Source organism: Bidens hawaiensis, unplaced genomic scaffold (genome assembly GCF_021521415.1).
Source record: "Bidens hawaiensis isolate Kalapana, Puna unplaced genomic scaffold, B.hawaiensis_p1.1 tig00419396_1, whole genome shotgun sequence".
Classification (NCBI taxonomy): domain Eukaryota; kingdom Viridiplantae; phylum Streptophyta; class Magnoliopsida; order Asterales; family Asteraceae; genus Bidens; species Bidens hawaiensis.
In genome coordinates, this window is record NW_027504847.1 from 928,021 (window position 1) to 1,047,780 (window position 119,760).

Sequence of the window (119,760 nt, forward strand, 5' to 3'; positions counted from 1 at the left end):
GTCCCACGTTGACCAAACTATATATGTTGTCTTAACTAGCCACATGCCGTCAATAAATATTTTTTTGAACGACCAACAAACATAGAATGCCCTAGGTACTTCATACGGGGTGACCTAATTGCAAAAGGCCACCGCCAGCTGGCCCAACCCAGCCGTACGAAGCCCTTAAGCGCCTCTAAGTTATTTCAGTTCTGAGGAAAATCCACCCGCCCGAATGCCCACTGGTGGTAAAACCCAGTCGCCCTCCTTCATTGAGCCACTAATGTCTCTCCAAAATATTATAAATGTGGTTTGAACTTGAGTATTCATTGAGAAACTCATGCTCTCTGCTACTACACCGTATTGGGAAGGACACGCGCAATCAATAATAATAATAATAATAATAATAATAATACACCACAGCCGCCACACACGTTTTACAAATATTCACAAATGACAATTGGTAAAGTCGATATGTTATGTCCGATTACTACAGACAATTACCATCGCCAACCAGAATAGCAACCGCCGGCCGTGATCAGGTTCCGATCAGTTTGCTTTTTGTTTACTTAAATAATCAGTTGTACTTTTTGGAAATTAAATTAACTTAAATAGATCACCTGTCAAGTTCTTAAAGACAGGGGCTGAATCTTTCCGGTCAACCACGTACACGTGACAATCTTTATATTTTTTTAAACGGGAGAGAATTTCACGTGTAAAGCTACCTCTTCGGGTTTATATCCAAAGTCGACTTCTCAACCGCCGTGAGGCCGTACTCCTCTGATGCGCGGGAACGAGATGGAATAGATAAACCTTCGCTCCTTGTCGGGTATCACTACTAGAAAAAGAGATGTTTTTCAACAACTGAATTCGTAGGAAATTTGTTGGAAAATCCAGTTTCTAACGGTTTTCCAACAAAAATTTACTGTGGAAAAACACATGCTTGAAAATCGTTTTTCAACGAACTTTTCTTACAAAATTACTACAAAAACATGTAGTTGTAAACTTCCTGCAACTTTCCTGCAAAAAACTGTTTTGACTTAACATAATGTTTATTAGATAATGTTGTAGCAAAGTTGGAGCTTATTTTTTTTGTTGGAAATCTGTTAGAACTACTTGTCGTAGGATCTTGTAGAAAAGTTTTGTGGGAAAATGACTTGGTTTCTAGTAGTGTATTACAGCCTCGATTCGTCCCTTCACCCATATATTCTTCGAACTAGCCCAAGTAGGAATCGAACATGCGTGTCTGCTTTGGTAGGGCAGGCCTCTTGTCACTAGACTAACCTCTTAGGACACGAAGCAATCTAATAAAAACCATTTCATTCAAATTCCACTTTTAATTCGAATTTAGAATTCCTTGGGGATTTTATGATGTATATATTGTAGTCTATAACCCAAAATCAAACAAATAAACAAACATGATTCAACTGTACGCAGATGAAGAAATTGGAACCTGGATCAATCTCTGAATCGCGTAATCAGTATGAGATAAGCGTATTTGTGGGTAACATACTTACATACAATGAATTATCGGATTACACAATGTGATATCGATATATGAATGTCGATTGTTTTGTTGATCCACATGAGCCCAAAATAATTAATTAATTAGTTAGCCCAGTTAACTTTATACTTAAGCCCATATTATTACTAAAACCCAAATATAAGATCCAATAACAAAACCCAAATAACATCAGTGTTAAAGGAGTCCGTACTCCCGCGTCACCTAGCTCGATTAATCAACCTATTACCTCGATCCAGTAACTAAAATATGTCGATAACACTAAAATTACCAACATTTTCCCTTAGGGGTTTTCTCCGAGGAGGTCTCAGGTTTTATACCTTGGAGCGTAAAAAAAGTCATGACGGTTAAAATCCCGTCATACGATTCAAACTTGTGTAATGGTGATTGGTGAGCTAAAGGCTTATACTTATCATTAGTTTTTTCTCTTTTGTTGCAGATATTATAGATTGAGATGAAGGTGGTCGTAAGAGAATCGACGATGGTGAGGCCAGCCGAGGATAGACCGGCGATAAACGTATGGAACTCTTGCCTGGATCTCATTGCCCCCAACTTTAAAACACTTCTAGTGTATTTTTACCGGTCCAACGGTGCTACCAACTTCTTTGATACAAAAGTGATGAAGGACGCTTTGAGCAGGGCGTTAGTTGTGTTTTACCCGCTTGCAGGACGACTTAAAAAAGGCAAAGATGGTAGGAGTGAGATCGATTGTCACGGACAAGGTGTGTTGTTTTTGGAGGCCAAGTCCGATGGTGTTATCGATGATTTTGGGGACTTTGCTCCCCAACCGGAGTTTTTGAAACTCTTTCCCATACTAGAAATTGAATCGGATCCTTTGCTCATCTTGCAGGTAATTAAATAGGAGTGTAAATCATATCGGGTTGTTGGGTTGATTGTATTAACCCCAACCCGACCCATATACTTATTCGTTCGTGTTCGGGTTGTATTGCGGGTCAATCCATTTTATGTTCATTTCTGAATATAGTACTTATCGATCTAGTAAAAGTTTTAAACAATACAATTCATATTAAACCTTTTTGTATTTTGTGTTATTTTAAGTGTTTTGTGTATTTATCTCTCATGCTCATTTAATAAACTTGGATCTATATACTTAGAGCATCTCCAACCATATATTTAGTTTGTCATTTAGTCTATGTGGCAAATGAGTTGGATGAGAGAGGAAAGATAAATAGATGAGAGAGGGTGTATGATGTTTAGAAAAGTGGATGAGTTTGGATAAGTTTGTGAGTGTGAAGTTGATGAAAAGGTTGAGAGAGAAAAGTGAAAAGTAGAGAGAGAAGAGATAAAGGGTGTTTAGAAAAGTGGATGAGTTTAGCATTATGGATGCTCTTAGCTCGAGATTAGAATACACGAACGGGTAGTATAAAAGAATGGACCGATAGAACTAAAAAAGTAAAAGTGTTGGAAGTGAAAAGTAGATAAAAAGTTTCAAAAGAAAAATATATAATACTAGTTTATAAAGTTCATAGGTATATGAAGAATTAAACATCAAAAATATTTGAGATTAAATTTTAACACTTTTCATCTCTAAAATCAAAATATTAACTTTTTTCAAAACTTTTAAACGGGTTAACAGGTCAACTCACTTTTTATAAGGTCGTGTTCAGGTTGATCTTTTTTAAGAAAATGGGCCGTCACAGTTAAAACATGTTATGTTAGGGTTGACCTGTTTAAGAAAATGGGTCGTGTCAACAAACCCAAAATCTTTTTTTGCTTTTCGTTGTCGTGTTTAGTTTGTGTACAATTACTCTTTAAAGCAGGTAACTTACTTCAAATGCGGTGGTGTTTCGCTAGGAGTCGGTCTCCACCATCACGTCATGGACGGGATGTCTTCGAGTCACTTCGTTAACAAATGGTCCGAAATAGCTCGTGGCCTTGACATCACTCTCCCACCTTTCATAGACCGGACCATTCTCCGTGCACAAGACCCACCACAACCCGTTTTTGACCACATTGAATACCACCCCGATCCAACAGTCCCAACGGACGAAAGCAAAACCGTCTACTCAAGTTTCAAGTTAACACGAGACCAACTTAACATACTCAAAGCAAACACAAAAGAAGCTTATGGCACCACAATAAATTATAGCACTTTCGAAATTCTCTCGGGCCATGTTTGGAAGTGCGTGTGTAAAGCTCACGGGTTACGAGACAATCAGACTACCAAGCTCAAAATTGCGGTTGATGGACGGACCCGCTTTCAACCACCGCTTCCACCTGGATATTTCGGTAATGTTATCTTCACAGCCGCTGCTATAGCCACCGCGGGCGAAATTCAATCGAAACTTTTCTGGTACGCTGCAAGTAAAGTCCATAATGCGTTAGCGATAATGAATAACGATCGTCTAAAATCACTACTCGATTATGTGGAACTAAACCTTGATCAAAAGCCCGAGGATTATAGGTACACGAATGTTCAAGTAATAAGTTGGACTAGTCTACCGTTTCTAGGCGCTGACTTTGGATGGGGCCGGCCCATCTACGTGGGCCCTGCACGGCTCTCATCACGAGGTAGATTTTGTGTGTTACCAAGCCCGATAAATGATGGGAGCTTATCGATAGTCATTGGGCTGGAAGCTGAACAAATGAAGCTTTTTAGCAACTTGTTATATGCAACAATAAGTAACACTTTTATCAGTAGTTTATAGTTTGTATTTATTTATTTGGTCTGTATAATTAATTTGTAGTTAAAAACTTATGCTCTAGTGTGCACAGGACAGGTAGTGTGTGTGTATATATATATATATCTTGAAATACTTGATGCTAAGGTGTGTAGTTAAGCTTTTTTTTTTTATTTGGGAAAATCATCAAATTAGCAATTTTGATTAAAAAAAACTATCAAAATAGCCATGTAATTTGTTAAACTATCAACTAATCCTTTTGACGCAGGAGTAGGGGTGAAAACGAGTTGAGCCAAGCCCAAGCTCGGCTCGTTTATCTTACACGAAGCTCGAGCTCGAGCTTTGCTCGTTTCGAGCTCTATTTTCAAAGCTCGGGCTCGGCTCGTGAGCATATTTTCAAGCTCGAGCTCAGCTAAGGCTTGGCTCGTTTATTATTTATTAATTATTTTTTTTATACTTTTAACTATTTTTTATATTTTTTTTTCAATTATAATTTTATGTATAAAATAATATATATTATTTAGTTATTTTTATTTATTTTTTCATAATATTGTATATACTAATTAGTAATTATTAAATTTATATTTTAAAATTATATTGAAAAATTATATAAATGACAGGCCTGTTTAGGCTAGCGAGCCGGCTTGAGCTCGATAAGTGAAGCTCGGGCTCGGGCTCGTTTATTAGACGAGCTTACTTTTAGGCTCGAGCGCAGGGTCGGGCTCGATCATGCCTGGCTTGATCGAGCTTTTTCACGAGCCGATCTCAAACAGCTCGCGAGCGGCTCGGCTTGTTTGCACCCCACCCAAGAGGATGAAAATGACACAACAGAACCGGTGGCCTATAAGCTTTAGTTAGGCGCACAAGACGATGGGTCGCGCAGGAGGTGATATGCTGCACCATATGGCGCATAAGGTATATTTTTTGTTACATTTTATTTAGTAGTTGTATCACCTCTTCATATATAGTTTTCTACTAGACTTACAATTTCTGTATATTCGTCTGTTCTATACAGAAATGTTCATTGTTTAGACAGATTCAAACACTTTTCGCTACGCTCCAACTAACATCGAATGTACCAGAATGTTTTCAACCATAGAACAAACGAATCACAGCTCGTGAACCTATAAATTCCGGGTAGGCCCTTTCGTTGTACTTGGATACATATGCAACAATTCTCAAGATTCTTTTTTCTGAACTAATTGCATTTGATTAATCTATGACAGTATCAAGTAAGACAAGTTACATAGTCTAGTCCATATATTATTCACTTGTGAATTTGATATAATAATCACAAGATATAAATTATAACAAGATTAATAAGAACAAATCATTGATTTTTTATCAACGGATTTATATTCGGTATCATAATTATATGATCACTCAAACATCGTATTACACGGTAAAGCCTAACTGATGTGGGCCCAAGTGTAGAAGAGCGGGCCATGGTGTTTTTGGAGGCCCAAGATCGCGCGTCAAAAGGGGCTGCATGAAAATGGGCATAACTTGGGCTACGGGCCTCCGTTTCAGGCGCGCTACTAGTCAAAACGACCATTGTAACGTGGGCCATGTTGTGGTAAATTTTTCCGAAATAAGGCTTCTAGATACACTTTTATGTTTTTCGTCTAGTTTTTGTGTTTTCTTTTGGGCTGTTGTTGGGCCTGTGGTTGTTTATGTTGGCCCAAGCCCATTTTGGATTCTCTATTAATATGTTATGAATGTCTGTGACTGATCATTGATCACAATTAAATAAAAAAAACTTTTGTTTTTCAAATTCCTGACTTTTGGGTCGAATTTGGGGGTTTGGGGAAGGATCATCACGGGTATTCCTAGAATCAACGTGATTTGCCTTCGTTCTCTATTAGTACACTGCATCACTAACACTCATAAATCATAAGTGACATTCATATATAATCTATACCATCACCCCAATACTTAAAAACATTTTGAATGATGAAATATTCACAACAATCACATTAGCAATATTAATCCAAAGTGCAAGTTTCTTTAGCAAATCCAAGTGTAGATGTCTTTGTGTTGTATACAACCCTTGTGTTTTTTTGTTGATAATTCCCAATAATACCAACCTCCTCTTCATCCGACAGCCTAGCGATTGCTAAACAAACTTGAGACGCGTCCGCCTTCGCAAAATAAAAAATCCCGGTCACATCAACGGTAAGCATAGCATCCGTCCCAAAATGCATTTTCATAGTCGGTATATCAACTTCTTTGTAAGTCGAGAGGTTAAAACAAGTGTCTAGTATTGAAAAGGCAGGCGCTTTAGGATACCCCAAAAACTGTTTTAAAAATTCGGTCTTGAGCGTGTTGTAGACCGATGGTTTAAGCCGAGTGATTACTGTTCCGGAATCTATTAGCGTCTCATTTTTACCAAAACCTGAATCTTGTAATGGCACCCCACCAATGGTGATTCCAGTGAGGTTAAGAAAGTAAAAAGTTGGCATCATTGTGTTGGATATTAAGTTAGCATAACTAAAGGGTGTAAAGTTCTTGTAAAGTGAAGTGTCATCACCTAATATTAATGACCCTGAACCCTCATCATTTACTGAAGGTAAACAGTAAGAAAACACACCATAAGTTTGTGACACTACTGAAAAACCACTTCTTCCAAGCCCCCATAAGGCCGGAAACTCCGCCGAACAATCCATCGTTGTCCCGTCCGCAACCAAACACAAAATCTTTAACCAATGTGGTACCAAGGACAAGGTTGTCATTGGCTAAATCGCCTCGGGTGTATGACCCATCCCCATAGGTAACATAATAGTTACATGTAGTGGAGTTAACCCCACAAACACCTGAACTACCGGTGGCTGATGCAAGATCTTGACAAGTTGTGGACTTGCATAGCACCGGTTTGTATGCAGGTGATTGCGAGGGGTTAAATAGCGGTTCTTGTTGATTATAACAAGAACTGCAGGGTTCACATTGAACCCATGTTAGGTCACTTCCAGTATCGACGATTAGGGTTACATTTCGACCGCCTAATGTAACGGTTACAATGTAGTTGAGAGTCTGGAGTTTGGCTCCAGAAACAAGTGGGATTTGGGATTGTGAAAGTTCTTGATTGTAGCCTTTAGAAAGCAAGATTTTGATTCTTGATTGTAGCGAATGGACCCGAATTTGATCCGAAAGTAGGTTTTTTAGTAGTCTTTGGTTCTCATCTGATCTGGGTCTAGAGCAATAATCCTTGTTATGCAATTCTAACATTATTGCATTCTTTTCTGTTCCTGCATGTTACCATAATGGTATTTCCCTTACATATATTATTATTATTATAATAATTATTATTATTAGCTTTTATATAGCTGTTAAACTGTGATCTTATTATTAATATTATTATAATTAGTAGTAGTTTTTATATAACTGTTAAATTTTGATTTCCTTTATTTTGCTTCATTCACATGTACTTAGAGCCGAGGGTTTCTCTGGAAGCCACCTCTCTATTCCTTTGGATAGAGGTACGGTGTGTCTACATCCCACCCTCCTCAGACCCTACTTATAGTTTTGCTGTCGGTGGGATTTTACTGGGCATGATTGATTGATTGATTTTCTGTTCCTGCATGGACAAGAAAATGAATGCACTTTAAATAAACCATTTGTTTTGTAACCGGACCGTTCTTGTTCTTACTGGTTTACTGGTTGGACTGATTTCAAAAACGGAATAACATCATAAAGAATTTATAGTTATACATATACATATATACAAACTAGCAAATTAATTCCCCTCGTGGTGTGCAGCGGAAGTTTGGTTGGTATCCGTTTGGTGCATCATTGTATCAATACATTACCAACACTTTAAACGTACAAACGTTAAACCACTATACCAAGAAAATTAGGCGTATAAACGTAAATTTACGCATGCGTATTGCAACGTGTTAACTCATAATTCAATCAGATTTGAATTGATATAGTATCCAACAACAACAACAACACTAATAATAATAATTAAATAAATTTAAAAAGTTTAGAATTTATTAAAACTAAAAGTAATTCATAAGGATTATTTTGTATTTTCATTAATACTCTAAGGGAAGAAAACATAAAAATGTGATATGTGCCGGAAGGTTGTACATTGAGCTTGTAGGTATATATTAAAAGAAAAAGGCACTTAAAACAAATAGCACTATAACCCACTAACAACCAATCAATCAAATGAAACCAAAATTGAATAGTAAAGTGTGAGTGGACAATTTTTTAACATATAAGGTTAATTTGAAATAATATATAACAATGCATTTATATTTTGTATGAATTTGCATTATTAATCGAGTATAAGTCTTGAATAAATAAAATATAGAGTTTAATATAGAACATGGGTAATGGTTAGTTTAAAGAAAAGAAATAAAAATATAACTTAAGATCCGGTTAGGTTTGGTTCGGTTCTAAAGCGCTACTTTAACCCATAGTCACATTTCCGATGGATCCCCAGCAACATATTAAAGGTCATCAACAACGACCTTTTTGGGACGAAGTAATACTGGCCATAGTACCAATGGATTTTACCCGAAGGACTCCTTTAATTGGTTACGACGGAGTGGCACTCAATAACCCGCCGGCTAACAATTTTTATTTTTTGATGAATAAAATAAATTTTAAAGTTGGTGAAGTGTACGAATGATAAAAATAAACCAAATAAAAGAATTAAGTTAAATATAAAATATATTTAAAGAAAAATCTACCTAAGGTCCGCTACGGGGTCCGGTCGAGAAAAGTCGATGATCTTGACCATTGTCTCAACAGATCTTGCATCACCGATGTGACGCGTCTCATGTGCTCTTGGTTATCATCCATAGCCTTCCGTACAGTAGTGAGTACTTACCCTTTTTACTAGACCAGCAATTACTAACTTTAAAGCAACACTTCTGTCCTAACTTGTATTTTAGGCATGCAAAGCTAGATTCTTGTATAAATCTATGACTATGTCCTAGTTTTCATACCACCCTAAGAAATGAAGACAGTTTTACAAAAAAAGGTGTGTATTTACCAGAAATGGTGTATGAAAACGATTCTATGACTCTGTCCTAATTATTTAACCGGCTCCATAACAGTCAAGATAACCTATATATACTATAATGAGACACTTGAAACAAATAACATCTGACTTGAAACTAGAATAGATATATAATCAGATAATCACTTTTAAAATGCAATCCAAAAACCAATAAACCAAAAATATATGTGATGTTGAGTGCTCACTTGTTCTTTGAGGGAAGCAATTTGTTGTAGTTGTTTGTTGTTGTGTCCACTTGAGTTTCTTCAAAGTGAGAACTTGCCTATCTCCATCGCTATAAACACCCGTGACGGTGGCGGTGGTGGCCGGAGGAGCATGTAAAATGAGAAGTGTAAAGAGGAAAATATGGAAAAAAAGTGACATGGTTTTCTACACAAAACACAAATGGTTTTTTTTTGTGTGTTAAGAATCTTTGAAGGGTTGGAGGTAGGCATGAGAACAAAAGAGAAAGGGTGGCTAAAGAGTTGAAGGACCCCACTTTGGTTGCATGAGAAATTATTGAGGCTTCACATGCACATCTGCATTTACTTATTGGAAAGGAGAAAAACAAATAATATGTTAAATTGGTTGGATTAGTTTCTTTGATAGGTGGGACTTCATCAACTTGTGATTTTTCAACCATTTGTATTGGTTTCTTATGGATGATCTTGGTTGAAAAAGACTGCCCCTTCACGGGATCAAATGCCCCCATACCCTTATGTGGATGCACTCATACATCTCTATAATTAATAAATAAAAATTCTAAGGGACATATATTACCCCCTTTTCCTTTTTTTCTGTCCAAATTGATACGGTAAATATTAAGGTTTTGAGATTGTGAATCATAATTTTGTTTAAAACTAAGGGTTAAATGTTATAAGTGATATTGTAATGTTCGCATGCTAGACAAGCACTTGTTTATTATGGTCCTTCGGGGAGACTAATTACCGTGAAACATTCTAAACATACACACCACAATAATGAATTTGTGTTTAGACAGATTTACGGAATTTTTTCATTAAATCTGAGGAAATGATATGATATAACTTATGAGGATCTTAAGACGACCTCAACTTTCTAGGTCTGTCCTAGATGTTAATTTTGAATCCATCTAAGTTTGTGATGGTTTGATAACAACCTTATAATAAGTTTAGCTTAAACGCTAGCAAGTGGTGGAAGCTTACACTAAGGCATGTGTTGTTCTATGAGTAAGCATTGATGAACTCACTGACACAAAGATGTGGTCTTGTTCAAATCATGAGTGTCGAGTTCATCCTAAGTAAGTTAAACAAACTATATCAAAATGCAAAAAAAATATAGTGGGGCGCTATTTAAGAAACAACATTTCTTTACCACATCCAGAAATTGGATGGTGTTACACTTTAATGTGGGGGTGTCTTGCATTTCAACTTAGAAGGTTAAGCAATAAGGATTTTTATAATCCAACCTATAACTGCAAACATATGACTAAGTGGATGACACAAAGGTCATAATGCATAATGGAGATGTGTTTGGTCTAAATAATAAGTGTATCTTTCTAAAATAAAAATTATAACTAGATGTGTTTGTCCTAAATAAAAAGTGGCCCATGTCCTATAAAAATGGGTCACTTTTTGGTTAAAAAAATATTAACAAAACCAATAAGAAAAATCTCTCTTTATACATTTGGGAATTGTAGTTGGCTTGTATAGCATGTACCGTATACAAAACCAATCAAAAATAACATGTAAATAAATTGATTCAAACCATGATCTTCAACAAGAGCTTGAATCACATCTTCTTGTACGATCTTTTGTGTAGTCTTCAACGAGAGCTAGAATCATGTGTTCTTGTATGATCTTTTGTGTACCCTTCAATGAGAGCTTGAATTGCGTCTTCTTGTACGATCCTTTGCTACACGAATGATCAAACTAATGTTGAGGGTTGTGATTGAGGATTCATGTTAAACACGTGTGGGTTCCTTAAAACACATTTTGTGTCTCTACTAAAGAGTATGTCTATCTTTCATGATACAACAGCCGAAGCAGTATGTACTACCGGAAAAGGTCACGCGCCCATGTTACACTGGATAAAAAACTGAAATGTTTGAGTTTGTGAAACATATAAGGATGCGAAGAATGAATCAAAAAGAGAGCACCTCGTCTTTACATAGTTCCCCAACACGTGGGTAAGTGTTTTTCTCTTCACCAAGAATTATTGTATCTATGTTTTTATTCTATGCATCTTCTCATGTTTTATAAATGAGACATAAAAGCCTACAAGAGTCATAAATAGATGAAAAGTCCCGCTTAATTAAAAACTTAACACTCTGATAAAACTAATCAAGTAACATAAGAAAAACTATACTCACTAATTTATCTTCAATTCACAATATGAAGAGTCTCATTATCATTGTTAATTTAACTAAACTAAATATCCATTCATCTTATTTTAAATTTTCAAAATAAAAAGCCCAACATTAAAATGAGAGAAAGACACAAGTAAGAATTCTCAACAACTTTTTAATCCCTTCATCACCAAATATTAAAGTACTCATAAGAGTTATAAACACCCAAGATATTATGACTATCAAGATGCTGATATTTTTGGGCTAGAAGCCCTTTGATTTTAATATTCTTAATCGTTTACCTATACAAGTGTAGATTGTGTGTAGTGTGTAGATAATATCACATATGTAGATTATATATATAAATAAAAGTTGTTTATCTTTTTTTCTTTTAGTTTCATGAATGACAAAACATCCATATGTATCAATTTATATTATTCTGTAGTTTTTTTTTAAGATTGAAAAAATAAATTATTCATATTGTTTAGTGTGTGTGTGTGTTTCCCACAATATGGGTTCTTTTAAACATTAAAGGTTTCTTTCAATTAGTTTTTTTTAGGTTTCTAGTTATTTTCTAAGGTTTTTTGGATTCCGAGGTTTATTGAAATCTTTGTGTTTCCACGTAAAATTTTGTTCCTTTTCTAGCTACTTTTGTTTCAATTCCTGTTACATAGTACATACCGAAGGCATTCTGGCAGCGAAAATGACAAGTGTGACAACTTGGATAACAAACAAGGGGATTATTACATATTTCATCTCAAATCTGCCAGAGGGGTGCACAGGTGCAATACTTTGGAGGATTTTCAGCCCTTTGGAGACATCAAAGATGCTTATGTGGCGAGGAAAAGAGATGTTCGAGGCAATGCTTTTGGATTTGTCCGTCTAAAGTGGGTGGAAAACACAAAGGAGATTCTGGCGAATATGAACAAAGTTAAGATATTCGAAGCAAAGGTGAATGTGTCAATTGCTAAGTACAACAGAGACCAACAGAAGCCATATCATCATCAAACTCGCCCGGAATATGCCGTCCCAAGGTATATCCCAAAATCATCTGGTCCGGTTAACTCGGTCGCTCAGCCCGGAAAATCATATCTAGATGCAACGGTTGGGAGCAGCAAGGAATCTGAGGGAGGTAGGGTGGTTATCGATGTCACCGGTCTTCTCCCTTGGTATCCAGCAATACATAAAGATAGGATGGTTGTGATTAAAGCAAAAAGCATGGATGCCCTATGTAACACTCAGATAATGATCCAAAGGAATGGGAGATGGGAGTTCAAACTATCGTACATTGGTGGCCTTAGCGCATTGGCCACCTTTAATGATTCCTCGGCGGCTAACGAATTTCTGGAATCGGCTAAGGAGGGATGGAAAGAAAAATATATGGAGCTATCACTGTGGAGTGAGGAAGAACTCCCTTATGATCGTATTGCTAAACTAAACATTCATGGGGTGCCTTTGTCGTTCAGAGAAGGCAAAGTATTCGATAAAATTGGGGAGGCGTTTGGCGAGGTTGTCGGGATATCTAAATTCTCTTGGGATGAATCTGACTTATCATCGGTCTCTTGCTACGTCCTAACGAATAAGTTGGAAAAGATTCAGAAGGAGATAGACATGATTTGTTCAGGAAAATCTATCAAAATCTTTGTCTCTGAAGGAGCCGATCAATGGGTTCCAACTTTCCGGTCGAATCCTGAGGTTACCGAGTCCAATAATGAGCAGATGGATATGGAAGACAGGGAATTCCGGCCACAACCAGTCAACTCTCAACCGCCAAAGCCGAATGAACAGTCGGTGGCTTTCGTGGAGGAAACTCAACGGTCGAAAGGTGGCGTGCATGGGGAAGGGAACACGGCACCTCGAGCTGACATTTCTAATGATGCCCCTTACCTTGGAAATCAAAATGCTGGGGAGGAGAAAAGTCAACAGGTGGGACCCGATCTAAATATGAATTTAAATATGTCTGCGCCATTTGAAAATTGGGAGGAGATCTTATTTGGGCCTTCTAATAAAAAAAGGAAAAGGAACGATGTGGGCCTACCATGCGGGCCCATTATTCCAAATAATTGCCCTGATCTAAATGATGGGCCTTTGATCGGACACAAGGCCCACTCACCAAAACCTAAGAAGAAAATTAATAGGGGTTTCCTGTTAAGGAAAAGATCAAAACACAGAACCTGAGCTGCTGGGGCTTCTTTCCTAAATATGGGTTTCTCAGACGATGAGGTAATTGGGGTTAAAGATTCCTTCGAAACTGACATCATCTCTTCTGATGATGACGATGATCTTGAGGATGTCACTCTCGATATTCCTCTTTGTCACGAAAATGTTATTGACGAAGTAGGGGACACAATTGTGATTGCTGACTGTCTTGGAGTAACAACGAATGGATACCAAAACCATGTGGTCGATATGGTTCAAGGCGAGGAGATCACTACTGTTTCCCAATGAATCTAGGAAGCATCAACATTCGGGGCGCAACGCGCAGGAACAAAGCAATTTGGGTCGAGAGAATAAAAAAGGAGCATAGACTGGGTTTCATTGCTATTCAAGAAACAAAGTTAGAAGATATTTCTGATTTACAAGCAAAACGATTCTGGGATAAATCTGCATTCGACTACGAATTCGTTCCAGCCATAGGAAGATCGGGAGGTATGTTATCTTTATGGGATACGGGGATTTTTAAAAAGACCAGTATTTTCAAAAATCCTAATTTTTTGGCTGTCGGGGGGGAGATTATTGGAAAGAATGATGTCTTTTTCTTCGTAAATGTTTACGCCCCTAGAGATCCATCGGCTAGAAAAAGACTGTGGAATGATTTGAGCAATTTCAAAAATTCCCTTGATGGAATCTTTGTCTTTTTGGGCGATTTTAACGATGTCATATCGGAGTTCGAAAGGAGAAACTCGATATTTGATTATACCAATGCCACGGCATTTAATTCATTTATCGCAAACTCTGGCTTAAGCGAGTACAGGATGGGGGGAGCTAAATTCACATACATGTCGGACAATGGGTTTAAGTGCAGCAAACTTGACAGGTTTCTTGTTTGTGACGCATTTGTTGATCTTTGGCCAGACGCAAAAGTCATCGCTCTCCCTAGAGACCTTTCTGATCACAGACCCATTGTCTTGATCACACATTCTGAAAATTATGGTCCCATTCCTTTCAGATTCTTCAACAGCTGGCTTGATGATCCTGACTTAAGTAAAATCGTTCAGGAGGCTTTAAATACACCGGTTTTGGCCCCAACAAAGGTGATGTGGATGGTTGAAAAGTTAAAATCTGTCAAAAATGCCGTAAAAATATGGAGACAGGGAAAGAAAAATGAGGAGCTAAAAGCTTTGAATGAGGCAAAGATGATGATTTGCAACTTGGACCTAGTTGCCGAATTCAGGGATCTAAACGAAGTAGAGAAGAAAAATAGAACTTTGGCGAAAGAAACCATTATGTTATGGGAGAAGTTGACAAACCAGGACCTACTACAAAAAGGTAAAATTAGGTGGCTGAAAGGTGGGGACGAAAATTCCTCTTTCTTTCATAAAATCGTTAACTCCCATTTGCAGAAAAATAGGATCAATGGCATTATGGTTGGCGATAAGTGGGAAACCGACCCAAACCTGATTAAATCAGAATTCTTAGAGTACTTCAAATTGAGATTCAAGGAGCCCATGGAGAATAGACCAAGGTTAAATGATCAAGGTTTTTCTAAGTTATCAACGATTCAAGTAGACACACTCATCAAACCTTTCTTGAAAGAAGAGATCAAAGAGGCGGTCTATTCATGTGGAGGTGACAAAGCCCCAGATCCCTATGGTTTTACTTTTTCCTTCATAAAAATTTTTTGGGCTTTATTAGAATCAATGGTGTTACAAGTTATGGAGGAATTCTATAAGCATGGTACAATCAGTAAAGGTTGTGCCTCCTCATTCATCTCCCTGATTCCAAAAAAGGTCGACCCGGAAGTCCCTTGCGACTTTCGCCCGATCTCCTTAATCGGTTGCATCCAAAAAATAATTTCAAAGGTCCTGGTGGAAAGACTAAAGTCGGTTATGTCTTCGGTGGTTGCCCCATGCCAATCGGCGTTTATTTCCGGAAGGAACATATCAGACATCCCACTAATTTTAAATGAGCTTTACTCTTGGGGAAAGAGATCAAAATCTCTGCTGGCTTTCTTCAAAGTAGACATTGAAAAGGCCTTTGACAGTATAAATTGGAAGTTCATCATCTCAATTCTTTCCCTGGGTTTTCCAAAGAAGTGGAGGTGCTAGATGATGGGGCTGCTGTTCAACGGATCTTCTTCTGTAATTGTGAATGGCTCACCGACCATGGACTTCAAATTAGAAAGGGGCCTTCGACAAGGGGATCCGCTTTCCCCCTTTTTGTTCATCATAGCTATGGAAGCCCTGAATTTTATGATGTTAAAAGCCACCAATCTGGGCATCTATAAAGGTGTTACGCTACCGAATGGGGGACCGGTGATATCTCATCTGCTTTATGCAGATGATGTTGTCTTTGTGGGAGAACCGACTATGGGGAATCTTAAAAATCTTAAACGTATTTTACGTGTTTTTTATCTTATCTCAGGTTTGAAGGTGAACATGAAAAAAAGCAAACTATATGGTGTTTCATTGGAGGAGGGCGATTTAAATATGGCAACAAACATTCTAAGATGCAAACCTGGCGCATTCCCATTTATTCACTTAGGCATGGTGGTTGGTGCAAATATGAATAAAGCATGCAATTGGAAAATGGTGGTGGATCATATCAAGATTAAACTCTCCAACTGGAGAGCTAAAAATCTCTCTATGGCTGGTCGAGTTACATTAGCTAAAGCCGTTCTTGGAAGCATCCCAACCTATTACTTGTCTCTCTACAAAGCCCCAGCAAAGGTAATCGATAGCATTGAAAGAATTAGAAGGAACTTCATTTGGGGAGGGGCGGAATTGAAGAACAAGATTAAATGGGTCAGTTGGAGCAAGATGGTAATGACAAAAAAGGCTGGGGGGCTTGGAATAGGAAGCTTAAAAGATTTAAACTTAGCCCTCTTATTAAAATGGTGGTGGAGGCTAAGAGACGATGGAGATCAATTATGGGCAAGAGTTATAAAGGCAATCCACGGTAACAAATGGGGAAAAAATGTTATCCCGCTAAAAAAAGGAGCTTCAGGAAGTTGGAAGAACATTGGTGCAATTGCAGGGAACTTTCAGAAAAAGGGCATGAATCTTACCGATAAACTCGTCTGCTCGGTGGGGAACGGAAACAAAACCAGATTTTGGTTTGACCGGTGGACCGGACACAGCCCCTTATGTGATCAATTTCCTTTTTGCTTTGGTAGGGCTCTTAATAAAAATGCACTAATTGAAAACAACTACAAGCGGGTGGGTGAGCAAATTCAATGGGATTGGAACTGGATCTCATTACCGCAGACTGGGGGGGAGTGGAGGGAGTTCTCGGCTCTTATGAAATGCCTCTCGAATGCTCCAATAAAAAGCAGGCCAGACACTTGGGGCTGGGTCTCTGAAGGTGGAATGCAGTTTAATGTTAAAACAGTAAGGGAAGATATAGCAGTCAATGTCGTTGGCAGCGTCCATAATCAGGTCATGAAGTGGTGCAATTGGATTTCGCCAAAAATCAATATGTTCATTTGGAAGGCTTGGGATGGTAGATTTCCTACGGTTTCGGAACTACAACGCCGGGGCGTAAATCTGCAAGATAGAAGATGTGCAAGATGCGGATACGCTGATGAAACTGTTGATCATCTTCTTATTAATTGTTTGGCTGCCAAAAGCATCTGGTGGCATTTGGGAATTTGGTTGGAGTGCCCAAATCTCGCTCTTACTAGCTCGGTGAAAGACACTTTCTAGTTGATAAAGGATTCGGCATTCTCACACAGGAGGAAAAAATCAATGGTAGCAGTTGTAATGGTTGGAATGTGGATTATTTGGCGTGACCGCAACCAAAGAATTTTTAACAATAATCCCTGCTCGGTCTCGAAGATATTGGATGACATCAAGGAAACTTCATTCCTTAATCTGAAACATAGATCCAGGTGGAAAAATTTGTCAATAGATAGATGGTTAAAATTTGATGTAAACTTGTTTTGATTCTATCTTTGGTGATGTAATTGGTGATGCCTTCTCTTTAGCATCTTGCTTAGAGATTGGTTTGGTGGAATGAATATATGCAAGCTTTTTTGTTCAAAAAAAAAAAAAACTTGGATAACATGCTACAACTAGAGATGATCAAAAAAACCGGTTCCGGAACCGGAACCGGTGGAACCGAACCGGACCCGAACCGGTTTCTACCCGATTTTTGTAGGAATCGGACCCTATCTGATTCAACCCGATGATCCGTGACCGGTTCTTGCATTTCTGAGTGGGGGCGGGTAGGAACCGGAACTGAACCGGAACCGGTTAGGAACCGGTTCTAGCCGTTGGATCGAGTATAGCCGTTGGAAATCGTTTTTTTGGCCGTTTTTTGACCGTTGGGGGTCAAAAATAGCCGTTTTTTGGCTCCCCCAAGCACCCCACTACTAGTATAAATAGGTATTTGGTGTCATGGGTTCATCACAACACTCAAAACGCAAACCCGAACGCAAAAAAATACAAAAAAACGCTATTACAACGTTTTGAGTTCTCTAATCTCTTGTTTTCTCTTCTTCTATATTCATATTTGTTGTTATGGCTGCCTCACAATCATCGGTTGGTCAAGGTTCCAACGCCGAACCAAGTTTCGTTCGTATTGTACCTCATAATCGTAATCAAGAGATTTGGTGCAATTGGGATTTGGTTGAATTGAGTGACCATTCATTGAAGGCTCGGTGCAAGTTTTGTGGGGTTTATTTAAACCCACTTTCGAATTCAAATTTGAAAAAACACATCGAAAAACCGTATTGCAAGGCGTTGAAAAAGTACGTCGATTCGCAACAAACGCAAATGGATAGTGAAGGCGGAATATTTACATACCAAATTGATCGAGTTCAAGATCGTATGGCGAAGTTTGTGATTCAAGAAGCTTTGCCGTTTAGCCACTTCGACAACCCTCGCTTAACCGCCATGATTCGAGATACGCTTCAACCACAATACACTCACGTAAGTCGTCATACTCTTAAACGTTATTGTTTAAAATTGTGGAAGAAGGCCAAAGAGGTACTAATTGCATATTTTGAAAATATAAATACGGGAATAAACTTAACTAGTGATGTTTGGTCGGCTCCACATGGTCTACCCGAATCTTATCTTTGTGTCACTGCTCATTGGGTAGACCCGTCATCGTGGGAAATGATGAAACGCACCATTGCTTTCGAACTCTTTGAGTATCCACATACGGGAGATAATTTGTTTGAAATTTTAGATTATGTTATAAAAACTTATAAACTAGAAAATAAAATATTTTCAATGGCATTTGATAACGCGTCGAATAATACATCGGCGGTTGATAAATTAAAATATACGCCGATTTGCAATGGTGTATTTTTTCACTCAATGTGTGTTGCACATATCATTAATTTAATCGTGCAAGACGGACTTGCTTCGGATGAGGTTACATCGGTTATAAACGATTTTAGACTAATGATACATGAAGTTTTTAAGAAAAGTAAAAAAAGACAAATGGATTATAGAAAATTTTGTAAAGATACGGGAAGAAAAGCTTTGGGAGCTAATTGGGATGTACCTCATCGATGGAATTCCACTTGCATAATGTTTCAAAGTGCTTTGGAACAAAGAGAAACTTTACAAATGTTTCATTCTAGTCTTGCCGAGAATGATTTGGCAATCCCCTTTTCAAATGAGAAATGGGAAATTATCAATGACTTATCGACTTTTCTTGAAGTTTTTAAAACATCAACTACGAAACTATCGGAAACGTATTATCCGACAAGTCCCTTGGTTCTTTCGGAGTTATTTTTAATGGTTAACAATCTTAAAGAATTTGAAAATAAAAGTCCAATGTTTTCAAACATCATATTACCAATGAAGTTTAAATTAAAAAAATACTTTCTTGAATTGCCACCGGTTTTTACTTGCGCCGTCGCTTTAAACCCAATGTTAAATGTTACGGGGGTTGAATGTGTGATAGACGAAATTTTTTCAGCCTTAGATATGCATGAAATTGACTCAAACTTTTCAACAGAGGCAAAAAATTATTTTAACTTGAATTTTAAATTTATGTATGACTTTTATTTAAATAAATATGGGTCAAACATACACATGCCTATGCCGGGGGGTCTTCATCAAGTTCAAGTGCTACTAGAGTACGAGATCCCATGATTAGCCTTATGAACACCGTTCGCAACGTAACGGCTAAAAAACAAATGGGTAACACCCCTTCAAGCTAACTAGGAAGGTATAGTGCAAATGATTACTCTACCGGTTTATCCGAAGAGGAATATGGCACTTTTGATGTTTTGGCTTGGTGGAAGGTAAAGGAAACCGAGTTTCCGATTCTTGCCACCATGGCCCGTGATTTACTAACCGTCCAAGCTTCTACGGTAGCTTCGGAATCCGCTTTTTCTCTTAGTGGCAGGGTAATATCGGTGAGAAGAACAAGACTAAATTCGGAGTCGGTGGAGATGTGCATTTGCTTAAAGGATCACTTGGACTCAATCGATCGTATTCAACACTTAACCACTCTCGAAGATGAAACACCACTTGATGTTCGAGTGCACGACGAACAAGAAGGCATTTCTACAAGTAATTCCGAGGAAGAAGTCGCCGCTCAATAATTACGACGAACAAGAAGGCTTTTCTAGAAACAATATGTCACAACTTTATATTTATAAGTTTAATGTTTTGTTAGTTTGTTTTTGAAGATTTTAAAACATGTAACCTTTTTTTTTTGAACTTCTTAAAGTAAATAAAATGAATTTTATGTTAATTGTTTTGTTTATTTTTCATGCTATACAAATACGAATCGTAGTTTAGAATCCAAATCGCAAACGAAAAACGAAAAAAAAAAAATTTTACACTGTAACCGGTTGGAACCGGTTACAGTGCAGGAACCGGTTTAGGAACCGGTAAGAACCGGTTCCATAGGTTAGGGGTCCGAGGGTGGGAGAACCGGTTCGGTTCCCTAACCGGTTCGAGCCTAGAACCGGTTTCAAAGGGGGTTTTGAATATAGGAACCGGCTAGGAACCGGTTCCGGTTCCTAGTCCCAAACCCGGTTCCTAGCCCCAAACCGTTTTGAACATCTCTAGCTACAACATTGAAAACTTTTTATGGGTTTATGTAACTTGGGTTTAGTTGCTTTGACAATATTCTTTATAGATTTTGTAAATTTCTAAACAACAAATTAATGTGCGTTAACTAATTAATGAGGTTAGCTAGTAGCTTGTTCTAGTGGGAAAGGTATATGGTTTTTAATCAAATGGTTGCGGATTAACGAGGTTGGTGGCCTATTAGCAAAGGCAAAACCTTTAAAACATTATGAGGTTGGGAGGTCTTGTGTTCAAGTCTCTCATTGATAGAAAATTGCATTCAAACAAAAAGTAAAAAAAAAAACTAATTGTTATCAAAAACTTATATTATCAAATATCTGAGTTATAAAATTAAAATGATTCCAGGGTATGTTAAAGCATTTCCAATGGATTCTCTATCTTCATCAAAAATTAAACTAAAAAGCATAGAAGTAATATCTCTAATTTATACATCATTTTTTAATAACATTCCCCAACCCATTCTCCATTACCATCTCTATATTTTTTTTTTCTATTTCTTTCATTTATAATCATAACTCCTAACTATTCTGTCTTATTATCATTTTCAATATAAATTGATTTCTAATATATATTTATAGAATGGTAGTTGGAAAATGGAGTATTGTGCCAACACTCTAAATTTGGAGGCTTCCTATATTATTTCACTAAAATTTTGAGATAAAGTTTGGAGATAGAGAATGGGTTAGAGTGATTATTTAGATGTTTTTTCTAAATTTTAGAAATAAAGTGTGTATGAAGAACCCACTCGGAATGCTCTTAAAAATAACGTTAGCGATATGTATATTTATTTAAATGTCAAAGCCTAGGCTTAATTATTTTTATGTAAATGTTTCAGAGTTATTGTTGTAACTTGATCATTAGAATGGCATACATTAAAAACGTAAAAATGAAATATAAGTAAAGATATAATTCTTTTAAAATAAATAGATACTGTTATTTAAATTAAAGATAATAAAATTTATAAATTAATATTTCAATATTCAAAAATAATAAAGTATATATAAATTATTTGAGCTTTAAAAGTTAACTAATGCAAATAAATTCAAACCACAAAATAATCAACAATGAAGATTTAACCCTTTTTTTACACTATGGCTATTTGTAACTTATTATTTACAATTATATTGGTACAAATATTTGATGATTTAAACACTAGTGGCGTAGGGAGGAACTAAGATACAAATATAGATGAGGTTTTAGTGGACAAAGAAAAAGGGTGCACATGTTGAGTTCACGGGTCATTTCTAAGGAGAAATAACAACCCACCATATACGTACCATACTACCATACCTCAAATTTCAAAACTAAATTGAGTGAGTTTATTTATTCATGTGTTTTAGGTATATGGAAAATACCTTAACATGCACCTACTCTAATGTGTATGATATGATCCTGATTTATTAATCAAGCTTATCTATTATTTAATTTCTTTATTGTACTCTAAGTAGGTTTTCTTATTGTTTTTTTTTCCTTTTTTTATGCATTGGTTTCCCTAATTGTAATCTTCATTGATAAAAAAAATTATCAGAAAAATTGTGGCAATTCGGTTTCTCTTCTTCTTCTTCTTCTTGTTAGAACCTAACTCACTCTACGAGTCTACGGGTCTATCGGAAGATTGAGTATCCTGAATCAGTTTTTATCAGTTTAAATCTTCCGAATTATATAAGTTTAGAAACTTAATAAGAACATTAATTCAGAAGCTAAGGTAACACATGAGATAAAGATAATAGACATGACTCATTTGTTTTACAATTAAAAATTAAATCAGAATTAGATGGCAAATCAGAGGTTATTGACCATTAGTCGGACGTCAAACAGTTTATAGTGTTTTTGTATCAATATGAAGATCAAAACGAATAATAAAATTCATATAATTTCTAGTTTTTTTATATGTTCTTCGATTGGTTTATATAAAAGAATAGACGAGTAATAGTAGCTTTAAGAACTACAATAATATTACAGCTTTGCAATTTCTAGTTTCATTTTGCTTACATTTAATTGGTTTACATTTTATCTCTATTTTAATATACAAGAAACGTTTTTTTTTTCCATTCCATGTTATCATTAAATAAACCCATCTTATAACTTTCCAGTAGAAAAATGATAACTAATGATGTATCCGAAGAACGTTGGGGCCTAGTAATGAGAACATAGTTTTAAATTTTAATTAATTCATAAAAAAATTGACATTATCTTTTAAAATGATGATGAGAAAATACAAACTGATGATATAAAAATGGAGGACAATCCTAATACTGTTCTTTATCTAGTATTAAAGTTAAGTGTGTTTTTATTATTACATATTTATTGATTAAAATAATTGCAACATACAAGACTTCATAACGCAAACAATCTGACACTCTCACACGAATTAAACCCTAAATCTACACAACTCATGGACAACAATCAATTTAACATGAATTGAACGACTTACAATGCTACACTATAACATCAATATGCAACAATTAATAACAAGAAACCAGAAACCACACGAACATTGAAATGTAAACCCTAGAAATTGCGAGAGATGAACTGTCGAAAGGGAACTAGCTATGAGACCATCGCATTCTCGAGCATAGATTTGCCCGACCCATCTAGATACTCGTTTTGTATTTACTATTTAGGATTTCAATAGAAAAAGAAATAGTACTTTGCTAAAATGAAAATGACAGTTTTAGTCCTTTGGCTTCAAAATTGCATTTCTTTTCCTTTTAAGCACTTGTGCTATCATGTATATAATTGACATCCTAAATACAAAATAAAACCCTAGAAAATTGATCCAAATTATAAAATGCATGACAAACTTGTATTAATTATTTCAACAAATTTGTTATCTTAACAAGAAGAAGATAATATATTATTTTTCGTGTGATACAATCAAAATGCTAAAAATAAATAATCATACAATTAGTTATTTAGTTACCTATCGATCAAATCAAGGTTGTAGCTTACAGTATAGGATATGATCTGATTTCTTCAGAGTAATCGGAAAACTTTAAGGTGCTTCAAATTGAGAGAAAAATAAAGTTGTGTGTATTTCTATATGACAGTTGAATAAAATAAATTTAAACTCGTTAGGATAAATGGTAAACTATTAAACAAATTTATACACCCATCCTAGGTTGTACACAAGAAAGTAAATCATTAAAAGGAGATGGTGGCAATCCCTTTGTGAAGGTGTTTGCGTGTTGCAAGCTTGAACTCTTGAAGGAACATGAAGAGTGTGTAGCTAGCACATCATATTTTTTTTCGAACAAAGTATATATGAATCACAATATTTATGATATGTTAATATCGACCTAAATTTAGACGCGTCTCAAAGCATAAAGGTGTTGTGTGTGAGAACTAAGAGAATGATCGAACTAAATTTAGACAATATGAGAATTGATGTTCATTGGGTTCTTTCCCCTCTATTTTCTAATTCGGAGAAGTTTTATGTATCATTTATTTGGAGAGTATGGGACTGCGTCCAAAATATGGGTTGCCATTTGCAAATGGCTAGCTTTGGCCTCAGTTCAATATCTTTTTGTCTTTGGGATCGTCATTTGGCTTGACACGCTACTGGTTTCTGGCAAAAAGAAAAATACTAATTCATGGCATTGTTCTCTCAACTTGATGGGTCACTTGAAAATTTTGGAATAGAGTTGTTCTTACAAGTGAAGAAAGGAGAAAACATCTTAGTATCGACTCTCTTCTCAATTATTCATGTAGGTGGATAAGTAACAAAGATAGTAAACTAAGTAACAACTCAATTATTCGGGTCGTGTTCGGTTAACCCATTTATTAAACAGGTCGTGTTTGGGTTAACCTTCTTAATAAAGCGTCGTGTTAGCCCACCTAAAAAACATGTATCTTTTTATGTCGTGTCCGGTTCATGTTTTAATTTGTTAACCCATGTAATAAACAGATTGTGTTTGAGTTGACCTGTTTAATAAAACGGGTTGTGTTAGTCCACCCCGAGATATGTATGTTTTCATGTCATGTTAATTCAACTCAAAAACATATATAATTGATTATCCTAAAATATTCCCAAACATAAGATAAGCTAATCTATATGTGAAGCGATGTAACACCTAATTTTAAAAAATCTATAGTTATGATTTCTTTATTCGTTTGGAAAGAACTTATCTAACAATCTTGACGATATGCATATAGTTATTGCATAATTATAAAACTTACAACCTCTTTACCCTGGCCACTACACTTTAGCTTTAACGAAATACAAATCCATTTTTTTAATTCTTTTTCCTTTTTTTCGTAAGGCAAAAATACAAATCCATATCAAAACGCGATTTTACGTGGAGCAGAAAGACTCACTCGGATATTTAAGGTAGTTGTAAACACTGTTAAAAAGGTACGTTATTAAATAAAAATAAAAGTGTATTTAATACAACTAATTACACATGCTTTTATACATGATTCACGTTTCCTATAAAATATCCTGTTATGATGGCGGGAGTGGGTTCTCTTCTATATAATTATAGGCATATAGCACATGCTATGGCATGAAGTACGAACCATGAAGTAAAAAATAATCTGGGCCTGGGCCCATGTGTGTCGTTAGTTGAGCTTACAAAGATAGTAGCCCAAGACAAGTTAAACAAAATCGATTTTGTGTTTTTCTTGTTTTTCTAATTTTTCATTTTATATTAAGAGACCAAATTTCTAAAATCAATCTTCGGTAACACGAGTTTCTTATATCGTTTGTGGGACTTGAACACAAGACATTCCAAACCCTTCCAATGCACATAGTGTTTAAAGGCATCAATCTTAAGTATATTATACTGAAAATCAAATATCCTAACATTTTAACAAAGAATAGAAAATAATAATATGGATACTAATATCCCAAACCTAGGTTTAGACTTCTAGGCTTGGGTTGGTATGTATAGAATTTATGGTTACCTCAATAGTCAATAAAACAATTTAAGACATCTCTTTGTTTCCTAACCTTTGACCGACTTATTGCTTAAAGAAAAAGGGACTAAATATGGTCATATCCATCCGTGTTGTTCTCATCTCTATATTTTTTTTATATATCGAGAAAAAGTCAAACTGGCAATAAACTGCGTTACCGTTGCTACTTTTATATTACATTGATTGATTTTTGGTCATAACATGTTGAACTCGGCTAAGTAACTCATCTCTACCTATCTCAAGTTCTCAACACTAATCGACATTGCCATCATCAACAACTCTACCGTTGAAACCATAATAATTACCATCGAAGTCTTTGGCATCACCTCATAGACAAACCATTCATCCATTTTCTCGCTATATTAAAATCTCGTGAAGGCAACCTATGCGAGTAAATTTGTTGTCTACGCAACTGTGATAGCGACAAAAATGAGGAACGTTGATTTTCAAACACTAAAGCTGACAAATAAACTAGAAACTAACCCTTGAAAGAGAACCTATACTTTTGAGTATTTCAATTAATAGTAGAGTCATAAACTTTTTTCTATGGTGTTATTATTATTTGGTGCTCAGATTTCTAACAAACTAACATTAGATTTGTTGGGCCAGGTTGGCTTGCACTAACTGGTTCCGATCGTTGTTTGTCGAACCATTGCTTTGCACTTTTTAAAAAAACTTAGATTAACAAATTAATTGAACCTTTGGGGAATTGGGTTATTGGTGAAATAGCATAAATAACAATTTTTTAACTAAAGTATTTGTGCTATTGAAAAATATAATTGTGATTCTTTTACTTGGTTGTTGGTTAAAGTTATATAAAGAGAATTATTTGGTAAATTTATCAAGGAAATATGTTCAAATATCTTTAATTATAAAACTAATGGGTTTAATCGTAAAAAACATGGGTTCGTTCGAAATTTGCGTGTTATACGTTCTATATAAAGCGTAAAAAAGATTGGTGTCAGACAAACCCGATGCCCCTTAAGTAGCTCCGCCAATGGCTCTTTTGAGTTTTACCTAACAACATGTTGTGTTCCCAGCAAAAACTACCGATTTACCAGTTTAACCTTGTTTTAGCAAAATTGCTTTGTTTATCAATAAATAATTTAGCGGGTTTTAACCCGTCTATGTATTGGTTCCCATTTAAATCTTTCTTTTTCTGGTTCTCAACATCATGGCAACTATTGAGTGTGTTATACAACACTTAAACGAAACCTTGAATATTAACGGGATATTCAATTATAACTATTAAACAAGTTTTTGCCAACTAATCATTAAATTCCTAGCTAAAGTTATTGTGTTATATCATTTTTATTAACTTTATTTTCAGTTCACAACTCGATCTCTCATCAACCCTTGATGATTATCAATGAATCACCGACTAAAGAATTCAACATTAAAAGAGGGGTTCGTCAATACGAACCTTTGTCTCTTCGTTTTTATCATTGGCATGGAAGGTTTAAATGCGATTATGCAAAAGGCGTTAGAGAATTGCATTTTTCACAGTGTTTCACCTTCAAATAATAGCCACATTATTTCATACACGATGTATGCGGATAACGTTATGTTTGTCGGTGAATGGTCTCATATGAGGTTGTGGAATATTCTTTTAAGTGCGGGATGGCATGTTTACCTTGTACTTTTCTTAGTCTAGCTTTGGGGGCTAATATTGATTTGGTAAAGAACTGGAAACCAATGTTAATCACTTCAATACTATATCAACCCTTGGAAGACAATTAATCTTTTATGGTGAGTTAGGGTTGGGAACATCGTGATCAATAAATCTTGCTCTTTTAGCCAAGTGGTTATGGAGGATGATAAAAAAAAAGATTTCACTTTGGTTCATAACATATAAAGTAGAGATTATGGGAAGTTTACAAAGAGCACGATTTCGGGTACTTGGTTGAAAATCAAATAGTGAATGCGGTACAACAGTTGGAAGAATAGGGTATTGTCATCAAATATTATTTTAAATGAAGTTAAATGGAAAGAAAATATCCGCTCTCTGTTTTAATCATTTACGTTTGTTTGTGTAACGGGATATAAGCGAGACATAAATGCATAAAGACGAGAGAGTTTAAGTTATTTGGTCCATAATATGGCCACCATCAACTTTTGAGAAAGGGGGGGGGGGCGACCTTAGCACGATCACTCTGGTAGACCTGGAACTTTTATAAAATAATTTTGAACTAATAACTTTTTTTCTAAAAAAAAAAGGAATTGCATTACTAATGTTTAAACTCAATACCCAATTCAGTTAAACTTAATTTTTATTAAAAAGAATTGTCTAACCCATTATCATAACCCAATAAACGCATTTAAATTTAATCATTCAAACACGTTAAAAAGAAAAAAAGTTTACTTAAAGTTCAATTTTCTCTTATATTAAGCTAAAAATATTTTAATAATTCTTAAAAACGACTTCCTATTTGGGTGAGTAAAAACCGACAAAAGTTGTAATTAACTCAAAAAGTTTTTATTTACCCTTCTTTGTAACACATGTTGGTCTTACATTATATTCTTATTACTTGGCTGTTAACATTTTTTTATCACATGTAGTTTTACTTTTTCTTTTTTCTTTGTTTTTCCTAATTCCTTGAAAATGTCTACTTCGATTTCTCTAGAATAATTTTGCCTTTGCGGCTGTCCGGCTGACATGATCGGTGTCTACCGCATGTTATCACAAACGACAAAATAGTGATCAATCATACAAAACATTATCCATAAATAAAATAAAAATCGTACACGGCATCCAATCCAGTTGCTTACGTGTCGGCAACTACCTTATATTCTGCCACGTTGCACCTTTGTTTGTGATCACAGCCGCCCATGCAGGATGCAACAACAGCCATGGCCCACACACATTATCCACAATTGGGCTCTCATATTCCTCTTATATTATGTTACACCCCCTTTAACTATTTATGTTGGTTAAAAGAAACCATAGTTATTATTCTTATAAAACGACGACTTTCTTGTAATTATGCTACCGCACTCTTCAAATTTAGAGAGCTCTTATGCATCACTCTAGCCAGACTATGTTGTCTTAACCGGGTCCACGTTGGCTTCAGAGTTTGACTTGGGCGTTCTGTAAGAATAAATATATTTTATATATTTATTTATATGGTCATCATTATCATTTATATAATAATAGATCAAAATAATTAATTATACCTTATTATATATTAACTTGGTAATTGTTGATGGACCATATTACTCTTAATAGCTAATAAAGGGTTTTCCCTTGGGTGTATATATAGAGAGAATAAATTAACATCATAACCTAATCTCACACACATAAGTAAATCATGTGTCTCCCCTCTCTTCTAAAGCGGGTTCCTCTCAAGAACCCTAAACATCCTTAACTATACATCCTAAAGGGGAACTCGATCAAGATGACAAGCATGTCGACTACATCATACCATGTTGCGGTTACTACTCTTCATGTTGTAACAGGTTCATAGGTTTAATATTTATCATGCTTTATATTACTTACATGAAGAACTGATCAAAACGTTCCCCCGGGAAACCATACCGTCGATTGCCACTTAACAGTCGTTGTGCCACCACAAGAGCAGAACTCTCCGGCGTAACACACGGTTGGACGAAAACCCGGGTGACATCGGGGTTCGAACTGACAACATTTGCACAAGACCTAGCTCAAATATTTCATTGTCAATATCCACCCAAAAGTGACACAAGTGAGATTTGAGCTCAAGTCTCTATTGGAGAACCCAAACCATAATTATTATTATTCTTATTTATTATTTTTATTGTTATTATTTTAGAAAATATGAGAGCAAGTTTATTTATTAAATTGAGTTTAAATAGAGAACTATGAAATTGTATCATATTAAAATGCGATGAGTTAATGATTTGATGAGTATAGTTTGCTTTGGTTTATGAGATAGGTTGGGACCAATTTTATTATGTATAAGTAAACAATTGATGTTATTGATATGATTGTTAGGGGTGATTATATAAGGTTACATATCAAATAAACCGAAAATCATATCGAATTTTTAAGAAATCCAATTCGGTTAAACAATCAAGGAAGTAGGATTCCTATTGAAGAAACGTGGATCGGCTCACTGGTAGACGATCAACTTTCCTCGGGTATGAGTGTGCTATATCACCGATGGTTTTCCGGAGTATGAGTTCTTCCACCTACAAAATGAGCAGCACCGTGAACTTACCCCTCAGAAAGGGACAGAGGGGTCCTCTTTGGGGTAACCCTCCGGTGTGAGAATAAGAGATTGTAGGAGAAGATAATAATCTGAAAGTGAGTAAGGATTTAGAATGTATTTTCTTGCTTACCTCCCCTTGTGGAGGTGGTGTGGTATTTATAGTGTTAGGGTTTCCAATGATTGGGCTCAGATCCCATTAGGGCCTTTTTGGCCTCCTCCTATTGCTTCGCGCCACATGTCCTTAGGACACCTGGTGCTCTTTCATTGATTATTCTCTGACCAAGGTATTTCACCTGACCCATGTGCAATCACGTGGTAGCACATGGGTTTTGCTGAGTTGTCCACCTTTCATTGGCAGCTGTCAACATCAGCATATTCTTTATTCCTTAAAGGATACCTTCTGGAAGGTTGTCTGATGAGCACAATCAGGGTTGTCCTTATCCTGATTTGGATAAAGACGAGGTTGATTATGTGCATGTGTGATATGCGCCTATCCTGAGGATGCGCGAGGTCTTCTCTTTATTCTCACGCGCAGATGTTTCATGCGCAGATGTGATATACGCAAGCATATGTAATATGCGTGAGCATATGTGATATGCGCCACGCGCAGATGCGCCACGCGCAGATGTGATATGCGTGAGCATATATGATGCGTGAGCATATGTGATATGCGCCACGCGCAGATGCGCTACGCGCAGATGTGATATGCGTGAGCATATATGGTGCGTGAGCATATGTGATGTGTGAGCATATGTGATGCGTGAGCATATGTGATATGCGTGAGCATATGCGATATGCGCCATGCGCATAGGTTTTGGCTTTGTGCCTTCATGACATCCTGATTTCAAGCCTCTTGTCTATATCTTGTGGGTTGACCCGCCCCGCTCGATGTTAAGGCGGGTGCATACCTCTTCAAGCCCCCCCAGTCTAATGTGTGTCTTGTCTCGCGCGAGCGAGGTAAGATAGATATTAGACTTAATAGTTTGCTCTTTAAATAGGGTTTGTCTTTTCTTTTTTGTTTCTCATATGTGCGTTGCGCGAAATTCTATCATTTTGGTTGAAATGAATCGTCCATGTACGTGGTTGGTTGGTGCTGACATGCGTCAGAGATGGAGACATGTGTCAGACTTTTCGTGTGCTCGAGGTGCTACAGTTGCCTTTCATGTCTCCTCACACAGTGTCAGGAACACGTGTCGCGCTCATGTTGGCCTGCACCTGCGAGTGGGGGCGCGTGAACTCTGATCAGTACCTGTTTCTTTCTCTCTCCTGGGCCTATAAAAGCAAGCCTTTTGAGTTGTTTTTTCTTCATCTTCATTGTTATTTCAGAGCTCTCTCCTTCAATTTTTATTCCGATTAAGAGCCTGTCTTTTGCTTCCAGATTTCTGTGCTTAAAGTAACCGCTCTTTGATTCACAGTTGTATGTCTGATAACCCAGACACCACAATTTCCCCCAGCAAACCTCGTGTAAAATCATTAGTTATGTCCACTTTGAAGAAGACCGGTAAGGGAAAACGGGCTGCCGAGGCCTCGTCGGAGGAGGTGGGGAAGAGCAAAACAGTGAAGAGATGGGATGAGATTCCCTGCAAACTGAAACAGTCTGATTTCGACAGTCTCATCGCCTCTCAAGGTTTTCTCCCTGAGTACGGCTGTCTGCTCCCGGCGGCCGGGCAAACGGCGGCAGATCCGCCCACCGGCTATATCTCCTTATACTGTCACTTTTTCACTCACTGTAACCTTCGTCTCCCGATGACAAGGTTTATGGGTGCGCTGCTTCAGTTTCATGGGATTCACATATCCCAAGTCCATCCTTGTGGACTAGTGCGCATGACTCATTTTGAGTTCATGTGCAAAGCTCAGCGCGAGGAGCCCACCCCTCGGCGCTTTCAATATTTTTACAAGCCAAAAATCCAAGATTCTTGGTTCTCATTCATACCTCGCAGTCAGAAGGTTAAGTGCTGCACTGTTTCCTTCAAAAGCCTTCATGACTGGTCTGAGAAATTTTTTTATATTAAGGCTGGTGTGATTCCCATCCGCATGACCATGCGCGCGATCACTTCTGCTCCCGCGGATGAGAATGTTCTTAAGAACCCCACTGGCACGTGGGTTAACAAGTTAATTGCTGAACCATCCCCCGCCAAGAATATTTGCGAGGAGGCGCTGGTGGGGGTTGGTATGAGCAAGAGGTGGACCGACAGCACGACTGAGCCTGTCATTCAAGTTGATGGCTTAGGTGAGTTATTAGCTCATTGCATTATTTCTGCGCGAATATAATTCGTTTTGCTGATATCATTTGTCTTGTTTTATGCAGTAAGCAAGGGATACGTCCATGCCGCCTATGATGAGCATATGGAGGGTGGCTCTGTCGCGCTGGGCGCTGGGGAAGTTGCTTTCCCCGATCGCTTCAATGATATGTTCATCCCTGTTGATTTGGGATTTTGCTTTGACAGCGATGCGCCTGGTAAGCCTTTGTACTTATGCTTATGCCTTTAGAATACCAAATTTGGTTAACATTTCTGTTGCACGTATTGTAGATGCGCTCGAGAACTATGAGCTGGAGCTCGTGGAAGAAGAGGTGGAGGAAGAAGCTGAGGCGCCACAACTCAAGCGCAAAGCTAAGGGCAAAACTGGCGCAGGGGCCAGTAAAAAACATAAGAAAAATGATGCCCCTGTTGCCCAGGATCCTCCTACCCAAGCGAAGGGACTTGAGAAAACCAAGGGGTTTACCTCCAAGTTTTCCTCGTCTTCTTTGCCTCGGAGTGTGGGCAATCCTCCTGTCCACACGAGGTATGGTGCTGCCACCTCCTCTCTTCGCGCGGCGGACAAAGGAAGCGGCGCTGCGCCTGCTGTTTCATCTTCTCCAACAGGTATACTTTGTTTATATTTTATGGTTTTATGAGCGTGATTCTGATAGAGTTATTAATGAATCTTTGCTCACCCAGATGTTTGCAGAACCGGCGACTTTTGTGGCTCAACCTCAGGCGTAGCAAGGTACCGAGGCTGCGCCGAAGGTTGCTTTGAAGTCTCCTGTTTTACCCTCGAAAAGGGGGAAAATGGACTTCATGGCGATGCTCAATTCGCGGACGGCGGTGCGCCAAGGTATTTATTGCGCTTTGATTTTCTGACTTTTTTTTTTTTTTTTTTTTAGATCAAGTCATGAATCATTTCTCTTTGGTTTTTTCATAGGAATTATAGCTAGCACACAAGCTGCTGGTGGCACTGCTGGCGCCGGCGCCGTTAGTTCTGCTCCTGCTCCGACAAGCACTGAATCTCCTCTCATTGGGATTACTAAGGAGCAGGAGACCATTTTACGCGCTGATCTAACGGCGTCGAGACCTCCCTCACCTCCTCCTGCGCGTAGCCCTTCTCGCGAGACTGTTTTTGATTTTTCCAAGTCGCAGGAGAAAAGACCTATTACAGAGGATGATGAGGAGGTCAACTTTGAAGATTCCGATGGCGGCCGCGCAAGCCCTGTAGCGCCACGAGATTTCGTGGCGCAGCCTTCTCGTGGGGCTGGCGCTGACTTTTCTGCTGGCTCTCCGCAGGTATAAGTTTGTTTTGCTCCGCTGTGCGGACTTCCATATTAGTGTTTATATGACTAAAATGTTGCTTTTGCGTTGCTTTGTGTTTGCAGGAAGCCGATCACATATACCGCCCGAGATGGAATATTACTGAGGATAGCTCATTTCAATCCATGGGCGTGTGTGAACACTTCTGGGCTCACTCTGTGCCTCCGGCTGAAAGGAGGTTTCAGGAGGACCGCGCCCGTGTGGACTTGCTCAACGACCATCTTTTTGCTGGGTCTGCGTTCTTTGCTGCCTCCCAAGAGCTTCGCAATGATTATATAAAAGTGCGTGATGCTCTTGTGGAGGCCAAGCAAGAGGCTAAGGTTTCTGCTTGGAATCTTTCTGACGCTCGAGAGAGAGCTGAGAAACTCCAAGCAGAACTTAGCGATAACCGAGCAAGTGCCAACGCTGCCTTTGTGAAGCGCGGGCATGAGCTGCAGGCTGCGCGGGAGAAGCTGCAGGCGGCAGAGGCGGATGCGGCCAGGTACGCGCGGCGAGCGCGTGATTTGGAATTAGAGGCAGAGGCGCGTGATCAAACTCTTGTGCAGGCTATCACTGACAAATCTTTATTAGAGAGTGAGGTTGCGCGCCTGAAGAAAGAGCTCGAAGCTGCGCGGGCAGAAAAGGATGAAGCCCTGGCGGCAGCAGCGTCTAACAGCGAAGAGCTCGATGCTGCGCGAGCGGAAAGGAATGAGGCCTTGGCGGCAGCAGCGTCCGACAGAGAAGAGCTAAAACAGACCAAGGAAACTGTTGAGTTGTTAAACTCTCAGATTCCTGCTTTTTAGACGTCTGTTTCTTCCCTCGCGCAGGATCGCCAATGGCTAGTTTCACAGGGTGTGACTCGTTGCGCTTACGCGATGAAATACTCAGACGAGTTTCAGACCCTTGTGATGGATTGCAACGCTGCGTCGCGCTTGGTGGGTCGAGCTGAAGGGTTTAAGGATGGCTATGAATATAGCATGCTGAAGAAGAACCCATCCGATTACCCTTATCAGCTCGACGTTGTCTTCGCTGACATGGCCGAGGTGGGGGAGAAGTACTTGAATACTCCGATTCCCATCCTTGAGCAGGTATTTTAACCTTAATGAGTTTATCTTGACTTATTTTCCTAGTCTTTTGTACTCATACTTTTCCTTATGACTTGCAGATAGCCGCGCTTGCTGACCAGCCCGATCTCGGCGCGCTAAAGAAATTACTTGACGAGTGTGAAGGGAGTGGTGGCAGCGATGATGGCGCGGGCAATGCTGCCTCTGCTAGCGGCTCTGGCGTGGCCAAAGGACCTACTCCTGACACTATCGTGATAGAAGACGACTCCATTCAAGACGAACAGCTTGATTATGGTAAGTTTGGAGATGACGAGGAGCGAGCTGCGCCAGATGCAGAGGGAGGGGGTAATGATGAGGACGGTGAAGAGGCTGATGTTGATATAGAGACTTGAAGAGCCCTTCATGTTTTTTTTTGTTTGTAGTTTTTATCTCATCATTTTGTAAATTTGTAAACTTCTATGTTTTGGAATGAAATTTTGTTTTTCCCTTATTTGCATCTTGCGCATTCCCAATTCATCTCTTTATATTGCGTGTGTTTGCTTGTTGAATATAAGATATGCTTGCACATTGAAACTTGAACAAGGTTGTAAGGAAATTATTTTACTTAGTCCTTGTCATATTTTAAGTTATTTTGCAATATTCCGAATATGTTGACACGTGCTTTGGCATTTCATTATTCCTCTTTTGCGCGACGTTATCGCGCATTTATTATAGGGAATTATGAGTTTTTTAGCCTTTACGTGTCAGTATGTGTTACTCTGATATCCATTACAATCTCATGCGCGACCTCGACTTGAGACCTTAACAACTATGTTTTGGCATGCGCTTTGCCTTAGCTGTGCTTAGGTATTTTTATGGTCTAGCTGTGCAGCATGTAGGATGAATGTTGTGAGTAATTTGAGCTAAGGCTCATATTATTGGGCTAAGGCTCTGAGCTAAGGCTCATATTATTGGGCTAAGGCCCTGACGCTTTAGAGTTAAAACTCGTTAACGCGTTTGAGCTTGGAGCTCGCGCATGTATGTTTTACTTCGTTTTATTTTTAGTTTTGATGTCAATACAATGTTGTCATATTGCTCAAAATTAATAAAGGGAAGTGTGAAACATGTATGCAAAAGGTAATAGAACACACATTAAGAGAAAATAGCGCGTATCATTATTCATAATGGCTTAAAAAGCCTTGATTACAAACTTGACAATTTTTACATGAAACATTTTCTAAGCTGTGCTGCGTTCCATGCGCGCGGGATCTTCTTTCCATTCAAATCTTTTAAAGCGTATGCGCCTTTTCCCAATTCTTCCGAGACTTGATAAGGTCCCTCCCAATTGGGGGACATCTTTCCCGGGGGTATCGCGCGGCTAGCTTCGTTGTTCCGAAGGACAAAATCGTTCTTCTTGAAGTGGCATTCTTTCACGCGCTGATTGTAATATTTTTCTAGTTTTTTCTTGTATTTGGCTTCACTGATGATAGCCGCCTCTCTGCGCCCTTCAAGTAAGTTGAGATCCAACCTCCTTTCTTGCTCGTTGTCTCTTTTACTCATCATGAGCACTCTATGGGATGGGCATCCAATCTCTGCTGGAATCATAGCCTCCGTTCCATAGGTTAGGCTGAACGGGGATTTGCCATTGCTGGTTTTGATTAATGTCCTGTGCGCCCACAGGACATTAGGTAGCTCCTCGACCCATGAATTGGATTCTCCCTCCAACCTTTTCTTCAGCCCATTCAGCAAGCTTTGGTTCGCGCGCTCCACTTGGCCATTCCCTTGAGGGTGGTATACTGAAGTGAAGACTTGGTTGATGCGCAATTCCTTGAGCCAGCTGGATATCTTCCTGTCAGTGAATTGTTTGCCATTGTCGCTCACAATTTCCATTGGCAGGCCAAAACGGCATATGATGTGGCTCCAAATAAATTGCTTCATTGCCTCGGCTGTGATTTTTGCTAGTGGCTTGGCTTCAACCCATTTTGTGAAATAGTCTACTGCCACTACCAAAAACTTTACTCGCCCTTGCGCTTGTGGTAAGGGACCCACAATATCGATTGCCCATTTGTGGAAAGGCCATGCGGAGGTCACCGGAATCAAGTTGTTCTTTGGCCGCATGGTGTTTGGCGCATAGCTCTGACACGCTTTGCATTTTTGGATCTCTTTTAACGCGTCCAAGTACATGCCTGGCCAATAGTAACCTGCGTTCATTGCCTTGGCAACCACCATGCGCGGGCCAGCATGTATTCCACAGATTCCTTCGTGTATCTCTCTGATCACATAACTTGCTTCCTCGGCATCCAGGCATTTCATGAGCGGTCCAAGATAAGAGCGTCGATATAACGTACCATCAAGCAGTTCGTAGTTCTGCGACTTGTGTCTTATCTTCCTCGCATGTGCGCGATCGTCCGGTACCTTTCCCTCCTTCAAGAATTCCATTAATGGAGTTATCCATGATGAAGGTGTTGTATGAATTACAAGGACAGACTTCGCTCCCACCGACGGGTTGCTCATTACTTCCACCCTGACATCTTTGCCAAAGTGATCGAAGCTCGTTGATGCCATCTTGCTCAGCGCGTCGGCGGACTTGTTTTCACTGCGCGGAATATGTATGATTCTGAAGAAGTCAAATTGCTCGGTGAGCTTCTTTGCCTGCTCTAAATACAGAGGCATAGTGTTCTCCTTGGCATCATAAAGGCCATTGACCTGTGCTGCTACCAAGTATGAATCGACATGAGCCTCTAGCTTTTTAACTCCGAACTTGTGCGCGATGCGCAGACCAGCCAGCAGGGCTTCATACTCAGCTTCATTGTTGGTGCTCTTGAAATCCAACCTGATTGCGTAAGTATACTCATGACTTTCTGGATCCACCAGTTTGAGGCCTGCGCCGGACCCTTCGTTGTTTAAGGCTCCATCAGTGAATAATCTCCAAACATTTTCTTCATTATTGGCTTGCGGAGGGTCTACTTCGCGCTGAGCCTCTTCAACTTTCCCTTCAGGGATTTCTGCAATGAAATCAGCTAAAACTTGTCCCTTGATTGCTGGACGCGGTTTGTAGGTGATCGTGTGCTCCCCTAATTCCAGCGCCCATTTTGTCAGCCTTCCTGAGAGCGCGGGACGTCGCAAGACTTGCTGGATGTTGTAATCAGTCAGGACTTCAATGGGATGACCATTGAAATATCTATGAAGCTTGCGCGACGCATGTGTTAGTGATAAAACTAACTTTTCTATGATGGTGTAGCGCGTCTTAGGATCTGTCAGCACCCGACTTACATAATAGATTGGTGTTTGGATTCCCTTGCGATCCACCAACAACACTGCGCCAATGGCGCGCTCTCCTGCTGACAGGTACAACGTTAAAGTTTCACCAGGAAGTGGAGCTGTGAGCGCAGGCAGATTTATCAGACATTCTTTTATCTCACTGAAAGCTTGCTCGGCCTCGGGTGTCCACTTGAATTGGCTTTTCTTTAAGCAGTTTCTCAATGTGTTGACGAATGTGGTAGATTTGCTTGCATGGTTCGCTAAGTACCTGTTAATTGATACCAATCTACCATTCAACTTTTGAACTTCCTTCATGGTGGATGGTGAGGGCATGTCAAGGATAGCCTCCACCTTCTCTGGGTTCACCTTGAAACCATCCTTGGTGACCATTACACCGAGAAATTTCCCTTCTTCTACGCCGAATGTGCATTTGCTCGGGTTGAGCTTCATGTTTACTTCCTTTAGGCGCCAAAGGGTTTCTTCGATGTCTTTGAGCATTTGTTTTTCCTCCCTGCTTTTAATCACCAAATCATCCACGTAGACTTCTAAGTTTCTTCCAATTTGCTCGTTGAAAACCGCATCCACGAGTCTTTGGTAAGTGGCTCCTGCATTCTTCAAACCAAAGGGCATTTTTGTGTAACAGAAAACACACTTGTCAGTTCTGAAGGCAGTCTTGTCCTCATCTTGTGGTGCCATTTGAATTTGGTGATAGCCCTTATAGGCGTCAAGGAAACATTTGAGCTTAAATGGCGCCACAGAGTCCATCTTCGCGTCAATGTTTGGGAGGGGGTAACAATCTTTTGGACATGCTTTGTTGAGGTCCTTGAAATCAATGCACATCCTCCATGACCCGTTGCTCTTCTTTACCATCACAGGATTGGCTACCCATGTTTGGTATCGTATTGGGCGGATGATATTTGCGCGCAGTAGATCTTCTACTTGCTCATTCATGGCCTTTGTCTTCTCATCCCCCATGACTATCTTCTTTTGAGCAATTGGCTCTACAGACTTGAACGTGTTGAGAGAATGTTGCGCCAGGTCTCGCGGAACCCCAGTCATATCAGAATGTTGCCACGCGAAGACCGACATATACGTTGTGAGCAATCTTTTCATTCTCAACCTTGTGTCGTCTGATATCGTAGCTCCAATTGTGATTGTTTGCTCTGAGAATTTTGGGTTGAGAATCCATTCCTCTGGCGCGTTGTTTGCCATTGGAAGTTTCATTCTCCCTTCTCGCGGTATACTTGTCACTGCGCACAAATGATCTCGGTATACAAATGTTACACCTGCTGGTGTTGGGAACCCCAACGCGCCGTGCGCTGGTGACGGTATGGCGTTGAATTGGGCAATCGTTCCTCTACCCAATATCATATTATGGCATGAAGTGGTGGGCAAGACCAAGAAGTTGACAATTTCAGTTCGCTTGTGTTTCTCATCCCCCATAGTTAGTTCGAATTGTATCTGACCTAGGGGGTGAATAATTTCATTTGAGACACCCGAGATTGGTGCATTCACAATTTCGAGCTTTGCTTGGTCTGCTGGATCCAACTTCCTGAAACATTGCTCATACATGATGTCTGATTCACTGCCGGTGTCCACCAGGACTTTTGACACCTCATAATGAGCAATGTGTGTAGTGATGACTAGAGGACTGCTGATAGACGGACCTCCTCTGATTCTTGGGAAGATTACTTGTTGCTCGCGCCAATCTCCTTGGACTTGCGCGTTTCTCTTTCTCTATCTTTGCCCTTGCCTTCCTCCCTCGGCCACACAGATTCTTTTGAATTTTTTACTGGCTGAGGCTCCATCTGGTTGTTCATTCTCTGGTCTTGGGTTTTTCACCAGGTGAGCCAACTGGCCTGATTTCACATCTCTTTCAATCGCATCCTTCAAATGGTGGCATGCATCGGTGTTGTGCCCTGTGGACTTGTGAAACTCACAATACTTGCCACTGTTTGGTGGTCCCTTATGGAGTAATGGCTTGGGGCTTTTAAACTGGACATTCTCTGTGCTTAACACTTGTGAAGGCGTTTTAGTGAGGGGAGTCCATATTCTTGGTAGAGGTCTGTTAGGCTCTCTGCCGCTTTCCCTCTTGTCACTTTCTCCGCGATTACGAATGTCTTTTTGGGGCTGGGGTGAACTTGGTTGCGCCTGCTTTTCTGCGGGAGAAAAACTGGTTTGTTGCAACCTGGACCATACGGAGTTTTGTTTGCCCCTCCTTTCATTGTTGCGTGGTGCTTCTGTTTGATGCCCTCTATCTCTTGCTCTATCTTGGGCAATTTGTTTTTCATTTCGCGCGAAGACTCGCGATGCTTCTATTAGCTTAGCCCAAGTGGTTGGCATGCCATCTCTGCTCACGAGAGCTCTGCGGAGTTGATCACTGCGCGCACCTTGTATAAAGGCCACGCGCAAGAGTTGTTCAGTGATACCTCCAATTGCAAGAGATTCCTGATTGAAACGAGTTATGTAGTCTTCAATTGTTTCATCATTCCTGCGCATGCAGTGCATGATGTCATCGGGGTCGCGCGTGTGTCAGCGCTGCTGTACGAAGTGAGCCTGGAACTTCTCCAATAGCTCTTCGAACCCATCGATTTGTCCGGTCGGCAAGCTTTCGAACCAGACACGCGCTGCGCCCGTGAGGCAGTGAGCAAACATGTGACACCATGTTGGCATCGTCCAGCTTTCTAGGTTTCCAGTGTTGTAAAAACCTTGTAAGAAATCATCTGGATCTGTTGTACCATCGTACTTGCCTAGACCACTTGGCATCTTGGTTTTGTGTTGAATGGGAGCCTTCGCGATGCGCTCAGTGAATTTTGAATGCTTCACCAAGATGGTTGGCCTATATGGTGTGGTTACGTCCACTTGCCCTCTCGCTGGTGGGTTGTACGGTGTGTATAGATCCATATCGGCTTTGGCTCCAGGCGCTATGTTCATGTGCGCGCGGAGCTGTGAGCCTCCTGCATGAGTATCTCGCGTTTTCCTCATGCTGTGCACTTCTTCATCACTAAAATCAGCGTGTTCGGTGTGAACAGAGTGACCATCTTCCGGCGCGCGCGCCCTTTTTGTTGTTCCCTGAATGGTTTGTTTGTCAAATGCGAGCCTTTGTGTTAAGTCAGCTAACTTTTTGTGTTTGACCAGCTCATTGTATTTGTCCATTAAACGCCGTTGTTCGTTTATGAGCCATTCTTTAGGGTCATTGGTTTCAACTTCCGGACCCATTGGTCCTTTTTGTTTTGCACCAGTCAGATTTTGGAACGTGAGATCGTCTGGAGGAGTTTCAGTCTGGCTATGAGGTGTTGTGATGAAGGGATGGTTACTGGTGGTGCGCGCAGTATCACGCGGCGCCCACAGAAACTGCTGTCCCTCATTAACATCCTCAAGCTCATTATCCTCCAGAACTTGATCGCTGTTTCGAACACCGGAAACCATGGTGAAGATTTTCAGAGAGAACTGATGAGATATTGGTTTTGTTGCCGTTGTAACAGGTGATGGCGCCAATGAAGAAACGTGGATCGGCTCACTGGTAGACGATCAACTTTCCTCGGGTATGAGTGTGCTATATCACCGATGGTTTTCCGGAGTATGAGTTCTTCCACCTACAAAATGAGCAGCACCGTGAACTTACCCCTCAGAAAGGGACAGAGGGGTCCTCTTTGGGGTAACCCTCCGGTGTGAGAATAAGAGATTGTAGGAGAAGATAATAATCTGAAAGTGAGTAAGGATTTAGAATGTATTTTCTTGCTTACCTCCCCTTGTGGAGGTGGTGTGGTATTTATAGTGTTAGGGTTTCCAATGATTGGGCTCAGATCCCATTAGGGCCTTTTTGGCCTCCTCCTATTGCTTCGCGCCACGTGTCCTTAGGACACCTGGTGCTCTTTCATTGATTATTCTCTGACCAAGGTATTTCACCTGACCCATGTGCAATCACGTGGTAGCACATGGGTTTTGCTGAGTTGTCCACCTTTCATTGACAGCTGTCAACATCAGCATATTCTTTATTCCTTAAAGGATACCTTCTGGAAGGTTGTCTGATGAGCACAATCAGGGTTGTCCTTATCCTGATTTGGATAAGGACGAGGTTGATTATGTGCATGTGTGATATGCGCCTATCCTGAGGATGCGCGATGTCTTCTCTTTATTCTCACGCGCAGATGTTTCATGCGCAGATGTGATATGCGCAAGCATATGTAATATGCGTGAGCATATGTGATATGCGCCATGCGCAGATGCGCCACGTGCAGATGTGATATGCGTGAGCATATATGATGCGTGAGCATATGTGATATGCGCCACGCGCAAATGCGCTACGCGCAGATGTGATATGCGTGAGCATATATGGTGCGTGAGCATATGCGATATGCGCCATGCGCATAGGTTTTGGCTTTGTGCCTTCATGACATCCTGATTTCAAGCCTCTTGTCTATATCTTGTGGGTTGACCCGCCCCGCTCGATGTTAAGGCGGGTGCATACCTCTTCACCTATATACTACATTTTGGATTTGTCTATTTGTATTATTACATAACCCAATAATATTTAGCATGTTACAAAACTAAGGAAACTGAATAGAGAAATCCAAGGAACCCGAAACATGAATCGATGAAAACCTACCTTGTAAAATTATGGTTTTTCAGTTTGAACTCAAAACCCAAATTGATTTTTTTTGTTTGACTTTGACTTGTTTGAACTGGTTCTATTTTTGTTTATCTAAACGATAATCAAAATCGATAAACTAAAACGAGAAACCCAGACTGAACACAATGGTTATGACTTATGACACCACAAACAAGCCTATACACACTATACGCATGCGATTTTTACTATTTTTTCATATTACGAAAATAGTTGATTAAAAAAAAGAAAATTAGGTTGACAAAAGTCATAATCAAAACCACTAACGACTAAATGGTAACCAGAACTCCTCTCACAAAATGACATCATTCATAAATGCCCAACATATTTTACATCATGTACATGTTAGTATTACATCATTATCCTGCCACATATCAAATACATGTCCATACTTCACTTTCCTTTTCTTCCTAAAAGTAAAAATCTTAAAACGCTCCATATCCAAACATAAGTTTCACTTGACATCAATGATTGCTCACGTGATTCACTTTAACCGTTAAACCCTAAAACATCGCCAGGTATATTTACCGTCATCAATTCCAGCTGTCTTTCAACTGTTAGAGTTTTCATATGATAATTTTCTTTATCATAACATAAAGTCATCCAAAACGATTACAATGAAATAACAGACTAGCAAGTATACATGCGTGATTATACAAGTGTGATTATAGTCTTGTAGTCGGATATACAATATGAACATTTAAACTCCAAGGACTAAAAGTGTCCATCACTGTACTCATGGTAGGCGCACGTGACACCATTGGTCGATGAAACCCAATACGCTGTCGTTTAAAAGACACCCATTCTTGGCTTTTACTTACCGCTTTCCTTCAAACCTCACATAATCTATCAACTCAACTCAACCCACCGAGTCGACTCAGTCTTAAATCGTCGTCGGAACCCAGATAGATCAGAACACAACCCGTAAAACCCATATCGGAAATTGATTGATTAATATAAGAAATTAATGGTTCAATTGATGAAATCGAATAAAGATTATTCAATGGAATCTCACCGTGGAGTAATGGCGCCGGTGAAAAGAGAGTTAATTGATGAATCTAATCAGTTTGATGATCAACATGTGCCGTTGAATAAAAGAATTAAGGTTTGTTAATTTGGTTAATTGTTTTCTTTAATTATTTTAATATTTAATTTGGGGTTTGATTGAGTTATGGGTTTAATTGATCTGGGTGTGAATTGGGTTTTGTTATTTGAATCATTTAGTAATTGGGTTTATTTTTTTATTTTAATATTTAATTGATTTTGGTGTGAATTGGATTTTGTTATTTGAATAATTTAGTAATTGGGTTTATTTTGTATTTTTGTTTGGTTTGATTTTTAGCAAATTTGATAGTTTAGGGCTATAGTTTGAATTTTTTTGCTTCATGAATTGATGAGAGTTAAGTCAATTTGGGGATTTATGAGCTGCGGATTTGCCAATGAGCCGAGCTCGAGCTTTGCTCGTTTTGACTTACAAGAGATCGAGCTCTTTTTTCTAAAACTCAAGCTCGGTTTGAGTCGTTTTTTTAAGCTCAAGCTCGGTTTGGGTCGGCTCATTTGTTAATAATAATAATAATAATAATAATAATAATAATAATAATTAATTTATATACTTTTTTAGTTGATTGTATATCATTTTTGTAAAAAAAAAACCTGAAATGTGAGTCTAAGCTCGGCTCAAGCGCGTGTGAAGTAGGGGTGTGCACGGTTCGGTTCAGTTATTAGCATTAACCGAACCGATCGGTTATCGGTTCGGTTAATATTGGGTTAATAACCAGTTTCAAACTTGGGCTAATTTTTGCTTAAAAATACATGAAATGAATCTTTAAATACATGAAATGAATGCATAACTACATGAAATGAAGGTATCAAAATATGAAATTGAGATATTATTACATGAAATGGAGATATAAATACATGAAAATGATAGTATTAAACTATTAATACATATAATACATGAAATAGAGAGAAAAAAGTTTGAAAATATTAAAAATGAAGAGTTCGGTGTGGTTCGGTTAATTCGGTTATATCGGTTCGGTTTCGTCGGTTTTCGGTTTGGTTTCGGTTAAGGATTCGGTTATTGTTCACCCCTAGACTGTGCAGGACCTTAAAACAAGCCAAAGATCGGCTCGAGCTCTCTTGTATAGTGAGAAATTAATACATGGTAGAAGTCCAAAAGAGATCAAACTTAAAAATACACAAGGTTCAATGAGCCTGAATGAGCTTCTTATACAAGGCTCGAGCTCGGGCTTAATAACTAAACGAGCTTAATTGAGGATCTGGCTCGGCTCGAGCTCGAAAAAGCTCATCTTGTTTGGAGCTTCTTTTATCGATCTTAGTTCGAGTCGCTCATGAGCGGCTCGGCTTGTTTGCACTCCTAGATTCGAGGATGTTTGAGATTTCCGCAAATTGATAATTTAGGGCTAGTTAAAATTTGTCGCTCCATGAATTGATGAGAACTAGTCAGTTTTGTTATCTAATTCATTTAATTGTATTTTAGGATGTTTTGAGATTTTAGAAAGATTGGTATTTTAGGGCTAGTTAAAGTTTGTTGCTCCATTAATTGATCATTTTTTTTACCATCAAATTATTGTAAACTAATTTAGTCTTTTTATCTTGATCAGCATCAAGAATTGGGGATTGGTGGTTTTCCTGTGTCACCAGCACAGTTCAACCCGCTAGATGAACCGAGCCCGTTAGGGCTACGCCTCAGAAAGAGTCCATCTTTGTTGGAATTGATTCAAATGAGGCTTACGGAAGGAAGCGCATATTCCAAGACCGGCTCCGATGCTAAAAAGGGCAACAAAACTGTTTCTGCTACCGCTACTACCGATAAGCTAAAAGCTTCAAACTTTCCCGCGTCACTTCTGAAGATCGGTTCCTGGGAGGTAATTGTAATTCCACGTGTCATCATCTATTATTTTAAATAATTAAAAAAATCATAAATCGATATATAAAATCAAAAACTAAAAAAGTAAAAGTACTAAAAAGTTTCCTCCGTTTTTCTCGCTCAAAAAAAAAAAAACTTTTGAGAAATTTTAACCCGTTTTGACCCGTTTCAATCATTTCTTTTTTTAGTTTGACCCATTGTGACCCATTATATACATTTTAATACAACCCATTCAACCCAATGGGTCACATTTGCCACCCCTAATTATTTATCAACACTAGAATCTTGAGATTGAGGTTGACCAACATATATTATATTTATGTTATTGTAGTATAAATCAAGATATGAAGGTGATTTAGTGGCGAAATGTTACTTCGCAAAGCATAAGCTTGTTTGGGAGGTTCTTGACGGTGGTCTCAAGAACAAGATCGAGATTCAATGGTCGGATATTATGGCGATAAAGGCGACTTATCCAGATGACGGTCCTGGCACTCTTGATGTAGTGGTACATATTAATATTTAATCTTACATTGTTTAATATTACAAATCTATATATATTAATAACGTAAACGTGTACGGTTTTTATGTGAACAGCTAATGAGGCAGCCTTTGTTCTTCCGAGAGACAAATCCGCAGCCCAGAAAACACACGTTATGGCAAGCAACTGCAGATTTCACAGGCGGAGAAGCAAGCCTTCACAGGTACAGTCTTGTACATATATACATATATATGATTGGGATCATGTGAGAAATATTTTGAAATTGAACCATTTTGGACCACAAAAAAACCAAAAATTAAAAAAATCATAAAACAAAAAAAACGTAAAAGTAAAAAAGTAAAAAAACCAAAATTCTTATTTATCATCCCGGTTACATAAAAAAAACGTCTCGGTTTAGCTAAATTATACATATACGCATACTATGTACACATATGTACATGCATGTTTTTTTTATACACATATGTACAATTAAGGTAAATGATAATGTACATTTGTTTACATTACGTAGCTAGAGATTAAATGAAATTATACCTGTGTATAATACGAAGTTTTTTTTTATGAAACCGGAATGAAATATAAGAATTTTGGTTTTTTTACTTTTTTAAAATTTTTGTTATTTTTTGTTTTATAATTTTATTAAATATTTTTTAAAGGTTTTTTTAGTGGTCTAAAATGGTTTTCAAAGTTCTCAATTTCCAAAGGGTTCTCTTAGGATCCTTACCCATATATTTCTATACTGTAATCTACATATATAGACTCGCGAGAATCTCTGAGTGTTCAGGCATTCAATCACTGTTAGATTGAGATGGATAATTTATAGAAGAAAACGGGAAAAAAATGATTCTTTTTTTTAACCCCTCGTCAAAAGTATAATATACTATCTCCCAACTCCTTCGGAGAGACAATCGGGAAAGGGTACGGATTAGATCAAATAGGAAAAAGTTTGTAATAGATAGCAATTGATCTATTTTTACTTTGAAGGGCAAGAAAAAAAGGAATGTGCCCTCTTATTTTATTACTAGATGTTCCATTAGTAACATTCCTTTGTAGTTTTGATTTTTTATTTTACTTGTGTTTAGTCGGGAATATATATATATATATATATGACCTGCTAACCCGACTATCTAACCCGACTTTCTTGAGGCGCTGTTTTAACGTGATATGTTTTGGCAGGCGACATTATCTGCAGTGTCCACAAGGGTTATTAGGAAAACATTTTGAGAAGTTGATACAATGTGACCCGCGTCTTAATTTTCTGAGTCAGCAGCCCGAGATAGAACTGGAGTCGCCATATTTTGAACCGAGGAAGTCAGTGTTTGACGAGCCGGGTGTATCTAATGAATACGAGTTAAGCAGAGAAACGCAACCCGGGCCTACCATCTTCGATATACATAGAACAGGTTCACCGTCAGGAGGGCAGTCTTCGTCTAGGAGTGAGCTGCATGATACTTCGGGTCGACCAGCTGAGTTCTCTCGTGAAGCACCTTCACCTAGCTCAGGTAACTTTTAACCTAGTGGTCTCAAAATGGTGGGTCGGGCAACGGGTCATAGCAGGTTTGTCTAGTAGTTACAGGGCTGGTAGTTCTTGTTATAACACAAACACCGTGAAATAAACGGGGTAGGTTTAAATCTAAACGGGCCCAAGTTATAAACATTTCACGGGTGAAGTCTGAGTCTTAATGGGTCCAAGTCAAAAACATTTCACAGGTGAAGTAAACAGGTCCAAGTCATAAACGTTTCACGGGTTAAGTTCGAGTTTAAACGGGTTGAAGTCAAACGTTTCACAGTTTTAAGTTCGATTCTAAACGGGTCCAAGTCAAGCGTTTCGCAGGTTAAGTTTGAGTTAAATGGGCCCAAGTCATAAATGTTTCACGGGTTAAGTTCAAATCTAAACGGGTCCAACTTGTAAACATTGCACGGGTTAAGTTTGAGTCTAAACGGGTCGAAGTCAAACATTTCACGGTTTACAAGTTAAACGGGTCCAAGTCAAGCGTTTCGCGGGTTAAGTTTGAGTTAAAATGGGTCCAAGTTATAAACGTTTCAGGGGTTAAGTTCAAATCTAAACAGGCCCAACTTGTAAACATTGCAGGGTTAAGTTCGAGTCTAAACGGGTCGAAGTCAAACATTTCACGGTTTTAGTTCGAGTCTAAACGGGTCCAAGTCAAGCTTTTCGCGGGTTAATTTTGAGTTTAAATGGGCCCAAGTCATAAACGTTTTACGGGTTAAGTTCGAGTCTAAACAAGTCCGAGTCATGAACGCGTGTACAGATCTACGCTATTGAATAAACGAGTTGTATGTCTGTTGAAATGTCCAGCTTATTCCACTCGACATAATTAACGAATTTTTTTTAATAATAAAATCTTACAATATCATGTTATTCTTATGTTATCTAGTGATGGACATGTCAGCAATCGAAGAAATCCGAAGAGCCAGAACCGAGGGGCTAAAAGATCTTAGCCGATGGGATCAAATCAAAGTCCCCGGGATTCAGCCATCGATGTCAATGAGTGATTTAGTTAACCACATCGAAAACCGAATCACCGAAAAAAGAACCACAACCAACCACCCTTTTTCCCGCGAAGAACAAGAAAGCCTCGAGATTCTGGAAGACATTTCCCAATGCTTGTTCAACGACAGTCAATACGGGTCAACAGACGAAAAATCCGTACTTTCAAAAGTCAACTCTCTTTGCTGCCTTTTGCAAAAGGACCCAACAACCTTTCAAGACCTCGAGCCCAAAACCGACGGTAATGAGCTTGGGATCGGGCCTGACTCGGGCCCGTCAGGCCCAAGTCCGTTAGAAACCGGGCCGGTTGTTGAGGGCGAAAAGGGAGCCGGAATGTCTAGAAAGGACTCGGTTGGTGAGTTGTTGCTTAATCTGCCGAGGATAGCGTCTTTACCGCAGTTCTTTTACAACTTTTAAGATGATTATGGTGACTTGAGGTAAGGGTAGTTTTGTAACTTCACACTTTCTTTCATATGGTTTGATAAGTGTACTTAAGTATGTGTAGGGTGGTTTTTTAAGGTTTGGATCTTTGTTTAGACCTTATGATCATGTACATATGTTGATGTTGTCGTTGACTTTTTAACTTGATGCATTTAAACTTGCAATATTGTTTTGGGTTTGTTGATTTGCTTATGTAAATTTAGTGTGGCGTATCTAGAAGAAAAGTTGAGGGTTAATGCGAACTAATTTATTTTATGTTAAAAGGTAGTTGGTGCACTAAACGAATAAAGAAAAAAATGGCACCACTTACTTTGCCAAGAAAGTTGAATGGTAGATTCGCCTGTGCTCGCGTGGTTCAATATTGGTAAAATGTTCAGATGATTTGTGTGTAAGCATTCGATTAAAAGTTGGCGCATGAAACATTAGCGTGGACTAAAAAAATTTTGCTGGGCAATTAATGCATACGAATATAAATAATTACACTTAAAAATGTATTTTGTCAAGAAAGTTGAATGGTATATATGTCTCTACTCGCGTTACAAGTAGAGCTGATGTTTTACTCCAATGCTTTAAAATTGATTTGATATGGGTAAAGTGTGAAATGATTTATGTAATGTCTAAGCATCCAATCAAAGTTTACACGTGGAAATATAAGTAATGTTACGATTTAGTAGATAATAAAATGAAAACTACAACTCTTAAGATGTACCAACTACTTCACCAAACAACAAAACGAGAAAAACCAAAACATAGGAACCACCTAGCCGGTAGTTAAGAGCGTAAAAAACTTACAACGAAGAAAAACCCAAAAGAAAAAACCAAGCCCAGACTAGCTTAGACAAGTACGCTTAAAACGGAAAGTTTATAAAATTAAACCTAAATCAACTCTGAACGCTTCTAATCGAGAAATCTCTAACAAAACTACATATAACACACATTGAACTAGATATCATTTCTGAAGAAACATTGATATCAACTTGCTTTTCAAGTTTTCTTCTTCGGGCGACAACGACTTCTTTTGTACTAGCGTGTTCAAAATCATTAGGTGCATATTCATTAGTTCTTTTTCTTCTCTTTCTTCTTCTTTTTGTTGATACAACTCGATTCTTTCTTTCATGTGATCAAGTTCACTAGTTATCATATCCCACATTGCCTTAAGTTCTTTAATAAGTGCATTCGAACCCTCATCGTTTTCTTTTTCTTTAGTCACATCTCTACCTGTTGAACGTTGAATTGCTGAGCCACACTATGTGGTGCTTCGGGTTTGGAATTGACACAACAGTGTCTTTTAGTAGTCCTTGATCTTTTCGTGCTAGCATCACTTTCTTCAGAATCGCCAAGACTTGTCATGTTAAAATAATACAAAACTAAAAGATGTTGTATGAGAATATGTAACCTATATATAGAAATGAATTGTTAAGGTTAAGGTTGGTATTTCTATGTTATTTTAACTTTCAAGTAACATAATGTTAAAAACTTTTTGGATGCCAATGGTGAGTTTTATCTAAAAAAGAATCTAGCAATCCAATAAAAATGTGCCATGTCAGCAATATAGATATATTAAAAAAAAAAGGTGGTGACTTTGTTTTGGCGTTGTACCAACCGGGCAACCGGTTTGAAGAAAATAATTTGAATTGAATTTGATCTTCCCTCCAACTACACCAAATTTGAAACAAATTCAAATATGAAACATAAACCTAAAATCTTAAACTTAGAAAGCAAGTTTAAACAAATTCTCTTTTTGGCCCTAAAGGTTTTGGGATTTCATATTTATACTTTATTGAGAAAAATTATTGTTAGGGGAGTTACTATTAGTCCCTAGAAAAAAAATTGAACTGTTTTAATAATTGGGATTAAAAAACAAACTGGATTAGTCCCTCCATCCAAAAACATGTGCAATTACTACTATACCCCTGATTCATTACTAATATACCCCTAATTCATTATTGGAGTTAGTTAATTTATTCCCTCGCATATCAAACAATTCCAAACACCCCCTTAATGTCTCCTCCAAACCGTTCCTTCGAAATCAAACCACCCTTATTGCAACGACACTTAGCCGGTATAAATACTTTCACATTTAAACCCCTCATCACTGCTTACCGTTTAGTGTTGTGGTTGCCGCCTTATTATTCGCAAACCGTCATGTTTCCCGCCTTTGTCTACCATCTACCATAGTGTGGTCAACATATTCATCTAGTCAAAATTTTCAACCATTCAAAACAATTACTTGCTACTTGTTATGAAAAATAGTTGTATAGATGGAAAAATTATCAAAATAGTCAAGTTTAAACATTTTTTTTAAAAAGGCAATCGAATTTAACATAACACTTTCATACTTATCCTTCAGAATTTTATGACATAGGCACTCATATTTTTAATACCATTTTCATAGTCATCCTCATTTTTACCCAAGTAGAACGCGTCACATCATCCAAGTTGACTAAGTAGAGTCTTCGACGACACTAAAACCCATAAAAAATACAACAGATTCTCCGGTTTGGTCATTTCAAGAGTGACATGTTTCCACTTGTAGACTAATTTAGCCTACCAATCCACCTTATTGGTCACACCGTCACACAGATCATTCGGCTAAATTAGCCTACCAAATAATATAATTTCACTTTTTTATAAAGTAATTGATCAACTTGGAATCATTTTGGTCATTTACTTCAACCGAAATAAACATTTTCAATGTTTTACCCGAACCCAGTATTGTCTCACTAGCTTACCTAACCCGTCCATTTTGCCATATACAAGATGTATGTTGTGCTTTCCAAACGTTTTGTCTATAGCATCTTTAGGTGTGCTAGAAATAGATTATACTTACAAAACATCTGGAATAATTAACTAACAATGCATGATACCTTACTTACATTTTGTGAGGTGTATAATTAAAAACAAAGAATCTAATAACTATATCCATAAAGGAAAAACCGATCATATCCTTGTATAATAAAGAAGGTTTGATATGGTACCCTACATTTGACAAAAACCTTAATTAATAAAAGTTGATGCTAAATTAAGCTTCATCTCGAAGTTACACTAGGTTCTCTTTGTCGGGTTACTCGGGTATACATATACAACTCTATAAGATAACTTGACCCCCTCACACAACCACTAAATTATATTTATATTCCTTAACTATAGCCCAAATGAAAATGAGGGCAATTATACTCATCTTATGTATTCAACTATTAGCAATATCACTTCATCATCATCTAATACTCTCCAAAGGTCTAACCCAACAACAACTCCAAGGTTAGCCTTCATTCGACTTGTTGTATACATATTTGTGTGTGTGACTGTGTATTGATCAGTGTCTTTCTTTCTTGTAGGTGTTGAGGGGGTGGAGACAGACAATGGTAACGCGGATCAAATTAAATATGAAGTCAAGGCTGGGAAGGGTCCATATGGTGGTGCCAATATGAACCGTGATCCACATGCCTCCAAGAACAACGCACCGTCATCACACCTTTCACGGGTCCTTTATATCAGTACTGGTATCAGTATTAGTGTTGGTTTCTTCGTGCCTCTCTTATTTGTGTTTTAATAATACGTCTATATGGTCTTGTAACTTGGAAAGGTGTTTTTTCTTCTTCTTTATATAAGTTTTAACATGTAATATATGGTCATGTAACTTGGAAAGTCCTTTTTTTTCCCTTTATGAGTTGTAAAATGTAATATATATTGTATCTTGTTGAAGAAAACACTCTAATTAACAATAAGCTATTTATAATCAAATTAAAAAAAAAGTAATAATAAATTAATAAGTCCTTTTTGGTATTATATCATAACTCCCACTAAATGAATAAATATGACAAAATTGTTAGATGTCATACAAGTACTTGCTAAAAAGCTTCATATGTTGAGCTTGTAGTGAAATGGCAATAGACAAGCTCCCATCGTTAATCGGGCTTGGTAAAACGAAACTCAAACCCTCATACGCGATCCCACCGGGCCCCATGAATATGGGTCGACCCCATCCGAAATCAGCATCATGAATCGGCAGCCTAGCCCAACTCGTTATTCCAAGATTCGGGCATTTAAACGTGTGGGCCCCGCGAACCAAAGCTTTAAGATTGGGTTGTAGTTCCAAATAATCAAGCGCCTACTTTAAATAATCGTTGTTCATCTTCCCTAGCGTGTCGCGGATTACACTGGCAGCGTACCAGGTGGGCTTTGATTGAAGCTCACCTGCTACCGCTATCGGAGTGGTGGTAAAGATAACATTCCCAAAATAGCCCGGTGGCAGAGCAGGCTGTAGGCGGGCCCTCCCATCAGTAGCTATGTAAAGCTTGGTGTCCTGGTCATCTTCCAGGCCATGTGCTTTACACACGGACCTCCAAACATGGCCCGAGAGCATTTCATACGAGCTATAGTTGACCGTGTTATTGTCTTCTTTTGACTTTGCTTTGAGCATGTTGACTTGGTCTCGGGTCAACTTAAAAATCGAGACCGCGGTTTCATCTTGGGCTTCGGGTATGGATTTCATCGGTGGAGCGGGGTGGTACTCAACATGCTCAAAAACGGGTTGTGGTGGGTCCCGCGCTTGAAGGAGGGTCCGGTCTATGAATGGTGGGAGGCTAAGGTCAAGGCCCCGGGCCATATCGGACCACGCATTAATAAAATGCAACCCGGACGCACCATCCGCGGCATGATGTTGCATCCCAACTCCTAACGAAACACCCCCGCATTTAAAATAAGTTACTTGCAATACAAGCAACGGGTACGACTCAATCCCGAGCGAGTAATCCACGGTCGGGATGAGCTTCCGAAGCTCTAAAGTAGGCGCGAAGTCACCGAACTCATCAACCACACCATTAGACTCGGCTTCCACAAACAACACGCCTTGTCCTTGACAATCGATCTCAATCCGACCATCTTCGTATCTAGATAACCGCCCGGCCATCTGGTAAAACGGGACCAAGGCCTGGCCCAAAGCCTCTTTCATCACCTTTGGATCAAAGAAGTTGGTAGAGCCATTTGGCCGGTAGAAGTACACACTTGGTGTGTGGAAATTGGGGACCACAAGATCAACATTGGAGTTCCATAGCTTAATGTTTGGTGTTTCCTCGGATGGTTTAACCATTGTGGATTTTTTTAACTATGATCTTCATTGGATTAAATTGGATTAAATGTGTAGTGTCTATGTTTGATGAAATGACCAAGAGAATATATATTATATATTGTTTTGGCCTGAGTTGGGTTAAGGTTTGGTTGGGTATATATAATTTTGGAGCTCACCTACCGCAAACAAGGCCAAGTCAAAGTCCAAAGTTAGATAGTTTACTAAATAAAATATATAGATAAATAAATACACATGTTGATGTCCAATGATTTAAATTAATAATAATTTTAAACTTGTTTAGTTGATTTTGTTTTTTTAATTATAGTACACTGAATATAATTTTAAAAAATGCATTTTTATTTCCATCTATACATATACACATAATATTTGATACAAACTAATTTTTAGCAGAGAACTATGATAATCTTATAAACACGAGTATATATTTCATTAAATTCGAAGTGAATTTCATTTTTCGTCATTTATATGTTGATCAAACTTCAGACGTTGCCCTTTACAAATAATATATATTTTTAAAAAGTTTAAACATGCGTTGTCATTTTTCCCTAACCCCGTTGTTGTTGTTGTTGTTATTGTTATTATTTTGGGTTAAGTTTAAACATGTGCTAAACACATGGTGACAAATATCATCCCTTTCTCACCCATTTCATCATACGCTATTAAACCTCATACTTTAATTAAATGGCAACGCATTAAGTTTGATCAAAACATAAACGACGAATACTTTAACTCATAACTTTGATATACGAGGCGGTTGTGTAACTAATCTCTCTTTTTATATGGTCAAACATAAACTAAAATTGTTTATATGATTCTTAACGATTTATTTAAAGTTGGTGATTTATTCAACGTGATATACACATGAAAATAATTCGTCAAATCACTAATCATTTAACTACTTAAATTGGTGACTATATATGATTGTTTAATTTTATAATCGAAAGACTTTGAAAAGGTAATAGATTTATGAATTGGAAACCGGTGGGATGGTGAGTGGAGGCCCAAGAGAAGCACGTCTTACCGAAAATACCAAATTAAAAATTGTGTTGTGGGTCCCACTATAAGTGGTAGACTAGTAGGAAAAAGCCAAGTGCGGTTGAAATTTTGATTTGGATTAGTTTGAAAGACAATTTAAATTGCTACGACTTACGGGTTATTTACCCATCTGATTATCTTTATTTTTCAAGTATAGAATCTTAGGGTATTAGGTTTGCACGTCATTGAAGAGAAGCTCGTATATTAGTTTGCCGAGCAATCCTAACTCGGAGACTCTGAAGATGTCTCACCTCAAACACTTTTGACTTGATTAATCTTTTTAATTTCGAAATTTATCACACTTTAAGGATTATGTTTATTTTAATAAAATAATAATTATTATGTCATATTCTCTATAAGTGATTTTATTTTTGTTGGGTTAGCAGGATCTTGTTTGGGCCCGATTATTAATTGAAGTAAATAGAGGAGTTGTGTGTGTAACGGTCGGCCCTAAGTCCAGTTTGTATCACCTCCTCATATAATTGTAATCTTTAATACTTGTGTGTGTGTGTTAAACCCCAACACTTTTTTACAAAACCTAGTTTGGTCTCAATTTATATCACCTCCTCATGTAATTGTAATCTTTAATACTTAATAAATGATACCTAGTTGTCATTGTGGATGTAAGTCATTCTAAACCGAACTATGTTAAATTCTTAAGTTCGTTTATTGCTATCGTGTGTGTGTTAAACCCCAACACTTTTTTAATCTTTTTTTTAATTCTTAACCATCACCGTTGTTGTAGCACTCTTGTTTTAAACCTTGATACATAGATTTTCGTGAAATTGTGACACATATTTTTCAATTTTACCACACGTGAAGATGTGCTTTTATAACTTTATAATGTGTTAAGCTTTACTTATTTTACAAAAAAAAAAACTACTTTATCAACAGCCAAAACATTATAGTATAATTATGCATTATGTAACTACTTTTGTAACAAGTGACATTTTCAAACGATTTATGTTTAGTGTCACCTAGAGACTCGATCTTTTATCAAACATCAACTTGATGCACTTTACTTGTAAGTATATGTAATTTATTTTATTAAAAAGTTAAGTAAGAATGTGAAATTACATGTTTATAAATCCAAGCCTCAAACAAACAGCCAATTACACTCGACGTATGCTACATGTCCATGAATTTTGTCAAATTGACAAACGGCCAACATATAACACCACTGGGCAAAGGTTCTTCAAACAAGTGTATGGTAAGTCATAACGTCAACCATTATACATGAGTCACTTACAATAATTTATGGGTCGAATTCTCCTTTTTTAAACACCAATTCAACATTATGGAACATATAACACCAAATTCAAGTTCGGATACATCATGATTAACATTTTTTAATCATACCAAGCAAATCATCATATAAATTATCATCTTTAACTTTCAACATTGGCTCACATTACACTATTGTAACTACATGAATGATGAATCACTTCCTACATGCCATTTTTAATTCATTACACCAATGTGGTTACTACATGAATCATATTCATGTTCCTGCGACCGATAAAGCTTCCACTTCCTTCTTATTTTCGTTTTAATCTCAGCCATTAATCCAACAAGATTAACAAATTTAAAGAGTTTTCTTGGTTTTTTATAAAATAAAGTTCATGTAATCTTAGGGGGTGTTTGGGATTCCTTATTTTACCTCTTTATGACTTATATAAGTCATAAGTTATAAAATTGTAACTTATGACTTATCTAACAAAGTTTAACTTTTCCAAACACCTTACCTTATAACTTTAGTTATAAGTCATAAGAAGATAAATAAGCAATCCAAATACCCCCTTAATTTTACCTAGCTAGTTTATATAAAATAATAAAAAAATATATATAAAACAAGTAGATAAAAGATTAGGATCCCAGTCAAACTTATCGGCCTGTTATAGTCAACATGGGTTGGCCTGTCTCATGAGCCTGAAAAACCTTTTTGTTTTCTCTCATTTTAGTCACTCACTCCCACTTGATGTTGTACTAGCCAATTTGCCATTGACTACCGAAGAACACATGTTACTTCATATATTCAAACCACAAGTCACAACCAATTAGGCTATGCGTCATTGTATAGTGAAGAGCTATAAAATAAGGCGTTTTGTGACATGTGACGCCCAGTCAGTCAATTACGAGTTTTTGTTTTACGGGTATAATGGTGTTGTAGCTCTATAGTTACACGCGCGCGCGCGCGCACACACACACATATATATATGATTGATTTATTTTGAGAACCACTTTGAGTTCAAAGAACTCAACGTAACACTTTTTTTTTCGATTTTTTTACACATATGTAATATGTAAGTGTAAGTAACGTAAAAATAATTTACATTATTTTTTTTACGTACCGAATCGAGTTTTTACACATATGTAACTAACATTTAAACTTGTGTAATCCTAAAAAGTCTTTATTCTCTCTCTTAATTCATTTTTTAATCAAATTTAATCTTAGCCACATATTTTATACTAATTTAATTAAATGTGTGGTCCATATTGAGTTTTAAAGTTCATAACTCATCAAGTTTTCAAAATCACACACACAAAATATAATAATAATAAAAACAAAACACAAACAGACGACAAATAGTCACCCCCTATTATTGCCCGGGTGGTGGTGGGGAGAGAGGGGGAGGGGGTTGTTCCTCTCCAAAATCACCTCAGTTGCCTCATAAACTCGCCCTACTACACATGGCCTTAATAACCCTTTTCTATAAATATAATTGAAAATGGCATCTAGCATTATGCTTAGAGTCATCTCATTGAACTTAACAACTTAACTAGAGATACTATCCAAATAAAAGTACATCCTTGAGATCAATCTATTTATATATGCTGGTGGGAAACATGAAATAAGCTGTGGCTACGACTTTTGACCCATTCCAAATTTCCAATATTGAGATGCCATCATATACACCTGTAAAGTTATATAATTAAAGTCTTAAACATAAGACAGAATTTGACATATCCTTTTAAGAATAATATACTAAAGTTATGATTATGAGTTTATGACCACTACGACCATGAGGTTCGCTTATTTACATGTAGTTTTGTTGGTGCTTATCAGTCACTTATTACTTATATATGTTGCCCGCACAAGTTGAAGATCTAAGTTTTGCACTATACGTTCATTAACTTTGGATTTTTTTTTTCGGATTAAAGATAACGGAGAATTAGAAACATAGATTAATAATACAAGCTGAAGTTGGTCACTCATTCACTAGAACAAACTCACAAAGCATGTAACTTAAATCCTAAATAAAAAATATCAATAAGTACATAGCACATAAGAAAATTAGTTTTTCATATAATATACAAGGGTTAAGAAAATAAAATTAAAAATTAAAAATCTCTGGGTATATAATTCCGTTATCAGATTTTGGTAAACGCACATGTGGTTTTAGACTTTCAGGTAATCGGGTCGGGCGTAACTTAACCCCATATCCATTCCATACCAGCATAAAATTTCAAAACTAATCTCATATATGGCCCGATACCCGTCGGGTTTCGGGTTTTGTGTATACCTAGCGGGCTCGTGTTTTTTTTACCCTATGAAGTGAAAAAGTCATTGTCATTACTCGGACATAGGCGCGGATGCTCTTGCTAATTTTTCATTCAAAAGTGTATAATAGTTTCACGTAACCACAATTATTTTTTAACCATCTGCTAATTTTATTTTTATATTATTTTCATTGAAATGTATATTTAATTACAAAATAAAACAAAAAAAATACTAATACTTCAAGAAAAGGTTCTAATAAAAAAAAGTAACTAAAAATGTAAAAAAAAAATCATAACTAAGACAATTAGTTATTCCCGTATTTTTCCCTTATTTCGGCTTTCTTAACAATTTAAAATCATGGATAATTTTGTTTTGTTCCTTCAACCTAGGTAGTAGATCATTTTTCGAGTCTAAACTTTCAATTTGCAATATAACCTTCGGTTGATTAGACACGACATGCCACTGGCCCAAACGAGCGTGAAAAAAATATCAAGCGATGTTTTTTAAGGACAATTTGGATCACTGACCCACACGCTCATCTTCATTCTTCGATTACAAATACTTGGGGGGGGGGTACTAGGCTAGCATTTCCCTGATGTTCACAAAGAAAAACTCATACACCAAACGGTGTTTAACGTAAAATTAACTTAGTTAGAATAATCGCCAACCCACCACACTCACTCCAACTATTACTTCAATAACCCCTAAAACACTATTTTTTTCACACCTTATCACAATCACTTAAAACTACAAAACACCCAACCCCTCAAATCATATAATCAAACCAATATTCATAAATTGACATATATTTTGTTATTATATCAAGGCCCAATACACACATTCCACCTGTCCAATAAACAATCCATCCATTATCCAATCCCCTATTATTTTCACTCACCCGGGTCACAATAATAATAATAATAATTGATAAAAGCCCAAACAAACAAACACTCTGTGTGCGTCCACTGGAACTCCACTGTACGGACCAATCCAATCCAATCCAATCCAATCCAATCCAATTCACTGTAAGTTAGTGTGTTAATAATCTGTTATAATACCGTTAGATCTCATTCAATTACAGTTAATATATTCACACAATTTACACTCAATCTCATGATTCATCGTTTTGCGATTGACGTTCTGTAAGATTCGCGTTGTTTACGGTGAATTTTATTGATTTGATTCAATAATTTGTATTATTTTGTTTAGTTTTATATATTTGTGACCTAGATGTATTTGAATTTTGATATGCGTAAGTTTGGAATATGTGTAAGTGATTTGGATTTATGTTAGTGATGTGGTGCACTGGTGCAATTGTTGTGATATATTGTAAACGAACCGAAAGTTCGGCAAACTGTTTGTGAACTAATCGTTCGATAATGTGTTCGTTAACTGGACGTTTATGTTCGTTAATGTTATACTGTTTACGTTTGTTCATTAAAGGTGATTATGATTAATTTGTTTCAGTATCTCGTAGATTTTTTTTGAGATTTAGTTGTTTCTGTTGATGCTTAATAATTTTGGTTAATTTGTGACCTAGATGTTCTGGTTTCATGATGTATTTGAATTTGATGTGTGTTAGTTTGAAATATGTGAAAGTGATTTGGACTTATGTTTGTTGATGTGGTGTAATTATTGTAATACTGTGATTAATACGGTTCGTTAACTGTTTGGCAGGAAGTTCGTTTATGTTCGATTGTTTCATGAATGAACGAACACGAACAAAGGCCATACTCGTTCAGTTGTGTTCGTGAACGTTGTAATTATGATTTATTGTAATACTGAAATTAATAATTCTAGGTTGGGCTACTGTTCGTGAACTGTTTGGCAGGAAGTTTGTTAATGTTTGTCCGTTTCATAAATGAACAAGAAATTTCGTTCAATCTACTAAACAAACGAACGAACATGAACAGAGGCCATGTTCGTGAACGTTTGATAATGTTTGTTTAAGTGGCTCGTAGATTTTGTATTGAATTTTATTTGTTTGTGTTGGTGTTTACTGTTTAGTAATAATTGTGTGACCTAGATGTTCTGATTTCATGATGTATTTGAATTTTGATGTGTGTTAGCGTGAAATATGTGTAAGTGATTTGGATTTATGTTTGTTGATGTGGTGCACTGGTGCAGTTATTGTGATATACTGTAAACGAACCGAAAGTTCGGCAAACTGTTCGTGAACTAAATGAAGGAACACGGACAGAGGCCGTGCTCGCTCAATTATGTTTGTGAACGTTCGATAATGTGTTCGTTTATGTTAGTTAATGCTATTCATTTTATAGTTGTTCATTAAAGGTGATTTTCGTTAATTTGATTCAATAATTTGTAGTATTTTGTTTGTATATAATTGTTTGTGTTGATGTTTTTGTGACCTAGATGTTTTGATATCGTGATGTAGTTGAGTTTTGATATGTTTTAGTGTGAAATATGTGAAAGTGAATTGTATTTATGTTTGTTGATGTGTTGTAATTATTGTAATACTGTGATTAATACTGTCCATTCGATTAACTAAATGAACGAACACGAATAGAGGCCGTGTTTGTTCGACTGTGTTCGTGAACGTTCGATAATGTGTTCGTTTACTGGACATTTATGATCGATAATGTTAAATAGTTTATTTTTGTTTATTAAAGGTGATTTACATTATTTGTTTCACTAACTCGTAGATTTTGTTTGAGTTTTAATTGTTTGTGTTGATGCTTGGTAATTTTGGTAAATTTTGTGACTAGATGTTCTGGTTTCATGATGTATTTGAATTTTGATGTGTGTTAGTTTGAAATATGTGAAAGTGATTGACGTTTTGTATGATTCGTCGTTGTTTATGGTGATTTCTGTTTATTTGATTCAATAATTTGTTGTATAGAGTTTTAATTGTTTGTGATGATGTGTAGTAATAAGTTTGTGACCTAGATGTTCTGATTTTATGATGTGTGTTAGTTTGAAATATGTGAAAGTGATTTGGATTTATGCTTGTTGATGTGGTGCACTGGTGCAATTATTGTGATATATTGTAAACGAACTGAAAGTTCGGCGAACTGTTCGTGAACTAAATGAAGGAACATGAACAGAGGCCGTGTTCGTGAACGTTCGATAATGTGTTCGTTTACTGTACGTTTATGTTCGTTAATGCTATTCTGTTTACCTTTGTTCATTAAAGGTGATTTTCATTAATTTGTTTCAATAACTTGTAGATTTTGTTTTGAGTTTTAATTGTTCGTGTTGATCTTAGTAATTTTGGTTAAAGTTCGGCGAACTGTTCGTGAACTAAATGAAGGAACATGAACAGAGGCCGTGTTCGTTCGATGTGTTCGTGAACATTCGATAATGTGTTTGTTTACTGGACATTTATGTTCGTTAATGCTATTCTGTTTATCTTTGTTCATTAAAGGTGATTTTCATTAATTTGTTTCAATAACTTGTAGATTTTGTTTTGAATTTTAATTGTTTGTGTTGATCTTAGTAATTTTGGTTAAATGTTTGGTTAATTTAGTGACCTAAAATCTTAGATGTTCTGGTTTCATGATGTATTTGAATGTTGATATGTGTTAGTGTGAAATATGTGAAAGTGATTTGGATTTATCTTTGTTGATATGTTGTAATTATTGTAATACTGTTTGGCACGAAGTTTGTTTATGTTTGTTCGTTACATGAACAATAAATTTCGTTTGATTAACTAAATGAACGAACACGTACGGAGGCCATACTTGTTCGATTGTGCTCGTGAGTCGTGGACTTTGTAGTTTATTTTGGAATCATCGTTATTTGCGTCATTACAGCGATTTTGTTAATTTGTTTCAATTATTCGTAGATGTTGTTTGAATTTCATTTATACGTGTTGGTGTTTAGTATTATTTATCTACCTAGGTAGTGCTATAAACGACCGGATTAAGCGTTGGGAGAACTGTTTGGCGGGAAGTTCGTTTGTTTAATTAATGAATGAACATGAACAAAGGCATTTTGTTCGATTAAATAAATGAACGAATACGAACAGAGGCCATGTTCGTTTGATTGTGTTCGTGAACGTTTGATTATGTGTTTGTTTACGTCTCTTTATGTTCGTTAATGTTATTATGCGTATGTTTGTTCATTAAAGGTGATTTTCATTGATTTGCTTCAGTAACTCGTAGATTTTGTTTGAATTTCAGTTATTTGTTTTGATATTTAGTAATTTTGGTTTATATGTTTGGTTAACTTTGTGACCTAGCTCTTCTGATTTCTTAATGTATTTGAACTCTGGTATGTGTTAGTTTGAAATATGTGAAAGTGATTTGGATGTTAGTTTGAAATATGTGAAAGTGATTTGGATGTTAGTTTGAAATATGTGAAAGTGATTTGGATTCATGTTTGTTGATGTGGTGTAATTATTATAATGCTTGATTAATAACTCTAGGTAGGGCTTTGAATAAACCGAACGTTCGGCGAACTATTTGGCAGGAAGTTCATTTATGTTCGTTCGCTTCATAAATGAAAGAACATGAACAACGAATTTCGTTCGATTAGCTAAATATGAACACTAACAAAGGCCAGTTTGTTTGATTGTGTTCGTGAACATTCATTAGTGTGGTCGTTTACGCCCGTTTATGATCGTAGTTTGTTAATTTTATTCTGTTTATGTTTGTTGATTAAAGGTGATTTTCATTAATTTGTTTCAATAACTCATAGATTTTGTTTAAATTTCAATTATTTGTTATGATATTTAGTAATTTTGGTTTATATGCTGGTTGATTTTGTGACCTAGGTGTTCTGGTTTCATGATTTATTTGAATTCTGATATGTGTTGTTTAAAAATTGTGAAAGTGATTTGGAGGTATGTTTGTTGATGTGGTGTAATTATTGTAATACTGTGATCAATAATTCTAGGTAGGGCTACTGTTCATGAATTTTTTAAGCGGGAAGTTCGTTCATGTTTGGTCGTTTCAAAAATGAACGAACACGAACATAGGCCATGTTTGTTCATTTGTGTTCGTGAGCGTTCGATAATGGGTCCGTTTATGTTATTCTGCTTATGCTTGTTCATTAAAGGTTTTGAATACTTTTCAATGATTTATAGGGTTTTGGGTTTAACATTCAGGTTGATTGCTAGATATGGGAGTTTACCTAAGTACCCCCAAAACTGATAAGACCTCTGAGGATGGTGAGAATGAGAAGCTGAGATATGGTGTGTCATCCATGCAAGGATGGCGCACATCAATGGAAGACGCTGTAAGTGGTTGATATAGTTCTTGTTGGATTATTATATTTTGAAAATGTGAATTTGAGTATATAGTTTTATAGCAGTTACTGAGTTTTTATATATGTGTGTATATGAGGTGTTTTGTAGCATGCTGCTTTACCTGATTTGGGCAACTCCACATCTTTCTTTGGTGTTTATGATGGTCATGGAGGTATGCTGTATGCACATGATGGACATACATGATATTAATGCATGATGATTTGATACAGTTAATAATGCTGTTTTACACTTTTATTATGTGATTTTATAATAAGGAAGAATTTGGAACAGTTAAAAATGTATTTGGTTTATGTTGATAAATACATGTAATAAGATGTGTTAGCTTGCAGGTCAAGCAGTCTCTAAGTTTTGTGCCAAGTTTCTTCACCAACAAGTGGTCAAGCATGAAGCTTATTCTGCTGGTGATATTGGAACTGCTGCCCAGAAATCTTTTCTCAGGTTACTTTTATATGTCATTTATACAGAGTCAGCCATTTATAACCCAAATCAACCCATTAATAAGTAAACGTGACAAAACTGATGCAATGTTTTATAATGTTAGTAGGTGTTTACTGTTTTGTTTATTATCAGAGCATCTTTTGTATACTTATTATGTAGAATGGATGAGATGATGTGTGGACAACGCGGTTGGAGAGAGTTAGCTATATTGGGAAATAAAATGGACCAATTTAGTGGTATGATAGAAGGCTTAATTTGGTCACCAAGAAGTGGCAATTTAAAAGCAATGGATGATAATTGGTCTTCTGAGGAGGTACTTTCTCTGTATAACTAATATGTAATAATATTATCAGTTGAATAAAGTCAAGGGTAGTTTAGTAGTTTCAGATATAGCGTTGCATCTACGGCTAAAGTTTTTATATTTTCAATGAATAATGTAGGGACCACACTCGAATTATGATGGACCAACGTGCGGTAGCACAGCATGCGTTGCAATCATACGTAATAACCAACTTGTTGTTGCAAACGCTGGTGATTCTCGATGCGTGTTATCTCGAAAGGGTTAGGTAATGTTGTTTATCTGGTCAAGATTAAGTTGCTAAAATATCTTTTTAATAATAACTCACTATTGGAGAATAGATGTTATTTAATATGTGTTTGATTATTCATTATATGAAATTTATAATTAAATTGACTCATGAATATGCATTTATTATTCAGGCTTTGAATATGTCAAAGGATCATAAGCCTGATCTTGAGGTTGAGAAAGAAAGGATATATAAAGCTGGTGGTTATATTCAATACGGTCGAGTTAATGGGAGTCTAAACTTGGCTAGAGCTATTGGTAATTCACATTTTTTTATTATTATCATTATTATTATTTTATTTTTTGCAATGTTTACTGAATAATACTTCTGTATGTTTTGTGCAGGTGACATGGAGCTGAAAAGGGATTCAACACTTACCCCTGAAGCGCAAATTCTAACTGCCAATCCTGATATAAACACGGTATGTAGCATCATAAGTTGCATGTTATATAAGTTATATGTTTTTGTAAATAATCTATGTATATAATATGATTACAAAAATTTAATTTTCGCTGATGGCATTTTGTAATTGTGGTTCTTTATAACAATAACACGACGTGTTCTTCCTTAAACTAGGTTGAGCTTTGTGAGGATGATGATTTTCTTGTTGTTGCTTGTGATGGAATATGGTATATTTTATTTAATAATATTATTATTATTATATGTATTTTATACTTCAGTGCTAATTGCATGAAATTGCATACGTTGTACAGGGATTGCATGTCAAGTCAACAACTGGTGGACTTTGTTGGTGAGCAAGTAAAAACTGTAAGTCCATTAACACTTCATCATAGCACATATTGATTTCCAATTTGAAACTGCTTATTACTTATAATTTCTTCATTTAATCATCAAAATATATAAAACACCCCAAGCTACAACTTCAAAATTTATATAACGAACCTACAAGAGGTGATGAAATATGCAAGCTGTGTTTCATCTGATCGTAGTAGTATTAGGGGTGTGCATGAAACCGTAATAATGATATGCATCCAGAATAATTGAATCTGACCCAAAAACGTTGGTTTGGTTTTATGTTTTTTTCAAAAGAACTAAACCGAACCTGTAAAAACTTAAAAAAAAAACGATCCTGTAATAAATCATGTGGCCCAAATATTTTAGGCCCAGAGTTTATTTTCAACCTTTTAACAGTCCAAAAGATTCAAGCCCAAATGACAAAACTGAAATAAGCGAAAGCGAACTGAACCTGTAATAAATCGTGCAGCCCGAAAATTTTTATGCTCAAATGATTAATAATTAATTAATCATTAATTAACTTGCCGCAATAAAATTACTAATTAAAAAAATTAGGCTTAGGCCCTATATCATTATTATGGGCTTTTTTCAGCCCAAATGTCAAAACCGAAAAACCAAAATTAAACCCGTTTGTAAACCAATAACAGTAAAAAACCCGAAACTGAACGCTTTTCAAAAGCCCAAAAACCAAAATTTCAGTTTTTCGTTCCATCTGAGCTCAGAACCAACTCATGCACACCCTGGATCAAACTAGTCGTTTTATTAATAAAATGATTTCTCATTAATATGATTCATGAATGACGATGCAGGAAAGTAAGCTCTCGGCGATCTGTGAGAAGGTGTTTGATAGGTGTTTGGCACCTGTATCTGGTGGTGAAGGGTGTGACAATATGACTATGATCTTGGTCCAGTTCAAGAAGCCAAAATCCGGACCGTTCACCTCACAACTGTTGGATTCAATTTCATCTGTTGATAATAATGATCAAGAAGTACCCGGGTCAAACTAGTGGTAAACATTCGTATTTCGACATGGTTTTTGTAAATGCTGGTGGCTTTTTTCTTTATGATCGATAGATGATTTTGGGTTTCTAGTTTTTCTGTGCTGGATCGACCGGTCGGGTGCAATCTTGCTAGTATGACTTGTATTTTATGCATTGAAGGTTGTACAGATAGGTTGCTAGTATGGCTAGTATGACTTGTATTTATGACTTGAGTTTGGTTATTTCAGTATCAGATACCACACTTTGACTTCATATTATGATCATATTTTTCAGTTATAAAATCATGAAAGTATCATAAAGTACCTTTTAGTGATCAAACTAAATCAACTCACAACACTTACAAAAGAACTACTGACAATACAACACTTACAAAATAGATCCATTGCTTATTATACCGGTTAATTAATCCTTATGGATTAGGAAATATTGTCTTGATGACACCGAGTAAAATATCATTATTAGATACTAGCAATTTGGAGACTACAATTAATGTTCTTCAAAATGTTGGATCAATTATTGGTTCAATAGGCTTAAAATGGGGTGGACTTAAAAAAATTGTTATGTGAGTTGGTTTAAAAAAACTGATGAAAAACATCAAAATGACCATCTTGATAGATTAGTGACAAAGTAGTCTTTCATAAAAATTTCCAATCAAAGCGTGCATGACACGTGTTTATTGGTGCAACAAATTTCCATTTTGTGAAGTAGATTTATTCTTTTGCGCTAAATTCTTCACTGTCTTTCTAATATCGACGAAACATTCCCATTATGCTTCGCTAGAGATACCACTAACTACCAAGTTGCAATCCCAATTTAAATCGTGATTTAAAAAAAAAACTTATGTTGTTGAATGTGTTGCTCTGACGCATAAGAGTGTAAAATGTGGGAGCTTCTGGTTGGCTGAAACAATTTATTAACTAAAAAAGATTATGATATTTTTGTAAATGCAAAGTTACTCCTACTTTGTCAATACCATAAACCGTCTTCTTATAATTAAGATTATGGGTTTATGTTTGTAAATATTTTGTTTATGTATCGTTAAATAAGTAAAATTTGCAATTTATAAAAAAAAATTACAGTATCTTTTTAGGTTGATATTGATAAGAAAAAGGTTACGGACGTTAATGTTGAAAAAATCTTGACGCCACATATGCTTTTATTATATACACATAAAAAAAATCCTGATTTGTCCGGTCCGCTCATATAATCAACCGTGTATCAAACCATTTAAACAAAATGCCTTTTAAAAAAAATCATACCATAATGCTAATACTCATATAACCCTTGAAAAAACCAAAATACTTGAATCTTATTAAATGTAGTAAATTCAAGATTTGTAATTAATTCGTCTCAAAATCATAAATACCAAATCATTAGTTATATATATATGCTCTAGATGCCTAGATCATAATCTTCAAGGCTAGCCCAGTTAGTTATGGCAACAAAGATAAAAACAAGACTTTCTTTGGTCATCGGTTTGAATTTGAGCCAAAACGAGTGTTTTATAATTTATCTTGCATGCGTCACGTCATAAGGTTTTGACTTTTGTGGCAACGCAAATAATGTCAAGTGGCATTAGAGGAGAATATTGTTCCTTCGAGGACGCGAAGAGGATATCAAAACCTGGGGTTATGCCTTCGGGAGAAACTCCATGGGATTCCAAAATCCAAACCGGGGTTGGCCGCAAGCCGACCTGTAATCACCCCCGTTAAATTCTAAAAAATTCTAAATATTTTTTAAAATTTTCTAAAAAATTATATATAAACTAAATCATCTTAAAAGTTAAAAGTCATAGCTTGTACAAAGTACAAACCAAACACGACGTCGTTTCACGGCATGCATTCGGACCACCGCCTTTAAACCACCAAGCGTCAGTCAGAATCAATCAAACGAATGTGTGTGTCATCATATACACACACACACTTTACACAGAGACATATACATACACCGGTACACTCCATTGATTTGCTTCCAAATAATAATAATAATTATTATTATTATTATTAATTCAATCATTTAATTAATTCTTCTAAATGTTTCCGTTGCAGGTTGTTAGATCTCGTGCTGCATTCGTAATATTATTTCATAATTTAAAACCCTAATTCAGTAAGTAAGTGATTATTTCATGCATTTTGTTGTTAATTGTGTTTACTGTGTACTGTTTAGTCTAATTGCGTCAATTATGTGTAGTAAGGTTGACGGAATAATAATAATAATAATAATAATAATAATAATAATAATAATAATAATAATAATAATTAATTCATTTCCGGTGTTATCTGTTGCAGGTTGTTTGTTTGATCGAGTATTTGTCGGTTTGGGATGAACTAGTAAGTAATTACATTTCATTAGGCATGTAAACGAACAAAACGGAAGCATCTATTGTTTGTGTTTGCTCATTTAACTTTAACACGAATATGAACACGAATATATAATGGATCACATTTTTGTGTTCATGTTCGGTCATTAAGAAAACGAGCATGTTTGTGTTCGTTTATATTCGTTGGGTTAAAACCTAAACGAACACTTCACGAACGCTAGCGAACTTAAACGAACATAATAGAACAAACATAATCGAACACAAATGAACGTAATTGACGACTATGCAGTCAATCTCGGTGGTATCTCGGTTATCGGTCCTCATATGAAATATCGGTATCGATAATATCGGCGATATTGACCGATATCAGTTTTTTAAGTCTTAATTTTCAACTTTTAGTGTTTAATGTTAGTGTTCTGAGTCTTAATCAGTTCCTACTTGCTTCTAAAATTGTTAAAGTGTTTTGCAAGTTACAAAAGGATAATTTGTTAATAGTAGGAGAGTATGCTGTATTGTTAGTGTTCGAATTGTTATATATATAAATTCTGCATAATATTAAAATTACCGATATCTCACCGTGATAACCGATATCTCAAATATCGGTCCTCCACCGATATCCGATATTTTTCAACATTAACTGCTTAGATTGACCAAACATAACAAAGTGTGATTTATGTTTATTTTATATAGATATAACTACTTACGCACTTATTAAAATTTAAACGAACGTTTGTGAACATAAATGAACACAAAAAACGTGTGTTCGTGTTCGTTCTTTCGTTCCAAAGTATTTTGTTCATGTTTGTTTGTTTATTTAAAAAGCGAACATTAACGAACTTCATGCTGAACAGTTCACGCGCATTTCATGAACGTTTGGTTAGTTTAAAGGCTTAATTGCGTGAAATTTGTAGTAACGTTGACGGAGATTTGATTGTAGAAATTGAATTTTTGCAAATTACAATGCATTGTGTACTCATCACCACCGTCTGTATGTGATGAAGTAATCAGATTCATATATATGTTAAGGAGATACTTGAATTGCTAGTTTGCTATTGTAAGTAATGCTATAATTATACTTAAATTTTGTAACAGATCAGATACTAAATTGTTAATAGATTTATTATTGCAGTTAGATTAGATCTCACTAATGGAAGATCTAAAAGAACGTCTCTTACCGATCAAAACTGCAACCGTTATAAACCCTAGAGATGTTTCAGGCCTAAAAAAGCATGGTCAAGGTGTTCGATCATGGATCCGCGTGGATGCTGAAACAGGTGATGCAGAAGTTATTGAAGTTGACAAGAACACAATGATGAGAAGATGCGATCTTCCTGCGCGCGATCTTCGGTTACTTGATCCGTTATTTGTCTACCCGTCAACGATTCTTGGCAGAGAGAAGGCTATAGTTGTGAATTTAGAGCAGATTCGGTGCATTATAACATGTGATGAGGTTTTGCTTTTGAATTCTCTTGATAGTTATGTGTTGCAGTATGTGGTGGAGTTGCAGAGGCGGTTAATAGCTGCAGGCGATGGGAATGGGAATGCTTGGCGATCAGAAAGCTCCGAGTTTGGTAGAAGGAAAGGAGGTAGGAGTTTTAGGGGGGTGTTTGGATGCATATCGCCTGATTATTTGCCTTTTGAGTTTAAGGCTTTGGAAGTTGCTCTTGAGGCTGCTTGTACATTTCTCGACACACAGGTATGTTGTGTATTAGTTCGTTTATGTTCATTCATCTATGGTTGTTACTTTTTAGTTTAAGTTTGTCCGTTTCGTTTGTTAATATATACATTTAAAACTTTTTGGCCCATTACAGCTTAATCTACTTGTAATAACTTTTCCGGGCCCAACACATTGTTCTTCACATTCATTTGAACTGGTTTTAGCTCAGTTATGGTCACTCATCTATGCACAGTTATGTTTATTCATTTATGTTTATGAACTGTTCGTTTATACTGTTATCGAACGAACATAGACGAACACAAACATATTCATTTTCTTAATGAACGAACACGAACGAGAACTCTCTGTTCGTTTAATAGTCCGTGTTCAATCTTTTGTTGGATTAAAGTTAAACGAACGAACATGAACATGCTCCGTTCGGTTAGTTTCCAAGTCTACATACTTGTCACATCATACGAGTCATGTAACTTTTCACACAACATACCACTTTCATGTTAGTCAGTTTCATTAAAGTTATACATACCACCTCATGTGACAGCTCGTAGAACACTTTTTTATTTTATACGGGCCCATATATACATTTTCACCATATCACGCGTGTTGTATACTTGTATGTGTTACACGGCCCGTATAGCCTGGCCTTTTAGGTATATTATATGTCCATAAAACATGACTTACTATATGTTGTTTAGAAGGTTATTATGGTATCAATGCATCTTGAAATGATTTTCATCAACTCTAATTATGTGTACTGCATTTGCAACATATTTCTCTAAAAACTAACATCTTGTTTCGGACTTTCGGTTTCATATGTTAAAAAATCTTATCAATTTTTACCAGGCGGCAGAATTAGAAATTGAAGCATATCCATTGCTAGACGAACTTACATCAACGATCAGTACTTCAAACTTGGAACGTGTTCGCAGATTAAAAAGCAGACTAGTTGCATTGACCCGAAGAGTTCAGAAGGTTAACTAGCCTATCTCCAGATTATTGTTAGAGTTAATTACGTAAATGGTCGGGTTGGCAAAAATAACAAGTTTGAGGTCTATCTTTAAAAAGTAACAGGTTTGGTATCTGTGGGTTCCAATCTGTAACATGTATGGAGTAAACACTAGCTTTTGTTAAAAATTCTGTTAATTTTTTTTAAAATGACAATTTTACCCTTTTAGCTATTTACGTATATATGTTGGACACTTGAATATAGGTAAGAGATGAAATAGAGCAACTGATGGATGATGATGGAGATATGGCTGAAATGTATTTGACAGAGAAGAAAAGGAGAATGGATTCATTATTCAACGGTGGAGATCAATCCTTGGCAGGACACAGATCAATGGATGGGATTCAATCTATTTCTGCGCCAATATCTCCGGTTTGTTCACCTCCAAAAGCTGCTAGGCTTGACAGAAATTTGAGCCTTGCAAGAAGCAGACATGAAAGCACAAAGAGTTCAGAGGGTGCTGCAGAAAATATTGATGAGGTGGAAATGCTCCTAGAAGCTTATTTTGTTGTCACTGACAGCACGCTTAATAAACTTACATCGGTATGTTGTTCACTTGTTCACATCAACAAATTCAATAAATGTACTGTTTCGGGTTTTATGATGTCTTTAATGGGTTAAATTGGTAAGTTTTAAGAACTTGATGAAAATGGTACTATTCAAATGGGTGGAAGTAGTGTAACGAATCGAATGAACACAAATGTGGCATGTTCGTGTTCGTTCATACAACTTTAATGGTTAACCAAATAAACTCTCAAACACAAACAATAAACAAACGGGATTTCTTGTTTGTGTTCATTCGTTAAGAAAATGACTGTTTTTAATGTTTATGTTCATTCTTTAATAGTACAAAAGAACGGTTTAGGAACGTAAACAAACACAAACTGAGCAAACACCAATTAATAGTAAGCGTGACCATCTACAAACTTGATTAAACTAGATTAAATTGTAAAGAGTGATATCTTAATTTAATTAAACTAGAATTAATTGTGATGGTTCTAAAAGTTTAAAAGAACATATAAACGAACGAACTTAAGCAAACGTAAACTCATGAACACAAAAGAATGTAACATAAATGAACGAACAAGACATGTGTTTATGTTCGTTCGTTTGACTAAATGCACAAAAAGTTCTGTTCATATTTGTTCGTTTATTAAATAAACGAACTTCCTGCAGAACGGTTCACTGAACGTTTTGATCGTTTACACGTTTAGTTGAAAGTGACCCAAAAGGCTTACATCTTGAATAGTGTATATTTTAAACAAATAAGTTTTTTTTGGTAATATAGTTTTCATAAGGGGGATTCATGATTTGGTTAAAAAATTGGTTGATGGCTTTCTTTTTCGTTTGTGTACTAGCTGAAGGAATACATTGATGATACTGAAGATTTCATCAATATTCAATTGGTATGTTTTTCTTCTTATTAGCATTGAAATCTTCATTTATTAAATGAACATTTGATGTGCAGGATAATGTACGAAACCAGCTTATACAGTTTGAACTGGTATTAACGACAGCAACATTTGTGGTTGCGATTTGTGGGGTCGTAGCAGGGATATTCGGGATGAACTTTGAGATATCTTTGTTTGAGAATCCATCTGCATTCAAATGGGTACTTGTGTCCACTGGCATTTCTGGAGCTGTTTTATTCGGTTCGTTTTTGTGGTTTTTCAAGTACAAAAGATTGATGCCTTTGTAAATGGTCAGTGAAAATAAGCAGGAGATTTCTCTAGGTTTGACTTGTAATTAGGATTTCAACTTTGACTTTAGTTATCGGTGCGATTTTTTAATAAATTATTTTGAATATTATTTCGTTTTTGGGTTTTCTTGACTTGTATGATTACGAGTGTAAATAAGTTGAGCCCCAAGTTTGCCTAAGCTCGAGCTAATTTATGGTGTGTTTGTTATTTATTAGTTATATTGTTTATGAAACAGTAAAATTTATAACAATATTTTTATGCGAATTATGCATATGGTATTTACTAATATATTATACTCAACCATCTTAAACACAATTACATAGAAATGATATGAGGCTCAGAATCGAACTCATTTAAGCTCGGCTCAATTCGAGCTTTCAGGAAGCTTATCTTACAAGGCCACACGAGTTGTTTTGCTCGTTCACACCCCTATATGATCTTTACGGGTTCAACTCAAAGATACAAGATTTTGGCAAAATATTAAATATATAATGCAATGGAAATATAACAATATCAAAGAACTTTGATTATGTATCTCGAAAATGTATCCAACAGCAGGATCTAAAACTTGAGGCTACCGATTATTTCAAACTTTAAAAACCCAAATACAAAACAGTTAAACACGAACCGGTGCTCGTTCTATTTCAAAATAATCATTGTAGAGAAGCGAAAACTAGAAAAGCGATTACTTTGGTGCAGGCGGTGCAGAATGGAGTCGTGCGTTTCGAGCTCTATCGGCTTTCTCCAAGTAGTCTTGATGTGATTGATGCTTTGAACCTTCAAAGAACACATATCAGTTAGATCCGCCTGTATATACATCACTCTAATCTCCCATAAAAGAAACGGGTCAAAGGTCGCCTAAAGTTCACTCAAATACTCACAAAGATTCTGATTATCATTTTTGATATATGGTTTTTAAATTACAGATAAAAAAAATGGCTTAAACCACATAATATATTATAAACTTGAATTGTAAAAAGTACTAAGATTGATTATTGAGACCTTATATGTTGTCCAAACAGTAAAAGTTTCACAAGTAAATCTAAGATTCTGAAAGGCACCAAACCCTGTTTTCGCCTTTATGTAAATGAACACACAAACGAATGAACTATGAACAAACCGCCCATATTACTAGACGAGCAAAAAATGTTCATGTTGATTTCTTTACTGAAAACAAACCTCTGCACTAAACGCTCGGTTAGTTTACAGCATCAACTAACTTTGTTCGTTTCAGAACACGTCTTAAGACTAACATCCAGAAGCGCGATCTAGAAAATTTTCATACACCAACGAAAAGTTTTTGGATTTGCTTTAAAGTTAGGGAGTGTTTGGGTGATCTTTTGAAAATTGCTTATTTGCTTATTCAAAAAGCAAATAAGTCATTTCCAAAAGCTTCAAAATGGAGCTTTTCGAAATGACTTATTTGCTTTTTGAAGCTCACCCAAACACCCCCTCACTTTTCATGGTGTTAATTGTATGATGAATTTTCAGTATTTGAACAAGTAATAGACACATCCAAACACCCCTAAAAGTCACTCAAGACAGACTGACTTAGAGGTGCTCTTCGGGGTTTATTTTCCGGGTTTCGGGTTATTTGGGTTTCAAAGTTTTTAGTCTTGACCCGAAACCCAACCCAAATCTCTCACGGGTTTTTCGGGTTGGGTTAATGAGTTAATCGGGATTCAAGTATCCTAGAAAACAAAAACAAAAACAAAATAAAAATAAAAATAAAAATAAAAACTATAATGATAAAATTAAAGTAGCGTATTCTTCGTCTTCTTAAAGTAAATAACCAAATAATAAACTAGCATAAACTGATAAAAAAATTCAAAAAAAGAGTAAAATTTAACAAAGTCCAACCACAATAAAAAAAACCCAACATAAGCGTCTTCAATATGGTGTGACTTGTGTGGTCGATTACGATTGCTATTAGTGATAAGCAGAAAATATACATAAGCAATACAGAGTCAATCCATATTATATCTAACCTTAACGATTAAGGGTTAGCCTAATATATCTAAAAATATATTTGGTTTTAAAACTAAAAGTTTATTTGGGTTGACCCAAAACCCATAAATTAGACCCGAGAACCAACCCAAATTACTTCGGTTCAGATTTCTCGGGTTGGGTTTCAAGTAAAAATGACAGTTTAACTTACACAGAGCTCGAGCTCGGCTCATGAGTAGATTTTCAAGCTCAAGCTCAAGCTCAAGCTCGGCTCATTTACTATTTATCAATTATTTTTTACATAATTATAATTATTTTTATATTTTTTTTCTATTATAATTTTATGTATAAAATAATATGTATTATTTAGTTATTTTTATTCATATTTTCATAACATTATATATACTAATTAATAACTATTAAATATATATTTTAAAAAATTATATAAATGACAGGCTCGTGAGCTGGCTCGAGCTTAATAAGTGAAGCTCAGGATCTCATTTATTAAACGAGGGCCCGGGCTCAATTAAGCTCAGCTCGATCAAGCTTTTTAACGAGCCGATGTCGAGTAGCCCTAGACTGAATTAACAACCGGGAAATTAGCTAATTTTTTTTACTAAACCCTAATCATATGAAAAACTTGCAGTCATAATAATAATAATAATAACGTACAATCAAACAGTGATTGTTTAATATAAATAACGGAAGATTATAATATTAATAGATAAAAGTACCTCGGTTCATGAGGTACCATGGTACGCCGAATACGGCACCGATGATTACCATACCGGCCATGACATGCTTCTTTTCACCGCTGTAAAGATACTGCTCCATTTTTGCCCTGAACCCATTGCTCTCCATTTCACCTTACCCTTCGATTCGATGGCCTAAAACCCCAAAGTCAAGATGCAAATAATAAACCCTTTTAGCTTTTAGGTGTGTTTGGACATTCACCATGTCTTGTTATTAAAAAGTTTTATACGGTTTAGCCCACTTGGTTTGTCTGATGCATTTTTAATCCAATAGTACTATTAAATCTGTGATTTTTCTTTTTGTGGTTTTATTTCATTTGCACCCGACCGTACTAACCTCGTTAAGTCTAATCGTTAAACTCATCAGCGTATTTAAACACACATTATTTTAACTAGAGGTGGCCAATAACCGAATCGTTAACTGACGAACTGAACTCTTCATTTTTTCCCCATATTTTCAAGCCTTTTTCTTATATTTCGTGTATTATATGTATTAATAATTTAATATCATCATTTTCATGTATTTATATCTTAATTTCATATATTTATACATTTTGTTATGCCTTTATTTCATGTATTTAAGCATTTCATGTTTAACCCAAATTTAATATTGGTTATTAACCAAAATTTAACCAAACCAAACCAAACCGAACCGAACCGAACCGAACCATGCATATTCACTAATTTCAACTACTTGCAAAAAATACAAAAGGCTTTAAAAAATTAAAACCGGTTCAACCAGAATAATGATAAGATCCGAATAGTACACACATCATCACCCGACCCACTCACCAATAGTCCAACATCAATTTCAGCTACAACAATTGTGACCAAATTAATGGGAATAGTCGCATGCATCGGAGTGATATCACCATTTCCATTCTATTATTACCTATGGACCCACCCACAGACATGGGTGGATCTCTGCGGAGATCCATCCAGAACCATGGCTACCGTTTCTCACTTCCTTAAACTGGTTCAGTTCGTGTCTCTGTTTTCCGTTTCAACTCTCTCGTGGCCGCCTCCGTTGTATTTCTGGCCATTAATATTAATCGGCCAGTTTCTTAATTTCAGGTCCCTATTGATTGATTACTCAACTTTTTTTCTAATTTGATGTTACTATTACCATTTCTCTAGAAATTGCCAGGCGCTAGTTGGGTGGTGGCCAGTGGGGTAGAGAATAGTGATTGATTAATCGGATTAATATGGATTAGTCGGGATTATTCGGATTGGAATATATATGTAAATTTTCAAATATATATATGTTTTCAATTTTGACCGATTCTGGACAAATCGTGATTAATCGAAAACAAGTCGGTGGGGCAGAGATTAGCGATAGTGTTTTTTTTTTTCTAATTTGATGGTCAGTATTGTAGAAATTGCCAGGCGCTAGTTGGTGGTGGGGTAGAGACTAGCGATTGATTAATCAGATTAATAGGGATTAGTCGGGATTAATCGGATTGGAATTTATATGTAAATTTTCAAATATACATATATATTGAAATTTTTATAATCGGCGACAATTCGGTGGGGTAGAGACTAGAGATTAGCGATGGTTTTTTTTTTACTAATTTGATGTTACTATGGTTAGTGTTGTGTTGTAGAAATGGCGCTAGTTGGGCAGTGGGGTAGAGACTAGCGATTGATTAATCGGATTAATTAGAATTAGTCGGATTGGAATTTATATGTAAATTTTCAAATATACATATATATTGAAATTTTATGTATAAAATTTTCAATTTTGACCGATTTTAGACAAATCGGGATTAATCGGCAACAAATCGGTGGGGTAAAGAGCGATAGTTTTTTTTTGTTTTTTTCTAATTTGATGTTACTATTAACAGTGTTTTGAAATTTCCAAGCACTAGTTGGGTGGTGGCCGGTGGGTTAGAGACTAACGATTGATTAATCGGATTAGTAGGGATTAGTTGATAAATCAGATTTAAAATACTTTTTTTATTTATAAAAACAAACATTTCTCATTAAACACAAAACGATTACAATAAAGTGACAGACAAACTGGCAACAAGCTGCGCTGCAACCCATTTTGAATTGCAAAGCCATCCTACTAAAAACGAAGCTTTGGGACTTGGAATTAATATGTAAATTTTCAAATATACTCCAATTTTGACCGAATTTGGACAAATCGGGATTGATCGGCGACAAGTTGGTGTGGTAGAGGCTAGCGATTAATTGGGATATTTACAACACTGACTATGACTATATGAGGCTTTGTGATGATTTTTTTTACTTTGTTGGTGATGGAATTGGATTTAATTAATTTTGTGTTTGTAAATTAATTGAATAATCTAGTGATTGAAATCCAATATGATTACTTTGATTTTGAATAATCAAACAATCATAATCAACAACAACAGGCATACCCAGTAAAACCCAACAAGGAGTCGAGCCAGGGTGGGAGCCGAGCTTGAGACTAGTTTGGCTTGCTTACAAACTGAGCCAGCTCAGCTCAGATTGTTTCAAATCAAGTTTTTTTTAGCTAGTTTCATACGAGCTTTTATCGAGCGAGCCACGAGCCCGAGCTTCGAGCCGCGAACCTTTTGAACAGTCCTAAACGAGCTGAGCCGGCATAGCTTGGGCTCAACTAAGCTCGTTTTAGCTCTCTTTCAAGCTCAGGCTTGGCTAGTTTATTATTTTATATTAATTAATTTATATACCTTTACAATTATTTTTATTTATATTGAGAAAAAACCTTAGACGAACCTAAGCTTAGCTCGAGCTCAACTAGGCTTGTTTTGACTTACAAGAGCTTGAGCTCGGCTCGTTTCAAGCGCTTTTTCTAAATCTCGAGCTCGGCTCATGACTTGTTTTTCAAGCTCCGGCTTCTCTTGTTTATTATTTATTTATTAGTTTACATATATTTGTTTTTTTATTATTTTTATATATTTTTAGAAAAACCTTAGACGAGGCAAAACTCTGCTCGAGCTCGGCTGTGCAGTGTGAAATTAATATATAGAAGTCAAGGAAGAGGTAAAACTTAAAAATGAACAAGCCTCATTAAGGCTTAACGAGCCTAAACGAGCCTCCCATACAAGGCTCGAGCTCAGGCTCGATAACAAAGTGAACTTTATTTGAGGCTCGGATATGATGATTTTGTAACATTTTACAACTAAGAAACAGAGTCTAATATCCGAAACATTTATTTCAGGGTATATCAGTTGCTTGGTGAATCAGGCACTTACTACGGCGTGCGGTTCGGGAAGAACATACCATGGGTTACAGAGTTTCCTTTTGGGACAGTAAAAGACCCTCAATATGTAGGTAGTATTTTGAGCCTGTTAGCTTGCGTAGCGTGGGTCCCGTTCCTATATATCTTCCTTTGGGTACTTGGATATGTTTTCATGATACATGTTGAATCGAAAGAGGATCCGGCTTCTCGAGCCAAACCACTTTCTTGAATCTTATTGGCTAACATGCTACCATAAACTTTGTAGTTTGATACTTTTTAATCAGATTGATGCATTCTGTCTTTGTTTTAATATTTATGATGTCGGTGTGCAGTAGGGTTGTTCAAATAACTTGTAGTTTGAAATCAATTTGGCTGTAAACGGATCAGCTCGGTTTGTAAACAGTCTGCGTTCAAGTTCGCTATGGCTTGGCTTGGTTCGGCTCGTGAACAGGCGAACAGCCATAGAGTATGCATCAATGACTATCCTCATTTTGACTCATGCGAAAAATATAACACATAAGAGATGATATACCTACTTTGACATTTAACAAAAGAGTGGACTTTTACATACATGGTGTTAAAAATCCAAAATGACAACATGAGTAGGGCATGTACCAGCGTACCATAGGCCAGACGGCGTGTGGTACACTGCTTTATGCCAAAAAAATTAGTAAATGGTCGACATGAGAAAGACATGTACCGTCATACCATAGGCCGGACAGGTATAGTACTATGGTACACTGCATTATGTCAAAAATTTGTAACTGGTTGATGTACAGAACATGGATGTATAGACTTCAGACCATCAAAAAAAGTTAGTTTTGTAATCAGTTGTTCTTGAACCCAAAAAAATTTTCTAAGGTAAATGTTGTCGTGCAATTCCCCCCCACCTTCTCTTCTTGTAATTAGTTACCTTATCTTTTACAACAACGTACTTCTAAATCGAATAGAAACATGTCCAATATCAATGTTGAACACACCAAATAATATGATTTTACAATAAGGTTTTCTTCCTAGCTTAGCAATACAAATAAGAGATTTTCCATAACAATCAGCTTTCACAAACCGTCATATAAGCGTTATATCATATTCTAAACTTTTTTTAAAAACCCTAACTTTTTCTACAATAATAAACTTTCACTAACCTCATTACAAATTTTATATAATTGTATATATATTAAAAATATATGCATGCAAGACACGAAGGATGGTCCCACAAACCTATCGCCTTCCAAGTTTGTTGCATGTTTGTATTCACAAACTGCACCTCTCGATTATAGGAGCCTAATGTAGAGTGATTTGTAGTCATGAGCAAATCAAAAGGGCATTACCGGAGGTGCACAAAATACTCGGTTCTGGACCTGTCCTGGAACCGGTTGTTACACGTATCCGACCCACGGGTACGATCTGGTATTGAGTTTCTCCCCAGACCTGTACCAGGAACCAGACCCGACCCAGACCCTTGGTAACTGGTTCTACCTTTACTCGGTAAAAACCCTGTCCAAAACCCAAAAAAACCCCGAAAAACTCGGAACCGGTTTCCACCTGACCCGATTTCGAATTTTATTGTTCATACCGGGAACCGGTCACTACCCAGTTCCGATTCCGAAAAATAGCCGATTTGTGCACCTTTAGTCATTACCGCAATCTTGCCACCAAAATACTACATCTTTTCCTTGCATCCAATTTCTTTCCAATTTAAAAGAAAACAAACTCACTTTTACTCTTCATCTCCACCTTTTTTTTTTCTTTTCTTTTAAGGCTAAGTGTAATGGGTGAGAAGTGAGACGAATTAGAACGAAATTGTGGAGGAACACCGCCCCCACCCCTTATTGGGGAGATAAGGGGCGGGTGGAATTTATCGCCGTGGAATATATATGTATGTAATATATATACATACATATATATATTACTATTGGGCCCCTACTCTATTACACCCTAAAAACAAATTCTCACCCCTTACTGACTGGACGCCACACGACGCATAGCATGATAATATTCGAGAACACATATTTCATTTCATTTTTTTTTTTTTCTATTTCATTCCTCTAAAGTTTCTTTAGAAAACATTCTTTCCTTTCTTTTGCTTGACAAACCTTTTTACAGTCTGGCGGCACTCTGGCCTTTAAACCAACCGCCACGTAGACAAACACTTTCAAATTTGTTTTCAATCAATTAAAGCATCTCAACCGTCCATCCTCCATCACCTACTACTCACCTCCGCCGTCGCCGTCGAATCCACCGGCAAATTCACCGGCGCCGTCGAATTCACCGGAGACCTGTACACCTTCACCGTTTCCATTCCTACATTATCATTATCCACACACATATTATGAACTCCTCAATTTCCGTGCCCTAAGTTACACTATTTAAATTAGACTCATGAATTCCGTTACGGATGAATCGGAGTCTCGACCGGTGCTTGGACCGTCCGGAAACAACGCGAGACCGGTTGAATTACGTAAACCGGCGGCTAAAGTTAAAGTTAAAAGTGAAAGTAAACCGGATGAAGTTATTATTATTAAGAAGTCTCCGGTGCCGGTGACTGTGACGGTTAATCTGCCGATGCATTGTAAGTCAATTACGCCTCCTACGTCATCGGTTTTGAGGCAAAAGGATTTGAAGGTTCATTTGTCGATGAATGCTTCGTGCTCATCGGATGCCTCGTCTGATTCGGTTAACAGTCGAGTGTCGAGGAGTAGACGGAGTGTGACGCCGAGGCAAGTTACCGGTTTGAAAACAGTTTTAAAAACAGAAAAATGTGAAGGTGTTTTAAAAAATGGAAAAGTTGAGAGTGTTGTGGTGGAGAGTGATAGTTGTTTGGAGGCTTCGAGTGATGGTTCGGTTGGACGGAAGAGGTGTGCTTGGGTCACCGCGAATACTGGTATCGGTTTTTAACATGTTTAACAGTTAATTATTATTCGGTGTGTATGTTGCAAATTGAATTTGGAAAGTGTGGATTATTGCAAATGTGACATGAATGTGTAGTAACTAGCCGTAGGAACCGAGCTATCAAATTGCTTTGCGATGGATAAATGCTTTTCTAGGGGAAAGTTAACGTACAAGTTAAATTAACGTGCTAATTGTGCGAATCAAGTAGTGTAATTATGTAATTGCATCGTAGTGTAATTACACTATGCTAATACACTACACTATAATTACACCATGTTGTATATATAATTACACTAGCACGTTTAGCATGTTAATTTAATTTGTATTTGATCCAAACCCTGCTTTTCTAATGACTTTGAAATGTATCTTTGTTTTTGGCTATTAGGGATTTAGGGATATGAAGGATTCTATATTAATGTATCATTGACAGTAACCCAACTGATTTGAGCCCTAAAAACATTTTTGAAATGTAACAATTAGGGCCACATGTCCTATTATCGTATTCTAACTCTAATATTGGATAGGGATGTTTTCTCTTATGTCTAAAATTTAACAGCGCGGGGCAAAATGAGGAAAACAATAGCTGAAATATGAAACTTAGTGGTGATAGGACTTATCCTATATATTGTTGTTTGGTCATATTAGTTTTAGGTTGCAATCTTGCAGATTACTTTAGGCAATTCGGTAAATTGTGAAGAATTTAAGTTGGATAAACAAAGACCGGCTTTAACTAACTATAACTGTTATCTCTTTTATAAGCTTCATATTCTAGTCAGGATTTTGTATTAGGTCTTCTAGTTCCTGCCTTTGCTCAGTCTTTTGTGATGGATAAATCATAAATGCATTTTTAACAATTTCAAAATATATCACAAATTCACAGTTTTGAATTTCTGGTCCTATTACATATAGATGATCCTTTATTGAATCACTGACATGAATTTAAGCCCTAAAATCTTTTTGAAAAGGAACAATTAACGCCTCACGTGCCCTATCAGATTGTAACTCTAGTATTGGATAGGGATGTTTTTTAATCTGTTGAAGTCTGAAAGTTCACGTGGCATAATGAATCAGGAAATGTGGAAATGATAGCTGGAAAATAAAATATAGTGGTGAAGAGATTTTCATTGGCTTCCATTTGTTTGGTCATTTTAGTTTTATGTTGCAGATTACTTTCCATTCATTAGACAATTGAATAATTTGTAGATTTATTAGTAACTATATCGACCACATCGTTTATAAGCTTCGCTTACTAATCTAAGAGTTCTTCTTGGTGGTTGCTACTTGCTACACTGATAGGCAATCAATTAACACCAGAAATGTTAAGATGGTTTTTCATATATTGTAACTAGAGTTAAGCAAATGGTTTTTCATAGATTGTTTGGATAATGAAACTGTTATGTTTGCTTTAAAGTTTGAACAAATGCAGGATAATAAGGGTAACAAAGATTGCCTGATATCATGAGTCTATGACAATTAAGGATAGTGTCAATGTGTCGTTTATAATTACCTAGGAGTACTCACATGTTTATATAAGATTGAATTTACATTTATATTTTTTAGTATCAATGCTTTACTCTCTTGTATTGATCATTTTGATATTGTAATATATCTAAGCTTTAAAATTAGCAAAGTGTTTAAATTCAAAAAACACGTTAAATTTTGTTGCTTCTTATGGAGATACTAAGGTTTGACGTCTTTTCCTAATCCCTATTAAGCTGAGTCCAGATTGTAAACTTTTGTACTGTGTTCTAAAATCTAATGCCTCCTTTAATAAAGTTACATTCTTTTTCTGAAACTTTCACAAATATTATTCGCCTCATAATAACTCCTTATTTATTTGTTTTCCTTTTCAAGATCCTTGTTATGCTGTTTTCCATGATGAAGAATGGGGAGTACCGGTGCACGATGATAAGTATGCACCAGTAGCCATTTTATTTCTTTTATCTTTTTTTTTAATACTGAATTATATTTTATGACCATTTACCGTTATATTTACACGCTATTGAATGCCAATTTTCAGAAAATTGTTTGAATTGCTCAGTTTATCAACTGCTTTAGCTGAACTCACATGGCCAGCTATTCTCAACAAAAGACATTTATTTAGGTATGCACATTATTATAAATCTTTTATGATGTTTTATAATCTTTAATTCAAAATTAAAACGGGCACGTGCAGGGAAGTATTTCATGGATTTGATCCTGTTACCGTCTCAAAAATGAACGATAAGAAAATTTCCGCACCCGGAAACCCTGCAAAAACTCTTCTTTCAGAAGTGAAGTTACGAGGAATAATCGAAAATGCTCACCAATTTTGTAAGGTATTTATTATTTCCACGTATATTGAATATTTACAATCATACCTTTTAATCAGGCATGTAAACGAACCGAACGAACATGAACGGGGGGCATGCTTGTGTTAATTCGTTTAACTTTAATCGAACAAACGATTGGAGTTTCTTGTTCATGTTTTTTTATTAAGAAAATGAGTATATTAGTGTTCGTTATGTTAATGAATGGTTCTCGGACGTAATGAAGTAATAAAATTAGACTGAATTTTAATTCGTGGTATTGGAATTTCATAAAAACTATAATAAATTGTAATTGGTCTAAAATTATTAATGTATATGTAAAAGAAGGAACTAATGTGAGCAAACATTCACGAACATAAATGAACAAACGAGACATGTGTTCTTGTTCGTTTGTTTAACTAAATGAACAACATAATTAGTTCATGTTCGTCTATATATTAAATAAACGAACATAAGCAAACTTCCCGCCAAACGGTTCACCGAATGATCTGACTGTTTACAGCCCTATTTATAATCAACTTATATCTGCTAACTTATATAAATTTCTTTAAATAATTGGACAAAAAGTATTCCTTATATTTCTGCATGTGTGATGATGGTTCAGATAGCCGATGAGTTAGGGTCTTTTGACAAGTACATATGGGGCTTCATAAACCATAAGCCAATAGTCAACAAATTTCGTTACGCCCGCCAAGTACCGATCAAAACATCGAAAGCAGAGTCAATAAGCAAAGACTTGGTCAAACGAGGGTTCCGAGGCGTGGGGCCCACAGCCATTTACTCGTTTCTACAAGTAGCTGGACTAACTAACGACCATCTTGTCAGTTGCTTCAGGTTCGATGAGCGTGTAGACGTGGGGCCTGCAAAGGATGTTGTAGAAGGATCGGGTCAAAATGGTAGACCTGAGTGTGGGAACGGTTTGGGGCTGACGGGTGTTATTGATGAATTGCGTTTATCGGGTGAGTAAACGGTGAGGATGGGTGGTCTTTTGTAATGTGATATGGAAAGATTTATGTTTATGTATACAAGTTGTTTGTATCAATGGTGTTTGTAGGTTGTGAGAATGATTATTTAGTGTAGTGTTTGTGTTACAATTGTTTCCGTCAATAACAGTAGACCCTCCTTAAGGGCCAACGTACTTAACCTGACTGTAATACCAATGTTACAAACCAAACAAATGAACTCAACCAAAAGAGTGATTTGATGGGTGACGAACTCATTTGGCTTATAAACCCCACATCAGTTGTCCATACAATCGATGTGGGACAAGTCTCATACCTTACAATGGTTTCTGTTCGTAACACATGCATAGTTAGTTGTTATTATTTTTTGAACGACAGATGATCTCGCGTGTAAACGCACCTTTTTCGGGGCTATGTTCAAGGTCAACTTCTCGACCGCCATGGGACTGTACCCCCCTGATGTGCGAGAATTGAATGAAATCTGTAAACCATCGTCCCCGTCGGGTCCCTGTCGGGTTCGAACATGGGATTTAAGCCCTGATTCAACCCCTCACCTAGATGTCCATAGAAATAACCAAAGTGCAAATCAAATCTGCATATCCATTGAAGAGAACAGACCAACTAACCACTAGACCAAATTCACATTACCCATGGTTCATTATTTGTTATAGCACATATATTTGCATCTATTTGTTTGTTTATTTATTTATTTATTTTTCTTTACCGTTTTTATTTAGGACAGGCCATGATTACTTGCCATTCCCCTAAGGGGGTGTTTGGTACAGAGAATGAAATTGTAGAGAAATGGAATAGAGAAATGGAATTGCAGAGAAAGGGAATTGGTCTGGAGAATGAGAATTGACTGTTCTGTTTGGTGGTACAGAGATTTCAGTAGAGAAATATAGCTGAGAGTCATTTCTCTTGTTTGGTACATAGAAAATAAACAGAGAATTATATCAACTTTATCATTAGCACAAGTATTTTTTTCATAACAAATATTTATTAAAAAATAAAAAACATATAAAAAGATGCATAAATTCCAACCAAAATATGCATTGATCAAACCAATTCACATACAAAACATAGTTTTTAAGCAAAAAACATCAACCATAGTTAAAACCAATTCACATACAAAACATACTTCAACCATACACAACTATCCCATTGAACCATCGGTATACAACTCGACCATCTCAATTTTCTCTTCTATTGTCAACGCAAGAAAAGAACGTCCTAGATCCACATCTTTACCAATCAAATGAGCTGCTTTGAACCGTTTTTTCGTAGTGATACCTGGTAAAGCTTTCAACTCATCACTAACCTTTTCATAGATTTCACGAGCCTCCATACCTTCTTTGTTAAGTTGTTCACCCACCATCTCCCCAAATCGAAGCAAAACTTCCTTGATATCTTTGCAAGACTCTCGATATATCTCATCTGCATCCGTGCTTCTACCTCTTTTGCGCTTGCTTGTTACATTTCCTGTTTGTCCTTCAGATCTATCAACATTTGGAACGGCTTCATCAACAAAATCAAAGTCTTCAATATCAACAGGTGAGCTTTTTTGCGTCTCTTGAACAACATCTTCTTCTCCAAGGTCAACTGCTTTACTACCAGTAGCTCTATCCTTACCGAATATGATACACAATTTGTCATAGAAAGGAAATGACTTGTCACGAAAATTCACAGCACCTTTGTGAGACTACAAGACAATTACAAATAAATTAGACTAAAATTTTAAAATCTAAAAAATATATTTTTTAGAATATACCTTCACGTATTCATTCCAAACACTATCATCGGCAATAATACAACATTTTTGTTCATCCCAACCAAACCCACTTGTATGCACCATATCATATACAATGCTAAAGTGTGTCTTCCATGTCTTCATCCTAGACTTTATATGTGGTTCTGCTTTGAGGCCAGAGTTAGGAAGACTTACATCTAGCAATTGTTGAACACCATTTAAATAACTTGGTTTGAATCCATTGTCAGCACCAGCATACTTTCCGGATGCATGTATCTCCATTAATGCATCAATTAGCTTTGCATCTTCATCATTTGTCCAGGTATGCTTGCTCCGAGTAACTCCTCTCACTATATTTGAATCTGCCATGTCTACGTCCAAATGCATAATTATACAATTAAAAATCATAATTCATGTAACTACAAATACAAATATGACAAGAAACATTAATAAGAAACAAATAAAGTGCATAAATAAACATTAATAAGAAACATCCTTGGTTCTACAAATAAAAAATACATAATTGTCAAACATAATTAAGAAACATTGTTGGCACGCTGCGCACGCATCGCAGTCCAACTATTAAACATTTCATTAGCAAGAAGGTCTCTATGATCGGTCCATTCTTGTGAGGGCTCGATCATAGAAATAACATTGTTATGGTCATTTGCAGGTTGTGTGTGATTTACTGGGATTTCGTTATCAAGAGGGTCTTCACTCATTGTTGTTCGTATGAAATTGTGCAATAAACAACAAGCAATGATGATACGTGGCATGGACTCTATGGGATGATATGAGTTATCACGCAAAATAGCCCATCTATCTTTAATCATTCCGAAACATCTTTCTATAACATTCCTGGCCGATGAATGTCTCATATTAAAGAACTCCTTAGCATTCGTAGGAGGACGAGACCAATCGTTAAGATGATAACGTTGACCTCGATATGGAGTTAAAAATCCTTCACCATTTGTATAACCGGCATCACAAAGGTAGTATGTTCCTACAATTAACCATAAACTCTATGTTAATTATCATACTTAAATCTATGTATATTCTTTGAAAATTGTCTATCACATACCCGGAGTTATTTTAAGACCATTGGGTCTACTGATTGCATCACGCAAAACTCTACTATTAGCTGCAGAACCCTCCCATCCCGCTAAGACATACGTAAATAAAAGGTCTCTCGTACATACTCCGAGTACGTTAGTACAAATCTGCCCTTTTCTTGTCCTATAAGGTTTTCTATCAATAGCAGGGACTTTAACTTTAATGTATGTTCCATCTAATGCTCCTAAGCAACCCTGAGTTAAAAGAAATCATTACTTACTAATGTATGTTAGCAAAAAATATCTTTAATAAAAAATGTGTTTGACTAACCTTAAACCATTTCCATCTTTCATCAGTTTCATTATCTGGCACTGGCACGGGTGACTTGTAGAGTTCTTTGTGTAATCGACATATAGCATTTAAGACTAACTTGAAATACCGACTTACAGTTTCCCCGGACCGATGAAATCTGTTGACTAGTATCCTATTCTTTGCATTATGAGCAAGGGTATGTAAAAACATAGCAACTTGTTCATCGACTAGCATGTTTTTACTATTCTTTAGTCCCCCTCTAGTTTCTAGCATATCACAAAGTGTTGTAAATGCATGTATATTCATTCTTATGTTAACAACACTCGTAACATCACTTTCATAAACCATCCTCACCATGTTTTCACGCCTATTATGGTAACTCATTAAATATTTTGTACGTAAAGTCATTGACTCAATCGACCGACGCAAATGATAAGTACACAACATCCACCAACGAATCGTAACATAAATGACATAAAATGCACCTATGGCAACTATTCTTTGTCTGGAAGGTGATCTTGCCATCTACACATAAAAATATAAGAAAATTCAAGAAAAACAAATAACTCCAAAATATAATCCAAATATTAGTTTGCTTTATGTCTGTTAAATCTAAACTTCATTTAGCTAAGACTATTTCGAAGAGGCATCAATGAAAATAGTCGAAACCCAATAGACTACATCACCAGCTAATCGATTAGCAATTATAAAGGTTATTGAAGGAATAGGTGAATGTTGCAACCGATTGGTGAGTGACTGTCGAGATAACGATTAACAGGAGGCAATTGGGTTGCGGTGCTATGAGTTAACAGATTATAAGATGCATCAAAAGACAATATCACAAATCTACCTTACAAAGCAAAACCAGCAAAAAACAATGACTGCACTGCACAAAAGCAAAACCAGCAAAAAACAATGAGTTAACAGATTATAAGATGCATCAAAAGATGTCCAATATCACAGATCTACCTTACAACTGACTTACAAAACAAAGATTTACATGAAGGGTGTCATACTAATAAATATAAATTAGTATGCACAACGGAGATAAGCAAATGCATGTGTGTGAAGTATGAGTGAAACATATACATGTATGAATAACATAAGATACAATCATCTATATTCAGTTCATTCTTTCATTCCACAAGCTATAAAAGACCTTTAATAAAAAGACTAAAAAAAGCAGCAGTGAAGCAGAGCATAATCATACCCTGAGCTTATAGAGCCAAGATCCAAATCCTCAGGCATAAACAAAACTTCAAACAATTATATTCAAAGTACAAAAAGATAAACTTTTTTTTAATTAAGTTTACATGCCTTAGTTATTCTGAAGGTGTTGAGTAGTCCTAACAAAACAAAGTCTTTGTTTATTCGTTAACTTAATAATAATAATAATAATAATAATAATAATAATAATAATAATAATAACTCATTCATCATCATCAAGTACTACGAATCGAATAATAAACATCTATTCATTCTTTAAAGTTTAAACATCTAGATGAGAAGTCGATTCCAATACAGATTAAAAGTTAGGTTGCTTGAATCAATCAGTAAAAGCAGAACATAGAGATAGAAAGAAACAAACAAAGTAGCATACATTATCCGTACATCTAAGCTAAATCATCAACACCGATCTATTATATATAAATATAAATATATGAAGATCGAATATGCATAAATAAATAAAGAGAAAATCAGAGTGATAAAATTAAGGATCTGCTGCACCTGAATCGAAGGTTTATTGGAAGCAAAAGTTGGAGGCTTTTTTAGGGTTTTCTAAAACTCCTCGGAGTGGCCGTGGAGGAGTTGAGACTGAATGAAAGATGGGAGAAATGAAGGAGGAAAATGGGAGAAATGAAAGCAAAGAAATCCAATTCTCCGCTTTTTTTAGAGAAACAAAATCAGAGAAATGGAAATGGTTTATTTCCATTTCTCACCTCTTTCTTTCATAAACAAACAAGAGAATTCTTTCCAATTCCATTTCTCACCCCTCAATTCCCTCTACCAAACACCCCCTAATATTATTAAATCTTCCTTTCTGAAGATAAGACCAACATAATCATTCTACTAAGATTTTGATCATGTGTACAATTAAGATCTTCATCTTCTCACAATTATTGTACATGATATGTTCATGATATACTTCTGGTCTAGTCTTGAATAATATGATCATGGCATTTTTATGATGGTATATAATAAGATTATATTTTATGATTAATTACTCAAACCGACCTATGAAGTTATATAACATGTATGGCTGTAAACAGATCAAACCGAATCAGACAAGACCTTGTCCGTGGTTGTCCGTTAAGCTTTTGTCGGACAAACGGACAGTTCATGAACACCATACCGAATAAAAATTTGTGTCTGTGTCCGTTCATTAAGGAATTGAGTTTGCTCGTGTTCATTTGTGTTTGTCGTTAGTATTGTAAACGGACACTAATGGACGATCGAAACTAACGAACAAACAAACACCAATGGACACTAATGAACGTTAATGGACAAACAAACATAAACATTTTAAAATACTTAACAAAACACTAATGAACATTACACCACCACATGATATCCAAAAATATTTAACAATTAACATAGTAACCAAACACATAATCATATCAAATTCATCTTTCTTTAAGGAATTTCAACATCATAACACTATTAAACGGACGTTACCGGACGTTCACAAACACTGCCTTTGTCCGTGTTCGTCCGTTAAGCTTACCGGACAATTGTTTTTTGTCCGTGTCCGGTTCGTTTATTAAACTGACGAACATAAACGAACTTCCCACTGAGCAAACAGTCAGATGTCCGGTTCTCTTACAGCCCTATAATAACATGAGACGCGAATGCTCTAATAAATTGTTGAAGGGTTTCTCACCAACATACTTGTAGCCTTGTATAATCCTTATAATTTTTGCAAACCATCGATCATTCTCATTCGTCAGCTTTTGTAAACTTATATGACCTGGATAACCTTATAAGACCCGTATAATATCCACGACCATTAAAATGTTACATGGGAAAAGTGTTTAAAATGCGCCACGTGCCATTGGCTTTAACTTCTTCAACCAACGTGGTTTCCCATTCGAAGACTCCAGGGTCAAAGTCAACTCTCACAAAGACTTGTTCGTTAATTAAAGTCTTCTTCATTCAGTTCACAAATAACATAATAATAATAATAATAATAATATCATGAGGTTATCAATCTATGGTGTTGCTATCTTATTACTCTTCATAACTCTATGCTCCGATCACACCACATATACCGTCTATGCCGCCACTTCCGAAGGCGTTGAGGTAATAAGCTTTTCGAGTTCTGAATATCTTGTTACCACGTTTAGTTTAGGGGCGCAAACAAGCCGAGCTGCTCACAGTCAACTTGTGATCGCACGATAAAAAGCTCGAAATGAGACTCATTTAGTTATTGAGTCCAAGTTCGAGCCTTGTATATTTTAAGTTTTAACTATTTCGGACTTCTATATATTAATTTTGTTGGAATAGTTGGATAAAAAAAACACGATATTTTGTGAGAACTCCTCACGACTCTTTTAATATTATTAAGAATGAAAACAGGAAATTACAATTACCCCTAGACCCTCTATTTATACTAATAAAAACTTGATAAACAAGTAACCATGGACTAAGTTTAGTGATGGCCAGGGGGTGCCCCTGATTTTTGGTGCAGTAGTGTAAATTAACTCAATTTTCGTCCGAAAATTTGTATATGCGGTGTAAATTTACCTGATTTCGGACGAAAATTTGACCCCCCCCTCCACGGCTCCACCTATGCTTTTGCTCAGTAGTGGAAATTAACCCATTTTTCGTCCGCAAATTTGTATACGCGGTGTAAAATTTACCTGTTTTCGGACGAAAATTTGACCCCCCCCCCCTATTTTTTTGCGCAGTAGAAATTAACCCATTTTGTGTCCGAAAATTTGTATACGCGGTGTAAATTTACCTGTTTTCGGCCGAAAATTTGCTCCCCCCCCACCTGTTTTGTTTTTTGCACAGTAGTGAAAATTAACCCATTTTTCGTCTGAAAATTTGTATACGTGGTTTAAGTTTACTTGTCTTCGACCAAAAATGTGAGCCCCCCGGGACGTTTTCGTCCAAGCTTCGCCACTGCAAGTAACTCAAATCTAATCCTACTATGACCCAAACCCCTTAAATAATAAATCTATTGTACCCCTCCAACTTTATTATAAACTTGTTTCAAGATTAACTTCCAATTAAAAACACTATGCATTGTCGAGTTTGAGCCGAGCTTAGACTCGTTTAAGATTTTTCTCAATATATATAAAAAAAAGAGTAAATTGCTATTTTAGCCCTGAGGTTTAGTTCCTATAACCCAGTCAACCCAAAATGGAATATTTGGGGAGTGAAACCGTAACGTTTAATTTTATTAACGGGTTTGGCCTGTGAGGCTATACTTGCAAATGATAAATAAATAAATAAACTTATTCAAACAAACGAAAAGAAATAAAAAGTAAAAAAAAATATATTTATATAATAAATAAGTTGATTAACTAATTAATATATTTTAGTCAAATCTATAAAATAAAAGAGATAAAAAGCATAAAAAAAAGGTAACAGGGGCCAAAACCGCTAACAAAATTAAACGTCGGGTTCATTTGTCCTAAAATTCCATTTTTGGCTAAATGGGTTGTAGGAGCTAAACCACAGAGGCCAAAAATGTATAATAAATGAGCCGAGCTCGAACTTGAAAAAAAGATTCACAACCCGAGCTCGAGCTCTTGTTAAGTTGAACAGATTTGACTTTTTAGGGATAAATGGTCAAAATTTTAAAACTGACATAAGCCCTGAATTTTCATTCATATTATAACTTAATATATTGCATTTAGATTACTTATGGATCAGTGATCAAGCTAATGCATGAAAAGACAAAATACCGGCTGCACTCGCACAACGTGCCATACGGGTCAGGCAGCGGGCAGCAATCAGTTACTAGTTTTCCAAATGTAAATGATGCCAACAGCTACTGGGTATGTTCATATTCATGTACATTTTATTTATTTTTTTATATGTTTAATCACTACAATTTAATGGTGTCTGCAAGCCAGATCGTTAGACCGGATACCGAGACATCCGTTAAACGTGGTGATAATATAAAAAGCGGGTCCATTATTCGGTTGCAACACATGAGAACTGGGAAGTGGCTGCATAGTCACTTGCATGCTTCACCAATGTCAGGAAACCTTGAGGTGAGTGGGTTGTTGTGTTTTGACTGGTCGAGTCAAAACGGGTTCGGTTGACTCACAAACACTTGGTAATACATTTTTTAGAATAAAATATAAATATTATATTATTATGCATGCTAGTTATGATTAAAAAAAATATTTTGATAGTAATAATGGTAAGTTTTTGAATAAAACGATTTAGGAGGTTGTACCGGCATGCATTCAAAATATTTTTGGCGTGATTTTTGGCTTGTTTGACCCGTTCCCTATTTAGCTAGATTTTCTATTTGACCCGTTTGAAATAAAACCAATACTAATGATCCTGATTATTAGGCTGTGACGAGCCAAGCTGCTCGTGAGTTACTTGAGATCGGCCAGCTAAAAGCCCGAATCAAGCCGAGCTTAAACAAACTCGAGCCTATGCGTGAGCCTAAAATAAGCCGAAACCTGAGCCCGAGTTAACTCGTGAGACTAAACAAGCCTACTATTATATAACTTTTATTTAGTATAATAAATGAAATATATATTTTATATAACAGTTAACTTTGTATGTAAATAATGATATAATTAACCAAATAATATGTTTGGTATGTTTTATATAAAAATAAAAAATAAAACTTTAAAAAGATATATATAAATTAATTAATAAACAATAAACGAGCTGAGCCCGAGCTGATCTGAAGCTCTAGCTATAGAAGTAGACCTTGAAATGAGCTGAGCTCAAGCTCTCGTAAGTTAAAAAAGCCGAGTTTGACCGTAGTCAAGCTCGGGCTCAAGTCGACTCATTTGCACCTTGACCGTGTCAAAGGCTGCAATATAACCAGTTGAGGTTTTATGCAGGTGAGTGGCTTTGGAGATGATGGTAATTCAGATACTGGAGATTTTTGGAGGTCAATCTTTGTTATTTTATTTATTGTATCAATTTATGTTAAAAAATATATTAAGAAAGCATCTGAAAATTGTTTGTGTTGTTAAGGCTTGAAATATTGGGAAGTGGGAAAACATGGAGACAAGATCAACGAATAAGGCTTCGCCATGTGGACACAGACGGATATCTACACAGCCATGATAAGAAATACAGTCGCATTGCCATCGGCCAACAAGAGGTCAGAAACATGTGTTTATTCGGCCCGTTTGATAAAATACCTAAATGTGATGATCTAATATTATAAAACCATTTTCGCGCTCGTTTTTTTTTTTTTTTTTTGCAGGTTTGCGGTGTTAGGGAGAAACGGGCTGATAATATTTGGTTGGCAGCAGAAGGCGTATACCTTCCAACAAACGAGAGCAACAAGGCAATGTAGTTTTCGCCTTTCGGGTTATATTTATGTTTATAGTTTTGTTTGTGGAAGTGAGAACACTTGTGTGGGCTTATCAGTCTGCTTATTAATGTTTCTGTATTAGTCTAAGTCCTTACTTTACGTAATGTTGTGTTTTACCTGATCCCATTGATTAACAGGATATCACTGGCATATGACTCGTTTACTTATAAACGAAGGAGAACAAGTCTCGTTGCTTCGTTTAGACCAGTTTACTAAAAAAAATATTCTTACATTATTTTTAAACAGCAATTATTTTTTAAAATTATATGTTTTAAAAACACATAACTAAATATAATAAATTATTTTTAAATAATAATATTTTATGAACTTGATTAACTTAAATTATGCTCCAGATATTACAAATTTCAAGTTTAGTATGCAACTGTCACATAGCTAAGCATAGTATACAAAACACACACTAAATATTATTATATAAGAATAGTACATAATATTTAAATATTATAATACTATAAAAAAATAATAACTTTAAAACATTTCTTTCAGTTTCAAAACTTCAGAAATACAACAAATTGCATAACTAATGAAATAAATATGATTTCATAAAAATTGTTTTCACCGGGTAAAAGCCATAACTCCATAATCATAACCTTAAAGAAAATAAAGCCAAATGATTCAAACAAGCACAATCACATAAAACCGAAAGTAAAACCCGAAACTCCATATTCATAATCTTAAACCATTCAAAATTTCCTAAAACAAAAGTTCCCGAACCGATAAAACAAGAAAAGTAATCAAAAACTTGTTCGGATTCCAGACAACTATTTTTAACACAATTGTCCTTAGTGAGATTTCACATACTCCTGAACAATGTGAAGACCTTCGCTTTCCTCCCCGTAATCCTGAATAACATTTAACAAAAATAAATAAATATTTAGAAGCTAATAGAACTATAATGTGTCGTAAAATCATGAACGCACCTTCACAACGAGGCAAGAACAACCCACAACCTTTCTCGCCTTCCCTTCGGAATCAATCTTGCACAACTGAATTCAACAATTTAGTTGATCAATAATAATATATAATACACAAATTTTAGCACCAAGGGCGCATTTGTTTCATAGAATGGAATGGAATTGGAATCGGAATTTGATTAGGATTTGAAACCGGAAAGAATTGGATTTGGAATCTGAACATTCCAATAGGAATTGGAATTGGGAGGAACTGAAACCAAATTCCATTCTTGATGTGTTCGCTTGACAAATGAATTGTAATCTATCACCAAAATTAAATTGGAATCGAGGTTTTTTTAACGAGGATAACGGCAAAAACATTTTTGTTTTTTAAGAGCTTTAGTTTTTTTTAATTTAAATTGTGTTATAATTTTTTTGAATTTTTGGGGTTTTCTATTAGGGTGTGTTCGTTTCACAGAATTCGTGGGAATTCAAAGAAATTGGAATTAAAACCCCACGACATGACGTGTTCATTTCGTTGAAATTGGAATCTTAATTCTATTTTGGTGTGTTCGCGAAATCTTAATTCTATTTTAAGGAATTTGAAGGAAATGATTTCTAATTCCAATTACAACTCTTTGAACCGAACACTCCAAAACTGGAATTAAGATTCCAATTCCAACGAAACGATCACGCCATATCATGGGATTTTAATTCCAATTCCTTTGAATTCCCACGAATTCTGTGAAACGAACGTGCCCTAAATGATATTCAAAGATATGCATAATTGATAATTGAACACTTACACCAGCCCACTCGCCAAGAGTCTTTGCAGCCGGGACGGTGACCAAGCTAACATTATGGTCAGCACAAAGTGCTTTGACCAACTTTAGATAATCGGGCTGGTTGCAATCCTCAGCCAACACACAAAGCAAAGCAGCGTGCTTTTCAATCACTTTTGCAGCCTCGTGCAAGCCCCTAACGAGACCTCCGTGAGCAAGTGACTTTCTTAGCACGAGCTGCAAAGCGGTCATGATATCCATTGGCTCCCCGAGTGCAGGGGCGGGTGCCTCAACGGGAACAACAGCTTCTTCACTGAACACACACCAAAAAACGATTTGAGAAATAAAAATATAATGATATATTTATAAAATAAAATAGTGAAATATTTTTGTTAACTTACCCTGCCATGTTTCTGTAGATACGAGCTTCTCACAAACTGTATCGAGAAGAAAACCAATTAGTTATAGGCTTAATTTATATATTTTTTTATAATTATATATATATATATATATATTAATATATACATATATATTTAATAATTATTAATTGATATATATAATTTTATGAAAAAAATAACTAAATAACACATATTATTTTATATGTAAAGTTATAACTAAAATACATATACAAATATAATTATAAATATATAAAAATTAATTAATAAATATTAAACGAGCCAAGCTCGAGCTTGAAAAACAACGAAACGAGCCGAGCTCGAGCTTTATAAATAAAGATCAAAACGAGCCGAACTCGAGCTCCATATAAGTTAAACGAGCAGCTCGGGCTCGTTTGCACCCCTACTAAGTCCTACCTAATGTTAAACTTTAAAAAAAATAACTAAATAATAACGAAGTTTCATATATGTTCTAATGTTCCATTTAGGCCACTTGTTTTAACACTTAAACATAAGTGAAACAATGCAGAAACTTGTTACTAGCAAGCAACAAAATGTAATAATTTAGATTAGGTACATGAATATGAATCATATGATCAATAACATATGAATAACAAACAAACAATAGAATATAAATGATATAACTAACTTAACATGCCATATATTTGAATATTTGTTTTTTTAATTATGAAAAGGTCATACATAATTCATAATAAAATATAATGTTTACATCAAGACAGAAGTAAAACGGGCAACAAGTTGCGCCACAAGCCCTTTTTGAATTGCAAAACTCAATGTTTTGAAAACTACATTGATGAATCTTGGAGCCATAACATTGCTATGCGTCCCGTTGGACTCGGCTAAAAAGCTTTAAACTTGACAAATTAAACTAAAATACACATAACATCTAAACATCATGCATTTAACATAACAATAGCTTAATAACTATAAAAAAACCAAAAAACCCTGTTTACCAAACAAATCCCACTAACAAATTTATCTATTTCAAAAGAAAAACTATAATCACATAAAAAAGCTGTAAACTTTTCACAATTACTATCAAAACCAAGATTCAAACAATTATAAAAACCCTACATTTGATAAAAAGCTTCAAACTTGACAAATTCTTATTCAACTAAGATAAACATATAAGTATGTAACATCATGTATTTAACATAACAATAGCTTAACAACAATTTAAAAAAAAAATCACAAAACCCTATTTACCAAACTAATACCACTAACAAATTTAACTATTTCAAAAAAAAAAAACAACTCAAAAATCTGTACAGTGACAAAAAAAACTGTAATAACATAAAAAAGTTGCAAACTTTCACTATTACTATCAAAACCAATATTCAAACAATTATAAGATCACTACAATTGGAAACTTAAACAATTATAAAAACCCTACATTAGAAATTAAAAAGCTTTAACATAAGTATGCAACATCATGTATTTAACAAAACAATAGCTTAATAACATTTTTTAAAAACATAAACACAACCCGGTTAACCAAACTAATCCCACTAACAAATTTAACTATTTCAAAAAAAAAAAAAAACTGTAATCACATAAAAAAGTTGCAACCTTTCACAGTTACAATCAAACCCAAGATTCAAACAATTATAAAAACCCTAAATTTACACTCATTTTCATATAAAAAAATCTATACTTTTGTAATCAAGATTAACAAAGCATTGGTACATAAAATTAACACAAGATCTGTATAATTTGACGGATAATCAGATAAATATACAGAAGAATAATATTAATTGATGGCTAATTTGATAGATATGAAGTAAGTACCTGCTGCAGCTGCTGCTATGAAGGTATTGGAAAGCTGGTAGGCTGTGGGATGATGAAACCCTAGCTCTATATAAACTTTGTTTTGTTTTATTTAGTCCTTTATGTTTTTAATATTTAATATTAAGACCTCTTATTTTGTCAAAGGTAGTAAATTGAGCCACTTAAAACTTTTTCCTTATTTAACATGATATCATCTTATCCTTGTGCCTTGTGGGATGTATAGAGGGGTGGAGCTAGAGGTGCACAAAATAATCGGTTCCGGACACGACTCGACGGTTTTTATCCGGAACCGACTCTATCATACTCGCGAGTATGGACCGGGCTTTGGTTTTCCCCGAGAACTGTACTCAGAATCGGAACCGACCCGGACATGGTGGAATCGGTTCCGCAAATACCCGGTCAAAACCCGACTACCCGAAAAAAACCCGATGGAACCGGTCAAATACCCGTTCCTACACACCCGGTTCCGGTTCCTAAGAATACCCGGTTTGCGCACCTCTAGGTGGAGCTATGGATGGCAAATGTTGACACGACATGAATCCAACATGAAAAGAAAAGTGGGGGAAAGGTTTTGAGTTGACTAACGTGACTTGTTCAATAAATGGGTGGGGTTCGAATTGAACCATTACCTTGTTTAAGTTTAAAAAAAAACTTTTATAGTTATAGTTAAGTTTTTGTTTTGTTCCATTTTATAGAATATACTCTTGCAATTTCCAATACAATTTCAAGGTTTTTAATATTTCTACAAAACATACCTACTTTAAATTATACCCATTTCGTTTATATAATTTTTTCAAAATTATTTTGATAAATGGATTAATCGAGTCGCCCTGAATCTGCATGTGTGTTGCTTAGGGTTGAAACCCTTGACACGAATAATAATGTGGGTCGGGTTAGGGTTAAACATTTCAACCCACCAACCTGACATGATTGATACCCCTAGGTAGAGCTGGTGTTTCTTGAACGGGTCAAACGAAACACTGGGAAGTTTTATATAGAGCATATACATAATTGAAATTTGAGTGACAATATAGTTTCTTTAATGGTACTACTCCCATAAAGTTAGTTTACGGGATATAAGACAACACTTATGTATCTTAGTGGCAATATGGCTTCGTTGTTTGCCTCCAAACCAAGGTTATGGGTTTGACACTCATTACTTTCTGTTTGTGTTAGTCCTCTTTAGACATTGTAGTGGTTGCAGCCTTGCAGGGCCTATATTCGGGTTGTTTCTTTAGCACCTTTAATAAGGGTCTGATTCGGACAAGAAGAGTGCATTGATCATCTTGGTTGATTTAGGACTTGAGGCAAATATAACATCTTAGACAATGAAGAACGAGACAACAAGGGATGTATTTGAAGGATGTTCGACCACCTCTATCGCTTATAATTTTCACTGGCTTAATCGTGGACCTTTTTTTAGTAGTCGTTTCTAGTGCTCATAAATCGCTTGCTTTTTCACCAAAGGTGTCGAGTTTCTTGTGGGGGGTGTTAAATTAGATGAACACAAGATACTAATTTTGGACCCTTTGATGTAAAATGGAGAATGGTAAATAAGTTGTTGTGTTCATATGTATCTATCAAAAGAAGATCATATGTGTACATAATAAAAATATTTTGAAGTCAAAAGTGAAATTCCGGTTATATGTATATTAACTATTTAATAAGATTAATAAAAACTTTTGTACCAGATTCTCAGTATTGTTTTTCTTAATAGATTTATCCTTCATATGCATTTTTTTTACCCAGACTTGTATAAATCTAAAGTGCGATATTTTGCTTGGTGAAGAGGTTGTACGAATTTAAATATAGTTTTTTTTTAATGTAGTGTGATTATGACTAAAAACTTGACTTTGTCAAAGCTAACTAACCTATTAGATTTATTTAAATTGCTCTTTTATACAACACAAATAAATCTCTTTTCTAATATAAATAAACTTACAGCAGCTAACTAAATTAGTATGTTAAGAGTTAAATACTGTCAACATGGCTTTCATAGCTCAGTTGGTTAGAGCATCCGTTTAGTAAGCGGGAGGTCTTGAGTTTGACTCTCAATGAAAGCATATTATTTTATATAATTTATCGTTTTTTTTATAGTTGTTAATAGGCTCTTACATAATGGGCCATCGATATGTTGCCCCAAGTTAAAGGCCCATGAACCAATTGTCCAATTCTTTATTTCATTTTAATTTATTTTTAAATGAAATTAGTTTGTTTTTTGATTATTTATTTGGTAATTATGTTTTCTACTACTTTTATTTGGTTGTCTTTAATATTTGATTTACCATTGGTTTAGTTCCGGTATTGTCATAAAATATAGTCGAAACTGATTGAATTTGTGCGGATTCATAGCCGAAGCGAACGGGTACGATGCCATGTTATCATAACTCTATTTTTAATTACTTTTTAATATATTAAATATTGGTAGACGAATTTATTTTTTTATATTGACAAGTAGAAACTGTAACTTATTATTAACTGGATTCTAACTTGGGAGTTCACAAATCCTAAGTAAATCTTTTGCATCAAAGTCGAATGCTAATTAACTTTGATTTTCTCTCTCTTATTATTACACATATTTCATTTCCTATTTTCAACGTCATCATAAATATTAGTATTACATGAACATTTCTAGCAAGTAGCTAGAAACATAAAGAGTTTAAAGAGATAGATATATTAGACTAAAGAAACAGAAATATTACATCAGTTGTATCACTCATCTCAATTTAAAGAAAACGACTGCACTATGGATTTAAGCCAAAGGAATAAGGACGCTTTAATGTCTTCAACCACCAAAGAAACAGAAATATTACATCATTTACAACACTTGTCCCAATTTAAAGAAAATGATTGCACTATCGATTTAAGCCAGAAGAACCTTGATGCCTTCAACCACAAGAGAAACATAAAGATTATATCATTTATACCGCTTGTCTCAATTTAAGAAAAGGATTGCACTATGGTTTTAAACCAAATGAATGAGGTCGTCTTAAATTTCATTTCATTTGAATACATTGATTATGAAGTTTTTAATAGTTGACAAAAAGAAAACTCATATTTTCAACAAATTTAACAAAACTAGCTTCCATCATACATTCCTAATCATATATATGAAATTTCATCATATTATAATTATATCTTATTTTTAAATTAGTTATGTATGGATCTTATATTTAAACACTAAGAACTCTATTCTATTTATAATTTTAAGAATAAACTGTCAAAATCGTTTCAAAGGTTTGATTACATTTGCAGTTATGTTGAAAAGTTTTCTTTTAATTATTTTTTGTCCGTTTACAAATCTTATCATTATCATCCATTTAGCTAATGCCTTCCAGATCTAAACATTAACTCAAGGTGTTTTAGATATTTTATGGTTTTCTTTATTTATTAAGCAGCAGTGTCGACCACCCTCATAACCGTTGTGATCTTTTTGTGCTTCTTCTTAGTCACCATACCTTCAACAAAACCATAGAAGCCATAGTCATTAGCCAACTCTGGCGACCCAACGTTCCACCATCAAAACTGAAGCCACCACTGATCTTCTCCATCATTGTTATGTTAATTTTTTTCATATATGAATGTCAAAAACATTTTTTTCAGCGAGTTTAGGGTTGCTAGAGTTGGTTGCCGGAAAACACAATCTTCTTCCGTCATGCGGTGCGGCAATGGAGATTTAGGAAGGATGAGATGCGGCAGTGGAAGATAGGGATGAGCAAAGGGTACAAAGTACCGTTATTTTAACAATTTTTTGTCTTTGTGTATATGGTATTCAGCCGTTTCAGCACCAGTAAATTTATTATTATAAATGTTCATTTAAATTTAATAAAAAAAAGAACAACATTATACATAAAAGAACCAATAAAAAATCCTTAACTTAATAAAAAAGTTGTTTAGAATGGATTTCTTATTCCAAAATATGATATCGTGTTATTCTTAAGATGGTGGGACTAGCAAAGAATAAATACATGTCACACATACAATAAAAGCACAATTCATAGCCCCATATGATGTAAGGGATAGAATCTATACTATATAATAAATAAAGGTTTTTAATGTCATATGATATTATATAAGATAGCTTTTTACAAAATTTTCTCACCTCTCTCTTATTAAATGCATTTCCCTTTTTATTAATAGTTTTATATTTAACTATTTTTTCCTTCTTAATCAATTATTTTCTCTTTTTAATAATTATTTTTTAATTTAAAATTTTAATACAAACATAGATATATTATTTAGTTTTATATAAATATGGCGTATTAGTTATTAATATTAAGCTTTTATAAGTAACAGATTTTCACGTTAATTTAGATAAAATAATTAATTTCAAATAAAGAAATTTTAACTTTATGTTTGTTTTGCAATGAAGATTAATAAAAGCTACAGTTAATCACTGTAGTTGGTTTGATTTGTTTTTGAGACAACCTATTTTAACGCATGCTAAGTGATGTGTTTCATTATCTAAAGTTGAAATAAAAAACAAAACGAAACTACTAATTTTGATATGTAGGTTAAAATTACAAATATTGTATACAAAAAAATATTTAGAGATTTATTAATTTTCAACAACTTTCTATTTCCGTATTGTGTAATATGTAATTTATTCCACCATATATTATATCTTTATATCATTGGACATATTACATTGTGTTATTATATAAACAAATTTATTTATTTTAACTCGTATTCTACACGGGTCTTAATGCCATATGCCATTACACATGAGTGATCCTTACAAAATTTTCTCATTTCTCTCATGTTAAATATACATTTCTTTTTCTTATTAATAGTTTTATATTTTATCTTTTTTTCTTTTCAATCTATTATTATTTAGTGAGCTGCGGTTTTCGTCCCTATGGTACTTTATCGAAATATGCGGTTTTAATCCAATAATTTCCCTCATCTCTCTCACATTAACTACATTTCTCTTTTTAATATTTCATTTTCAATTTTTAGTAATTCCATCATAATTTAAAAAGAATTAATACCATCATAAATTTGTTAATTTGTTTGATATAAAATGTATTGCATTAGTTATTAATATTAGATTTTTATAATTAACCAATACGAAACGGGTGAGTTTCTTTAACCGATTAAAGTATCAAACATTGTTCATGTCAAAACATTTTAAAATTAGAATGAGTTTTGGTCCACGAGCTGGTTTAAAAAAGTTGTCATTTACAACTAAGTTTTAATATAGAAAATAACAAAGAAATAATTTATGATTTATGAATTTTCTAACAACTTTTTATTTCTAAATTGCGTAATGTGTAACTTTTTTACTGTATAATATATCTTTATATATGTGATACATTTTGTTGTATTTCACATTATGTTATTATTTAAAACACTTACTTATTCTATCCCGTGTGCTACACGGGTAACTAAACTAATATTGGAATAAATCAATGAATACATTGTTGGTTATTAGACTATTTATATAAAAAAACATAAAATTTGTTATTCGATTTTTTAAGTTGTTTTTATGATTGTTTAATAAGTATTATAAGTACTTGTACCGAACAATAGTAGTATGACATTTTATGTTATGTTACAAATTATAATCTTACTATACAAAGATGACATGCTTACATGAAAGAGGTGATGATATGTAAATAACAATCACATAAGAAAAGTGCACAACTTATTGAATTAAAAATTATTTTTATGATATTTTTCTTTTAAAAAACTAATTTACAAGATGATACTTTTCTATTACACTTTGGACCACCACCACCCAAACTGGATTACATATTATTCGGGTATTTGCTATCATGATCGATATGGTGCTTTGTTAATATACAAAGAAGAAATTTTGAAGTGTTGGAAATATTATTTAAATTTATTTTTAACAGTAAAACATAAAATTTTAAAACATGTCATATATGTTGGTTTAAACTTCCGTCATATAATATTTATCCACCGGAAAATCATAATTTCATGTGTAGTGAGAAAATGCCAAAACGCCCCCCTTTCTCTTTTCATCGGATGTTTCACACTTTGGGCCCATCATCATCTTCAACAAACGTTTTGTAGAAAACGGCAGGACACTTTTAACCCCCAAAACGTCCAAAACGCCGGGTGAGTTGGGGGGAGGGGGTTCCCGGCGTTTTGGACCAAAGAGTTATCCACAACGTTGCCACTATGCTTGGTCTAGTAAAGTACAATAATCCCGCCATTCAAGTTATATTCACATCCAACAATTATTTTTTATTTGGAGTGAAGGGAAAAAAGGTTAATACATGCCATAAATTTGAATATTTGATGGTTATATAAATGATATATAATAATTTTATTTATAAATATATATTATACAAGTTTTAAGGTTAGACAAAAGTTAATTATTCCTAAACTATGTTAATCTAGTGATAACTAAAACCCAAACATGAGCTATAAGGATCGTGAATTTGATCTTACTAACTACTTGTCATAGTGTATATTTGTTACTACAAATCTACAATACAACTAAAAATACACCTGATAATACATACTTTCACTTGATACATGGACTCAATACTGAGTGAGTGTTTTAATGTTTTATTATCATCCATAACCTTATCTAGTTAAAAAAAAACTAATGTTGAGATGAAAAACTCACTTGAATGTCCAAATCCTTAAACAGATTTTTAATAATTTATAATGTCAGCAAATCCAAATTTTAAAAAGCTTCAAAACTACCAATTATACCTTTTTTTGTTATTATTATATGATATACTAATGTATTCTTATTCAATGCGGAATTGCGGGTAAATGAGTTTAAGTAATCATGCATAATTAATCGAACATATCGTTTCAATCCCATGAAACTATTCAAATAGCCTATGCAATCAGATAACCAAATACACGTCCCATCATCAATCTCAAATGGTTTATGTTTTCCGTTACCATGACGGGGACGTCAAACACCATTACACACAAACAAATTGGGGGCACCACCCCCTTCGAGCACCTCTTGGCTCTTGCCCACTCTTCACTCGTCATTTAATTTTCTAAACCAATAAAAAAAATTATATCACACATTTTTGTTTTTTTATTTAAATTAAGCATTTTCTTTAATAAAGCAGATAGTTAAACCATTAAACACTTTCGAGGGGTTAGGAAATGAAATTCTTTATGTCCACGTGTTAATAGGAGAGCTTCACGAATAATTGGTTAGTCATTAGTTATTACGATATTTGATTTAAATAATATATTTTTCTATGTTTATTTTTATAAGTTATAGCATTAAGCGTCGTTTAAAAAAATTAGCTTATATATTTCGTTACTCAATAGTCGTTAGGGCTATGGGCCTTCTTATTTCGGCTCAAATAATGTATTTAAATCCTCTGTGACGGCCCTAATACCATTGGATCAAATGCCAGCTTGTGACTGTAATTCAGGTGCAGAGTTATGCAATTAATTTTCAATTTTATAAGGATGGATGGCAAGGACGAAAGATGCATAAGTAGTTAATTCAGCACTTTTGAGTAGCACTAGTAGGGTTTGAATGTGTAGGCCTAATTTATGTCACATGAAAACCTAAGAAACCAAAAGCCAAGCTCTCTATTGTTGTAGGCTTCAATACTGTTATGATATGTATTTTAAACATTTAGGTTTTGTTTAGTAAACATGCCGTAAGTTTCTAACATACAAACCTTCAAATGGCAAGTTAACTTGACAAAATAGATAAAGAAAAAATATATAAATAAACACGTCGTAAGGTGTCTCACGTGTCAGGTTCTTATTGGACGGTGAATCTACTCGTGAAGATGAGATTGAGAGGGGTCTTCATTGGAAATTAACAAAGGGTGGGGTCATTTTTGGAATCCGTTTGCTCTAACGATCGTTTTCAGAATTTTCTCTTAATTCATATATCAACCGATTACAAACCTATTTCCTAAATGACATTAGCCTGAATTGCCAAATTAAGCCGCTACATAGAATTATAAAAATGGGATGTAATTTGGTCCATGCAAAATTAAAACACTCATCAAGGACACGATGGTTTGGAACCATCCTTTTGTTTTGGTTCTTTAGGTTTTCATGTGACATAAATTAGACCTACACATTCCAACCCTACTACTACTGCTACTCGAAAGTGCCGAATTGACTACTTAAGCATCTTTCTTCCTTACCATCCATCCTAATAAAATTATACTTTAGCAGTGTAACATGTGCTTCATTTGAAGATCGAGACTTCTAATCCTGCAATAAGCGTGTTAAGTGGAATTTAACACAAGTACACAACCTTGCTACTACTGCTACTTAAAAGTGTCGAATTGACTACTTAATTAAGCATCTTTCTTCCTTACCATCCATCCTAATAAAATTATACTCTAGCCGTGTAACAAGGGCTTCATTTGTAGATCGAGGTTTCTAATCTTGCAATAAGCGTGTTAGGTGGAACTTAACACAAGTACACAACCCTATTACTACTGCTACTCGAAAGTGTTGAATTGACTACTTAAATATCTTTCTTCCTTACCATCCATCCTAATAAAATTATACTCTAGCAGTGAACATGTGCATCATTTGAAGATCGAGGTTTCTAATCCTGCAATAAGCGTGTTAGGTGGAACTTAACACAAGTACACAACCAAGTTGATAGTTCAACTTGTTTAACTATTATGTATAGAACTCCAATAACTTAAATGGACTTTTATTATACTCTATTTATTGATTACACACACTCATATCAAAATCGAAAAACATATTATAACTTAAAATAGAACCTCTTATCCTACTCGGCTACTCGCTAATAAGGTTACCTGTTCAACCGCCTGGTTCAAAAGTGAAAGGTTTAAAACCACCAACACCGGTGGAGGGTTCGGTTCAGACTAGTATGTCCCCTCATTAAAACATTGGTTTTCGCATCAACCCGACAAGGTAGGGTTTGGTAAAACAAGAATTCACATGCCTTCACTTTTTTACTATAAACGTGTTATATGTTGTTCCCACTAGTAGACAAATGCACAACTCCGTACAACTTAAGTTTCTATCTCATTTTACCTATAATATAAATATAATAAAGAACATACGGGCTTAGTTTATTATGATTATTATCTGTTAATCCAACTGCAACGTGTAACAAAGATTCCCTGATGACAAAGACTCTTAAAAACCAATTATGTTCATGCATCGTACTTTTCCTAAGCTTAAGTATTCCAGGTAATTTATAACTACAATAATTTATAACTTTTAATACTCCTTTCATTGAAAAAAGTTGCACCTTGGCATATATTCACCAAGCATAATTGCACATGCACAATGTTAATCTAACCAAAATTATATGTGTGTGACTACAATCTTTTTAAGTCGATTTAACAACATTATTAGGTTATTTTAATAATCTTAATAAATAGATTCATGTAAGACTAAGGAGAATCCCAGTTAGACATTAATATGAGTAGAAAAAACAAGATTTTTTGAACTTTAAATATGATATTTTTAATGAAACTTATTTTCGTAGCAATGATGTCGCAATTAATTATATGCAAAAGGTTTTGTGCACAAATGTGTAAAACTAGAAATAAATAAATACAGGAATATAACTTTGTCACACATGTGTAATTAAAAAAAATATAACTTTTGTTGCAAACGCGGGGCAATATAAGTAACTTTCGTAATAAATATGTGAAAATTTAACTTTCATAATAAATGTGTGACAAAATAACTTTTAAAGCAAATGTGTGACAAAATAAATAAGTAATTACTTTCAAGGAAATACTCGAGAAATGCCATTCGTAGCAAGTGTGCATTAAAATAACTGCGTAACAAATGTGTTACAAAATTAATATGTGATTAAAATTAATGTTAATAATGCTAATTAAGAAAATGGCATAGAAAATGTGTAGGGATTTGTGACACCAAAAATGCATCGAAAGTGCGTAAGAAATGATTTTTGACGAGCAAATTTACGGCTTTTTTTGTGTTTATCACAAATGCATAGCAAACTGCAGTTTCCAACGCGTTTGTGACGAAACAATGCATTGCAAATTACAGTAATTTCTAGTAGTGAGTTAGGAGGTGTGAAGTGAATGCTCGTTTGTAAATAAAAAGATTTAAGGGATAGGACTATGACAAGTCCAATGGGTTGATCCCCATTCAATGTGTGGCTCTCCCGCCTAGTGAAAAATTGATTTTCATAGCTGAAAGTCTTTACACGGGTCCTCGGGTAGGCAAAAGTGAAATTGCACTAATTTTGATGTTATTTTACTAATTTCGTGAAAATAACGTTAAAAGTGGCAGAAGGTTAATCAGGCATCATGTGGTGGCGTTAATGGCTGAAAGAAAAAGGTGCATGCACCAATCAGCCGGTGCCCAAATGGTTGTGTGTTATGTGCTTATGCCCAAAGCTTGATACAAAACTACTATCGAGCCGAGGGTCTCACCGGAAGCAGTCTCTCTATTCCTACGGGGTAGAGGTAAGGCTGTCTACATCTTCCCCTCCTCAGACCCTACCATAGCTTTGCTATTAGTGGGATTTACTGAGTACGATGATAGTTTAAAGTCTCTACAACTTACTTGGTTTCTGTATGATGTATACTTATGATATCAGTACTAGCAGAGAGCCCGCTTTGCTGCGGGTGTGAAATATGACCATAATACTGTTACTTATAGGAATTATCATGTTATAGTATCCGTCAAGTTTATCGTATGACTTTAATCGCTTTATTTAAGTCAAGATGTAGCAAATCACGCACATCTCCTTAATGCTTGACCACACGGAATGGTTAAATCAGACTTAAGCAACGAATGTGGTAATGACAAAGCAATGAATGGAATTGAAGGTAGCATTCAATCCAACACGCGCTTTGCTGCGGGTGTGAAATATGTCCATAATACCGTTACTTATAGGAATTTATTGTGTTATACCAACATTAAATATACAAGCGTCTCATGAGAGAGAAAGTAGGAGGTGAAATGTTGTCTATATGTATTATAATGTAATATAGATATGAAATAACTACGAGTAGGAACTATGTGATAAGGAGAGACTATGCTATCATCTGAACTCAATGATAAACAAAAACTGGACGATTAGTTGCAACTTGTAAGTTACCGCTATGAGAAACCAATGGTTTACAAGTGAACGATCAACACCCAACTAGGCGAAAAACACTAAGTGGTTGTTCAACGATAAGTTACCGATTACAAAGTTCCTATTGACTGGTTTTCTACCAATAATAACTAATTTAACTAGCATTTGTTTTAACCCTCAGTTGTCACACTTTTTACGAAGCATTGTGTTTTTTCAACTAATCATTGTGCTTTGTAGATTATCTGATTAATATTTTGGGAGTATCATCAAAATATTAATTTGGAAGTGGTCATACACAATTGGTATTGTGTACAAACTATAGAATATGGGTACAGACCATGAATGCCATATGAGTGGTCCAACATGGAGTAGGAAACATGCATCTATCTACCCTAGACCCCAAACCTTTTTCTAGATATATCCTGAAGAAACACTAACCGGACCCCGGGCAGATTACGGGTAACCTGGGGGTTAGATAGATGTTTCCCACGAGGGGTTAGACCCGGTAAAGATGGTTCTTCTGATAACCTGCAAAACAGACACCGTGAGCTTGTCACTGAGAAGGGGGGGTTCCTCCTTGTGACCACCCTCCGGCGTGAGAATCAGACTAGATTGCTCTTTAAATATAAATGTATATTAAGAGATTGCTAGAGCAGATATCAGGTATAATATGATGATAATATGATAAGATATGATGAGATCAGATGATCATACCATTTGGGGTATTTATAGCCGAAGGTAGGTTTCCAAGGAGGTGTGGCCGGCTGAATAGTATTCCTGTTCCACCAACTGTGGCCTACGCACGTGCCCTGCTGGTAGTTGGTGGGTAGGCAGCGGCTGACAGTGACCAGGCCTGCTGTGTACTATTCCTTTTCCACCAACTGCCGGCTATGCACGTGGTATGACAGGAGTTGGTGAGTAGGCAGCGGCTAATAGTGACATACAGTACAGAAGCATGCTGCTCGCCATACTGTTGTCAATAAGCTGTCGTATCTTTAGTCAGATCTTTTGCCCATACCTCGTCAGGTACAGTACAGAAGATCTTCCCGTATCGTACGGACTGGCTTTTGGGCGGGAGTATTCCCCCTCCCGCCTTTGTGCGGGATTGTTCCCGGCTTTGCTCATTCCTTCAGGTGACACTGAGTGATTGAGAGCTAAGTGCCTTGTGCGTGTAGCCTTGCTGCGCGGGTGGCCTTCCCTGATGGCTTGTATCCGCAGCTGCGGGAACAGGCAGAGTCCTTCACCATTGGGAGGCATTTCCTGCGGGAACAGCTTGCGTACTGCGCGTAAGGACGTCACGTCTCTGAGCATGGTGGGTCCTGCGGATCCAGTTGGTTTCTGCGCAGACGTCCCTCTTCAAGGTGAGTCTTGCGGGTCCAACTGGGCTCTGCTGGGACCTACCTCTTCAAGTCCCCCCAGTCCAATGTTCTTCTCATGAATGTTTAATAAAGTGAGGTGAACTTTTGGACTTAAGCAAAGGGTTTTGAAAAGGGTTTAGTTTTAAGGTTTTCCATGGGGATTCTTCCCGCGGAAGTCCTTGTCACTTGCAGAAATTCCCGACTTTCCTGCTTGATCTTTGGGTATGATGCGGGTAGGTCTGTAACCTCCTCGCAAGTCAGGAGCGTTGAGTCCCACTTGTGTGGATTCTCCATGAGGTTTTGGTAGTTTTGAACATAGTGATCAATTATGTTAAAACCACCAATTCCATCCTGGAGCTTCAAACAATGTAGTTCTCGACGTTCCCGCTATGCGGGGATGTTATTTCCGTTTCCGCAAGCATTGCCCAGAAGATCCTTCTTGGTTTCAATTCCCTGCGGAGCGCTAGGTATGTGAAGGGTTTTGCCTTAACACTGTACCCGCGCTCGTCTTACGGTTACTTTACTTCCAAGGTATTCCTGGCGTCAATTCCCTGCGGGTGCTAGGTATGTGAAGGGTTTTGCCTTAACACTGTACCCGCACCCGTCTTATAGTTACTTGGTTGCTGAGGTATTCTTGGCTTCAATTCCCTGCGGGTGCTAGGTATGTGAAGGGTTTTGCCTTTACACTGTACCCGCACCCGTCTTATGGTTACTTGGTTGCCAAGGTATTCTTGGCTTCAATTCCCTGCGGGTGCTAGGTATGTGAAGGGTTTTGCCTTTACACTGTACCCGCACCCGTCTTATGGTTACTTGGTTGCCAAGGTATTCTTGGCTTCAATTCCCTGCAGGTGCTAAGTATGTGAAGGGTTTTGCCTTAACACTGTACCCGCACCCGTCTTATGGTTACTTGGTTGCCAAGGTAAGGGGTATTTTCCCGCTTACTTTTGAATCTTTTTGAATTTTTTTGAAATTCGAAGAGTTGGTGAAAGGATAAGAACAGTCCAAACCTCTGAAACGTCGTGCGACGGTTTCTTCTGACTGTGTCAGGACGTGCAGGAAGTTATGGTGACGTGACAGTACATGGTCATTCCAGACGCTTTTTCAGGCGCGTGGGCGCGATTTTTCGGGCGCGTGGCCGCGAAATTAATGGTACGCGTCCTTTCAACAGCTGTTGCCAGCTTGCTTTTTGCCACGTGTCATAGTTTCATTGCACCTTCGATTTCTCTCTCTTCCGCATTAAATTCATCGCATTAATTGCGATTAGTATATAAAGGGGGAGAGGGTTCTTTGTAATCCACACTTTCACTCTTCTCTTCATCTTCAAAACGATTTCCGGCGAATACTCATCTTTTCAGTCGAGCATTCCCTTGAAATCGTTTTCTTCTTTCATCTGCAAGATGTCTTCACGTGATCTCGAATCTACAGCCGATGACAAGAGTACTGCTGGCGAGTGCCAGTGTGCTCTGCCTGTCGATCTGTATCAGTACATCGTCAGGAAGTTCGAGCCTGAGTTTCCTGAACCCCACCAGACGGTGTATGATGCCCCCAGAGGCAAGATCGGGGTTTATGCTGCATTCTTGTCTATGGGAATCTTAGGTTCCCATTGACAAAGTTTGTTTACCGTGTCCTGGAGAGGCACGGTGTGCACCTGACCGAGGTGCACCCGATGGCGATTGCGAAGATTCGCCACTTCGAGTGGGTGTGCCGGATTCTGGGCATTGAGCCCTATGTCGACCGCCTGATGACCTTCTACACTTGGAGGTGCATCCAGGGGTGGTATACCCTGATAACCCGGATTAAGGGTTTGAAGATTTGCGCAACCGAGCGCAGTCTTCGCTCGTGGAAGCGGGAGTTCTTCTACATTTCCGCTCGCGCCATCCCCCTTGCCATGAAATTTAAGAATGGGCAAGCACTTCCCAGCCTTCACGCCTCCAACTACCAGGAGGCGGAATGGTTTTCGAAGATATCCCGAGTCCAATCTCCGGTTTACCGGTTTGCGGAGTCCGGGATGGTGATGCTGGGGATGAGCCGGGTGTGGAAGGATGCGGATGCGCAAAAGATCCCAATCGTCCTTGAATACGGCTCGAACTCTGTTCCTTACGATATGCTCTGTTTCTTTTTGTTAATTTAGAATTTCTTCTAACTTCTTTCCTGTTTATTTCAGAGGGGAACGACTTGCAGTCGCTCATGTACCCGCGGGAGGCTGACGGTCCCGCTCGGATGGGTACTCGCGCTCTAGACGAGAACGAGTTGCCCGTCCTAGAACAAACGGCGGATCGGTTCGTGGAGGTCTACCCGCTAGGTCACGAGATCCTTAGCGCCAGGCGGCCAGGTAAGGCGCTATTCGACCCTCGACCCCTCAATGTTGAAACCTCTGCTGGAATTCCTCTAATCGTATGTTCTGATGAGGAATCCGCAGATGGTCCTCCGTTGGTGCGGAAGAAGAAGGCTGCCGGCAGGAAGGGGAAGGAGAAGGTGGCCTCCACTGCCGATCCGGTGCCTCGGTCTGATTCGGAGACCGAGAGCGAAGAGGTGGCGGGGAATCCCGGTGGTGATAAGACCACCATTCCGGAGGCTGTGACAACTGTCACCGGAGAGCCCAGGATGACAATGGTGAGCGGCGTGAAGAGGCCGGCTCCATCGGGTTCATCCCCGCCTGTCCGTACATTTAGGCTCAAGAAAACCCGTAAGTACAAACTTCCTTTATCTTTAACTTCATAGCTTAATATCATTAACACTTATCTTCTTTGTGCAGGCGTGGATGTTGACGCATTCCAGGGTGGAGCGCAGAGGAGTACCTCCCCGCCAATGACGGTAGGCCCGGTCAGCCTACCTGAGGCGATGACCCAAGCGGCTGCGCCTGCGCCTGCTTCCACTGGTTCAGTTGCTCACTCCGTTGAGCCGACTGTTCCAGCTGTGATGACGTCACCGCCGGCTGTGAGTGCCATTTTTACCGCATCTTTCACTGAGCCGGCGGTTACTTTTGCTGCGGATTCCGCGGCGGCGACCGCGGCGGCTTCTACCATGCCTCATTCATCGGCAACGACGGCCGATCCTTCAGGTATGCATGGGGCTTCTCGCCAACCTCTGCCTCCTTCCCATCTGCCTGACCTCTTGGATGGATTTCCGTTGGGTTCAAGTGATGGGTTTGGCGGCTATCGGCCTGTTATTGACCCTACAGGTGCGTAGGGTTCTTTTGGCCTATTTTATATATTTTTATCATCTTTTCCTAACTGCTTTATGTTTTTTGCAGTGTCGGATTCCAATGAAGTGTATGTTCCACGATGGAACATCCGCCGAGGAACAACCCTTCGCACCCCTGTGGAGTGCGTGGAGTGGGCTCATCACGCTGCTCCCAGTGGTGCGTTGGGGGAAGCCATGGCTAGCTACCAGGAGGGTAGGCTAACCAATGAGCTTCGGGTTCTCCTGGCCCGGATGCAGCCGCGCGTCGAGCTGCTTTGTCGTGAAAACGACAAGTTAAAAGCAGCTCGCATTAAAGAAGTAGCTCAGGCGCGGGCTGTCCGGGAGGAGAACCAAAGGCTTACCGCAGTGGCTGCGGAAAAGGAGAAGGCCTTCAAGGCTCTCGAGGTTGAAGTTCAGGCCCGGCTCGAGGCCCGTTCCAAGGCTGCCCAAGCTGTTAATGAACAGCTTCGGCTGGCTAAGGAAACTGCAAGGAACGCAACCGAGAGGGCCACCAAGGCTGAAGCTGTTGCTGAGCCTCTACGCGTGGAGAATGAAGAGCTTAAAGCCAAATTAGAGGCTCTCCAGCAGGCTCATGATGCCTTGGCGATGGAAGACGCCAAAAAGCTCTAAGAGATCTTGGACCGGAGGGGGGTGCTTGACCACACTGAGCGGAAGCTAAAGGGCGTCGAAGAGGCTGCGGCTAAAGAAGTGTTGCTTGCCAACCTTAACAAGAGTGAAGCCGAACGCGCCCGTAATGAAGCTCAAGCTGCCCTCTAGGAGGCTCTGGTTGCCAAGGAATGGCTTCTTCGAGAAGTGTTGTCTCAGGTATGCTTTTCATGTCTTTACGCTTTTCTTTGTAAATAGAAAAGGTTCTGATACTTGTATATTTTCTTGTAGGTTGTGCATCGGGTCTTCACGGAGACGTCTTATGACGATGCTATGAGCGCAGCCCTCAACGCTTCTCATGAGAATGGGGAAAATGCCGGCTTCCTGCTTGGTCTAGGGTTCGTTGAGAAAGGCATCCCGCCTTCCAACTTCCCTTTGTATAATGTTGATACTGAAGCTGTTTACGACCAAGCAGTGAATCAGTATGCCACCTTCCCACATCCGGTGGTGGAGAAGGTGAACCAAGTTGCTGCTGCTGATGATGGGCTAGCTATCCTTAAAGCTTTCCTTGAACTGCCACGCTCTACTGATGGTGCTGGTCCAAGTGGAAGTGGCCCTGAAGCTTGATCCTGAAGATCCCTTCCCACTGCTAGGATAGATTTAGCTTGTATAGATTTATTTTCTTGTAGGCGGGTAGTTACCCGGCCATTCTTGTAATGAATCATTGTGAAATATAAATCTTTGTGCGGGTAAGACCGCTACTTTCTCTGGATTCCTTGCTTTATAAACGTTATGACTTGCATACTTTAGTTTAAATTAGCAATTTTCCAAGTGTAGAATAAGTTAACCTTTGAACGTGGTAGATAGTTGGTTGAAGTTTTGCTTCCTCTTTCGTGATTGTGTGGGTAGGACAGTCACTTGCACTTAGTAGGATGGCTAAACTTTACCTATGTCTGACCTGCGTGGAGGTTTTCCTCATCTTTTTGAAATTTATAAGTATTTAGGATAAGTTAACCTTTGAACGTGGTAGATAATAGGTTGAAGTTTTGCTTCCTCTTTCGTGATTGTGCGGGTAGGACCGTCACTTGCACTTAGTAGGATGGCTAAACTTTACCTATATCTGACCTGCATGTAGGTTTTCCTCATCCTTTTGTTAGAAATTCTCTGTTTTGAATAAGTTAACCGTTCGACGCGCGGTTGTTAATAGGTTAGTGTTCAGTTTCCTCTCATGATTCATGCGGATAGACCGGCACTTTCATTTAGTGGGATGACTGAACTTTTCCCCTTCAACTGACCTGCGTGAAGGTTTGCCGTTTTTTGGGTTTATGCGGGTTTTGCCGCCTTCACCACGCAACGACTTTCCACGTACTTATGCGGTGAAAACCGGCATATTAGTGTTGAATAAATTAACCGTTCGACGCGCGGTTGTTAATAGGTTAGTGTTCAGTTTCCTCTATCATGATTCATGCGGATAGACCGGCACTTTCATTTAGTGGGATGACTGAACTTTTCCCCTTCAACTGACCTGCGTGAAGGTTTGCCGTTTTTTGGGTTTATGCGGGTTTTGCCGCCTTCCCCATGCAACGACTTTCCACGTAATTATGCGGTGAAAACCGGCATATTAGTGTTGAATAAATTAACCGTTCGACGCGCGGTTGTTAATAGGTTAGTGTTCAGTTTCCTCTATCATGATTCATGCGGATAGACCGGCACTTTCATTTAGTGGGATGACTGAACTTTTCCCCTTCAACTGACCTGCGTGAAGGTTTGCCGTTTTTTGGGTTTATGCGGGTTTTGCCGCCTTCCCCATGCAACGACTTTCACACTTATGTATGCGGTGAAAACCGGCATCAGTGTTGATAGTTCATAAAGTATAAATGTAAAATCATCAGCGTCGATGTTCTAAGGAGAATCATTTCCATTAGAAGTGGCTCTGGGCCTTTTCTTTACAAATTTGGAATTGATCTACATGCAAACTGTGTAATTGAGCTCCCTTCCATGTTGTTGGGATGGGAGTGCCATCGAGCCGATATGCACCTGGTTCGGGATCTCGTTCTTTACGCAGCATGTAGTCTCCACATTGAAGCTGGAAATTTTATTCGTGTTTTCCCCAGCTGGGGTTCTACACGGATCAGCCTGCTCAGCGTTCATTGCGCCACGAGGTGCGCGAGCGTCCCATCTCTGACAAATGCTTCGACCATGTCTTTTACGTCTGTGCATTCTTCAGTGTTGTGGCCTTTTGTCCTGTGAAAGTCACAGTATTTGCTCCGATCAGCATTGGGACGATGTCGGATTATTGGAGCCTTTGGCCATGGGAGCTCCTCAGTGGCGAATATCTCGGTGACGCTTTTGGTGAGTGGCGTCCATCTGGAGTTCTGGTTCGACCGTACGTTATCCCTTCCGCCTAACCGATGTTGCAAGCCGGATGAGGTGTCAAAGTTTACCCTTGACTGCCAAATGCCTAGCTTCCGCTTTTTGTTTAATCGGGCGGTAAGGACGTTGTCTTCTCTTGTTTTCTGGGTGTAGAGGTTTGTGCTCTGTGGGAGATCTCTACCCAGTTGCTTCTCCGTTTCCGCAAAGCGTTTTGCTGCTGTCATGATGGCATCCCATGGGGATGGCATGCCATCTTTACCCGTTAAGGTGCGGATGAGCTCTGGGTCGTTCGCGCCCTGAATAAAAGCAGCGCGAACAAGATCTTCGCTAATGTTGCCCAGACTTAGCTTCTTTGAGTTGAAGCGAGTGATGAAGTCTGGCAAAGATTCATCTTCCTCTCGAATGCATTTCAGGATTGTCCATTGCTCTTCGGTATACTTTCGTTGTTGGCTGAAGTGTTGGCTAAACTTCTGTTGGAAGTCTGCCCAGTCGTAGATGTGGTTGACCGGTAGACGATCGAACCACGCTCTAGCAGGCCCAACAAGCGTCATTTGGAACATGTAACACCACGTAGGTTCCGTCCAATTGCTGACGGTTGCCCCCGCTATGAATCTGTTCAAATGATCGTCTGGGTCAGATATACCATCATATGTGCCGATGTTGGACATCTGTTTGGCACTTTTTGGGGCGATTGCTTCCGCAATGTCCCTTGCAAATTTGGACGTTCCCGCATTTGCAACAGTTGGTCTGAATGTTTTGGAGAAGTCACTGGGACTTCCACCTGTGTTTTTTGGATTGAAGGCTTCTCCAAAACGCCTTCTCGGTTGGGAGTCCGTTTCCTTACGCTTCTCTTTTGCCCTATGGCGAGGGTTCGCGTCGGTGTCGGATTCCTCCGAGTCATCGTCCAAGTATTCTTCGAATTCGTCAGCCTGTTGGACGGAACGCAAGCGTTCGTCCAACTCAGCTTGGAATTCCCTCTGACGTGCCTCCGCCCATGCCTTAACTTCATCGAGTGTTTGGCGGGGGAGTCTTGTTCGTTTCTCTAACTGGGTATCGGTGAATCCCAGTGAGCGATTATTTACTGCACTTGCCCCAGCTTGGGTAACTGGGGTAGTGTTCGTAAAATTTACTTCACTTGCCCCGGCTTGGGTAACCGGGGTAGTGTTTGTAAAGACTGTGTAGCCGGTATTCCCCCCAGTAGCTGGGGTTGTGGTTACCGGAATTTCTTTAACCATCTTTTCAGAAGTTTGAAAAAACTGAAAAGAAATGAAGTTTTAGCTTTTATGCACTGAAAAGAAATGATTAATATTTTGGGAGTATCATCAAAATATTAATTTGGAAGTGGTCATACACAATTGGTATTGTGTACAAACTATAGAATATGGGTACACACCATGAATGCCATATGAGTGGTCCAACATGGAGTAGGAAACATGCATCTATCAACCCTAGACCCCAAACCTTTTTTCTAGATATATCCCCACAAAGAATATGGAATAAGCAAATATTGGAGGCAAATGGGCACAACTATGTGAATGAATCATATGAAAAAGGTTAAAGATTTTGAAGATATGTGGTTTTAAACCTCCCATAGCAACTTTGACTTTCTTTTTGCTGGGGTCAAACTCTAAATGATAACATTCCTACAAAGTGTGGTTACTTTCTTTGAGGAATCAGTTCATGAAAGTAGTTGACCCTACTGTTACCACGACTTTACTATGGTCGATTGATCTCATATTGATCTTCTAGTCAGAACCCGAGGGAAACTCTATGCTTCATTAATACCCTTCTAACCAATGAATCATATTAGGAGTTTGGACACATAAGTAGTCGATGAAAATGTATTTTTTTATAAAGCTAGAGGAGTCGTGACGCCAAGATGAATAACGAAATAAAAAACAACAAAACTAATGAAATATGATAGCTATTTATATGTTTATACTTTCTAGTGATGAAAATGGTAACATTTGTGACAATAAGTTTACAATCATTTTTATTAGCCATGAGGGTATCTTTCAAAATGTTTTGCAGATAATAAAAAGGAAAAAAAATATTAATAATCAAAATGACCATTTGACAAATCAAATTCCTTAACTAGCGCCTAAATTCTATAAATACCCACTAGGATCTGTTGGACCGACCGTTTAGTTCTGACGTCCGACGGTTTATGGAACCAACCAGATTTTGACAAGTGTCCTAAAAACAAACAAGCATCCTACCGATTTATTTTGCCGGCCGGCTGAGCTGTTTTGTCAGTCGGCTGATCTTTTCGGTCGAGTATTTTAGAAAATGATTTATGTTTATAACAAAAGGGATTTATTTTTAAAACAAAGGGTTGACGAAAAAGATTAGTCGGCTGACGAATAGATCAGTCGGCCGACATAATAGATTAGTAGGATGTCATATCTTATTGTTTTGAAGACACGCGTTAAGATCTTGTTGGTTCCACAAATTGTCGGACGACATAACTAAACGGTCAGTTTGACCATTCTTTGAGGGCCATTTTGGGTATTTATAGAACTAGGGGGTTAATTAAGAGGAATGTATTTGGTTAAATATGCCATTTTGATCATTTTCCCATAATAAAAAATGAACCACCACATGTTTGGACAACCTAATACAAAGGCACACTGTATAATTGAGTTAACATGATCAATACAATTTTTTTTCTTTG

General features: G+C 36.7%; 7 protein-coding genes, 1 long non-coding RNA gene, 1 other non-coding gene and 3 pseudogenes across 12 annotated transcripts; 8 read left to right on the top strand and 4 right to left on the bottom strand.

Moving 5' to 3' along the window:
* The first annotated feature begins 481 nt into the window (after nt 1–481).
* LOC143608553 (shikimate O-hydroxycinnamoyltransferase-like) lies at nt 482–4,249 on the top strand. The gene is made up of 3 exons (XM_077083568.1): nt 482–521; nt 1,941–2,351; nt 3,283–4,249. Exons 2-3 carry the CDS (start codon nt 1,956–1,958, stop codon nt 4,168–4,170), a joined length of 1,284 nt encoding a protein of 427 aa, XP_076939683.1. The 5' UTR covers nt 482–521; nt 1,941–1,955; the 3' UTR covers nt 4,171–4,249.
* A 1,777-nt stretch (nt 4,250–6,026) lies between these two features.
* LOC143608547 (aspartyl protease family protein At5g10770-like) lies at nt 6,027–9,939 on the bottom strand (annotated as a pseudogene). The gene is made up of 2 exons (XR_013149281.1): nt 9,358–9,939; nt 6,027–7,388 (listed from the first exon to the last, which is right to left on the bottom strand). The product of XR_013149281.1 is annotated as an aspartyl protease family protein At5g10770-like (transcript).
* Nucleotides 9,940–43,068: 33,129 nt separating this feature from the next.
* Nucleotides 43,069–48,780, top strand: LOC143608535 (uncharacterized). 2 transcript variants are annotated; one of them, XM_077083553.1, is made up of 6 exons: nt 43,069–43,383; nt 44,903–45,166; nt 45,500–45,673; nt 45,763–45,869; nt 46,841–47,166; nt 48,076–48,780. In XM_077083553.1, the coding sequence occupies exons 1-6, from the start codon at nt 43,246–43,248 to the stop codon at nt 48,588–48,590; spliced, it is 1,524 nt and encodes a 507-aa protein (XP_076939668.1). In that variant the 5' UTR covers nt 43,069–43,245; the 3' UTR covers nt 48,591–48,780. The 2 variants fall into 2 exon arrangements, with proteins under 2 accessions (XP_076939668.1, XP_076939667.1); XM_077083552.1 differs by having other exon boundaries at nt 43,072–43,383; nt 48,061–48,780.
* Nucleotides 48,781–52,382: 3,602 nt separating this feature from the next.
* Nucleotides 52,383–53,819, bottom strand: LOC143608531 (shikimate O-hydroxycinnamoyltransferase pseudogene; annotated as a pseudogene).
* Nucleotides 53,820–59,249: 5,430 nt separating this feature from the next.
* On the top strand, nt 59,250–66,369 carry LOC143608530 (putative protein phosphatase 2C 60; annotated as a pseudogene). Its single transcript, XR_013149278.1, has 11 exons — nt 59,250–59,268; nt 63,312–63,442; nt 63,561–63,624; nt 63,803–63,911; nt 64,071–64,224; nt 64,352–64,477; nt 64,632–64,755; nt 64,843–64,919; nt 65,075–65,127; nt 65,212–65,266; nt 66,064–66,369. The product of XR_013149278.1 is annotated as a putative protein phosphatase 2C 60 (transcript).
* LOC143608529 (magnesium transporter MRS2-1-like) lies at nt 66,092–73,060 on the top strand. The gene is made up of 7 exons (XM_077083545.1): nt 66,092–66,263; nt 68,304–68,365; nt 69,705–70,271; nt 71,094–71,222; nt 71,461–71,799; nt 72,615–72,662; nt 72,725–73,060. Exons 3-7 carry the CDS (start codon nt 69,723–69,725, stop codon nt 72,953–72,955), a joined length of 1,296 nt encoding a protein of 431 aa, XP_076939660.1. The 5' UTR covers nt 66,092–66,263; nt 68,304–68,365; nt 69,705–69,722; the 3' UTR covers nt 72,956–73,060.
* A 401-nt stretch (nt 73,061–73,461) lies between these two features.
* LOC143608645 (uncharacterized) lies at nt 73,462–75,846 on the bottom strand. Its single transcript, XR_013149300.1, has 2 exons — nt 75,638–75,846; nt 73,462–73,733 (listed from the first exon to the last, which is right to left on the bottom strand). It is a non-coding gene; the product is annotated as an uncharacterized LOC143608645 (long non-coding RNA).
* A 639-nt stretch (nt 75,847–76,485) lies between these two features.
* Nucleotides 76,486–79,147, top strand: LOC143608644 (phosphatidyl-N-methylethanolamine N-methyltransferase-like). Its single transcript, XM_077083628.1, has 2 exons — nt 76,486–76,729; nt 78,825–79,147. The coding sequence occupies exons 1-2, from the start codon at nt 76,494–76,496 to the stop codon at nt 79,072–79,074; spliced, it is 486 nt and encodes a 161-aa protein (XP_076939743.1). The 5' UTR covers nt 76,486–76,493; the 3' UTR covers nt 79,075–79,147.
* A 2,080-nt stretch (nt 79,148–81,227) lies between these two features.
* Nucleotides 81,228–85,104, top strand: LOC143608584 (uncharacterized). Its single transcript, XM_077083593.1, has 5 exons — nt 81,228–81,729; nt 83,592–83,649; nt 83,758–83,841; nt 83,914–84,055; nt 84,651–85,104. The coding sequence occupies exons 1-5, from the start codon at nt 81,228–81,230 to the stop codon at nt 85,011–85,013; spliced, it is 1,149 nt and encodes a 382-aa protein (XP_076939708.1). The 3' UTR covers nt 85,014–85,104.
* Nucleotides 85,105–91,313: 6,209 nt separating this feature from the next.
* Nucleotides 91,314–94,727, top strand: LOC143608611 (stromal cell-derived factor 2-like protein). Its single transcript, XM_077083612.1, has 6 exons — nt 91,314–91,423; nt 92,989–93,129; nt 93,208–93,348; nt 94,165–94,214; nt 94,301–94,430; nt 94,536–94,727. Exons 1-6 carry the CDS (start codon nt 91,319–91,321, stop codon nt 94,626–94,628), a joined length of 660 nt encoding a protein of 219 aa, XP_076939727.1. The 5' UTR covers nt 91,314–91,318; the 3' UTR covers nt 94,629–94,727.
* Nucleotides 94,728–95,306: 579 nt separating this feature from the next.
* On the bottom strand, nt 95,307–96,782 carry LOC143608536 (small ribosomal subunit protein eS12-like). Its single transcript, XM_077083554.1, has 4 exons — nt 96,741–96,782; nt 96,364–96,652; nt 95,585–95,650; nt 95,307–95,506 (listed from the first exon to the last, which is right to left on the bottom strand). The coding sequence occupies exons 1-4, from the start codon at nt 96,746–96,748 to the stop codon at nt 95,447–95,449; spliced, it is 423 nt and encodes a 140-aa protein (XP_076939669.1). The 5' UTR covers nt 96,749–96,782; the 3' UTR covers nt 95,307–95,446.
* Nucleotides 96,783–100,532: 3,750 nt separating this feature from the next.
* Nucleotides 100,533–100,606, top strand: TRNAT-AGU (transfer RNA threonine (anticodon AGU)). The gene has a single exon. It is a non-coding gene; the product is annotated as a tRNA-Thr (tRNA).
* Nucleotides 100,607–119,760: the final 19,154 nt, after the last annotated feature.

What these genes read in the sequence shown, in the direction of transcription:
- LOC143608553 (XM_077083568.1), top strand. Translation starts at nt 1,956, where the DNA reads ATGAAGGTGGTCGTAAGAGAATCGACGATGGTGAGGCCAGCCGAGGAT. An exon ending in ATCCTTTGCTCATCTTGCAG is followed by an intron (nt 2,352 to 3,282) that starts GTAATTAAATAG and finishes TCTTTAAAGCAG; the next exon opens with GTAACTTACTTCAAATGCGG.
- LOC143608535 (XM_077083552.1), top strand. Translation starts at nt 43,246, where the DNA reads ATGGTTCAATTGATGAAATCGAATAAAGATTATTCAATGGAATCTCAC. An exon ending in CGTTGAATAAAAGAATTAAG is followed by an intron (nt 43,384 to 44,902) that starts GTTTGTTAATTT and finishes TATCTTGATCAG; the next exon opens with CATCAAGAATTGGGGATTGG. An exon ending in AGCACCTTCACCTAGCTCAG is followed by an intron (nt 47,167 to 48,060) that starts GTAACTTTTAAC and finishes TATGTTATCTAG; the next exon opens with TGATGGACATGTCAGCAATC.
- LOC143608529 (XM_077083545.1), top strand. Translation starts at nt 69,723, where the DNA reads ATGGAAGATCTAAAAGAACGTCTCTTACCGATCAAAACTGCAACCGTT. An exon ending in TGACCCGAAGAGTTCAGAAG is followed by an intron (nt 71,223 to 71,460) that starts GTTAACTAGCCT and finishes ACTTGAATATAG; the next exon opens with GTAAGAGATGAAATAGAGCA. An exon ending in CGCTTAATAAACTTACATCG is followed by an intron (nt 71,800 to 72,614) that starts GTATGTTGTTCA and finishes TTTGTGTACTAG; the next exon opens with CTGAAGGAATACATTGATGA.
- LOC143608644 (XM_077083628.1), top strand. Translation starts at nt 76,494, where the DNA reads ATGGGAATAGTCGCATGCATCGGAGTGATATCACCATTTCCATTCTAT. An exon ending in GGCCAGTTTCTTAATTTCAG is followed by an intron (nt 76,730 to 78,824) that starts GTCCCTATTGAT and finishes CATTTATTTCAG; the next exon opens with GGTATATCAGTTGCTTGGTG.
- LOC143608584 (XM_077083593.1), top strand. Translation starts at nt 81,228, where the DNA reads ATGAATTCCGTTACGGATGAATCGGAGTCTCGACCGGTGCTTGGACCG. An exon ending in GTACCGGTGCACGATGATAA is followed by an intron (nt 83,650 to 83,757) that starts GTATGCACCAGT and finishes GCCAATTTTCAG; the next exon opens with AAAATTGTTTGAATTGCTCA. An exon ending in ATGCTCACCAATTTTGTAAG is followed by an intron (nt 84,056 to 84,650) that starts GTATTTATTATT and finishes ATGATGGTTCAG; the next exon opens with ATAGCCGATGAGTTAGGGTC.
- LOC143608611 (XM_077083612.1), top strand. Translation starts at nt 91,319, where the DNA reads ATGAGGTTATCAATCTATGGTGTTGCTATCTTATTACTCTTCATAACT. An exon ending in ATGATGCCAACAGCTACTGG is followed by an intron (nt 93,130 to 93,207) that starts GTATGTTCATAT and finishes TCTGCAAGCCAG; the next exon opens with ATCGTTAGACCGGATACCGA. An exon ending in CAATGTCAGGAAACCTTGAG is followed by an intron (nt 93,349 to 94,164) that starts GTGAGTGGGTTG and finishes GGTTTTATGCAG; the next exon opens with GTGAGTGGCTTTGGAGATGA.
- LOC143608536 (XM_077083554.1), bottom strand. An exon ending in CTCTTGGCGAGTGGGCTGGT is followed by an intron (nt 95,651 to 96,363) that starts GTAAGTGTTCAA and finishes TGTTGAATTCAG; the next exon opens with TTGTGCAAGATTGATTCCGA. An exon ending in GTTCTTGCCTCGTTGTGAAG is followed by an intron (nt 95,507 to 95,584) that starts GTGCGTTCATGA and finishes AATGTTATTCAG; the next exon opens with GATTACGGGGAGGAAAGCGA.